This window comes from Carassius carassius, chromosome 27, assembly GCF_963082965.1.
Source record: "Carassius carassius chromosome 27, fCarCar2.1, whole genome shotgun sequence".
Lineage (NCBI taxonomy): Eukaryota > Metazoa > Chordata > Actinopteri > Cypriniformes > Cyprinidae > Carassius > Carassius carassius.
The window spans coordinates 7,225,091-7,369,269 of record NC_081781.1 but is presented as its reverse complement, the minus strand read 5'-3'; the positions used below and the strand labels follow the sequence as shown (position 1 = coordinate 7,369,269).

At 36.4% G+C, this 144,179-nt stretch overlaps 3 protein-coding genes and 1 long non-coding RNA gene across 5 annotated transcripts in view; 2 read left to right on the top strand and 2 right to left on the bottom strand.

Annotated features, from left to right (window-relative positions):
* Positions 1–914, bottom strand: part of angel2 (angel homolog 2 (Drosophila)) — a 6,551-nt gene extending 5,637 nt beyond the window's left edge. The window contains exon 1 of the mRNA XM_059512388.1: positions 766–914. The gene's annotated coding sequence lies outside the window, so the exon portion shown is untranslated. The remainder of the gene's footprint in view (positions 1–765) is intronic.
* A 32,680-nt stretch (positions 915–33,594) lies between these two features.
* On the top strand, positions 33,595–83,622 carry galnt14 (UDP-N-acetyl-alpha-D-galactosamine:polypeptide N-acetylgalactosaminyltransferase 14 (GalNAc-T14)). Its single transcript, XM_059512386.1, has 16 exons — positions 33,595–33,983; positions 39,702–39,871; positions 62,124–62,222; positions 65,690–65,757; positions 65,847–65,912; positions 68,281–68,402; positions 69,125–69,212; positions 69,480–69,564; positions 74,662–74,765; positions 75,550–75,676; positions 76,595–76,687; positions 76,792–76,875; positions 77,599–77,743; positions 80,853–80,972; positions 81,349–81,664; positions 83,400–83,622. Exons 1-15 carry the CDS (start codon positions 33,849–33,851, stop codon positions 81,505–81,507), a joined length of 1,665 nt encoding a protein of 554 aa, XP_059368369.1. The 5' UTR covers positions 33,595–33,848; the 3' UTR covers positions 81,508–81,664; positions 83,400–83,622.
* LOC132107249 (uncharacterized) lies at positions 45,620–51,535 on the bottom strand. 2 transcript variants are annotated; one of them, XR_009424257.1, is made up of 7 exons: positions 51,440–51,535; positions 51,027–51,177; positions 49,285–49,354; positions 49,154–49,197; positions 46,111–46,216; positions 45,865–45,975; positions 45,620–45,749 (listed from the first exon to the last, which is right to left on the bottom strand). It is a non-coding gene; the product is annotated as an uncharacterized LOC132107249 (long non-coding RNA). The 2 variants fall into 2 exon arrangements; XR_009424256.1 differs by lacking the exons at positions 45,620–45,749; positions 45,865–45,975; positions 46,111–46,216 and having other exon boundaries at positions 49,114–49,197.
* Positions 83,623–108,759: 25,137 nt separating the features above from the next.
* Positions 108,760–127,401, top strand: ehd3 (EH-domain containing 3). Its single transcript, XM_059512385.1, has 6 exons — positions 108,760–109,507; positions 112,786–112,962; positions 114,490–114,587; positions 123,288–123,700; positions 126,054–126,218; positions 126,655–127,401. The coding sequence occupies exons 1-6, from the start codon at positions 109,281–109,283 to the stop codon at positions 127,180–127,182; spliced, it is 1,608 nt and encodes a 535-aa protein (XP_059368368.1). The 5' UTR covers positions 108,760–109,280; the 3' UTR covers positions 127,183–127,401.
* Positions 127,402–144,179: the final 16,778 nt, after the last annotated feature.

Here is a 144,179-nt window from a genome sequence, read left to right as displayed (position 1 = left end):
CTTTTCTGATAAGTCGACGCTTGTTTGTTGTGCAAAATTGAGTTACTTCAAAAACGAACAGCGGAAATTACGCGTACTGGAATGTTTGTTTTTTGATTGTAATACATTTTAAAAATACATATTCGAAAAAGAGTAAGTATTTAAACTTATGTATTTGGCAGACTACTTATAGTGGGTTTAAGTACATTTTTAATCATTTCAAAATACATTTTTGTAGTATTTATATTATAGCATTAAAATCTTTTTATACAGTCTATGAGTAAAATACAGTTTTAGATAGATTTTTAATATGAATGTTTTGGTTTAAGGAATCGTTTAATTAAGAACTGAATCATGGCTGCAACAAACTGAACTAAAATGCGTAATAAACAGAAGCATATGAATGGATTGGAACGTTTTAAAGTATGGAATATGTTATCGCTATGTTAAAGACATCTACATGAAGTAAAAGAACTACTAAACTTTTTTTGGTCCGTTTCATTGAAATGAACTGATCGAAAGAATCGATTCGCGCAAAAGAGTCAGACTCGTATGACGGAAAGCATGATGTAACAAAACACTACAACATTCCTGCACAAGCAAATTTGTTAGTCGCTGCAAATGTTTTGAGCATTGATGATAACGCTGAGCAAGTAATTGTCGTTTTTTAAAGTCTTGATAGATCATGTATTCATAAGGTTTTGAAACGCATAGGCTATTTGGCCGCGTTCACTTACCGGTGTATTTTTGCCGATAAAACTATCATGCATTTTGAACATTTCTTACCCGAGAATCCACGATTAATACAAAGCGGAACTTTCGATCTAGATATTAAATGATTGTTGCCGATGTCCCATTAAAATGCTCAGATTGTTGGCGCATGTCTGGTCTTCTCTGTCTGTGGATGGTTCGTGCTTTGTTACTGTGACATAATTATGCACGATACAGTGGTTTTACTCACTGGTCTTTCCTGTGAAAAAAAAAATCAAATTATTCATGCAACTAATTTGCAATTTATACAGTATATCTGAAAATAAATATTTTATCATATCAATAGAAAAAAAACGTAGCTACTAGGAGGGACAAAATTAATTATGTATTGTGTGAGCATATGTGGTAACCACAAGAGGTCCCTCTTGTATTGTGGATTTACTTTACTCAATATTCACAGGGCCTTTTTGCAAGTAAAATTGTTAATATTAAATTTATTCTTAACTAGGATCCTGGGTTATCTTGTCTGGTTTGTGTCTTGTCACACTTTTCATATTTTCTTGAGTCAGATATTAACAATGAGCAGTGAAGTTTAAAGATGTAAATTTGTAAACCCTACTTATTTGCATCTTTATACACGGTAAACAGTCGTGCTTGGCCAAAACGTCACGTGACCTGTTTAATCATTTTAAATAATCTGTGAAAAATCTCCACGTAGATTCACTCTAGTTACTCGAGTTTCCTGAAACATACAGCAAAAATACTCATGTTTTTTTATTACTCCAGTTATCAATTAATTAAGAGTGCTAGAAAGTTGTTGCAGTTGTACAAAGTGCATTAATGAAGTAAGTATTGAGGCTGTTTGATTCTAAACCTCTATATTATTTTAGGAATATAGAGCATCTCTGGAGCAGGTTTTCAAAACCCACTGTCTGAAATCAGTGTTTAGTGTGCTTTCTTACATCATGATGTGAACCAGAATGCTAAGTAGCTACAGGGGCTGGACAAAATAATGCGAACCTGAGAAATGGCATTATTTATTAAAGTCTATAAAAACAACTGCCAGTCGAAGGAAGGAACCTGCATCTCAATCTTCTCTCCGAAACTGTACAAATATTCAAGCATGTTCAAGTTAATTTTGGTGTTCCAACTTTCCAGGTTTTATGATCATGACACTACATGTTTCTGTGATAAAAGCTTTAGCAGCGGCAGATCTTTCCTTCATGGTGGCATTGTGAAGATCTCTATGGTTGGTTTTCATGGAAACAGGGTCTTTAAGGATCAATATTGAGGTTTGCTGTCACATTGCTGTAGTAATATTGTGTTGTTTGCACACAGTCCTTCTTAGTGTTTGATCATACACTTTAAGTTTTCACCCACTAAATACGTCTTAACCGATGTCTTGCCATATTTGTGGATGCAATCATAATCATCAAGACTGTTATACACCACTCCTGCTAAATAGTCTCCCAACAATTGGCCTTTTTGGAAGTCTGACAAGTCAAGGATTACACAGATCACTTGTGCTACACACTGCTTAAAACAACTTATACTACTACCTAGAGAAAATAGACAACAGTAGCCTACACAAATTATATTAAGGCTTAATATAATGGTTATTAACATTATTTTTTCCAACTGTATATGACTGCATAGATGAATCCAACTCACAGATTATGTGAGTCATGGTCCCACAAATCCGTTTTGTTATTTTTGATAAGGCGGCTGATCAATGCTCTCCAGCCATCTGTCCGGCAGCATGACCCTATATACCACCGACACGGCTCATTAGCTCATATTGCTGTGCCTTTGCTGCATAAATACCAGTTTAAGAGGACATTTCTGTAAAAAATTTATTTGGGGAGGCTGTCAAATCGATAAGTAAATAAACAAAAAATATGCTGAAATGTTTTCATTTACTAAATATAAATTGGTTGGATGGTGGGTGTAATTTGGCGTAGAAAGCGTGTTGATCAGGTTGACACAGCAAGGGACATTAGAAGAGGAGGTTTCGTGCTGTAATTGGAGGTAATACTAAGAGAAGGACTATAATAAGGAGACAGTGAACTGCAACATTTTGTTGAAATGAGCTGGGGTTTGTATCAAAAAAGGAGGCGTCTCATTATTTTTAGTTCTGCTTTCAAATTTCCATGCAGACCCCTCATGCAGAAACGCAGGGATGAAACATTAACCGCTTTTTATATAACACTTGTCAGCCTCAGCAGTTCTGAGGTTCACCTTGGTCCTTCTGACCACACAGACATCAAATATTAACATCTGCAGATAACCGCGAGGCAGGCCAGGTTAAAGAAGGGTCACGGTAAATGGGTCAAAGTAGACGAAGGTCTCGCATTCATTTAGTCTGATGTGTGAAATGCATTTTCAAATATTTCCTTCCCCAAAGACAGTATGACGAAAGGGTTATTGAGAAATGAGACACTTTGAAAAGAAACAGAGAGACAGCAGAGCTGTATAGGATGTCACAGCAATGAAACATTAAAAATTGATTGCAATATTTTAAAAAAACCATGAACCCAATCAGTTCATTTTCCACCAATGTAATTACATTACATTTACATTTAGCTGACGCTTTTATCCAAAGCGACTTACAATTGCTATATATGTCAGAGGTCGCACGCCTCTGGAGCAACTAGGGGTTAAGTGTCTTGCTCAGGGACACATTGGTGTCTCACAGTGGATTCGAACCCGGGTCTCTCACGCCAATGGCATGTGTCTTATCCACTGCGCCAACACCCCCCAATGAATGCTAAAGACACAAATTACATAATTAGAAGCCAGTGTATTTAAAAGCGATTACTCATCATTTTCTTTTTTAATGTACAGTACTGAAATAATGAAATTATTATTATTATTATGAAGCTTAAGTAATAGAAATACTGTTTGGTATTACTCTCTGTCGTTGTGTGGTGTTGAAGGCCTAGAGGTTTATTACAAGTCAGTCTTTACGCGAAACATCAGGTGGCAGGCGTAGAAGTAGATTAGTAGTTTAGCGAGCAAAGGCCATTCCCGTCTCACTCTTTAATAGGATCAAGCTGGAGTGTAAAATGTGACTTGAATTAAAATATAATTACCTTACAGCAAAGACAGGCCACCAGCGGCTCAGATCTATTGATTTAATAGTAATCGAGCGTGACTCCCATGTTTGGCTGGTTGGAAATCTAACCGCTTTTTAATCAGTTTTGTTTTATTTCGTCTCTCCAAAAGGACTGATCTTCAATCATGTTCACAGTTTTATACATGTAAATAATATTATTGGAATAGAAAATGGATTTTTGGCTCATGTTATGCCATGGGGTTCTGTATAGAACATTTATTTGATTATGAAAAACACACTAAATATAAATATGCTCAGCTATTCAAAAAGTTTTTGGTAAGAATTTTAATTGAATTTATTTATTTGAGAAAGAGATTAATACTTCATTCAGCAGGGATACATTTAAATCAAAAGTGACATTTTATATTGTGAAAAAATATTTGCTTTTCAGATTAAGCAGAACAGTTTGCACCATTGATAATAATAAGAGATGTTTCTTGAGAATATTAGAATGATTTCTGAAGGATCATGTGACACTGAAGACTGGAGTGATCTGATGTCTGCTGAAAACTCACAGAAAATAATTTTCATAAAAAATAGAAGAGTTCTTTTAAATGGTGATCTAATTTTACAGTCTTTTACTGTATTTTTGATTAAATAAATTCAGCCTTGGTGAGCATAAGACATCTTTTGAAAAACATTACTAGAATTTGACCTCAAACTTTTGAATTAAAGTGTAAAGAGTAACAGGAAATATACATTTACTAATATACTGTAAATGTTCCACAAATTCTATATTGTATTATATTTACAGTGACAGATATTTACACTGTAGAGTGTATTATTGTGTGAACTGTCATACCATCGGAGGCATATATTGGTTAATAGCTGCTCTGGTGATAGTTTAAGATGGAATAGTTCTGTCTTCTGAAGATGCCTCACTCTATCCCCTGCTTAAATCTGACATCTGAGTGACAAAGACAGTGCTACATGGCAAAGGTTGATCTGGATAGATTAAGAGGGGATACTCCTTAGATCTTCTGAATATTATGAACTCTCTCTTTAAGCCGGTGAGTAGCTGCCCCACATCTATGCCACATCTCAGATCAGTGGGCAGATCTAATATATATGTATTCTTTTCATTATCTAAAACATTCACTGTTTAAAAAGATGCATATAAATTGAGCTGATTATCATTCTGTCTCAGGCTAGATTTAAGAAGGTACTGCCCCAGTGACAGCTTTTGTACCTTTTATATATATTTATATATTGATATCGCTTTTACTGACTATTAAAATACTTTTTCAGCAGTAAAATAAAGCACTACTCATTTTGATAGACAGTGCCAGCCCAGCACGATATAAAGGGATTCAGACATCAGCCAGTGACCTTGTTCATGTAGCTAATCAATCTGTTTTTGTGGCTCTCTATGGCATATCTTAAGCACAATTCAAAGAGAACTCTAAACTGACATAATCTGAGACATTACGAGACTCATTACTGTTGCCTTTTGTTGAGTTAAATGCGGTGAAATGCATTCCATATAAAAGTGTAGTAGTATTTCATTTAGAAAATACTGTGAAACATAAATATAAATGCGAATTAGAGGCTTGTGTATTTAACAGGAGTAATTCCCAGGCAAACAGGCCACTTAAATTTGTAATTTTTACTTCAAACTATGCATTTTTCAAGTCTATTTAGCTTCTAAGTAATTCTGTAACTTAGTTCTCCTCCTTGATATAAAAATGTCTGAATATTGCAGGATGAATCAAACAAGAATATACTAAACATCCCCAGGGACCGGATTTTCCAGCGCATGTCAATGCGTTATGCTGAAGAGCTGCTGATTTAAATGGTAGATTATGTAACCATTATCTCATTTCCAGAATCTGCACAGGTTAGACTTTACTTTGTTTCTGTGGGGGAAAAAAGGAAGTTGTTTTAAAGAATGTTGGTGACCATTGACTGTCGAAATCTAATTTCATGTTACCCAGAAGAAAGAAATGTATACAGTTTTGGAACAACATGAGGGTAAGAAGCCTAAATAATGGTTTTGGGTGAACTATCCCCACATTGAGTAAATGTGTTATATAATTAACAGCTCTTTTTTCATATTTTTTTCGAAGAGATATTTCTTTGAAAGACGCTGGCAGTCCTGTTACAGGAATTTATAGGTTGGAAAACAACCTAGATTTGAGGTTGTTTTGCGTTGGCTCACACGTTGGAAACACGCTAGGAAGCAGAACGTCTGTTACAGGTTCAAAAGTGTGTGGTTACCCTTCCTTTCTACTTGCAGCCGGTGTAAAAAAGACAGTCTCACTCCAGAGGGCTGTTCTGTTGTATTCTCTGTATGAAATGTTAATGAACTGAGTGATACCAGAGACCCTCTGGTTTGTTTGAGGCAGTGGAAGTTCTACATTATATTTGGCTCTGTGACAGTGTGTTCACCCGTTGTCTCAATTTCCAGTTGATTAATGTACCAAGACGTGGGAATGCATCCTTCCCTGTAGGGAGGGAAAACGCATGCCAATTTGAAGTGTAATTTCATGCACTTGTACTGAGGCATTCAAATGTGTAAAAAAAGACACTTTTAGCCCTGTATTCCTTGCGGGATCAAGCAGCGGGGTAAATGGGTTTGCATGATCTGATGCGAGGCTTTTATGAAGGTGTTTTACTGGCATCTGGAAGACTCGAGCAATCCATAACCAAACTTTAGGCACAATGCATATTCTCAGAATGTATATTTCTGCTTAGGTTTCATGTTTTGTATCAGACAGGCATTTGGTTCTCTGAAATTTTCATTTTGAGCAATAAACTCCTGATAAAATGCACTTCAAGACAGATGCTTTGCAGATGGAATAAGCTATGTGAGATGCATTTAAAAGGTTTTAATTTCCTTTTTCCTTTTTTATCACATCCCAAATCTGCCACCACAATACCTAGAAGTGTTTTCATAGTCTTTCCCCTGAGCTACAGCATAAGCAAATCAATATACATGGAAAAATCCCTTTTCTGTCAAGGATTAAAAAAATAATAATCTAACTTTTTTTTCATAATTGAGACTCTATATATCTAAATTCAGACTTTTTCCTAAGAATCGCTAGAAATAAATGCTGAATTGCAAGACATAAACTTTGAATATGAAAAGTTTAAAACTGCAAGCTATCATGTTGCAAAATATTCTGTAAATACAATTTTGAGGGAGAATGTAAGGATTATGCAAACTCAGAATTGTGAGACAAACACAATTTTTGTGTTTTCCTTTTATCCCATGGCAGAAACAAGCTTTCATAAATGTTGTATGGCTGCAAAAAGGTCAGAGCAACAAATCTTGTGCCACAAACTCAAAATTTCAAAATCTGTTAATACAAGTGAGATGTGAGCAGAAAAATAAAACCTGATTAAAGTACAATGAAGTTGCCAAACTTGAGTAAGGCCAGAGTGGGAAGTTCATTTTGTGACTAAGCTTCTCACATTTAGCATCCCGCTGTTATGCTAGCCACGACTACACTGTGTGTCAGAGATGTGAGAGGAGGATATCAACACATCCGCTACAATTCAGTCTCTGCATAATTTACAGCTCTGAGAACTTAAAATAGAGCCGAGTGCAATTGCAAGATGTGCTCCTGCATAACATTTGTCATACATCCTAAAGAGACTAGATATAATGCATAAATGAAATAGAACATTTAATTAAGCAGAGGCTAGATTATATCTCTTAGATTTGTAACCATTACTTTTCCTAAGATTTTTAACTGATTGCTTTGTCATTTCTCATTTGAATGTCACTTTGGATAAAACTGTCTGCTAAATGTACTGATCAATAGACAAAAAGCTCCAAATAAGCCTTACTAGATAGATAGATAGATAGATAGATAGATAGATAGATAGATAGATAGATAGATAGATCGATCAAAGGTTAAAAGGTGACAGAAAAGGCTTTTATAATGTTACAAAAGACTTCTATTTAAAAAAAGAATGTTTTTATTTTTTTTTTATTTTTTATTGATTCTTATGTTATGACAGACCAGGCACTTTTTAAATCAGCTGGACATAGGGACTTTATTCATATTCTGAGCAAGTCAGGTAACCCAAATTCAAATGACCAACAACATCGTGCGTCATCGTAATGCATCTTGATAATTGCGCATTTGCTTTGTATCTTGGTTTACTTGGGGTCGATAAGCAATATGCTTACAGATGGATGTATTCATTTTGGAGACATTGATGGATGAGAGCAGGGAAGAAATCAATCTCTCTTTCCTTTCAGCTATTGATCACTTGTTCAGGAGAGTTCCGTGTATCGGGACATGTATTAGAGGCCAGGATGTGATGAAGTGTAAAGATGTTTAAATCAGTGTTGTTAAATGTGTGTGACAATGGGGTTTTATTATAGCCTTGTGTGGCTTCAGCGGAGAATACATTTAAGGGCAGATAATAGAGTTGATAATGTCTACAAAAGCACATAATGTGTGTGAACTTATATTTAAAACTTTTAATTCCACTATAAAGTGTGCTATATATTTTTTTATTACGAATCATTATTTAAAAAAAAAGTGAAATATGGAACTATAGAATGTCAAAAAAGAAATATTATTCCATCTTATCAAATCATATACAGTCAAACAATAATTTATTAAGACCCTGTTAACATTTCTCACATTATCACAGTTTATTCGCTATAGTTTAGAAAATGGTAATAAAATATCTCAAGAACTCTGGTCTCTCAAGAACTTCTGGTCTCTATAGATATGACCTGGTTCCTCCTATAATGCAAGTTTTGGGCTTTTTTGTCTGCTTTTAACAGCTGCCAAGTTAGAAATGTAATAGCACACCTCATCATACCGCATAATTTAAACTAACATTTATGGATCTAGTACAAATATTACAGGATAAGTTACATGTCAACTTGAGTGATTTGTTTAAATTCCTACCCGTAAGAATGAGCAAAAGTTACCTTGATGCTTGCCACAGCCACATTTCAGGCCTGCTTTACTAAGCTCTGCTTTAATTAAATAAGATGTTCCAGAAACATGGTTGAGCGCAGAAGTGAAATCTGCTTCCCTTGTATTCTGCCATTAGTAGTCTTGGAGCATTTCTGAGCACTCTATTCTGCTCTAAAAGTTTGCACCTGAAGTAGAAGTCCACAGGACTGCCAGCGTGTAGCGGTGGTTTCAGTCGGTGCACCGTGATCATCTTCACAGCCTGTTGTTATCTCCACAAAACAAAATCCAACCTGCTGTCAAATTACTCACCATTGAACAGCTGCTCCTGAGAGCCACAATGGCATTGCAGCCAGGCATGTTGCCAGCCTCTGACCCAAATCGCAGATTTTAGAGAGAGCGCACATGCTTGGTTTTCTTTTAAACACACTCCAAAAGAACTAGCTTTAATTTCAATGATGTAGATGGAGTCGTAATGAATGCTTAATGATCTAAAAATGATAATGATCTAAATTAAGAAAAGAAAAAAAAATCAATATATGAATGAAACTATGCATTTTTGTATGTATTTATGTATATGTGTATATGTATACTATCGAAGTACCAAGTTGTTTTCCATTTAGAATGCTTGCTATCATGCATTTCATTAGCTTGTATTCTGCATAGATTCGATCAGCGCTTTTAGCACACCCACATCCACCGCATGGAGAAACAGTTATATTCTGACATCCTAACCTGCTTCTCCTTGCACAATCCGATCAGCCCTTTGTGTAGGAGGAATTCATTAACAAAAGTTTACCTGAAATTCTCAACACGGTTAGCCTTGTAGCCTTCTTCAATGTCTGAATAAAGCTTTCCATAACCACACAGCTCCTTGGCTGCATTTACACTGCAAGACCTAATGTCCGGATCCAATATTCTGACACGTATTTTATTTTTTTCATATCGTCTGTTTATGGTTCATGGTCTGTTTATTTGCCAAAATGAGCATTTGACTATTCAGCCGTATTATTGTGTGCGTGGACATATTGATGTGGGATTACAGTCTCAGGGATTGAATGATCCATCATGGCCCTTAGAAATGTGTTGTTTTGGACCCCACTTTCATTGTTTGGGAAAAACAGTCTTCAGAGTATCTTATTTTGTGTCCCTCAGAAGAAAGAAAACCATACAGGGACAACATGAGGGTGGGTAAATCGTTTTTTGGGTGAACCATCCCTTTAAGGAATGTGTGTTAGAAAAGGTTATCCAAGGACAACTGCAGTTGTGATCTTTTTTAAAGCGCCGCTACATTGTCGTTGGGATTTACATTCAAATGTTACATTGACTAACTCCCCTTGCTTTGTTTATGTGCTGTCAGCTTATTCTCTGAGTCAGTTCACTACTACTTTTCCACATCACACAATAGTCTACAGACAAGAGATAAGGCAGGATCACAAATGCGCTGCTGCTGCTGGCTGCAGCTTCAAACACCTTGAATCTCTGATACCTTTCCACAGATGCACCTCCGGAGTGTTCTGTCTGAGGTCAGCTTTACTCAGCCAGCTGGAACAGCTGTCCCGGCATTTGTTTCACTAGAGAAACACTGATCGCCTCAGATGTACCTTGCAGGTCCTGTCAGCTCGGTGAGAAACATGCTGAGCGAGTGCATGCACAGGAGGTTGTTTGGCAGGGTGTTTTACATTCCCAAAACTGCAGCACTTAATATTTATACTAACCAGATCTCTGTAGTATATTATTATTTTTGAGTGGTAGATCTGTTTTGTATCTCTTAGTCATTCTGTGCTTATCAGGAAATTTGTTGTCAGATGAGAGTTTCAGCATCTAGTATATATATATATACTGTAAGAAAGTATATGCAAGGAAAGTCACATAGGATGAAAGTGTCTGCCAAAATTAGAAATGTAAATGTGTTGCTTATTTAAAAGTGCAGCAAATTATTCCAATAAACCTAATAACCTAATCTTAAAATCTAATAAACATTTCAAAAGTCCTCTGGTCCAGCCTCAAGACCACACATTTTTATTTTTATTGTTATTTTTTTTTGTGACACTGTCACTTTACAGTGAGCTACTATACGTTGTTTTGTATAAAACTGCTAAAAAATCTTAATTGACACAGGGGCAAAATAAATATACAGTGCAGGTTATTGTGTCATACAGTTTATTTGCCGTTATAGGAGACATTTATGCTTTTTCTCAATTCAGAAATTGGCAGGTGTTGCACAAAGTTAATTAATGGCCCTGATTACTTTAGATTGAACAAACAGCCAAGAATCAAGCTGGTCAAACTGATTGGCAACTATCCTGCTGTCCATGATTGACAGTGTGATGCTGTGTGTTGAAAAATGGATGCTGACAGCTATTAGAAATCACTTCTGCACCTTCGCAAGCTCTAATCAACGTTATATTTGGCTTCCAGCCAGCTCGTATCCTCTGACAGATGTCTGTAGGGCAGTATGTTAGACTGAGTTTCTCCCTTGTGAACTCTGGACAAGAGGAAGTCAAAGCAATTCACACGTTTGCACCAAAAACCCACCTGAGTGCTGTAATCAATTAGCACTGTTACACTAAAGTTAAGGGTCACATTTAAGAAGGACATGTTCATTAGAATCTAATAAGCTGTCTCTAAGGGATCATTAGTAGCCTCTTATTTAATCATGTAAATCTTTTTACATTTGCTTCCATATACTTAGCATTTAGCATCATATTGATCATTCTTTATTTTATATATATATATATATATATATATATATAAAATGTTTTGTATAGCCATGTAAAAAGTGGGATAATTTACAGACTCTGTTTCACATTGCTTTCATATACATACAAATTATCATCATTGTGATCATAATTTATTAATTATTAAATGGCTTTCTGGAACACTGGATTCTAATTAAATGACATCATCCAGCATTTTTATATTTCATTATCTTTACAGTGACTGTAATCATAGTATGATGGTAATATTATTGCCATGTTGATCTTGTTGCTAGGCAGATTGTGTTATGTATTTTTTATTTTTTTTTTGAGAATATACAAGTAACATTATCAAAACAATCGCTACTCATATCAATCTTTCATATGTTTTGCTATATTTTTAAAGTTTTTGGGTGAGATTCATGTTGCTTTCATATACATACATTTAGCATCATTGTGATCATTCTTTATTATTCCTATATCAATTGTTATTAAATGGCTATCAGGAATACTGGATTCTAATTAGTCAATCACATCATCCAGCATTTTTATATTTCACAATTTTAACCGTGACTGTAATCAGTCTTTCATATTTGTTGTTATACATTTCATGTTTTTTAGTGAGTAGCCATGTAGAAATCAGGATCATTTACAGTTATTTCTGCAAAATAAACTCTTAACAGGATGATCTTGCATCACACCGAAAGGATTTTTTGTTAAACTATAGTTATAACAAGGAATTAAATGAGATTCTGAATACATTTCACAAAAACTTCATTCGCTGTGTCTGAGACATTTCTGTTACTTCAGTGTAAGTTGGTTCCCCACAATTGCTTGCATTTAACAACTGACAAATGGCAGTGTGCTTATGCAGTTTAAGATGGCTTTAGTGTTTAGCATAAAGATTTCCTATCGTTAAATATATGTATTGCTTCTCAGCACATTGGACATTGTATTGATTTGGGAATTTAAAGCTTCATTCTGCCTATGTGAGATGCAGTTAAGTACATTGGTCATGTCTTTCTGTCTTTTCTTTCTGTTTCAAACGGGAGTTGGAGAACGACAAAAGCAAAGAGCAAAAATGAACTGTTTCTTGTTTGAACTTGCCATGAGTGAATAGTTCTTCATTTGACCTGAATGTTAGAAAATCATTTGAATGACAGCATTCATTTCAGGGACTCAAGAGAAACTGAGGCAATGCATTAAACATAACAGACTTTTAAACAAAATTTTAAGTCAAAAACTGAGCATGCTCTGTATTTGTCCCATATTTTTTCGGAGCCTAGAGAGGCATGCCAAAAAGATCTGCATTCCCCTGTAAGTGTGTATGAACACATTCAAAGTTAATTTACATCTTTATCTCTCCTTCTCTTTAAAATAATCAATCAGTGCTGCTCTATTTTCACTTCTAAAGCGCAGATATGCTGGCAGAGGCTGCAATCTTTCTCCCTATGATTTCATCTGTGGGATGTTTCCTATCAAAGCCAGCTAGTCCTCAAACAAGTCTCATATCCTCAATTTGAAGCTGTTCCACATTTTGGCAGGGCTGTGTGTGTGTGTGTGTGTGTGTATGTGTGTCGCAGCTCATGAAAGAAGTGACATGAACAGTGATCTCTGATGCTTCATCTGTTTCATCATGTTAATGTCAGGTTCAGATATTTCTTTTATATAAGTGGTTTCCACCCAATAGAGCGGACATATCTTCGAAAACAGGATTTTTCTGGATCTTTTGAAATAAAAAAAAGTTTGACGTACCATTTAGACACGCTCTGACATTCATAAAGCAAAGCTTTTTCCCAGTCCACAAGAGTGTTTATGGAGATTTATGCAGCAAAAATGGATATTGGTGTCACACCCATGAGCAGATTTACATACAACCACCTACGTTTCCATTTCAGCTCCTATTTGGTATTCAGAAGATTAGTGGGAGTGTTGGTACTAATTTTAATCTGAAAAGGTTAGCCAATCATGGTAAAGGTCATTATCAAGTTGGGGTCTGTAAGATGTTTTAATTTTTATGAAAGAAGTGTTTTATGCTTATCCTGGCTGCATTAATTTGATCAAAAATACATTATGTTATATTGTGAAAAATTATTACATTATGATGTCATTTATTTCTAAATTTTCACCACCATTGCTCCAGTCTTCAGTGTCACATGATCCTTCAGAACTCATTCTGATATGCTGATACTACAACTTACAAAACTGATATATATGTTTGTTTGGAATATTTCAGCATTGTTTTGTGAGCCAGTCAGCAGAAAGTGCTATTAAAAGATGCGACTGTGCCAACTATAATGGATCCGCCAGCAATCTCACGACCCATAAGTAACCGGTTTCCTTTTAAATGTTTCATCAGAAGAGGGTATTAAAAATATAAAAGTCATTTTAGGCTGACAGACACCCGAGTAACTGAAATGACACAGTGACCCAAACCGTGTTACAGTAACTCATCAGCACAGTGAACCCAGTAAAGAATGCTAAATGCCAGTCACAGACACTTAGACTTATCTGGAGAAACTTAATAATAACAAGACTTTACAGGAATAAGCTCTTAGGGCTGTCGGCGCAGGATCACAATAGGCTGATGAAATGGCTTAATCAGCCCCCTTCTAACCATTCATCTGAATCCTTCAGTATTATCCCACCTCGGCAGGAATTACACTACGATTCCATGCGAAAGACAGATACAGAAAGAGAGAGATGATTAGATGACTAGTTTTTACCCAGACTGCCTTGCTCTTCCTGTTGACACTTGTGCTGTAGTCATCCATCCTCCTGTTGGGCACATTCAAGTGATTCAACAAGCTGCCAAAACCAATATGACTGATCTCTTGTTTTAAAACATATTTGTACGCAGTTTATTTTGCTACAATGCCTTGTTTTTATGAGCATACTTATTAAGTATCCTAAGTGAGGCCCTTCTAGAATGGAAATATTTGATGAATTGAGCTCTGATGAATGTGATTCTTCAATTCTGCCCACCAAGGCTGCATTTATTTGAATAAAAACAACTTCAAAACAACAATATTGTCATTTAAAATAAATGTCTTATTTTTTTTAACTATATTTTAAAAAATAATTTATTATTGTGAGAGCAAAGATGAATTTTCAACATCATATTCCGGTCTTCCGTGTCACATGATCCTTCAGAAATCTCTCATATGCTGATTTGGTGCTTAAGAAGCATTTATTATATATTATCAGTGTGCAGTTGTGCTGCTTAATATTTTTGTGAAAAGCTTAAACTTTTTTCCAGGGAATAGAACATTCAAAATAACAGCATTTATTTAATTTTACCATTCTAAATGTCTTTTATTAAATTAAATGCATCCTTGCATTTGTTTTATTTGAATAATTAAATGCATCCATATATATATTTCATTTCAGCACTTTTAAAAATTGCAATTAAAAACAGCAACAACAACAAAAAACAATTTATGCTTCAAAGCTATGATTGTTTCTTTAAAGCATTTATTAAAATCATACTGCTTAACAGAAAAGCCGGATATTTGAAGAATCTAATTGAAGAATCACCCACATACATTCATTGGAGTATAAATGGATTATGATTGGACCGACTTCAGAAAACTGCAGACATACGCAGCCTCAGCGCTGTGCTTTATCAGCTTGTCGAAAGTGTGAAGCACAGGTAATGTTCCCAGCAATATCTTATTATCCTACTCTAAATTGAAGTTTCATTAAAAAAGGCCCAATGGGTACTCGCTCCAATGGTCGCAGATTTCGAAGTCTGCCCACCTACCACCAGGCATTTTAATCAAAGTTAAATCAAGGAAAAATGAAATCTCATCAGCGCATGCTGCCTCATTTCTCTGTCTCCCCTTCCTTAAATCAGTCAGAGATCCCAGGGAATCATGACTTTGTTCTATACTGGCGGTTCGTGCAAGTTTTAATTTCTGCTACAGCAGACTTTCTTAGCTTTTGTAAGAAAGAAAAGGTTGATTACTGCCTGGGGTATTTAGATGTAAGCTGGATTTCTGGGTGAAAACAACAGGCACAAAGACAAAAAAGCACAAGGGGTACATAAAAAATAATTACTTATTTTGTAATTTTTTTCCTGTGCTTTTCTAATTAATGCTTCCAGCAGATAGAAATTGTCAGAATGGTGTTGGATGCAAATAATGATTGAGTTTGAAAATCTTAAAGAAATAGTCTAGACAAATTTAATTCTGTGATTTCTATCATTTTAAACATGCCTTTTTCTGTGATTATACATTAAATGTATATCATCATATATAGCATCAGTACATGTTTTCACCTTTTGTAATAGTTATGCATGAGTCCCTCAATTGTCCTCAAGTGTAAAAAGATGGATTTCAAGGGGTTCAAATATGCAGAAGATGCTGGAAAACCAAAAAATGTAACATTTCTGAATGTTTTTCAGTGGTTTTCTGAAGAACAGCAGACAGTTGAACTGCTCAGGACAAACAGGGGACTCATGAACAACTATCACAAAATATAAAAACAGTTGTGGATCATCCAGGAAATAACACATTCAGTATTATTAAGATTCAAGGGTATGTAAACTTTTGAAAGGGGACATTTTTTATAAATTCAGTTATTATTTTGTCTTGTGGAATCCTTTTGTGTTTCAGTGAATAAATATATCATACAGTTTTACAACATAAGGATGGATAAAGGATGTCAGAGTTTTCATTTTTGGGTGAACTGTTCTTTTATGGTGCCAATTTAAAGTAAAAGGTCATCAGGGAGAAGACTAAAATGTTCTGCAAAAATGTGTTCCTTAAACAGCTATTACGGCACAAATGAGTTCCCAGGTGGAAACACTGTCTACCACACTCTCCAGAATATTGAAGAAATGTGTTCCTTGAGTTCATCCCCCTCTCCTGACGTCTGTAAAGCTATAAATACCAGCATTATGGCCTCAGGCCCACATTAGACCTATCAGATCAAAACCAGAGCAGTATCTCATTGGTTTGAATGACCTTGAGACCACTGCACATATCTGTAAAGGTTTTATTTATCAGTAGTTATATTTAGAATTTATATTTTTAAGCTGTTAAAATAAAGTTAGAATATTTAATATTTTATAAAAAAATATATTTATTATTAGGTTTATTTAAAAAAAAATTTTTTTTTAAATACTGTGTTACTGATTACCTTCAAAGTATACTGTATGTCATTAAGAACTGGTAGTTTTATATTATGTTTATATATTTTAATATGCTCTATCATTTGTTATTGTTTGCAGTCATGTGACAGCCAAGTCAGTTGATATCACTGAAAAATTATTGACCAAAAAGAGATGATCAATGTTTTAAGGCACAGATATTGCAATACTAAATTTAGTATTGTAGCCCACCTTCATTCTCAGATTTCCCGTTGAATAATGTCATGAAAGGGCTTAAGACACCACACAGGTAATCATTGATTCCCGCTTCCAATTCACTCATGCAAACAGAGTCGATATGAACGTCTGATTTCTTGACTCGTCTCCCCAGCCTCATCAGAATATCTTTCAAAGCCCTGTTGTCCCCCGAGGCTTTCACTTATTTTGTGTCTCCTGCTTGCTATCTCAAATTTATAACCTCTTATTTCTCTCTACTCAGGTCTGCCTAGGCGGTGGAAGGAAAGGCAAGAAGTCTCCTTTTTATTTTCTCTTCCCATATTGTTTTTCAGGCTCTAAATGCATTTGATGCTCTTCAATATGGTCACCCAAGTATCTGCAATAAAAGCAGTACAGTGGCTGAGAAATAACAGCTTTAGTTTGCATTAAGACCTGTGCACCAGAATGATGAAACCTGTTATTGCATGTCACGACCTCTGCAGTGCATAAGGTAATGGAAGACAGAATGTTATTTTTAAGCCACGCAGGCCAAGCATTTATGTAGCGTAATGTATTCAGTGCAAGAATTCAGGGAATTGTGGTTGAAGGAAAGGTTGAATAGCTATGATTTGAGTAAACACCATTTGATGTGCGGCGTTTGTCAGATGCCAAGTCAGCATAAGAATAGATGAATGCTTATTTCTGCTCCAGAATTAAGTTTCCAGGTGTCTGAGCAACCTGAATAAATGTTCAAAGAACAGTTCACTTGAAAATTAAAATTTTGTTATTATTTACTCACCCTCATATTGCTGTAAACCTGATGTCTTTCTTCTGTGGAGCATGAACAGAGAAATTTGGTCATTCTTTTGAATGCATTTGGGAGTTTTTAGATTAAAAAATTCTAACGCACCATAAAAGAATCATATTATATGACTCTATGCCCTATATTCCAAGTCTTCTGAGGTCAAACAATAACTTTGTGTCAGGAACAGACATATTTTAAACCATTATTCACAGTGATTTGTTATCAGTTTGAACAAGATCATTGAGTCAGTTGGTTTTGTGCTTGAGAACAGCATCAGTCCAATTCATAAATGACACAACAGCCAAGAAGATTCAGTTCAAAAGAATGAGGCCATTCAGATTTTTCTTACTATTGTTTTCTGCTTTGTAGCTTAATCAAATTTGTTAATGAATGACGCATTTTGCAACATTGACACTGTCGTTGAACTGAATTGAATCAAAACTGTAGCTGTACATGGCCATTGAACTGAACTGAGTTAATGCTGACTGGAGCTGAATAATGACACCACTGTGTTTTTAGAGCTCCTTTACAGAAGAATTAGTATTTGTCTTATATTTGAAGTTTGCTACTTTTCTGTTTAGTATTGTGAAGCTGCTTTCCAAACAATTTCTATTGTATAAAGTGCTATAAAAATAATGGTTACTTGACTTGACATTGGTTTTTCATTAAAGAACGGAACTTATACAGGTTTGGATCGACATGATGGTGAGTAAATAATGAACTGCCTCTAAGATGAATAAACACAATACTACTGTCAAATTTGTTCGCTAGGCTGACTAATGTCCATGCTTTATTTCCTTAGTGGTGATGCATTTTCAAAACACATTTCCCACTGAACTTGCAGGAAAAACAAAAAGTAGACTGCTTTACATGTAAGAAATACAAAGTATTAAAACCTTAAAAGAAAAATTTCCAACCAAGTTGATTTGATTTGATTTGATATCCATTTAAATGTCCAAAAAATGATTGTCTGTGAGTAGAATTGGACAGAAGGACTGATCTTGACTTTTTGGACAGAACCATCATATCTCTCAACCACTCAAAGGCATCTGGCTCTGCCCAGGGTCTGCTGTGAAGCCCAATTCAGCTTTTGAGCACCGCAGCTGTGTAGCACAGATAGCTTGCTGTCAAAAGCCGTTTTTCAAGCGAGAGACAATTATGCTCAATCAGAGATGATGCTTTACTGAGTGTTTTCCTCCCTCTCATGTGCCTCTGATTTGGTTTACGAGAGAATGTGACTGATGGCGATCTTCCAGAGGTGTTGAGCGAGTGGGGTTTCAAAATTGCAACAGCAGCCAATTATGGAACAGACAGAGCACATGCTCATTAAATTTGCACAAGAATCTCTGGATTTCGAAACCATTAGCTCTGAAACTCATTCTCAGTTTCAGATGAGCATCCTGATAATAGAAGTAGTGGTGTAAAACATTATGGAAATTTTGTGTCCCAGCAGCTGTGAACAGTTGAGAGTGCAATGATCATGTTGATACACCAGCAATTGGGGCTGAAATTCAGTTTGTTTGTTTTCTGTGCTGCATGGTCGGTTCTCTGAAGTGCAGTTTGTGTTCAAATAAAAATATTTTCCTTTAAAGGGATAGTCATCCAAGTCTTCATTTACTCACTTTAGAGTTGGGATTGTGAATAACTGAACAAATCCAGTACTGATTGCTTTTAAACAGTTTCTGTTACTTAACGATTCCATATTTTAATCTTTTAATGTGTTTGCAGTTGTAAGTTGCAATCTGTATGTGTTTTGTTCAATAATCAGACCACACAGGTCCCACATTATGTGTTGCCTGAAAATAACTGATTCATTACAGTCATTCCTTTGGAAATTGGTTTACACTGGTTAAGCTGGAGTGTGTTTTTGATTCAATAAAAATAACCAAATTATTCTTAAATGAACCAGACTGCTGGTCTCCATGTATTTGATTGATTCAATAAAAAGAATCATTAGAATCATTCTTTTGGGAATCAGAGTACACTGGTTGTGCTGTTTGCTTTTGATTCCTTAAAAAGAACTAACTCATAAGACTTAATTGTTCAGGAGTTGGAGTGCATTGCTTTTGCTGTAGCTGTCTTTGGCTTACATTGTGCACTATTTGAATGATGCATGCTATGCAGAGCGTTTCAAATGAGCTTCCATTTCAGTTAAGATTCTGTCAGGTAGAGTGTCAGCTCATTAGGTTTTTGAACAGAGCTGATGTCTCTGCAGTATTAAAGAACCCCAGCAAGAACGCCCTGTTTTGTAGCTCAAGTTTCAAGGAAAAGTGACATTTTCCCTTGCTCAGCAGAGAAAAAAGGTTAAATTCGCGCTCCCTGTGACAGCGACTGTAGATAAGCACAATCACACTCACCTCGCAGAGAGCCGCATGTTTCCATTTTAGATTTTGATATAATCCTAAAATCCTTGTTCCAAAATCTGTATTTTTCAAATCCAACAGTGAGGCTGTGAATTTTAATTAAGATCTTCAAGCAGAGCCAGATATGAAGATTGATGATACCATCAGCGATAGCATGTCTGTGAAGAATGAGATGTATTTCTAGTTACTAATATGCACACTACGGTGAATTATTAAGATCGTGTTTCTGCTCCTCGCACATTCATAATAATGTTCCGTCACACATTATAGTTATCCAGCCTCATTCGAAGCAAATTATTATTGCTGCAATATATTAGCAAAAACATCAACACGTTTTTTGGCTTATTATTTGTGATCCAGCAGAGTCACATTTCCTGCTGTGAGTGGGTTGAGCATCATATTAGATCAATAACACACAGCCATGTGTGTGCACTCACAAAACTCATCCCCACACCATGTGAAAGTGGGAGGCGAGACCCCTCAAAAGACTCATCTGTCTCTGGCTCCACTACACTGTCGTCCGTATTCCTCTCTCTAAGGAATACCGTCATATGCCAGGATCAAATGGCATTCTTTCAGCAACCTGCCATGCATTTCTAGCTTTCCAAGACCCTTATTCTCCAAAGCAGGATCTGTGCAAAAGAATAGAAAAACAGGCTATTGCCAGGCTAGTAATAAACTGGAAAAATATCAGTTGTAAAGGTGATAATTGCATTTTACACTTTCTATGCCCAGAACAATCCATCTATTGTATTATTTTCTATTTATATTGTGAGAATAGCCTCTCGAGGAACTGTTGTTTTGATTTAGTAGAATGTGTTTCTGTGTTTTGTGTGCCAAACTCTGTAAGATCTCATGATTTTGAACTCCCACTTAAGTGTGTGAACTCAATGCACTGCCGCTTTGCATTGTTTGTCTTATAAAGCGCCGCGTCACTGAATCTTTTGTTGGAGCCGTAACTGCATCAATTCTGCCAATCAATTCTGTACTTCTGCTTTTCCCTCACATCATTTCATGTTTTTGGCACAGATTGGATTAGAACAATGGTACAAAAAAAAAAAAAAAGATATATATAACCAAGCCGTCTCACAATAGATGAGCGCTCGAAGCAAGATTCATCCACCCACTTGGATTATGTCGTGTTGAAACAGAAGGCTGGAGAGGGAAGCTTTGTTTCCCTGTAGGGGTTTTCCTGACTCAGGTATTAACGGATCTCAAGCCACGGATTTATTTCTCTTCGTGGTGATAGTGGAAAGAGTAGAAAATACAGAAAGAGATTCTGCTACATTTAAGAAATCGAAGCAAAAAATCTAGGATTTTATCCTTGCTTTTCACTTGAATAGCTTTGTGATTAATGAGTAGCATCTGAAACACAGTGTAATGAATTATGTTGTTACCAATCTGCGTAGTGATTACGACTGCCAGAACTGGGAAAAATCCATTAGTTAGGTAAGAACACTTCAGCAGACATTCAGTTGAAAATCTAGAGGAGGCATTTCTGAGGAGAGTATTGATTGAGATGCTTTTTGTGCTCAGCAGGTTTGTGCCTTCAGCGTTGACGGTCCAGAGGTCTCTTAATATACGAGCGTGTGCCGTTTAATGAAAGCCGTGTGCGAGGCCTCACATGCTGTGATTGCTCAGCAGGTTTGCTCTTTTCATGACTCAAAGCCCTCCTAAGAGATAATTTCCCTGGATTGTGTTCTTTGGTCCACCTAAGCTTTAAATTCTATTCTGAGATACGGATAATTACTAGATGGCTAAATCAAGTTTCCTACTGTATTTAGAAAGAGTAGCAATTTTTGGTGCAATTTATAAAAATATGCTTTTAAAAATAAATGCTTTTAAAATAAGTATCTTGTGCTCACTCAGCGGCATTTATTTATTTGAACTACAAATAAAAACAGAAATATAGTTACAATTTTAATTTTAATATATTTTAAAATGGAATTTATTCCTTTGATAGAAAAGCTGAACTTTTAGCAGTCATTACTCTGGTTTTCAGTGTGACGTGATTCTTCAGAAATCTTTTAATATGCTAATTTGGGGCTCAAAACGTATTTCATATTACTATCAATTTCAAAAGAACAGCATTTATTTGTTTATTTTATTCTTGTAACAATTAGTCTTTTCTGTCATTTTTATCAATTTAATGCATCTTTCCTGACTATCAATTACAACATGCTGAAATAAATTTCTTAAAAAAGAAAAAAATCTTACTGAACTTTTGAATGGTCATTCATAAATACACACATGGACACACTATTATGGATAGATAATAATACATCTTAAGTCAATGGCACAACATAAAGGCATAAAGCAGTTTTAAGGACTTTTTAGGGATTTTTGTATGAAAGGCAACCATATTTTAACATAAAAACTACTTTAGGTTCGACACTGATGCATGTTTTTGTGTAACTAACTGAATGAGACATGACTCGGCTCACAAAACTGTTAAAGGTTAACCATGTTTAACTCAACTGTCAATCCGAAATTCCCACACAGAGTATTCCCTGTTCTGCTATGTTGGTTCCATTAACTTTTGCTGAAGATAATCACTTCTGCTTTCTCTTTACCCAGCTGGCCAGCTCAGATAGAAGAACTCAAGCCTCATTTGAACAGTCAGTATGCACCTACTCCATAGACAGTGTAAACCAGAGGAGGCTGAGTTCACCCATCCAGAATAAAGCGTTATTGAGGATGAAATGGGATTTTTAATTGGCTAGGGTTACAGTGCCATGCAAGGCCTCTGACAGGTCCGGTGTTGTCACAATGACACTGTCCTACAATACGAGGCCGTGGCATTCAGCACAAATGCGTGTCTCTTCACGTACCATGGAATGATGGCATTATCGTGCATTTCGTGGAGCAGAATGCAGGCCTTTCTGAAATTAAACCCCCTCATGACACTGTATTTGCATTTTAGACAGGTTTAGATTACTAGCAGCAATATCTCATTTGTTTTTATTAAACACTGAAGACGAGATGTTCTGGAGTGCATTATGTTCTGTCAGACTAGAATTTTTATTTTATTTTTCGAAGTTCTGCATTGCATTAACTCTGAATTTATGATTAATGCAGGACTCCAGGGCTCACCTATCATGCTCCAAAGCCTGTTGTTCTTGGGAAATCAATATCTGAAAGGTGCAAGGATTTCACCCAGAGCTTCATGCATCCCTGGCTCAACGTGTGTATGTATTTCTAAATGTATTGCTTATCGACCAGTGTAAAAGCAGACTCGAATGGAATGCATAGTATTCATAAAGCATCACAGAATTTTAACAGGCTGTTCTTTTACCAAAAGGATTGAATATCTTGTAAACAGAAGGTAGTTTGAAATTAATGACCTTGAACTTTTTCGAACAATCATAAATTTGAGGAGTTAGGCATTTGGTGTGATTCAAGGACGTGCTTTGCACAAAACAGCTATGTTTAAAGGTTTATGTGAAGGTTATTGCCAGCATAAGCAGTGGGCAGATGGGATCTAGCCATTAATGAACCATTATACTGATTAAAGCCCTCGCCAGCAGAAATTATCACTTTAATCATTGACAGCCTTTACACTAAAAATTAATTAAAGCATAGAGAGGGATTCCTGTCAGAGGGTCCTTAACAAACTAAATGCTCACCAGATGTGATTCTGATCTATGTGTATTAATTTAGATTCCAACTCATATAAAGCGTATGTGTTCAGTACAGAGGGGACTGCAGATATGGAAGTGAACTGATATTTTGGTTAAAACTGAGATATTTGCCATATTTGGTCAAATTTGTTGAAAAGAACAGTTTGAAAAAAGTCATAAATAACTGTCGAGTCTCGTAGAGGTGAATTTTGTGTATGATAATATCGCATACCTAAAAAATGTATATAAATGTACAATATAAACATTACAGTATGTTTTGATATAGGACATTAAACAGTATATTAAATCATTCCATATAAAATACATTAGTGGAGTGGAAATTTACCCACTATTGCCGTATATCAAATTTTGCTAACATAAATGTGATGAGATTTCATTAGTGTAGCCATTGGTGAGAGTTAAATTAGCCAAAACTTCTCTTTAAGATTTTGTAATTTTACAGTACTGCAAAACTTCTGATCTGTGTGACTCAGCTGTTAATAAATAAAATGTGTTCATTTGGAATGGTCTGCACTGTCATGAAATAACAATTGAGTCATGCAGATCTGAATGTTGGGTTAATAAATAAACATACTATATTAATTTTATATATACAGTAATAATACATTCATAATAATACATTCATCGGTACTTAATAAAAATTGAAAAAAATAATACCCATTATCAGTGGAGAGAACTTTACCCACCAGAACTATACACAAAATTTAATTTCCATATCCTGTCATCATATCCAAAACTCATTATGAGCATGACTCAGCTGTTATTTCATTATGTTACAGGTGAACATCTTCAGATATCTAAACACCACATAGGGACTCTGTGAATTGGAATGCAGCTCCTATCTCTATCTCTCTTTTTCGCAGGTTTGATCAGATTCAATTGGAAGCACATGGTTGCTGAGAAATGAGCTGGGTGAAGTGACCCCTTTAACCTCTAAAGTTTCTGAAAGGAAGAAAAAGCAGGAAAGTGGGATCTGGTTGGCATGAGGAGACAGTGTGTGTGTGGGATTGGTGTGGTAGGGGAAATTGGGGAGGTGTTGGTCAGTCAAGTGGGAAAAGGCCTCAGTTTTTCATTTCATCAAGCAATAAAACCCCCAAGCCCTTGTGGCCTTTATCTGTGCTGTGATCTAAGTACATTATAAGGCTGAAACTCAGTGTTGAGAAAGCAGCTGGAGGAAGTGATGATTACCACAGAAAGTCCAGGCAAAGTAATGAGAAAGTAGTGCCGGATAACATCTAAACCAATTAAGTCCATCCAGGTTCAATTCAACCTTGAAATTTTTCATCCATTTACTTTGAATCCTGTCTAAATGTACTGATTAATTTGCTTTAAAATACAGGGAAGAATTAGCTGAGAATAAAGTGTGCCCGTTGATAGTTTATTTGCATGCTGTGCATTGTTTTACTGGCCAATCCACTAAAGGAATCATGCAAATCTAGGCAACAAAGCAAACGTGCTTCCAAAAATGTCTATTTCTTTAATTACTATTGCACAGTTATGGAGAATGCAACAGACTGTCACAATCTGGCATATTTTACTGGAACTGTAGCATCCACTGCGACCCATTTTAAAAGGCCAAAAATGTGTGTTTTCAAGTCATTTCTGGGTGTATGCCTGATTATTGCACTCTTCTCCATCATCTTTATTTTGATGAATTACTGCTGCCATAAAATGCAAAACAAACATCTCTTTTTAATGAAATTCTGTTTACCTCCTGCGGTCTGTGGGCGGTATAGTGCTACATTTTGTATTTTGTAAATAAGCCACAATCTATAAATAATAAGCCTAATTTACATAAAAAGAGGTGTATTTGTACTGTGTAGAATCGCAACGACTTCCACAGATTTTACCGTTGATGTTGCCTGGTTAGTAAAAAAGATGTCGGAATGAAATCAGTTAATTTACCCCACACTGTGTAATCTAATCTAATTCAGAATGCTATCTTACAAACCCAGGACTTGCGATGTTATGGCGATAACTAATGTGGATTTCTGTCAGCTAGATGAGCTGTAGGATGACTCAAAGTGAGCATGTGATAAAGAGATGCTCTGACAAAAGCGTGACACACATGCAGTGGATTCATACCAAGTTATGCTCTATTTTCAGTGAATAACACCTTTAATTGATGCAGCGACTGGGGACTCATGTACCGCAAAGTCAGATGGGTGTGAAAATACAGAGAGATTGAGAAAGAGGGAGAAGCATTGCTGCTGTTTTCCCTAAGCATGAAAAATGAGACAGAGTCCGTCTCAACCATATTATCCCTCTCCCAAAGTGCTTTGTAGACAGCCATTCATCTTTCTGCATCACGCCCCCTTTATCTGTCACTCCTGTCTCATCTCTACACCTCTCATACTGATCCACTATCCTCCTCCACCTGAATATAATTTGCTGAAACTTTACCAAAGCAGCTCAGGGCCTGTGACTCATCTTCATTGGCTCAGACCATTTGACAGCGACCGTCATGTCACGCATCTCCATTGTCTAATCATCACTGTTACCTTCAGCTTCGTAATAGCTCTGGCGGACCTGTTACAGATGTAGTGTTTAATGACAAACAGTAATTAGAAGGGATTTGGTGACGCATTTAATCTGTGGTTTTACAGCTTTGTCCATGGATGATTTTATCCCCTGAAGCAGATTCTTACGAGCTCACTTACTCAGCCTGACAGAAAGCGATGTCGGAGCAGCATGATAAAAAAAAAGCACCGCACTGGGGAAGACTGGGTGGTGTTTAAAGTCAATGAATGAATGAAAATGGACATTAGAATGTAGATAAATGAACTTTTCTGTATTAAAATCATGTTGTAAAGTTGTTTTACCTCATTATGTAATAATTGATGGACATATGTAACATAAATACTTTTATTTTGCAATATTAAATTATTCAAAACTGACTGAGAAGATGTTTAAAATAATAAATAAAATGAAATAAAAAAACAGAGAAATAAATAAAACATACCCCTTCCCAACACACACAAAATCAGTGATTTTTTTATGTTTTTGGTGCCCATTTGTGGATGCTTGTGTGTGATGGTGTACAATATTGATAATATTGAGGCTATATTCGAAAATATTCCTTTTATTTTGTTCCTCACCACTCTTATCTGAATTTGTGGCAGGCAAGAGCTCTGCAAGTGTCTCCTGTTAACATCCGTCAAGTGGTATTTGGACAGCACCAGTCCAGGAGAGCAAGATTGTGTGCATGAGTATGCAGGACAAACACATCTCACAATATTACATTCAGAGAGATGTTGTTTTATCTACCATGGTTATACAGGGTTATTTGGAGTGTGAGATGGTGGTCTCAAAGAAGATATTTGCTGATAAGTGTGCCAGTGAGAACAGCCATTTTATTTAGGATGATATTAGTCCTGTTGACCCAAAGACTGATTATTTTACTCCTGACACACCCCATGATCTTAAGAAGTTAAAATAGAATATTTTTTTCTTTCTTTCTTTATTTTTCATTTTAGTGTTATTTTATTGCAAGTTTTTTTTATTTATATTTAATTAATTTATATTATTTTATTTTTTTAAATCTGACCAAATATCCTCCATCAAACTGCATCTGCCATATTTTCAGAGCTGACGGCTCAAGTTTTAGCTTATCATATTTAGCTGATGAAATCTAAAATAATATGTACATATTTTTTACATTTTAATTGAATTTTATAAAAAATTGTAATTATGTTTAGCAGTTGAAATTTGAAATGTATTTTATGCTTTTGCTCAAATTATTATTTTTTTAAATTCAATTGAACATCAGTTAATTTTTTGTGAAAGTATAATTGTGAATGAATGCTTTTCTCTGCAAATTCAGAGAAAATTGCTTCGGTTACAGTCTCACTTTGCCTGCTTTGCTGTTGATCTTTGCCATGTGGGGAAGGCTGGCTTAAAAGCCTCCCATCCTCCCCAATGGCAGCTCCTCCATTACTTACAAAGTGCTTCATCTCTCTCCGCTGAGGCTGGTCTACTGTGCTACTTCTGATTAATGATGGTGCCATTCCAGCTCAATTTATTACCATACATTTCACCATGCAATACAATCCAGTACGTTCACCCTGTGCGGAGGTATTAACATTGTGCCATGATACTTGACACTATAATAGTGAAAATTATAAGAACTTATTTGTCTGGCATTTGGGACAAATCCATTAGGCTGACTTGAATAATAGCTGAGCTGAATTTAAGACACAACCTAGTGCCCCTCAGGTGCTTATATGAACACATTTAATAGTCAAAATAGCATTATATAATAATAAAGTCCATTGAGGATCAAAAAATTGCTGACGGAAATTGAACAAAAACGATCAAACTATTATATATCATACATTACCTGCCAGACACACAAAACCTTGGGTTTAGATTATACAGATAAGAATAAATGTTCTCTTTTATATGAAAGAAAAAGTCAAAAATAGAGAAAGTTTGTCAGCACTTTTGTGCCTCATGGGATCAGCACTAATAGTTAGATCTCTGGGTAGCTTAACAGGCAGATTGGGATGGTGTGAAAGTATGTCCTTATTAAGCTCTCCACATTCACTGTGTCTGAACAAACATGCTTGGACTTCTCACCCTCAACCATTTATTCAGTTAAAGTCAGCTTTTTTTCCAAAATTCACAGTTCGCTAGACAAGATTCCTCTTGCACTTGTGGAAGTCTCTGCTCCCACAGCCCTGCCTACACTTTGGCTTTCCAACATCCAAACACGCAGGACTGCCTCATCACCTGTCGTTCTGCTTTTACTTTCTGGCTGTGCTGGCACTTTTGCACATTCACTGCCAAGAACAGCAGTACTTTTCCCCGTTATTTCCTTTATTTTTATTTTATTGCGCCCACTCAGATAAAGCATTGCAATGTAAAAGAATCTCCCCACACTGTCAATAAACTTTGCAGTACAGTATTCTCATCTATAACTCATAGTTGTCTACCAAAAAGTATGTTATATTAGTATTATAAGAGTATTATATTATATTATGATTTATTAATAATTTAGTTTTAATTTTCTATTTTTCAGAGAATTGGTGTAAAAAATGTAATAATGATACACATACACATAACACGTGTTACTAATTCGTAATTGACTTTGATAGCAATTTCTGAGAGAAAATAGTTTCTACACCAATTGTTTTCTGTACATTAAGAGCGAAAATATCTGTTCTCTGCTTCCATATATATATATATATATATAGAGAGAGAGAGAGAGAGAGAGAGAGAGAGTGATACACACACACACACACACACACACACACATATATATATATACTGTATATGCACAAACAGCAGACAACGGATCTTTTCTCTCTTCATTTCTGTCTTCAAATGGAATACATAATAGTGTGCTTGTATTCTAGTTATTTTTTACTTTACAGTGCTTGTTCAGATACTTGAAGGATTGGCCATCCTAAATGATTCTCTCAGATGTTGTTTCTTTCTTCACGCTCCTGTTGGCTGCTTTTTGGCCATCCGCTGTTATTGACCCATTAGACAAAGCAAAATGGAATTTCTAGCTATCTGCACCCTCTTAGTCTATTGTTTCCCTTTCAGTCATGCTAAAGTAATTCGTTTTTCAGGGTCCGTGTTTTGCTCCCCTTTCACTCCTGGCTGATTGCCTTGTAGAACAAACCTATCCATGTAACATTATCCTTGGACTATGCTCTTTACCTCTAATTTATCTGTCTAGTGAATGCCAGGATAACCAGGGCCTTTGACATATGCACGTTCCTATGAAATGCCACGTTCTGTTTGGATATTTTGTTGGTCAGTGGAAGATTCATAATAATAAAAGTTTCATTTTTAAATCTGGAAATTAAAACAATGTAAGCCTGTATCTGTGAATGTTAGTTTATTACCAATTGATATTGTCTAAAAAGCTGTGAAAACCAAAAACTCGGACAGCAATGCAGCTTTCTAGGGGTAAGAGTACCCAGTTTTTTTTCTTACAAAAAAAACTTTTTTGAAAGTTTCACCTGAGGCACTTGGTAGTGAGTTAACTAAAGATTCACAAACAAAACTATTCAGCTTTGTTTTCTTAGTTGTGTGAATTAACCACTGCTAGTTCACTTTTCTTCTGTTTTCTATATATTCGTCTATAAGATGGTGAAAAGTGGGAGTTGCATACATGATAGGAGCCAGAAGGTTTTGCAAATTGCTAAAACAATGGCCATCATGTTTAATTCTTGATGAAATTGGATTTGATATATAGATTTTTTGATTTATGATTCTCACTATGCCATCCTCAACATCTCTGGAAAAGACGGCAAAGAAACAAGTTTGTACTTGTCTTTTATTCCTGATAAAACAGACAAAGGAGCAGTTGTGCATGAGTGTGTTGTTTGGTCTTTTTTCCAGAGCAATGCACTTCAGTTATGGCAATAGTAATAAGAATTCAATGCAAATACAACTTTTTTTTTTTTTGTTCTTTTAACATTGCTGACTTGCCTTTGATGTTACTTCCCTTCCAGATGTTTCCATTCAATCAGCATTAGCGAAGCCAAATCTTTGTTCAGCAGCAAGCACTTTGGTCCAGACTGAAGCTTATTCTGGTCAAGATATTCTGACCAACACACAAAACACTATTACCATTTAAGTTTATCTGAAAAAGATGATACCAGAGTTATGGACAGATGCAGAAGAAATGCATATACAGTTACAGCAAGACAGTGAGTGCGTTCACAACACTGCAGTGACACTGCTGACGTGTTATCTTTGTTATTGGGCACACCAGAAAACACGTCAGCAGTGTCTTGAACCCACTCACAACAGACCCGGAAGAGAAGACAATGCTGAATAAAGTCGTAATTTTTTTTATTTTTGGACCAAAATGTATTTTCGATGCTTCAACAAATTCTAACTGACCCTCTGATGTCACATGGACTACATTGAAGATGTGTTTATTATCTTTCTGGGCATGGACAGTGTACCGTACACACATTTTCAATGGAGGGTCAGAAAGCTCTCGGACTAAATCTAAAATATCTTAAACTGTGTTCCGAAGATGAACAGAGGTCTTACGGGTTTGGAACAACATGAGGGTGTCATTAATGACATAATTTTCATTTTTGGGTGAACTAACCCTTTAACATCCATGCATGGAACCTTTCCAATAAACAAAATGTTCTTCTTTGTTGAAATGTTCTTCACACTTGACAACAAAACATGGTTCTTTTAAAAACTGTTCACTGAAAGGTTCTTTGGGGAAAAAATGAATAAGCACATGCTTTTCAACAGCCATATAACATTAGCAACACTGAACGCATACAAGTGTCTCACAAACACTATTCACAATACTAGTGAATATGCTCAAATTTGAGAGTGGGTAGCATAACTAAGGAAGCTTTTCAGGTTTGTGTGAAAATATTCCCTGAGCTGCATATTCAACCTTTGGCATATGGCATAAGAGCTAATTAGAACTATGCTAATGTGCTCCCTCAGGCCTAGCGACTGAAGAGGAAACCAACTATGTGCTTTGATATATCTGTCATGCTTCAGCAGGCGCTAACAAGGATGACTCTGAGACACTACAGACCCAGCATAATATAGGTCTGTATTCTTCAAACTTTTTTTTTTTTTATAGGTGGTCTTATCAGTTTTACTTGGCTTTTAGTGAATTATTTACACTTAACTTTAATACTCTCTTAAAAATAATGGTTCCAAACTAAGATTTTTACAGTCATTCCATTGCAAATTCTTTGGAACTTTTCAGTGAACAGTTCTTTAAAGGGGTCCTATTATGCTCTTTTACAAAGTCGTGATTTTGTTTTGGGGGTGTACTAGAACATGCTCTCATGTTTGGTGGTTCAAAAAACGCATTATTTTTCACATGATTTACATTATTAAAATACATTTCTCCCCAGTCTGAACAAACAGTTCGATTAGTTCCGGGTTTGATGAAGGCCTGCCATCCGAAAAAAAAAATGTTTTGTGATTGGTTAGCTGCCCCAGTGCATTGTGATTGGCGAACAGCTCAGACAGTATTTCAGTACTGCCACACCCCTTGCCAAAGCAGCAAGTTCCGCCTTAACCCGGTATAGTTAAGGATGGTTATAACATGAATTGCAGTTTTATACAGTTTAATTTATGTAGACCATAGTCACATAACTGAAGTGTAAATCCTGCAGATTACATCATTGTCCAGTATTGTACTGTCAACAATTTATAAAAACGTTATCATAACTGTAACATACCTATTTACATACGTAATTATATCAGGTCGTCATCTTGTCTGAGGCAATCAATCAACCATTCGAATTTCCACAGGCCGGAATTATTTTAATGATATTCTAATGGGCCACTTTGTGTGACATCGTAAAATCCTCGAAAACAATGCTGTAGTCCAAACGAGCCGTTCGTTGTAGATCCAGAACAGGGATTAAAAAAAAAAAAGAAATATCTTCCTTTGGAGTGGCTTTGAAATTTGTAACTTTGTAGATTGTTTTTATGCCCAAACATACAAGCCACACACTGACTAAAATTCAAAAAGTGAAAAAGCATAATAGGGCCCCTTTAAATATTTTAGTAATGAAGAACATTTTAATAATCTGAAGAACCTTCTTCATTAGAACTTTTGTGGAATGGAAAGGTTCCATAAATGTTAAAGGTTCTTCATGGAACCATCGATGCCAGTAAAAAACATCGGTGACATTTTATTTTAAGGTGTCCTTGTTACACATGTTACTAACTTACTTAATAACAATAATTTATGGATAATTACATGCAAGTAACCCTAAGCCAAACCCTAATCCTATCCCTAGCCATATAAGTACACATTTAATTAATATTACTCTGTATATATAATTACACTGTAACAAGGACACCTTAAAATAAAGTTTAACTGAAACATTTATTTATAAAAGCCTCTGCAGATAATATGGGATATTATTTGGTTTCTAAATATAGCAGTTATAAATTAATTCATTAACAGTCCTTGACGATCCTGGTGTCCTTGAGCAAAACTTAATTAATAATTTGTCATTTAGCTGTCAATTTTGTCCTTACTGTCTTACAGTGTGCTTATTTAAGATAGTCCTCCTAAGGTTAAGTGCCCTGTTTCAAGGATGAAATGGTGATGGATCAACTGTAGTCTCAGCCTCAGATGGCACATCCGTCCTCAGTCTGTATACTAGCTCTCTGATGCATATTGCCTTACAAGAAATGTCAAGAGTTGATTTCTGAAAAGTTTAAAATTTCCACCTGGAATTACGTTTTTAATAGGTTAGTGGCTTCAAATGTTTTGTTGCAGTTGAATTCAATTCAAGTTTATTTGTATAGCGTTTTTATGATACAAATCATTGCAAAGCAACTTTACAGAAAATTAAGTTTCTACAATATTTAGTAGTAGGTTATCAGTGGTGACTGTCAGTTTATGTGCATATGGCAGAAATGTACAGAAAAATCAATTAAAGACGTAATCCAACAGATGATGAACACTATTAACAGCAATTATTAGCTATATGATGCAATCACACATATAGCTAACTTTGGTAGTTCTGTATGTTAGACAAGCAAAATGGCCTGCTCTTCTTTGTTAGTTATGTGAATTAGTTTTTCAACACAATTGTGGTTATCTTATTTTCTTAAATAGCTACAGTAATATTACATATTTGATTTTATATTCTTGTATTTTAGATAAAGCGACCCATAAATGACAAATAAAATGTAAATCTCTTAGCTCCTTTTGTGTAGCTAATCGGACCTTTCCTGTCTAAGTGGGGGGAAAATCCGTTTGTTAGTCAGTGGTGATTACAAGATAAAATTACTTTCATAGAGACTCACAATGACCATTTCTAGCCTTTAATAAATGTAGATGTGCGAATTACCTTAATTATAGTAATCATAAAAATGTTCATGACTTTCCTTAAGTAGCCTAGCTACTTATGTTTTTCCATGGCTTTACAAGACTACAAGTCCTTACTTACAAAATCTGATATTTCCAGACTTCCCATCGCAGCAGGAGCCCTGCTTATTTGTAAGCCCATTTCACAAATAACGGAGAGAAATTCAGAGCGAGTCTACTGCGTTAGAAGCGCATCAACAACAGGCAGGTCCGTAAAAGCGCTGTTCCGCGGTAGGTGGTGCTAAACTCATTCAAATTTTGTCGGTACCTCGGTGGGTACACAGGATGATTTTAATCGCGCTGGACAGCGTCCAGCGTCACTCACAGTCTCAGCAAGTCAACGCGCTGAGCAGTGAGCACGAGAGCAACAACCTCATTCCTGGATATTAGGCACTAGTGGCAAGTGCGCGAGCGCAGCGCGCGGACACATTTCGCCTTTCGTTCGCTGAGAGAGGAGCGCGCGAATGGTTTTCAAACTGAAATGAAACGTTAACGGCCGTTTGAAGATGAAGAGGCTTTCTCGAAAGCTGACTTTAGCTCTTGCAGCGCTGTTTTGGATAGCCGCTTTACTCTATTTCATATTGCTGAATAGCCGCAAAATACTACCTGACCAAAGAAACGAGCAACCGCAAGTCAAAGAGGTGAGTGATACATCATATGTTAGAAATAACAAACCTCGTAGACGAAATTAATTGATTTGGGTGGTTTATTTGTGTTTAAAACCTGTCAGTAACTCTTTAATTCTTTGTTTTTCGTGTTCTGACAGAAAATATTTGTAAAGGTGCGTCACTTTTAAGATACCTGAGCCACCAATAAAGGGCAAAACAGTCCGATATGTAACGTTATTTTTTATTTTTTTTTATCGTTTTGGGTGTGGAAAAGAGAAAGATTTAGTCAGATGAATTCCTTTTCTGAACTTATTTTTTAACCACAAGGAGAAATTTAGCTTATTTTTCCCTCTGGAGACGAAATAAAATGCTTTGCGATAACCTTTTCACATTTGTTTGTTGACAAACATAATTCTATAATAGCTAATTTTGTCTCTTTTCCTATTCAAGCATGAATTTATCAGACAGTGATGGACGCACGAAAATGGCTTTAATGCACGTTAGGTGCGTACATGAGGGGGCAGATAGGCCTATTCAAATCTAGATTATTGAGTAAAAAGTTAATATTTAAGAAATTGTTGTAATTAACGCTATAAACGAACCAGTAACATTTGTACCTCTGACATTTGCTTTCATCAGCCACTTTTCGACCCCCGACAGGAAAGACAAATCACAAATGAGGTCTCTCTTAGACTGCAATGACTTTTATTAAGGCTTATTTCTTAGGAGAAAGTGTTCTGTTTTCCCTTGACAAGTAATAATCTCTCATTTGGTTCATCTGGTCTGGAGTTTCAGAAAAGTCTCTGTTTACCAGGATACCGTCTGAAATTTCAGCATGAACTTAAAAAATCGAATTGCTCCAAAAATCAAATAAGCCTATGTGCACTGTTATCCACATTGGTTTTATATCTGTAAGCAGCTATCTCATTTGTTTCATCTCATTTTATTCACATTTGAGACATTTAAGGAGAAACACTTGGGAAAAAAACAGATTATTAAAGAACTCCATTAAGTCTATCTATAAGCAGACTCAAGAAGTTTGAACTGTACACTTTTTTCTATATGTTTCTCTCCCCCTAATTCAAGATTATGTTTCCTATTAAGATGTAAAATATACATATAAAGGCTATAAAAATTGTTTGTTTCATGTGTGAGATTAAATAAGGAATGAAACAATGAATAGTTCTGTTGTTCTGAAGACATACTGGATTTTACAAGGAGGCACCAATCAATAAATAATTCCACAATTTTGTTCAATATCTATCAAGACTAAGATAGAAAGTAATGGAAACAGAAGGTGAAGGATATTCACAAACAGCATAAAGCAAGATGATGCACATATGTGTTGCATTAATGAATAGATCTAGCTGCTGCATTGTTGCTGTAGGTAGCATAAATCTGCAGCAAAGTCTTGTAGATCTTGTAAGTCAGTTTTTCATTCAAACAGCGGCTGGTATATGACAATAAAGTATCACTGAGGGTAATGGGGTATGAAACATGATGTATGGTGTAATATATCTCAACACTGAGCAACACTATAGGAACGGAAATATAAAAACAGTTTCCACATGCTCCTTACATCTGTACAGAGACAGTGATGGACTTTTTATGGTATGATGACTGGATTTATCTCAGAAGAAATGCAGAAAGAATTCTTAGCCGGTTGTTGCTTCAGTAGTGATGGATTTTACTTTTTTTCCTGATTTTCTATGTACATCCTTGTGTGAGTAGGCTATGTAAAACAAAAAATAAGTAAAACAGGTAATGTTGCCTTGAAAACCGCCGGGAGATTGATTTTGCAGACACTCCCCCTTTAAATACAACTAACGCTGTGAGAGAAATGTCTACTTTAGTATTCTGTGTTGAACATCATGTTTCCATTTGCTGTTTGCTTCAATATCTATTTTCTGTAATAACCCTGACAGGGAAGGCCGAACCTGCAATAGCTGTTATTGGCGAGGAGGAATGTGAAATACAGGGTTGGCGCAGCGGCTGTTGAGGTGAATGCGGTGTGTGTCACGGTGGCCAGTGTGTTCAAACCATTCATCAAATGGTGGTGACATCTCACTCAGATTCAATGGGGAGATACTCCCCCATCAGCAGAGTGATGCATTATCGTTATAATAGTAAGGGAGGACTGAGATATCACTCATGACATCTGCTATTACCATGATTCATGGCAGATATGTCCAACAATACAGATTACACAAGCAGACAGTGTTGTTGTGGGGTATATTCACAGAGGCTTCGTGTCACTGGCGTTGAGGTGTTAGACCGGACAGATGGAGTTTGATGGACTCATCATTTGCCTGCACATGAATTCTGACAGAACATTGGAATTAATCATTTTAATGCAATTCCGCACACCAATTTTACAGTCATGCACAGCTTCTGTACCTTCTGAGTGTTGAGGCCTTTATAAAAAGGAGCAGGATTTCAAAAGAAGTTCAGATGTGTGGTTTTGTGCATTGCAAGAGGGCAGAGGCTTTGGTGGAGTAAAACGCTCTATAAAAAGGACCCACACAACCACACATACAGAGTACAGACGACAGGACAGGGAGGATCCAATTACCACTTCCTCAGTCTGTCCTCCTCCTCTCATTAAAGCTGAGCTCTGTGGGAGCCGGGGAACACTGAGCCCCAAACGTGGCACAGCTCAAATGCCCTGATCAGTGACTGTGGAGCATCAAGGAGCTAATGATTTCAGCGGGGAGCGTGGGGGTGGGTGCACTAACGCTGCCTTTTGAAGGCAAATAAAATTGTTAAACAGATAGGAAATTTGACACATTGATTCAGAACCTGTCATCTTTTTTTTCATGTGCTAATTAAATTCTGTTTCTATTACTGAGTATGCTTAATCATTAAAAAAGTTCATTTTTGCAGTGAGTCATTGTGCCCCAATCCAAAGTGTCCAGATTAACAACGATGTAAAATTTTTACAAGCGCTCTCACCTTTTGTCATTTAAACATTAGCTTAGCCTGTAGGCTTGGCGTGTTGCTTTAAAGTTGCTAGGCCATTTTAGACAAACTCAGAATGAATGAAGTGCCTGTGGTGTGGTGAGTAATAAGAACTAAAGACAGGACCATACTAGGCATAACATACTTCACAAATAAATTTTTTATTTCTTTATTTTTTTGCAGTATGTCTGAGTCATTGCTGATTGCAGAAAGTCAGTTTACAGTTTGTTTAATACATTTCACAGAAATGTTTGCAGTGTATATTTGTTTGGCTTTAGATTATGAATCCATGTAGTCAGAGGAAATCAAACATATTTAATATTTTAGCCGATTTTAGAACACACTAGTTGCATCTTAAATTGCATAATGTTTATGTGAATGTAATGTGAATCTTACTTTGTGACAATTAAAAAAGTACTCACATCATATCTATATGATTTGAATATAGGCATTATCAATGGAATGTGAAGATACTACATCCGCCATGTTGTTACTGTCACATGACCTACCAGTGTCAGTTGTGTTGCTTCACTGCCATTCACAACTCATCCCATGACCTGATGAGATGCTAAAGTGTCCATCAGATGTGCACTTCAAAATCTTTGCAGAAGTAATAGGTCATCTGGGTACTTTCCAACATTTTTCTGTATGGATTTTGACACGTACTATATTTTTGCCTATTTTTAAACATAATTCAAATAAATATCTCAGTTTTTGTGAGACTATGGGAGTTTTGTGCAACAAAATTTATAGATATTTGCTGAATATCTGCCAGCAAACAAATTGAAGAACTGTGCGTCCTTGGATTGCATCTGCACTGTTTAGCCTACCTGTTGGGCTATGTACATGGACAGACATCTTTAGCTGTTGAGTTTTTTAGTGCCTCACAGTGGGCATTGCATTTGCAAGCCAACTAAAAAACTAGTAAATCTTTTAAAAACCATGTCTGTTTTCTGTTCATTCTGTTGCACTGTGTCCACTTGTGTCCAAAATCGACTCTGTGAGAGACTCGTTTGATTTGGGTCCCTAATTATTCAAATGTGATTTAGATAATGTGTAGTTTTGCATATTCCTAATGAGAACATTTACATATTGTTTGTATTATGAAAATGTGTGTATCTGCATTTCAATATCAGCCTGACATTTAGACAGACGGAAACCACCAATATTATCTGATACCGATATGACTTGGAGACTGAATAGGAAAGTGGAATAGAAAGCCCAGGCATTATCATGCTAAGCAGTCTAAAGATACAGACATGTGCAATTACCCACCTCCATTACTGGCTGTAAAGATGCTGTTGTGGCTGTTGTAAAGCAGAAGGCCATGACATCCCAAGCACACATGCAGTACTATGAAAAGGTGTGTGAGCTAACTGGGGAATTCATCTCAACTCATTGTGTTTACAATGCCCTGAAGTCCACTCACTCTTGAAGTACAATTTAATAGATCTATATTAATGCTGTTGTTTTAATTGCAAAAATAAGAGTATATAGTTTATTGAAATGATTCCAAGTGTGAACTTTTAAGGCCAATTCACACTGCACTGACAGATGCAGACAAACGACAACAAGACACGCTCATTGGGTTTTGTCAGATCAGTGTGTTACCTCTGTTGGCTTTAGTTGGCACTTGTTTTTGCCGATTGAACATGTTGAATCAGCATTTGTCTGGTTTTGGAATGTCTGAGATGTGACACTGTAATTGGTTGGCTGTCGCTATTGGTCTGTGTCTGTTGGCGCAGTGCGAATTGGCCTTTAAGGGGTGATTTGTGCTTGGCGACTTTTGCATATTTTAGTTTTTCGGGTACCTTTTTAAATTTAAGATCACTATTTCTGATTATACTTGTTTTATTTTTTATGACTGCACATGACCTTCATTAAAGCGACACATTTGGAAAAATTCTGTGCATTTTTAAAATGAAACAAAACAAAAAAGGTCCCCTTAGTCCTAGCAATACCTCTGAAAATGCACCTGTCATAAACATGGCTTATTGATTTATGATGCGTGTTTTCATGTAACAACCCTTGCTATTGTTATTAGCAGAATCTCTACACAAATTCGAATGCTGGTGGCAGTTATTTCCATGGTGGGCAGTAGCTGCATTTGGAAACGCAGGAGAGAAGGAGGTATCATCATCAGTCAGCATTCATACAGGCGTCTGGGGAGAAACTAGCAACCTGCTGGCATGGGTAATCACCAGCCCCGACCATAACCAACAGCCTCTAGCCCCCTTAATGGTCTAACATCAGCAAAAAAGCTCAAGGAAATAATAAGTGGGAAAAACATGAAAACTCTCAAGCTGCTGTCGGTGCAGAATGTGGAGGTTTATTAAATTATGATTGATATGGCCTTATGGATTTCAAGACGTAGTGTGTTCAACCCTCAATATTCGTGACTACAGCTTGCTGTGTGCCTCATATTTTGAGGGGATTGGTGTGATGGTGCTGCAGAACGCTGAAATATAAATGACTTTCTTATGATAATTGAGAATATTGCCAACAGCAACTTTGTTTGCCTTTCCCCACTCTTTTAAATAGTTTACTGAACGTGTTTTTCCACCAAGTGAACATGCTCATATCAGAGTCTTGGGTTTCACAGTGGTTTAGTAGCCTATTATTATTTTTAGATTTGAAACTCAAAGATGCTAGGACTTCAGACCTATAGGGATGACTAATTTAACCGGAAGTGTCACTGACTTCAGGCATTTCTGTGGAACAAGACAACAGACAGCATAAACATAAATAGGCTAAATAATTACAGTATTCTGCTGTATTTCCATTATTCTGTAGATCTCAGATGCTGAGTGGGATGACCTGCTGGAAGAGTTTGAAGAAAAAAGCTACCTCAATGCTCACAGATGGAAGCCAGGCCAGGACCCCTACAGTCTGTATGCCTTCAATCAAAGAGAGAGCGAGAGAATCCCCAGCAACAGAGCGCTTAGAGACACCCGACATTACAGGTAAGTCTTGTGTGTGTGTATGTGTGTGTGATCTATATATAATATCCACACAGTTCATATTAAATTAATGAAGGTGCATCTATGAGTTCTTGAAAACTTTTCGAAACTGATGAAAGGTGTACTGAGATAAAAAAGTAAGGTTTAAATTTCATGAACAACAGTTTTATGAGTGGTTCATGGCTGGGTATTGAGTGCTTCTCAGGTTCTCTAAGGTCGATATGCTATACTAGATCATGAAGCATTTACACTATTATTCAAAAGTTTGGGTTCGGTAAGATTTTTAAAATAAGAGGTTGCATTTATTTGATCAAAGATATAATAAAACAGTTACATTGTAAAATATTATTACAGTTGAATATTCTTCCAATTAACATTTCATAACTTACTGACCCCAAACTTTGAAATGGTAGAATACGTTTTTGGTAGAATTATTCAATCATTTTGAGATTGCTCTGCTGTATTATCAGGTTTTAGTTCTAATTCAGTGATTGCACAGACAAAACTATATTTATTTTTCTGCACTTTTGCCACAACCAAATTTTTCTCACTCTCTGCCATATGCAATAGCCAGCAAATCAAAACTAACTAAAAAAGAGGTTGATTGGTGCTGTTTCAGAAATTCAGCAGATAGAATTGATTGTTAACAAGCTTTCATTTGCATTGGAAATTGAGCTTCTTTATGAATGCTGTATGTGATATTTGGCAGCTCTCTGTGGCAACATGACCTTGTGGTATTTGTAGCTCATGAAATTAGACCGCTCCTGGCCACAGTACATTTTCAGTCTCTGCAGCACTCTAGGAGGTCACTCACTCATTAGTGCATGTCACTTTCGTCAGTCAGAGTGCCACATTTCAATTTGCATCTATTTCTGGATTCTTTTCGTGTTTATCATGTTTACAGCTGATATTAACATCCATCTCGGTTAATCAGATCGCATGTGGTCAGCTGTGACAGATTTTCTCATGTTTGCACCTCATGTGACCACTTGTGAACAGATTTTTTTGAAGGGAATGTGTCATGTTGATAAAGTGCAAAAAAAACACATTGTACCTTACAAAAAAAACGTAACATTTAAGCTCACTTCTAATGTTATGCTTACAGGGATTCTCAGATACTGTATTTTCATGAATTGAATGGGCTTTTCTAAGTTATTCTTTTCTTTTAAGCTACACTTAACTAAATAGTTTAAATCTCTTTGTTTTATTGCAATGGATGGTTGATAGAGGAGTAGGCAAATCCAAGTATAAACAGTGTTAAAGTGTCCTGTATTGACATCTGATGAATCTTTTATTTGCATTCCCTAAATAAACAGAACTTTGATCAAACCTTTTTCAGCATCATAGTCTGAGTTCATTTAGTCTGAGTCATTTACCTTTATATTAAGTTTATAGTATTTATTAGGTTAGGCCCAGATGAAGCAGAGAATTGCAGATGTATTTCACAATGTGGGTCCACAAACCCACTCTTTTGTCAACAGAGAAAATTTATTGATGAATGTGCCTTGTCAACTAACACCTAAACATGGGTTATTCTCAGTTGCACAGTCTCAGGTATGTGTCAGGTTTATGAGAAATCATCTAGAGAGCTTTTGGGGCCTCTATAGTGGCGCAGTACTATTCTCTGTAAAATAATTCATGCAGGGGCTTGGAGACAGTAGAGAGAATCTCCGATAAAAGGTGAGGAGGCGGCTCATTATGCAGACCCAGTGCTCTAATGCTATACTCTATCGCTCTCTCTCTCTCTTTCCCTGTGTTGTCTATTTTTTATGTAGCTCTCATTTTTCCTTCCTCTTACGTGACTCAAATGCCTTTGTAATTACAGTAGGAACACCACACTCATTGTTCATGCTGTTGTTGACCAGTAGCAATATTGAAATTTTCAGGGAAATGCAATCAAAGTGCCAGCGTTACCTCTTAATTAACTTAAGCTGAAATTGAACAAAGGATAATTCTACAGTTCCAGCAGGAACCATTGTTTCACTGTGGCTTTGAACGTCAGTATAGATGCAAGGTATTTGTTAGTGTTGACTATATTTGGTCAATAAATACAACCTTTCCAGATTTATGTTCTCGTTTAACAAGCTTCTCGGATCTTGCTGCATTTTCTCATACAGCATGATCAGATTAGAGTATATTAAGCAACCTAACACGAGTTATGCTTCTGCACTGAACATTTGCACTCAGTTTACAAATTCCTTTAGTTGTCTTCAGGCAAGCTTAGTTCTATCAATGTGGAGAAGGCAAAAATTGCTACATCTCAGACTAAGCTGGCAGAGCATTCTATCAAATGCAGAATGAGACTTTGACAGCCATCTGTGGCAAGACCCTGGTCCTTTCACTTACCCTGTTGCCTGAACCTCAATTTGCTACAGAGAAAATAGCCACCACCAGAGGAAATTAGCGTGAACCTCAATTCAGAAGGACTTCCATTCCTCAAGGACTAATAACAGATAAGCTCAGGTGCCAGGAGCTTTGCAAATGTTGTTCATTAAAGCTGCTATTTATTCAATTCAAAAAGAGGCTTCCGAGTCACCATGATGAAACACCAATGAGGTGGTGGAATATAACCATAGCAAAGATGGTTTTTAGTTTTTAAGATTAGTAAAACACTATACACTATACACTGAAAGTGAAGATTCTGTAAAGTGCACTTACGTTTTTACAGTCTAATTGGCACCTTCTTCCAGAAAACAGGATATTTTCAGGATGTCCAGTGAACAGTTAGTGCTGGCCTTTGAATCCTCAAATGATTGGTCATATAGCTGCTATAACATTCCACAGCACTGAAACTTTGTGGTTTTTCAGGTACTCTTTCTGCTTTTTATGAAATTATTAAATGATTCATTCTGTTGATTTGTTCAAAACACTGGTTTGTTCAGGAATAAATAAAAAAATTTTGAGGGGGAATGAATGAAGTTGGGGCCGTTGCTCGTCATCTTGTCATATGACACGCATCATACCATATATTAGTATAGCTGATACAGGCTTATGTATATTTATTAATTTACTTTTTTGGGGTGAAATATTCCCAGACGTGCTAACTACATCATGAGATATCTCTATTCTCAAATATGTGTAATTAAATGCATTTTACACCTTTGTAGATTGTGTTGGTTGATCTATAATGCACGTTGGGCAAAGTAACCTAATAGTATAATCCAGGGGTCGTCAACCTATGGCACACGAGCCAACAATGGCACGCAGAGGAATTATTTGCTAGCACATGAGCAATAGGGAAAACTGCATACTGACATACATTTTGAGGTAGGGCTGGACGATTATGGCCTAAAATCAAAACCTCGATTAATTGAACATCTTACCTCGATTACGATTCATGAATGATTATTTTGTTTCTGTTTTGTTTTTTTGCCCTCATAGTTCACTGACAAGGTTTGTACTGTAAATATGATTGACTATCAGCAGTTATTTTATCTATGTTCGTAACATTTCTTACTAGGGTTGGGTATCGTTTGAATTTTATCGATTCCGATTCTTCTTATCGATTCCTAGTTTCGATTCCAATAAGATAAAAAATCCAATATAAAAAAAATTAAGTCAAACATTTAGATGTCAAACATTTTTACAAAGCATTTTGTTGCAGCTGAATAACATGAGCAAAAATCTGCAAGCCTACAAAACACTGCAAGAGGAATTTTGCCTGTGATAAAAAAATACCATAGCAAAAACAACTAGATTTATATAAATTTCAAATATTAAAGTGTTAAAGAGTCATTAATAAGATAGGAACAAACAAATCAATTAGCAATATCATAAATAAATACTACAAAAAAATTTAAGGTACAGACACTGTAATTAAAAGTTTAAAAACACTGCATGGTTTTCTTTTTATAAATAAAATAAAGATTAATCACGTAAAGTTATTAAATATATTCAGTCAAGATCAGTGAATGATTTTCTTTTGTTCTTTGATTAACATTAATGACAGACAGCGCGTTTACTAGGCTGTTGTCTCTTTAAGCAAAAATACTGCACATGTGTGTTTACTTTCTCATCTGTTTATGTTCACGTAAGACAAAAACGGCTGCGTTTATGATGATATACTGATGTAGTTTTCTGTATCGTAGTTTCGACTTGGAACAACCGTTTCTACAGTTAAAATACACAGAACAGTCCGAGAAGGGACACAAACCGGGATCCCGCTGCACGACCGCCAACCGCTGCTCTCTGTGCACGCGCTTGTGCTTCATTTGCGCTGCACACAAACATGCTATAATAAGTTTTGATATTCTAAGCTACTTTAGTGATAAATCACAGGACAGCGCTGACAACTAGTTTCTGCGTTCCTCTGTGCGCGCGATCTTCACAGCTACTGATTATATGAGTGTTCGTGCCACAATGCAGCTGCGCGAACATGGTCGCTCGATATAATAATACACATCTGATCATCTAATCGCTTGAATGTCCAAACCATAAAACAAATACATCTGACAAAGTTTAGAGAAGACGCAAGGCTCACCACTCACGCGCCATCACTATGTGTTGTTGAACCGGCGTTCAGCTCCGTGTTTTGCTTTTATGCCACTGACTGGATGAAGCAGAGTCATGTGGCTACACACGCGGTAGTATGCTTTTAAGGGGGAAGTGTTAACAGGATTAAAAAACCGAAATAACCGACATTGGAAAATTACGTCGGTTAGAGGTTATGAATTTCGGTTTTGATTACTTTTCGATTAATCGTCCAGCCATATTTTGAGGTAATAACTTCTCATAGTCACACAGGCTGTTAGGAGCTATAAATACTATTAAAGAGTGAGAATTAACTTGTGCTAGTTTATGGATGCATGCAGTAGCCCCTCACTGCAGAACACAAGATCCAGGGGGCAGAGTTGGATCTACGTCCAGGGGGCGGAGTTGGATCCAGGTCCAGGGGGCGGAGTTGGATCTCGTCCCACTGCATTTAGATTGGACATATGGCAGATTAACGTCATACATATTCACGTCATACTTTTCGCATTGAGTCGTAAGTAAAGTTATTCTTTTGACGGAAAAATAAACTTGCTAAGAATTTTTTTTTAATAACGCTTTAAATGCTTAGTTGCAAACACTGTAGTCGGGTGCACATAATTATGGGCAAGTACCAAATATTTCAATATTTTCATTTGGATGAATGTTTGTATTAAATTTCAAATCATTATAAGTACCTAAATAAAAAATAGAATCATACCTTTCACAATGCCTGAAATGCCCGTGGTTTCTTGTTACAAGTAAGAATAAAAACGTGTTTTTTGATTGGCTAAATCTTTACCCCTCTCAGTAGTCCACTTTCACTTCAAAAAAATAAGTAGGCACATCTGCTTTTATTGGAATGGTATTAAATCAAGTGTCTACTACATATTTTCTAATCAAGTAGAAAATAGGTGTGCTTTCGTCTACTGATCATGAACATTAATAGAAAACTGCATGTGACTAAAATATAGTCAAAATCCTATGTTGTAAAAGATGACGTGCTATGCCGGCTATTTTCAGTAAGAAAATATTTGCCCAACCTCTCACTCTCTTCACTGTTCCCACATCTCAGAACTCAAATAAATAAAGTATTACATTTTTAGACAGTTTTAAAGTAAAGAAGTAGAGTAAAGAAAATACTATGCACAACTTATTGAAACAACCAATTCTTTATTTACCCTCGTAAGATCACAAGTATCCTTGTAAGATCCACTCTCATTGGATCCATGCAAATCTCATAGGAGACCCATTTTAACCTCAAAAAGTGAGTTGTCACTGAAAGGTGAGGAGTTTGCATCTATTGCACTACATGCACACAACACTCAAAGAAGGACAGCACAGATTTGGCAGAACTCGCTGCAGAAGCCTGGGTGGGTGTCGAGTTCCCTTCTTCTTCCTCGACCTACATATCCTACAGGTTTAGCAAAGAAAGAAAAAAATAAATATTCCAATGTTCATTATTTTTGTAATGTTTTAATTCATCATTGAAGGCAAAACACCACATAGCAACAACTAACACTGCATACCTGGAATAAAATTTTTGAATATGTCTCCACACTGCATATAAGTTTCCAGTCTGTACATTTTGTAGAACTCTGCCTTGTAGTATGAAAAGAAAGCACTCCAATTTGTGACACCTGTAGACATGTAAAAGCACACACGTTCAAAAATCCACAAGGCTGGAATTCATTAACCAGCTGTTCAAGCAAATAACATAAGAATTTTTTTAAAATACGTAAAAAGTTATCCAGAAACTACTAGGGAACACTTACTGTAAAGCCAAAGAAAATGGGCTCGTCTTCTTAAGGCTTCCCCCGTCACAAGGTCTCTGAAGCGAGTGCACACAAGGGCCAGTGTCAGAATAGCCTCGTCACCCTCCTGGAAAACAACATTGATAAAAATGTTTTTACAGATGCTGGCAACTGTAAGCAAACAAAAAGGAGAAATATGAAGATTTTGTCTTTGTTCTGGGCATACATGTTTGTAGTGGGTTATATATAAAAATATATATATATAATAAAAATTAATAATGGGATAATGGCCCGTCTGTTTTCATTGTGAAGTAAATAACAGGGTGATCGGGACACAGGTGAAGTCAAGATTGTATAAAAACCACATACTCCCTGTAAAAGGAATACAAAGACCAGTATGCTGAGAGCAGTGTTGGGTGTAACTAGTTACTAAGTAAATAGTTACTGTAATTTAATAACAGTTACTTCATATGTAATTGAACTAACACTGTGTATAGACTGTAGAACATTTATACACAATTAAATTTAACATCAGCATTTAAAGTCTAACGTTAAAATGCATAATTTTTATGTACCCTTCTCACTGTAAATACTTTGTCTAATTCTCACAATAAACTAGTTGTGTATTAGCATGAATAATGCTAGGATATTGCCTGTTTATTATTACTTAAAAAGCACATATTAATGTCTTATTCTTCAAAACCTTATTCTAGTACTTAATCCTAACCTATTCTTAAACTTAACTACTTTACTACGTATTACTAAGCAATAATTAGGAGTACATTGTGGAAAAATAGTAAATAGTGAGAATTGGACCCTAATCTAAAGTGTGAACAGAATAATTTATATAGTTACTTGAAACAATTAAAAGAAACATTTCATGTCTATCTTTGTATAATTAACTTGTCAAGGTTGATATAGGATTTAGAAAGTAATTAGTAATAAGAAATTGAGTACTTTTTGGAAAGAGTCATTTGTACAGTAACCTACACTAATGTAATTAGTAACTAGTAATTAATTACTTTTTTTAGAATAACTTACCAATACATAATAACTAACCCAACACTGACTGAGAGCTAAAATTTCTAAAATGTACAATTGCTAGTGACTCAGACATTATACCACAAGAACAGTGTTGGGGAGTAACTAGTTACATGTAACGGCGTTACGTAATTTAATTACAAAATTAATGTAACTGTAATTCGTTACAGTTACTAAGAAAAAATGAGTAATTAAATTACAGTTACTTATGAAATTTTTAACGATTACAAAGGGGATTACATTTGAATATTTACACACATCCACATACAGATTTAACTGATATCTTTCCCAAATTGCACTGACTATTCTGAGACATACTGCCCTAATAATTTCCGGGATGCGGAAACACAGTCTGGTTCGTAGAATCCAGTCATAAAAACGAAATGCCTAACGCGGACGGAATATGCCACATTTTGGATGACTAAATCAAAAGTAGGTCAGTAATTGAATCAAAACATGACATGGACTAGTGTCTGTGAATATTAAGCCCCAAAAATGCAATAGGCCTATATGACTTGCACATTCTGCGTGTCTGTGGAAATCAGGCGCGGACTGGACACCGGGAGAACCGGGACAATTCTGGTGGCCTGGCAGCCGATTTTGCCCGCTATTTTAATACCATTATTGTATAATTGCCTGCCGAATGTACTAAAGCGATCATTTGTGAATCTCAGACTCAGAGTAATCAATGCGAGAGAGAGAGAGAGAGAGAGAGAGAGAGAGAGAGAGAGAGAGAGAGAGAGTGGACTGCTGAAGCAGAGAAGCAGAACTCCTGTTCAGGGTTTCAGGTCAGTTTCATCTGTAAAGATGCTTTTTTGTCTTTGTTTTTTTATTTATTTAATCAAGCAGCAGCACGTTGCTCACCAGTGATCACTCAAAATACTATATAAAGGACATCATTATTATCTGTAGTAATGTTACAGTAGTAATTTAGCTGAAAAACAATCAGATTTTTTTTATAGGTTTAGGGGGAGCTACGACAGACAACAACACAACCCTTAAGAAAATTAACGTTTTAATATATTACTATAAATCCAGAGAAAATAGTTACTATTGTTTAACTGTGGTAACCAAAAATTTAAAATGATTTTACAAATTGAGTTATTTAAAAATAAATACAAATCCATTTGCAAAAAAAACAAAACAAAACAAGGTTATTGTATATAGGCTAAGAAAAGCATGGTCAATTTTTGTAAGGGAAAAACATGACTCGTGTACAGTATTAGGATTTTTCTATAAAGATATTGTAGTATTGTAGAGTATTGTATTGTAAAGTATAGTTTTGTTCAATCTTGAGTATTAAAGTCATGAGAGAGATGGATTACAGGGCAAAATAAAGAGACTGAAGAGAAAAATGGAAGTGAAGGTGCAGTTCAGGAGAGAACTTTTAGTTATTTTGCATGTCCCCAAATTAAAGATTTAAACTTTTTTTTTATCTCAGGTCCATACCAAAAATAGTTTTGTCCATGAATTTGTTTGTATGAGTTTGAATTTTCCAGTCTGAATTTTTTTCCCAGTCCGCCCCTCCTGTAAATTAATGGCAAAGACATGGTTTCATTTACTACACATAGGCCTACTGAAGCTCGCAGTGTTTTCAACCTCTGCCGCCTCAATATAGGAGTACACGAGCACATAAACATAATTTCTAGAACTGTTCTGTGTCACTTCATGTGCATTTTACTTATTTTGAGAAAACTATCATCATATCATATACAAAGAGACAGCAGTTTAAAAAAACACCAATGTTTCAGGAGTTTAGTACACAGAATACGACACATGCTTATTAGATAACTGTATTTAAATTGATGTATATGCTTTTATTTATTATTCTTTAATTTTCACAAATTTAGAAAAGTAATCAAAAAGTACTCAAAAGTAATTAGTTACATTACTTTAATAAAGTAATTGAAAAAGTTACACTACTATTACATTTTAAACAGGGTAACTTGTAATCTGTAACCTATTACATTTCCAAAATAACCTTCCCAACACTGCACAAGAATCCCATGCTCCTTGAGACAACCATTCATGTAGTTCACTTGGTCCTTCTTGAGTCTTGAGGCTTCCCTTTAACACAGTAAATGGTGTCAGAAATAAAACGAAGAAAGTTAAAACTTTGGAAAGACAGCATGGTTTTGCAAGTCTGGTTCTCACCTTTTATGGCTAATGCACTTTAAAATTAAGTTCAGCCAGCACTCACGAATGGACTTTCCTTATACAGTAACTGTGTTTGGCAATAACAGTGAAAATGTGTCTGTTCTCTACTCTGCAAGTTTCACTTGACAATTAGGAATTCTGAAAATGAAGAAAACAAAAAAACATTATATATATATATAAAATAAATAATATAATAAAGGGATAACATTTTAGTAACATTGGCATAAGTTGTGGTACTGCAGGCATGAGAGAACTGGTTAAATAAATTAACAAATTAATGCATTATTTGGATTATGACAATTATTTATAAGAAAATTCAGTGTAGTGTTAATTTCGTCACCTATTTTTAATTTAGTCTTAGCCTTAGTCTTGTGCCAAATGTCCTTGTTAGTTTTAGTCATATTTAGTCATTCACATATCTTTTTTTGTCAGTCAAGTTTTAGTCGACTAAAAGTCTCGTCATTTTAGTCTAGTTTTAGTCAAAAGAAAACTCAAGGTATCTTAGTCGACTAAAAGTCTTTTAATTTTAGTCTAGTTTTAGTCAAAAGAAAACTCAAGGTATCTTAGTCGACTAAAAGTCTTTTAATTTTAGTCTAGTTTTAGTCAAAAGAAAACTCAAGGTATCTTAGTCGACTAAAAGTCTTTTAATTTTAGTCTAGTTTTAGTCAAAAATTTTTAGTGTTTTTTTAAAATAACACATTATTACTGATAAACATTTCAGTAAAAAAAGTGTTTCACATATCTCAAACATTGGTTAAATGTCATAATTACCTGACAAAATACACTTGTTGAATGATTTTTGTTGGATGCAAATGTTAAATGTGTCTGGTTTTCAAATTCTGATTTAGGAGACACATTCACAAATTTTTACTTTATTGATACTGCTTTTAATCGTAATGCAAAGACCGGTCATCGGGACATAAGCTGTCATATACAATAAAAGAGCCTGCGCAGCAACAGGAAATATAATTTAACACAAAAAGCCTGCCTAGACGGTGGACTTGCGCTTATGAATTCTTTTTTATTTTGTATTTTTTGAGCGGCGTGTGGATAAATTCTTTTTACGCACACACTATTTTATTTCTTGATAACAGACTGCTGCTAACTATAACACACAAATATCGAGCCTCTTCCTTCGACATAGCATGTCGTCGGCGCTCGTCACTCTTGTTCGCTTCAGGTGTTGTGTGTTCAGCAGTTTCGTGTTGCAGCCACAGGCTGGCAGCAACAGGAGTATGAGACCTGTAACTTGAGGAACAGCACGAAGCCGCAAACTCGTTCTGAATTTTTAAAGGTGTAACAGTTGATGAAAAAGCAGAGACGATTGTAGACGAAAACGAAGAGAGATTTTATCTTAGTTTTTATTTTATGCAAAACATTTTCGTCTCGTCTTTTTTCGTCAACAATAATGCATGTTAATTTAGTCTTAGTCAGCGTTTTTGGACAGTGGTGCAGTCTTGTCATCGTCTCGTCTTAGTCATGAAAAAAAAGGTTGTTGACGAACATATTTCATCTCGTCTCGTCTGACGAAATTAACACTAATTCTGTGTAGGACTTATGACAAAGGCTAATGAAAGATGCATGTTAAAAGAGGTCAACAATACGTTATTGTATTGTTCAAGTCTTACAATACTATGAGGCTTACATTAAACAAATTAGGCTAATGAGCAACTGTTAACGTCAGTAAAATAATATTAAGAATGCCAAAAAAAAGAAAAAAGAAAAAAATGCCAACCTACCTTCATGCTGCACTGCCAAAGATAAGTGGTTGCAGACATGGCCACCACATGAAGCTCCATGGTGGGTTTGAACACAGGCAATGAATATTAGAGTAACAGAATGTCATCTCTGAAGGGCAATCTTCTCACGTCGCAACACTGTTCTGTGCATCTTTGGTCAACGTTAAATGTATTTCAAATGGTATTTCTTGCCAAGTTAGCATAGCCTGGAAACTACCTTGCCTACATGTGCGCGCTAGCTGTTATCTAGTTAACTGTTAGTACTTTTAAAGTTAACATTACTTAAACATGTCGTGGCGCTATCAAATAGTATGTACACCGTCAAAACTTTGACATATATTTAACTGTGATCATTACTTACAGACACACACTACATAATGAATCTGTCTCAACTAATATTAATCTAGACTTACATTAATAAGAGCAAATGTTGGTGATTACGGGTTGCAACTTCACGAACATGTAACGTTATGCAGCTTCTTCCGGTAGAACACGGTTTATAAAGTGGGAGGAGTTGGATCTAGGCCCAACCTAGGCTTTTTTTTCTCAAAGATGGCCATTTTGAGAGGGAGAGAGGTGTAGATTGTCTGTAACAGTTTAGTTACTTAGAAAACAGCGATTTTACCCCCTCATTGCTAAGAAATATAATGTAGCATTTCAGTATCGATTAATAAAAGTCGTGTGGCTGACATTTTTCTCACTCTCTGCCATATGCAATAGCCAGAAAATCAAACCAACTAAAAAGTGAGGTGCTGATTGGTGCTGTTTCAGAAATTCAGCGGATAGGATTGATTGTTAATATGCTTTCATTTGCATTGGAAACTGAGCTTCTTTATAAACGCTGTATGTGATATTTTGCAGCTCTGTATTAACTGTATATTACAGATATCTGTATGCGAGTGGTCTGTTTGTGTGAGCGCATCAATTAAAACAGCGCTTTAATACAGAAAGATGATTAAACTGAACAGTTTTAATTAATTGACCTTGTCACACACATACAGTGGTGTTCAGTATGGTCACTGTTCATCAGTATCTGTTATTCAATAAACTTAAAATAAAATGTAAAAAACGATTTATGAAAAAATCCTCAGAAACTATTTGCAAGAAAATCAAATAGGTCTACTGTTTTTTTTTTCATTTTATCATTTAAAAATGTGTATGTACTGTATAAATACAGAATGCATCAAAAGGGATGGGGAGGGGTTGTTGGCACAGTGGTTAACCAGAAAATTTTTAAATGGCACATAATGCCAAAAATGTTGCCAACCCCTGGTGTAATCCGTTAACTACGCATAAAAACCCCAAAACCCTTGGACCAGATATGGGTGTCATGCCATAAAATATTTTTAATACAACTGGCTTTATGTTTAATGTGAATTTAATAAAAACATTGTAATTTACTAATTATAACACTTTCATTGTACAGAAAGAACATTTACAGTATCAAAGAACATTTGAAGTAATCTTAAAAACTCTCATTATAATCACTGAAGCGGTTTACTACTTACATCGTTCACACATCTGGACTTTGTTGTTTCTAATGAGAGAATATGTCAGAGAGCAAAATTCCTTCAGTGAGCAAATGAACAAAACATTGGCGTTTCAGCGATGACTCATCTGAATGCCTCTTATTGGTCATTGCATTCATAAACTCAGCAGAATCCTGTGTGATTGGTTATAATGTGAAAGGGACGTGACATTCAGCCAAGTATGGTGACCCATATTCAGAATTTTTGCTCTGCATTTAACCCATCCATAGTGCACACACACAGCAGTGAACAGCCATTTATGCTGCAGTGCCCAGGGAGCAGTTGGGGGTTTGGTGCCTTGCTCAAGGGCACCTAAGTTGTGGTATTGCCGGTCCGACACTCAAACCCACAACCCTAGGGTTAGGAGTCAAACTCTAACCACTAGGCCATGACTTCCCTATGTGCAGTGCTGTCAAAACGTGTCTGTCTCTGGCTTGGCGCAAGCAGGTTTGAATTTAGCAGCTGATGCTGTGCCGCACTGCACATTCTAATCACGCAGGTGTGATTGCATTAAATAAAAAAAACATTATTCAGCTATGTTTTGCTTTTTGGAAACTGCATTCAAAATCCACTTTGATAAAAAATTTGAGGGGGCATATGCATTAAGCACAAATAATTTATTTTTTAGTTTATTATAATTAGCGATATGTTCTTCCTTCTCAACACCTTTATGATTTGGATTTTGGCTTCATATTTAAAGAAGCATCACTCTTTCTCCACCCTGTATCTACTCCCACTGCTGAGGGATGATGGTCATGTGCATGTGGCATTCCTGAGAGGAAGTGCCTCAGATCATCAGCAGTAGCCAATTAGACAGTGCACTCACACCAGCATCCTTCCAAATCAAGCACAAGCCCTTTAAAAAAACCGAAGATCTCATGCTCATTATCAACTCGAGAATCCATGATCTCTCCAGTTTTCCCTCTTTTTTCCTGTTAGGTCTCCAGTGCCTTATCAATAAAATGGACAAAACTGCTTATTTTTTTGAGGTGTTTGGATATTTTGGGCCATCTACTGCATGTGAGCGTGTTTAATTTTCATTGTAGCTCAAGCTTAACGAAAGACATGCTGCCTCCTGGGCCTTTCAGGCTTGCCAAGGTTGAAACAGTGTCACTCGGTTCCCTAGAGCTCTTAGACATCCTATTGTGTGTATAACAAAAGCAGCACAGGAATGAAGTTTGCATCTCCGCAGAGAATCTGAGACATGAATACATTTTTTTGAGATAAACTTCCTTGTCGGGTCCTATCATTGTTCTGTGTATTATTAACAATAAAACATATGCATAGCAATTACTCAGTAGAGCAGATATTTAAATAGCTTTTACTGCCTTTATTTGTCATATGCAGTATTTCTATTGGTGAGGCCATATGTTGTGATTTTTGTCCAGCAGTACCAATCTCAAGGAAAGTGAGTTGGATACATCATAATGAGAAACACTAAGACCACATTCCCAATTCCCAATTTTCTCAGGGACGCATCCATCATTTTGGCGAAATATCAAGTACACAATAATATGCTTCCCCTCTCCCAGATTTTGTTTTCTGACAGAAACTCTAATGATGTTCTGTGTTTTGCTGTTTAAAGCATCCCCCTATCTCAAAATACCTTGGGCTATAGCTGCATTGAGCGATGGATCACGCTCCCAGGCTGCCTTCAGTAGAGGCTTCAAACAGCATATAAAGCTGTGAACACAGCCCTTAGCTCATAAAGTGTGTTTAAGGCTGATCTATCTGTATTCATGAATAAGCAAAGTAGGAATATATATGTACTTGATTCCAAAGCAAATTTATCATGAATGTTTAACCCCCAAAAGTTTTGTCATATAACATAAATAAATCTGCACTTTACAGTATATGTGTTCCTCCAACCGAGCGCTGATTCTCATTAAACCATTTTAAAGGCTCTGCTGTCTAATGATTGGTGAAATCTATATCACGTTATTTCACAGTTTAACTCAATATTTAAATTATCCATTAGAGTTCTAAAAAAAAAGATGTAAAAGGCCTAAATTGCACTCTGCTAATGCAGTAAACAGTCAATTTCAGTCAGTTTACACTTTTTCAATAGCAGGCTTTCCAGACAAATTGGCTCTGTTTCAAAACCATGTGAACTGCCTACGTAGGCAGCATTACAAAACATCATTCACAAGGTCCGTGATGCGAAGCTAGGCAGCATAACTTGGATAAATAATTTACAATTTTTCCCCAATATTTGTATATGTTTTGTATGTTATGCTTATTAGAGTTTGATTGTGAGCTTAGTTACATATTAACCGTGAACCTTTTTGAAAGAAACTTTGCATCCAGTATCCTCTATGTGGTTTGTGTGAGAAACACTATTTGTAAGACTGCCTGTGTAGGCAGCAGACAGCAAGGCAGCTTACCAGGTTGGAATAAAGCCATTAATTAAGCAAGCCATATTGAGCCCAAAATTAAATATACATTCACTTAGGTGATTATGATGTAAGTATGCTGCTTCTAATATAACTAATTTAAGAAGGTTTGAATATTGGGTTTACATGAGATTATCATAAATGTTTGGTTTAGTAATGAAAAATGTAGTTTAGAGATGTTCACAGATGTATGTGCTTGTGTAAATGTCATGCTCTATTATGTTTAATGTTTACAAAAGCCATAAAAATAGAACAATGACTGTCCATTTGTTTTTAAGTACCATTGATTCTGGAAATGTTTTTCCCATTCCCATAAGAAGTCTTCTATAAGGAGCCCTCAGTGACGAACCAAAACAGTATTTCCGAGATTAAAGGGTTACTCCACACCAAAATGAAAAATGATTAATCACTTACCCCATGTTGTTTCAAAACCGTAAAAGCTTTGTTTATCTTCAGAACACAATTTGAGATATTTTGGATGAAAACCGGGAGGCTTGTGACTGTCCCATTGACTGCAAAGTAAATTACACTGTCAAGGCCCATGTATGAAAGACGTCATCAGAATAGTCCATCTGCCATCAGTGGTTCGATATGAATTTATTTATAATGAAGCAATTTGATTGATGACAAAATTTGGGGTGGTGTAACCCTTTTATCAAAACCTTTTTTTAAATTAACAAACTGATGGAAACTACTTGTCACGTGAAGCAATTTTGACGGATGTGAATCATTCATTCATTCATTCACTTTAATTAAAACATAAATGTTAAATTAAGAAAGTACAGTATAAAAACTATTCATTTTAAATGTTGTTTTACAAATAGGACATTTTTAAATGTTTAGTTAACATAACTTCGCTCTCTCTTACAATGAGAGTGGCATGACAATGGGTGGCCAAAGCGTAACAATGTCTTTCATAAAAAAATAAAAAATAATAAAAAAGTATATTAACTGAAATGACAATTTTAACAACAATTTCTAAAATAGGCCTGTTTCTATAGATCATCTTGCACCCCATCTTGAAGGTCAGATGTATTTCTCTCCATCTGTGTGAAAATGAAAAAGATCGTTGAAGAACAAATGTGTGTATAGATTGGGAGCATCCCATTCTGTCTGAATCTATCCTCTGTCTGAAAGGCTATCCTCTGTCTGTTTTTACTTTCTGTAAGCTGTTCTCATACACCAAGGCCAAATGGCTCAGGGGTAACCTGTTTTTTTCCATTTCCAGTAGTCGTTACTAGGGTTGGGTACCGGGTACCTATGTAACCAGTATGTACTAGAACTGAATCAGAACGCAGTGCCTCATTTCAGTGCCACTTAAATACCTAAGCGATCGATTAAAATATTTTTCCTGGCTCTCCAAAATGGACGTAAGAAGCATGGGCATTGCTAGGCCATTTTTAGTGGGGCTATAGCAATTAGCTCCATAACTGTACACATATTCGTGATTACCTCTAAGTCAGTCCCCTTTAAATTTCATATGAAAACGGAGGCAGACTTTGTCTCCTCCCCATCTTTCAATGCACTCTTCAATCCGTAGACCGTGGTGGAGTAATGTGAGCAGATTCAAACAGGAACAGAAGATACAAGGTGTGTGTTTATCGATAGATTGTTAAATATCTGTATCTGGGCAGAGCTTTGTCATAAATACAGTTTAAAAAAGGTCATGAGGAATCATTTGGTTTCCCATCTACTGTAAAGTTTTCTCTGTGTTCACCCCTCATCACACTACGGCTGTTTCCTCCAGCAAAAAAAGCCCTTAACACATAGGAATGCATACTTTATAAAACGATCATGTTGCTGTTTTCATTAGAAAATGTAATATTTAATATAAAGCATATTACAGCCGGTGCTTAGAGAATCGGGCAGTAGTCGAAGGCGGGGGCCTCGACAGCCCGATCCCTGGACACGGAAACTAGCTCTAGGGACGTGGAATGTCACCTCACTGGCGGGAAAGGAGCCCGAGATTGTGCGTGAGGTTGAGAGGTTCCGACTAGCGATAGTCGGGATCACCTCTACGCACAGCTTGGGCTCTGGAACCACACTCCTCGAGAGAGGATGGACTCTTCACCACTCTGGAGTTGCCCATGGTGAGAGGCGGCGGGCTGGTGTGGGTCTGCTTATAGCCCCCCAGCTCAGCTGCCATGTGTTGGAGTTTACCCCGGTGAACGAGAGGGTCGCTTCCCTGCGCCTTCGGGTCGGGGATAGGTCTCTCACTGTCGTTTGTGCCTACGGGCCGAACGGCAGTGCAGAGTACCCGGCCTTCTTGGAGTCTCTGGGAGGGGTGCTGGAAAGTGCTCCGACTGGGGACTCCATCGTTTTACTGTGGGATTTCAACGCCCACGTGGGCAACGACAGTGACACCTGGAGGGGCGTGATTGGGAGGAACGGCCCCCCTGATCTGAACCCGAGTGGTGTTCAGTTATTGGACTTCTGTGCTAGTTACAGCTTGTCCATAACCATCACCATGTTCAAGCATAAGGGTGTCCATCAGTACACGTGGCACCATGACACCCTAGGCCGTAGGTCGATGATCGACTTTGTGGTCGTTTCATCCGACCTCCGGCCGTATGTCTTGGACACTCGGGTGAAGAGAGGGGCGGAGCTGTCAACTGATCACCACCTGGTGGTGAGTTGGATCCGATGGCGGGGGAGGAAGCTGGACAGACTCGGCAGACCCAAACGTACTGTGAGGGTCTGCTGGGAACGTTTGGCAGAGCCTCCTGTCAGAGAGATCTTCAACTCCCACCTCCGGCAGAGCTTCGACCGGATCCCGAGGGAGGCTGGAGATATTGAGTCCGAGTGGACCATGTTCTCCACCTCCATTGTCGAAGCGGCCGCTCGGAGCTGTGGCCGTAAGGTCTCCGGTGCCTGTCGAGGCGGCAATCCCCGAACCCGGTGGTGGACACCGGAAGTAAGGGATGCCGTCAAGCTGAAGAAGGAGTCCTATTGGGCCTGGTTGGCTTGTGGGACTCCTGAGGCAGCTGATAGGTACCGGCAGGCCAAGCGGACTGCAGCCCGGGTGGTTGTGGAGGCAAAAACTCGGGCCTGGGAGGAGTTCGGTGAGGCCATGGAGAAGGACTATCGGTCGGCCTCGAAGAGATTCTGGCAAACCGTCCGGCACCTCAGGAGAGGGAAGCAGTGCCCTACCAATGCTGTTTACAGTAGAGGTGGGGAGCTGTTGACCTCAACTGGGGATGTCGTTGGACGGTGGAAGGAATACATCGAAGATCTCCTCAATCCCGCTGTCACGTCTTCCATTGAGGAAGCAGAGGCTGAGGGCTCAGATGTGGACTCGTCCATCACCCAAGCTGAAGTCACCGAGGTAGTCAAGAAACTCCTCGGTGGCAAGGCACCGGGGGTGGATGAGATCCGCCCTGAGTACCTCAAGTCTCTGGATGTTGTGGGGCTGTCTTGGCTGACACGCCTCTGCAGCATCGCGTGGCAGTCGGGGACGGTGCCTCTGGGATGGCAGACCGGGGTGGTGGTCCCTCTTTTTAAGAAGGGGGACCGGAGGGTGTGTTCCAACTACAGGGGGATCACACTTCTCAGCCTCCCTGGGAAAGTCTATGCCAGGGTACTGGAGAGGAGAATCCGGCCGATAGTAGAACCTCGGATTCAGGAGGAACAGTGTGGTTTTCGTCCAGGCCGTGGAACACTGGACCAGCTCTATACCCTCTACGGGGTGCTGGAGGGTTCATGGGAGTTTGCCCAACCAGTCCACATGTGCTTTGCGGATTTGGAGAAGGCATTCGACTGTGTCCCTCGCGGCGGCCTGTGGAGGGTGCTCCGGGAGTATGGGGTCCGGGGCCCTTTGCTAAGGGCTATCCGGTCCCTGTACGACCGGAGCAGGAGCTTGGTTCGTATTGCCAGCAGTAAGTCAGACTTGTTCCCGGTGCGTGTTGGACTCCGGCAGGGCTGCCCTTTGTCGCCGGTTCTGTTCATGATTTTTATGGACAGAATCTCTAGGCGCAGCCAGGGGCCGGAGGGGGTCAGGTTTGGTGACAACACGATTTCGTCTCTGCTCTTTGCGGATGATGTTGTCGTGTTGGCTTCATCAAGCCAGGACCTTCAGCATGCACTGGGACGGTTTGCAGCCGAGTGTGAAGCGGCTGGGATGAGAATCAGCACCTCCAAATCCGAGGCCATGGTCCTCAGTCGGAAAAGGGTGGCTTGCCCTCTTCAGGTTGGTGGAGAGTTCCTGCCTCAAGTGGAGGAGTTTAAGTATCTTGGGGTCTTGTTCACGAGTGAGGGAAGGATGGAACGGGAGATTGACAGACGGATCGGTGCAGCTTCTGCAGTAATGCGGTCGATGTACCGGTCTGTCGTGGTGAAGAAAGAGCTGAGCCGCAAGGCGAAGCTCTCGATTTACCGGTCAATCTACGTTCCTACTCTCACCTATGGTCATGAGCTTTGGGTCATGACCGAAAGGACAAGATCCCGGATACAGGCGGCCGAAGTGTCTAGGGAGAGGGAAGTCTGGGGTTCTCTGCTTAGACTGCTGCCCCCGCGACCCGGCCCCGGATAAGCGGAAGAAGATGGATGGATGGATGGCATATTACAGTTTATGTGGCATACCACACAGTCATTCACAGAACTAATTAAAGGTGGGGTAAGCGATTTTTCAAAAACGATTGTAGCCAATCAACAGTAAGGGGCGTGTCTACTCATGATGTGGAAGATAGAGTGTTCAGTGCACAGGACAGACATTAGCCGAACCAAGAAGGAAGAGATAGAGATGGCGGATAAAAAAACGTAGAGGAAAACGTCTGCGGAACAAAAGAAGACTTAAAGCAATAAGGCAAGATGTAGGACCCGTGTAAATATCGGAACAGATTTCCAGTGCTGGAGAGAACTAAAGGAGTGGAAGGCCTGCGACCGGACGCCGAGGTTGCTTTGTTTCTTCTCGATAGGTGAGTAACACGATGTCTGCGCCGCAACAGCTAAAGCCTGTCTAAGTACACTGGACCCGACAAAGTGACCGTTGAAAATAATTTGAATTTTTTTGTCAATACGTCATAAATAGAATGCAACAGCAGTTTTCTTTCTGGGATTTGTCGTGTAGTGCCATGCCGCATCCAGTGTAGACCATATGTATTATGGGTGTAACGGTACGCAAAAATCACGGTTCGGTACGTACCTCGGTTTTAAAGTCACGGTTCGGTTCATTTTCAGTACAGTAAGGGAAAGAAATGCAAACATTAAACTGCAGGTTGTTTATTACTATAAACTTTTTTTTAACAATTTGTTTACACTTTTTTTTAATACTTTTTAATAAAATATATATAAAATAAAAAAGAATAAGAAATAAAATACTGCTGCAAAGTTCTCCACTAAATAAAATACTCTCAGTCTCAAACCAATATCATATAATAAAATATAATGAAAAATATAAATAAATAACTATGATTACAGTGCAGCATTACCAATCCCAGCTTGTAGGCCTGCTCATATTAAAAAAAATATATATAACTTTTCCAAAGTGTGAAGTGCAGCATGAACAGTTTCAGTTGTTAGACCTTCGTTATTGCGTTGGACCGATCGGAATTAAGAGCAAAGGTCTGTTTAAATGCCGACGGGAGCTGCGTTTGAATTACAATTGTTTTTTTCCTAGTTGTAGTGATGTTCACACTTGCGTGATGCCTTTTGAAAACCTCAGGCCGGTGACACACTGGCATATTGCACCTGTCAAACACCGTCAATACTGTTGACGGTGTCCTTTATCAGTAGGCTTTATATTTATGCTCAACATGAAGTATAGATATTGTTGTAGTGAAGACAAGATCCTGGTCTGTCGGCGCCTCGGCGGTCTCCCTCTATGTCACCTACAGTAGCAGCAGCGCGTCAGCGCCACGTCAGGCACGATTCTGGTGTGTAAAGACACAGAAAACGTGAAGCAGCCGTCACGCAACTGACAAACAGCAGAAACGCCATGTTCACGCCACGCAGCCAGTGTGTCAACGGCCTTAGAATCAGCTGCAGGGCGGGATTTGCGCTGAACGCGGAGACTTCCGCCACTTAATATGTTCGTTTGGAAACACGAAAATGTATATGTTCCGCAAACAAAATATTGCATTCGGTCATTCGGTACACACGTGCACCGTACCGAAAGCCCTATACCGAAACGGTCCGGTACGAATACACGTACCGTTACACCCCTAATATGTATATATGTACACAGCATCACTGATTATAATGAGTTCTATAGTATTTTGTCACGCCGCCCCACTCGTGTCCGGTTTAGACATGGTGTAACATTGGTTGTATTAAATATTGTTTTTTATAAATAATGACTCGGATCGTGAAATATATTTATCAGCCTTAGAGTAAGGGAAGCACAACTCTGGAAATGAGAGCATACGAGGAGCATGTGAATGCTATGTATATTTATTTTTTAAAATTATCCATCGTTAACTTTTTTTTTTTAACTATCGGTTCAGGCACCGTTTAGGCACTGGTACCATTTTAAAAATAAGGATTTGGTACCGATATCGTAAAAAAAAAACAATCGATACCCAACCCTAGTCGTTACAGTAGTTTTATGTTTTAGGCCGGAAGGTTATGTATTCTTTATCACATAATGGTGAATTGGTCATTTTGATCTTTAGTTTTTTCTTGTCCACTGACACTCTTTACAACCAATATCTAGAGTCTCTAGTATTTCTGAGGTGGAGCACTGCAGGGCAATGGTTGGTGTTTACCGCAAGTCAGAATGTTCATCCTCAAAACAAAGTGCTTTTTACTGGCCCACTCCTTCTGCTGTTGGGGTGAAGCAAAAATGCTATTTATTTTTAATCAGATTCTCCATTATTGATGCTTTCACTCCTCTGGGTTCTGCCTGCTGTCCTTTCCATTCTAACCACATGTTCCCTCTTCCTCCACACAATGGGGTGCTGTTGGCCTGTTAACACAGGCAACATCTCTCTTAACCATGGCCCATATTTTATGTTGCTTATACTTATGTACTCACTGTATACTAAAGTACCTCAAAAACACTCGCTTTACACATTTCAGCAGTTGCTGTTGTTCACCATATGCTAAGAGATGACTTGAACTCCAACAGATTTGATTATTAAGTAGGTGTAAATTCAGCAAAGGTTTTGCCACACATTAAAGTTGATGCTTAATTAGTACCACAGAGTCTCATTATTTTGACTCCCTTCTGTCTCTCCCAGGTGTACAACACTGCACTATGACCCCGACCTGCCATCCACTACCATAGTGATCACGTTTCACAATGAGGCACGATCTACCCTGCTGCGCACAGTTCGGAGGTAAGACTTAAATCCATCAGTTTCATTCTCATATGCTGCCACTATGCATATTTTTTCCTTTGCCTTTTGTGTCACAAAGAAAACATGTAGCTTTTAGCCCCCATTGAGCTACATTAAACCTTGGGTACTATTATTTCCTTATTCCTTATTATTGCCTTATTCACTTTCAGACAAAATGTGAAAAATTGCACCTTTAGGGATATGACTGGTTGTCACTGAGGTAGTATTCTCTAAGGAATTACTTTGTACGTTATTTATCCATGAAAGGTTCATAGTAGTACCTTGAAGGTACATATTATTATTCTAATTTGCGCCTTTTAATGTAGATAAGGTACAAAGTAGTGACCCAGAGGTACAATTATTTGCATATTTTATTTCTGACAGTGTTGCTGCAGATGTTTTTCCCCTTTCAATGTTAAAAAACCCACTTCACTTTCAGTCTTGACCTTTGACTTACTGTAGGTTGATAGAGCACCAAGTAAGTCTTGCTGTAGCTTTAGGGCAAGGCACATGTCGATATAGCTTAGAAAAGGTCACAAGAGACTAAGTGTACATTTTAATCATCAGTTCCTAAACCGTTACTTCATATATACATAAAAGTGAAGCCTGTTTTTAGGACTACACACATGTGTACCATATAGTATATTCTGTATAAGAAAATGAAGCCAATTTTTTTGAATCACTTGATTTTTTTATTGGATTAAGACATTATTATCCCCATCTTCTAATCAGCATAATGCATAATAATAATAATACTAATAGTAATAATCATAAATCTACATTACAAAATTAAATTTTACTTTTAATTTATATTTTTAGTTTTGTCTTAAATTTGTGCTGAAAGATTGAAAATTATTTTTTTAATAACGAGAAACTGAGTTTATGAATTTGCATGAAAATAATGACACAATGTGAAATCATTGTGTCAAAAATTAACATATGAAAAAAAATATAGTATATTTATTTAAGCACCTGAAGTGTAATATAACTTCTTTTTAAATTATATGTTTTTGTTAGACGAAGTCAAAAACTGTTTATGGAGCATTAACAGTATCCAGGTGCAGTTTGGCTCCTGAGGCTGCAGTTAAGGGATGTGATGTGAGGTGTTTCGCCCTGGAGTGTGTGGAATCTAAACTACTCTCATCACACATTAGTCAAGGCAGCTCCCGTACACAGCATAAATGACTTCTGCCCTGCTTTAACCCTGAACCTTTGTTAAAGTTACCAACCATTTAACATCAGCTCTGATAATAACGTCAAAATATCCTGTTGACGAACTAGATATGCTCAGACACTTTGATGGCAAAGCAGTATTAAACCTTTTCTTTCTATGACCTTTTTCCTATGTGGGGCTTCTCTATCTCTCATACACATGAACGCACACAAACATCTCTTCACATGAATGCTCTCATAGACTAAGCATTTACACAGAGTGGGTTTGAAGTGTAGGCCCCAGGCAGTTTTTGATGGGTGTTGCTGCTGACAGAGGTTATTACTACAGGGGAGTCCTAAGAGGTGGAAGGGAACTTTCTGGAGCATTTCCTGGTTTCCTCAGTCTCTCCTTGAGGCTACTTATCAAGCAAAGGAAAGCGAGTGAGAAAGATGTGAGAGGAGGTATGCGGAGAGGCTGTTTGCTTTTCTTAACCCCTCAGGTATAGAGAGGTCTGAACAGACCTTGGCGACGTCCATGCAACAAAGGCTCTATTTCCTCCTGTCTGAAGATGAGCAATTCCTAATGTAAACTAAAAAAAAGCAGTTCAGGAAATGGATGAGAAAGGATGTGAATTGATTTGCCAGAATGGCCTTGAAGAAACTTTTAACATTCTTGTGTCAGTGAGATGAATGGCAAGCTGCTATGTTGCATTATTTGCATCTGAAGGCAGCAGAAAGTTTATGCGAACTTACTATATAAATTGTTGTTGAAGAATTATTTATTCAGAATGTTTAATTTATCGATGTTTTTATTATATAGCTGCTGTAACCATTTTATAAAATCAATTAAGGAGGAGACACTTTATATCTTTCAAGATTTCAAGATCTTTCAAGCAATAAATTACTTGGGTTATATATATTTTTTTTCTTCCACATGTCCATTTAAATTGCCATTTTTACAACTTTTGAATTAAATGGCATTTTTGGGAATCAGAGGGATGTTTTGAGTTTTGAAAGTTACATTATATTTTTAATTTTAGCTTAAAAGAATCTCATGTTATTGTTGTATTTAATCTCATGGTTTGATACACTTTGCATTGTATAAATTGCTTTTGTCCCTCTTGTGTAGATTTGGATAAAAATGTCTGAAAAATGCATACATGTAAACTGCTTTAACATAGTAACTTTTTTCATTAACTTTTACCCACACAATATAGGGCCACATTTTCTGTTTTCTTACCTGGTTTTATGTTTCAGATAGACTTCAATGTTTTAGATGGGCATCAAAGCCAATGCGCTACCCTGCTCCTGCAAAGCTACCAACAAAACCAAAAATCAATAGACTGACATTCACTTACACAGTCAGTACAGCATTGACGGGGAACAGCAGCAGAAATTGGTGTTAAAAGTGCTTTGATTTGTAATTAGTCTTTGAGCAGGTGTAAAATGATAAGAGGGACAGTATTCCAAATGAATACTTCAATCAAAATAAATCAGCGTGCAAAGTAACTGTCACTTGAAAGCAAAAAACGTCTCAATGAAAAGTCTGAAAAGCCTTTATTTCCAAGTAGTATATCTTTCCTATTTGAGAGAAGCAAGGTAAGCCTGAAGAAGGTTGATTGATTAAAACGTTGAAAATACAATTTTGTGATGATGCAGGAGCTTATGTTGGATATACTTTCTATAGGCACTATATTTTCTATTTCTGCTTGTGGGAAGAATTTTTTTTTGTGAGGTGATTGAGGGAAAATGAGGATCCTACAGCTCTGTAGAGATGCAAAGTGAATTTGAATTGTGCTTGTGTTTACTTGTGTATATGTGAGTGTTTGTATCTGTGCGAATTTGCTGTACAGGGGAGAACTGTGATGAATGTGTCGTACTGACTCAGACATGTGGAAGCATACCTGTGAGCGTGAGTGCAATGCAATCAGTCACCTAGTGTGAGGACAAAGAAAAGAGGTTTAGAGGAGGTCTGTGCTCTTCAGCTCCACAGCAATGCAGCCCCAGTGTCTCTTTCCATACCTGGCTAACAACATAACTGCTTAATTATCTCTGGGCTTTTTGTAAGCACATTTTTTGTGGTACTGTTTTAAAGTATTATGCATTATATTCTTTAATAGATTGAAGATAGTCAAAGTATAACAAATTAATTATTAGTAATTCAACTTTATTACATTTTGGTAGCTAGTAAGACTACCTCTCCAGAAACAGATCTTACATAATGAGGTTAAATTGAATGTGAATAGTGACCCATAAAGAACTCAGCACCAAATTATGGGTCATGTTCTAACAGTTTTTATTATGTTTCTCTTCAGTGTGTTGAATCGGACTCCTGTGCATCTGATTCATGAAATCATACTGGTAGACGATTTCAGCGAAGATCGTGAGTACTGAGCATTATAGCATTTTTGTAAAATATTTTTTTAATATTTAAAAAAAATAAACACATTTGAATATTTTTTTTACTTTCAGCAAATGACTGCCTTCTTCTCACCAAGTTGCCCAAAGTAAAGTGTCTTCGCAATAAACGCAGAGAAGGTAGGCCAGTGATGATGTCTCTGTCACTCTCTCCCTATCCCTATAAATTAAATATTTTGTTTTGGGCTGGCAACATGCCTGTTTGTAATACCATCCAGACTCTAAAAGCAGCTGTTTGCTTTTCGCCGGTGTGCTGGTGAGTGTTTTAACAGCAGGTGGTGCGTTACTGGGAGGGTGACGGTGAACAGACTGTGAGGAAGATTACTGCACATTGACTGAAACTCTGGCCAGTGTTTCACACTTCCTTACATGTACCGGTTTTACAGGTGGAAAATAGAGCAGATACACCACACACTCATACTGTCATCCGTATCTTTCCGTTCGGATGAACAGATATATTGAATCTAGAGGGTGACGGAGCATGGATTAGTTTGCAAACAGCTCGCATACACAGATTTACACTCGTGATAAAAAATAAACGTTTAAAAATCCATTTGTAAGCAGAGCATTTTGGTGTGCATCTAACCGAAAAAATTGGTCTTAAACCGTTATAGCAAATATTGATTTTGCCACTGCTGTACAGCCTATGGCAGATTTTATGGCCATTGTTTGGAATGGCTGTCCAAGCCCTTAGAGAATGACGTTGGCTAAAATGGCCACTTAATATTCAATGAAATCCCATTAGTATGGTTTAACAACATTATGGATGTTAAAAGGTTAAGTCATCTTTATGGCTGGTTACCTTCTAGGTCATTAAGCAGGTCAAGCTTTACATAAATTTCCATGTCCAATTTGGATTTAAATTTCTCATTTAGTTTATTAGCACTGTGCTTTGAATGTCACTGGGCCGTAATGCATTCAAACGTTAATAACTAGATTTTCATACATACATGAAGGTAATATAAGTAAGGCTTTCTCATTCAAAACCCACGGTCGGAATGGAAGAATACAAATCTCCACTGTGTTATGGATGGATGCAGGATGTTACTATTTGTACTGTATATTATTATGGTATTTATTACAATTTTTAGTATTTTGAGCTTTTTCATTATTTTTATGTTTTCAGGTTTTATTTTAGTTCAAGCTTTAGTAATTTGTTAGATTTTTTATATTTCTATGCAGCTTTAATTTTATTGTTAGTTTTAGTTTTAATCATTGCTGTACTTATTTATAAACTTTTTTTTTTAAAGTTTTGTCTTCTGGTATTTTTAAGTTCACGTTTTTTCTTCTAATATTAGTATTTTATTTGATTCCAGCTTTATTTTAATTACCATAAACACTTTTTATTAGTTTTAGATAAAAACACTGGTTCTGAGGGTTTTGCTAGGTGGTCAAAAGTCCCCTATAAAAGTCTGTATCATATACTGCTCCTTAGATAGGGCTTGAATCCTTCCCTCATTTTAAGTCTGTTGGATTTATTTGCTAATTTCATCATCTGCCAGATGAAGTCCAATCACTTAGAAAAGTAATAGCACAGCTCTTCTAAATAAGCTGCAAATAAGCTAATCAGTCACGTCCCTAGCTAGCTATGCACAAAAGTTTAATATCAGGGCTTAAACCAAAGTACGAGCAAGCAGCCTTAACAATGATAACATTAATAAGAATAATAATGTAATATTCAGTCACCACAAGTTCTTATTAGTAATGATCATCCAGTCGCTGCCCCCTCCCTGTTTATTCCAGTGCTCCGAGGTTCCATTACACACTGTCACACATTGTCGCTTAGACAGCATTGATTAATGCATAAAACCCCTGTGCAGCCAACTCTGTACAAGAGAAAATTGTTAAAAGGTTTAAGGCATTTAAACCCTATTGTCGTCCCGGAGCTACAAACAGGGTGTGCGGTTCTGCTATGTTAACTCTATTAGCTGTAGGTGAATGTAATCTCTGCCATTCACTCACTCTCTCACTCTCTCTTTCATTGTCTGTCTTTCTCGCTCTCTCTTTCCTTCTCCATCTGCCCAGCGCATACACAGAGGGGCCACACTAGCCCAATATGCATGCACACACAAACACAGCCTGCTCTCAACAACACTGTAGAGTGTGTGCTCACCCATCTGGAAAATACAGCCTTATTGAGGATGAAATGGGATTTTTAATTGGCTGAAGTTGGCGTGCAGCGTGAAACTTTGCACGAGTCTTGCACGTTTACAATTATTATGCATCCTCAGTAAGGCTCTACCGATTTAACAGCCTTGCCTTCATGGAAAAGCTTCTTGCTCTGATTCGATAATAACCATAAGGCTTTAATTGTCCCTTCAACTAATCAGATTTAAATGGCTCTTCTCGTATCTTTTTCTGTGAATGAGATTGTTGAGATGAGACTATTTGTCAGTTTAACAGGCTTCTCAACAGATGTAATGTGCAGCTCTGATGGACAGTGAGTTCTCCAGTGTCCCTGATCTATGTGTGTGTGTGTGTGTCACAGGACTGATCCGGTCCAGGGTTCGAGGGGCGGAAACTGCAGGAGCCGGGATCCTGACCTTTCTGGACAGTCACTGTGAGGTCAACAAAGATTGGCTGCCTCCATTGCTGCAGAGGGTCAAAGAGGTACAATTTTATACTTGTTCATATTGTGTCAATAGCCTATTGAGCATTTCTACCTGGATTCTGTGCAAGTGTCTTCTTTTTCAGTTCATTTTCAATAGAAGAGAATCAGCAGGCAGAACGGAGGCGGCACTGAATGCAGAACCAGTTACCTAGCACATGCATGAATATCCTGATGCTTTGTACTGTTTGCTAGTAGAACTGTTATTTGATGTATTTTAGCAGCATATTTCAACAACAACAAAAATCTATTTAAAAACTTTAAATATTGTGTGCATATAAAACTGCTATCAGCACATATCACAAAAAATAAAAATATTTTTTTCACCACAAAAAATGGTAACTTTATTCACAATCATTGCAGACATTTACTCAAAAGTGATTTTTGTTTTTACCCAGAACAAATTTCACAAAATTGCATTTTTTCAAAATGCATTTCATAAGCAATTTGAAGTAGTTTGAAGGATTCATTTCTTTTAGCAGGACGGTATTGTGAGGCATGAGAGAGTTTAGTGAAGAGGTCAGAGCGTCTGGTGTATTAATGTTGGATGAGAGTGTGTGCACATTCGCTCGCTCTTAGTAACACAGATAATCCCAACGCTCGCTGATTTTCCACCTCCTTTGTTGTGAAATCAAGCTGAACAGACAGAGAGTCAAGCCGTTCACATTCCATTTTAAATCTCTTGTGTTCTTTTGTCTCATTTTGTAATATTTTCATTTTTCAGGACCCGACCTGTGTCGCCAGCCCTGTGATTGACATCATTAATATGGACACATTTGCCTATGTCGCTGCTTCCTCTGACTTGCGAGGAGGTAAAAGCTGCAATTATAATCCTTCATTCACTGTCCCACCAACGACATCAAGGGGCGCCGGTCACAGTCCCCAATCAGCGGTGTCAGACAGAAACAAATCTAACAATTAGCTGAGATGAAAGCCTTGGCCTATCATCGGCAGTACAGTACACTGCAGTGTATAGTTATGACTTATAAAAATTAAAGTTACACGAATTTAGAGCAAAAAAAAAATCTTCATTGATCTTCTTCTCTCCTTCTTTTTCTCTTTCTTTATCTCTGCTGCAGGCTTTGACTGGAGTTTACATTTTAAATGGGAGCAACTATCAGCTGAAAAGCGATCCCAGAGAGCTGACCCCACAGAGCCTATTAAGTAGGTGAAGAGAAGCAGAAGGGCTTTTATTAGAACTATTCTGCTAAATGAGGACAGAGGTTTGGTCCAGCACCTACTGGGCTTTGAGCACCATGTTTAAAATCTACAGATAATTTTGAAATTATTTGTTTACAATCCAGTTTACTTTCTGGGGGAAAAAAGGTTTAAAAGGAGGTTTAGTTACAACATGAAATGGCATTCACATTTAACTTCTGTCAAATTAAGTGAAACTGGATTTTTATGTTTGAAATTATGATTTATTTTATTGAAAGTGTTTGTTAACATCACTATAACTATTGTTTGTATTTAGACTTGGGAACCTGAACAAATTTCTAACTGTAGTATTAAACTAGCACAATGGTTCTCAATTACACTGAAAAAAAAAACGTTTGGTGTAGGAAACAGTTTCACTCAGAAATTCCTAGAAAACCTCACAATAAACTACCAAGAAATGGTGATCAACTAACCATAAGATTTTACAGTAGAAAGACTGAAATAGTATTTTCTTGTAAAACATAATCCAATAAGCTTCAGAAGAATTCCAAGGGGGCTGCAGGATGACTTAAATGTATTTAAACTTAATTATGTTATTTAGAATTAATATATTAAAATTCTATATTACAACCCGAATTCCGGAAAAGTTGGGACGTTTTTTAAATTTTAATAAAATGAAAACTAAAAGACTTTCAAATCACATGAGCCAATATTTTATTCACAATAGAACATAGATAACATAGCAAATGTTTAAACTGAGAAAGTTTACAATTTTATGCACAAAATGAGCTCATTTCAATTTTGATTTCTGCTACAGGTCTCAAAATAGTTGGGACGGGGCATGTTTACCATGGTGTAGCATCTCCTTTTCTTTTCAAAACAGTTTGAAGACGTCTGGGCATTGAGGCTATGAGTTGCTGGAGTTTTGCTGTTGGAATTTGGTCCCATTCTTGCCTTATATAGATTTCCAGCTGCTGAAGAGTTCGTGGTCGTCTTTGAAGTATTTTTCGTTTAATGATGCGCCAAATGTTCTCTATAGGTGAAAGATCTGGACTGCAGGCAGGCCAGGTTAGCACCCGGACTCTTCTACGACGAAGCCATGCTGTTGTTATAGCTGCTTTATGTGGTTTTGCATTGTCCTGCTGAAATAAACAAGGCCTTCCCTGAAATAGACGTTGTTTGGAGGGAAGCATATGTTGCTCTAAAACCTTTATATACCTTTCAGCATTCACAGAGCCTTCCAAAACATGCAAGCTGCCCATACCGTATGCACTTATGCACCCCCATACCATCAGAGATGCTGGCTTTTGAACTGAACGCTGATAACATGCTGGAAGGTCTCCCTCCTCTTTAGCCCGGAGGACACGGCGTCCGTGATTTCCAACAAGAATGTCAAATTTGGACTCGTCTGACCATAAAACACTATTCCACTTTGAAATAGTCCATTTTAAATGAGCCTTGGCCCACAGGACACAACGGCGCTTCTGGACCATGTTCACATATGGCTTCCTTTTTGCATGATAGAGCTTTAGTTGGCATCTGCTGATGGCACGGCGGATTGTGTTTACCGACAGTGGTTTCTGAAAGTATTCCTGGGCCCATTTAGTAATGTCATTGACACAATCATGCCGATGAGTGATGCAGTGTCGTCTGAGAGCCCGAAGACCACGGGCATCCAATAAAGGTCTCCGGCCTTGTCCCTTACGCACAGAGATTTCTCCAGTTTCTCTGAATCTTTTGATGATGTTATGCACTGTAGATGATGAGATTTGCAAAGCCTTTGCAATTTGACGTTGAGGAACATTGTTTTTAAAGTTTTCCACAATTTTTTTACGCAGTCTTTCACAGATTGGAGAGCCTCTGCCCATCTTTACTTCTGAGAGACTCTGCTTCTCTAAGACAAAGCTTTTATAGCTAATCATGTTACAGACCTGATATCAATTAACTTAATTAATCACTAGATGTTCTCCCAGCTGAATCTTTTCAAAACTGCTTGCTTGTTTAGCCATTTGTTGCCCCCGTGCCAACTTTTTTGAGACCTGTAGCAGGCATTAAATTTTAAATGAGCTAATTAAGTGGATAAAAGTGTAAAATTTCTCAGTTTAAACATTTGCTACGTTATCTATGTTCTATTGTGAATAAAATATTGGCTCATGTGATTTGAAATTCCTTTAGTTTTCATTTTATTAAAATTTAAAAAACGTCCCAACTTTTCCGGAATTCGGGTTGTATTATTAATTTATTAAAACTCGTTTCTAAATTAAAATGCTACAAAGATACACAAAAAACACTGCAGTGCCCATATTTAGGTTTCAGAATATCATAGAAACTTGGAGGCGATTTTCTAACTTAAGCCGGTAGTAAGAAGTTACCTGGAGACACCCTAGCAACCACAAAGCAACATGCTGAAACTATAGTAACAACCTGGCGAAAACCCACAGCTTGGTTTATTAATAATATAATTATATTATTATAATTATGTAGTATTGAATCTAAATTTTATGAAGTGAATAATTTCAGTTTCAGTCTCAAATTGATGTACTGATTAATTTCAGATTAATTTCAAATTGATGATTATTGTGCTGTGGTTGGTGAGAATTGGCTTGGCCTTAAATACACAGGGAGTGAGAAGACTGGAGCCTCTTTTACACAGTGTGGGGGAGTTTTACAAAGGCAAGAATCAATCATTTTCTCCAGGAAATATAAAAATCTGCTTGGTTAATATTGTTTTCCTCCCTCGTGCAGCCTTGGTAACACAAAAAAAGAAAAGCTTTAGATGTGGAGAAATTTACTACATTTTGATTAAAAAAATTTTTTTATTATTAAAATATTGAGTTGCTATAAATATCTTTAATCAGTTTTAATTATTTATTATAAACAAAATAACATCAACATTTAAATCCTGGTTGTTTTTTCTCCTCCTCCTCCATTGTCTTTGTCTCTCTCTCTTCTTGTTATGGTGTAATTCACACTGTGCCTTGCGCTCTCAGAGGCTGTTGTAATGAAGGCTGTTAATAGCTCAGATAAGCAGGCAGTCAGACTGAGAGAGGCTCAGATCCCGTCTGCTCCTGTGGGTGCTGTGCACCGGCCTGGGTCTCTCGCAGCCCATCCACCAACAGATGCAGAATAGATCAGTGGCAACTGAGTCACTGAAAGCTGTGTGTATGTGTGGACGCAGATGGAAAGCAGTGGTATGAATTTCAGGATGATATGTGAGAAGGACAGCACAACCATGACCGCTGACTGACAGCCAGTTGTTTCCCTGACTGGCAAGAGTTTGTGTTTATTTGTGACGTAATATAAAAAAAATGAAACTTTTGTGAATTCTGAAATATATAGAAGAGTCTAGGATTGGATCATTATTGCAAATAATTAATGTTTCTGCCATTTTATATGATTTCCAACAATTCTTTTTACCTGAACTACTGTCTACAGTGTGTTGCTTTACATTTTTTAAACTGCCCCTATTATGGGTAATGAAAGGTTCATATTTTGGTTTTGGGAGCCCCAACAACAGTTTGACATGCATTCAAGGTCAAAAAACACTTTCATTATCTTAAATTATGCATTTATTTTTTCCTTTTTAATGACTCCCAAACGATTAGTTTAAAGATAAATTTTTCCAAACCCCTCCTTTGCATGACGCTAAACTGCGGTGATTGGTCTGATGACCCAGTCTGTCGTGATTGGTCTACTGTGTGCAGCGCATCCCAATAACAGAATGCCCATCACCATTACTTAGCCTACAGCTCGATGATAAACACCCAAACAACCGTGGTACTGTATGTGTTAGCCCAATGCAGAAACGTATTGATAAAGCTCTGCAGTTTGTACACTAACGTATTGCTCTATTCTTTAGAGTGTTTGACAAGTGGAAATTATGCTCACTGTGTCACATGATCTTTCAGAATCATTCCAATATGTTGATTTGCTGCTCAGAAACATTTATTTTTATCAGTTGAAAACATTGTCCTGCTTAATATTTTTGTGAAAAACTAATATTTTTTTCCAGATTCTCTGAGGTTTTCATTAATGTAGAAATCAGCATTTATTAAAGTAAAAATCTTTTGTAACATTATAACTGTTTTTACTCTTACTTCTTATCAATTTAATGCCTCCATGCTATATAAAAGTAGTAATTTATATTTTTAAAATCTTATTGACTTTTTAATAGAGTATAATTATTTAAATAGAGTAAATTATTCCAAATACAGCAGGGGTGTGCAGTTAAAATCCAGAGTGGGTTTGATGATGCTAAAAGTAGTTTCTATATATGAGCGTCCCATAAGATAGTTATTATGTGGTGTTTGAAAAAGCAAATATTGATATTGCTCATACTTGCTATTCATATCTGTTTAAACTCGTAACCATTCCCAAATGTTTGTGCTATGGACAACTCAAATCATGCCACTTGTGCACTATTGTATAGGAGATGTGAACAGTTTTTTTAAGAGATCTGATGACAATTGCTACATACTATGAAATCTCAGTAGAAATGTAAATTGGGAGGAGTTGGATCTGGATCTTGTGTTTTGCAGTGAGGACCATCTCTCAAATCTGGCAATAACATACATTTGATTTATTTCCATACTTTTGTCCTAGAAATTATTTGAAGCAATTGTTGAAGCTTTTGGGCTTTGTTTCTGCCTTCTAAAACGAGATGAGAACAGATTTGTGAAGAGTAAATGAATCTGAAATGAAAGTTTGTGAGCAGCCCTGAGAAGCAGCAGATGAAACATGTGTCCTACCACTTCACAATGAGAGATTACGGCTGATGAAATTCAAATGCTTCCGATAATACCACAGCCGTTTCCTCCAGTGTCCTTAATGTTTGAAGCAGCTCTCTGAGTACAGTGATTTTGAAGGGCAAGCTGAGCTTCATCCAGAGAATGAGAACTGGGCTGTACTGTTTCCACACACACTCACTTCAGTGGCCTTTTATTCTCTTTCCTCATTCCAAGACTCTTCACCGAACCACATTCAAAAGGAAATGTTTTCAAACATCTATCCTGAGTGACAGCAGTATTTTAAGCAGTCACCTGGATTGAAGTGTTTAGTGTCAAGACTTAATGTTCACTCTTTTTTCATTCTTTCAACCATCAGAACGCCCATCATAGCAGGAGGACTTTTTGTGATTGACAGATCCTGGTTCAATCGCTTGGGAAAATATGACACAGCCATGGACATCTGGGGAGGGGAGAACTTTGGTGAGTTATTACTATGCATGAGAGCACCTGTCTGACAGCACATAAGCCTCAATCACTTTCCTTCCTTGATCAAGCTCTGACAGAGGATACTTAGAGTTGTTGTTTCATCGCGGAGAGGAAATGGCACACAATGACATTTGAACTTAGAAATAGCTCTGGAAGCAATTTTCTCAAACCATATTTTGGTGCCTTTATTTAACTGGTATATTTTTTTCTTGGCTCTATAAAATTCTTAAGAGCAATGCACTGAGGGGGAATTGGATGGTTCTCTCTGCGCTGGGTTAAACCATCATTAACCATGCATATGTGACAGAATTAGACTGGAGCAGGGCTGGTTTATTCAGACTTAAGTAGGCTACTGTGCTCATAATTGCAAATGAGCATTGGGCAGTAGCATATTTAGACAGAAGATTTCAACTGTATGATCTAATTCTTGGCGTAAGAGTGAAGTTGTATCCTGGAGGGCTCCTTTAAATTACATATACACATGTCAGCAAGTTATATTACTTTACATGACATACTATTCACATGCATTTTATAAATTTCTGCAATATTAGCTACTGTTTGGGGTCAGTAAGATTTTTTTTTATAAATTAATACTTTTCCTATAATAATAGTAGCAATAATAAGTATGATCAAATAAATGCAGTCTTGGTAGGTAAATAGATAAATAAATAAATTGTAATGACTTAAAACGTTTGCTAGTGTATGCTCTCTAAGGCCATAATGCTATTAAAATACTGTATAGCACACTGTGATTGGTGTTTATTGTTTTGTGTTTTAGAGATTTCTTTTAGAGTATGGATGTGTGGAGGAAGCCTGGAAATCATTCCCTGTAGCAGGGTCGGCCACGTCTTCCGCAAGAAACATCCTTACATCTTCCCGGAGGGCAATGCCAACACCTACATAAAGTAAGAGTCCTGAGAAGTGCACATACTTATTATAATAGTTCATATCCAGCATATCCAGCTGAGTTTTTGATAATATATTCCTGCTGATAAAGGATGTAACACTTTTTATCAACATCAGAAGACCTTGTTTTGTCCTTGGGGGTTGTTAACCTGTAAATTTGAATATGTTAATCTTTTTTATTTTAATCTCTGTCGGATGTTTTTCTGTGTTATTTGTTGGATTTTTCTTGCCAAAGATAGAGATAATACTCCAACTTCTGCCTGGAAGAAAATCTGCAGTGTAAAATTTGTTTGCTTTTATCACGTTTCGCCTCCAGGGAAAAACCTCAGCATGAAACCGAATGAAATATTAAGGGCATAGCACAACATTCTTTCTGAATCTGAATTGCTATGCAGTGTGCTCAGTCAACAAAATCTGTTTCCTCGTATAGTTCAGAGGCGCTAATGAATAATTGCTGAAAGCTTTAGCTGGCTTTACTGGATAATCTTAAAAACTGTGTCTTTTTACATCTGTTAGCAGTTATGTTAGATATATACAGTATAGAAATCAGATATGGTTCGTATATGTATAGTTTTTAGTGTATAACCTACAATAAAATGTCTTGACGAACCTAGATGTGCAGTGCATGACACCAGTTTTCATACAAGAAAAAGTGACTGTATATATAGTGTATATATCACCTTCACTCCCTCTGAAAATCCATAAAAGCCATAGAATGTGGCGGTGAGTTTTCTGCTCCGATTTTCTCAGAATTACAGTTGCAAGTGTGTATAAAAGTTGTGTCTTTACACAACTTTTTACTGATGAAATGGCAGGTCATCCAAATGATCTTCTTTAGGCTGAAGTGTGTATCTCTGAGTGAAGTGTTTAGTATAAGACACTTTCAGTGCTCACATTCAGTGCTCTTTCTGTTTCAGGAACACCAGAAGGACTGCTGAGGTTTGGATGGATGAGTTCAAACTGTTCTACTACTCAGCTCGACCGGCTGCTAGGGGAAAATCCTACGGAGAGTGAGTGACTGATAGCATGTGTGTGTTTATGTGCATCTATAATGGGGAGGCATTAGGGAAAAGATTCATCTCTTATTCCACTCATTCTCTTCCTCTCTTATCAGCATTCACGGCAGGCAAGAGCTCCGCAAGAGTCTCAAGTGCAAATCCTTCAAGTGGTATCTGGACAATGTCTATCCAGAGCTCAAGTGAGTTGAGGAGTCAGTGTGGTGTGTGTATTTGAGTGTCTGCGGGTGGTGATTGATAATTTTAAAGTGCCATGTTATTTAGCATGGCAGTATAAGGCCCCTCTATGTCTAAAGCTGTTTTGTTGTGCACTAGTTGCTTTCATCTGTCTCGAGGGAAAGATTTTTCACCCACTATGGCAGATTTCATATACTTTCAGTATTTTTGTCTGTAAAAGACAACTGTTTTTTTATGCCATTGTCATTAATACGGGATCTAAATTAGTTAATGTTGATACTCTTTTGCAGACATTTAACTAAACTTTAATTATTAAAAAAAAACATTTAAATATTTAGATTTTGCTCTTGTAATGTAAGATTAAAGTGGTTTTCAATGATGTTTCATTTGAGTCTTAATTTGAACAATTACATTTTTTATGCTTCCTTTTATCCTTCATTTAATAAAAATAGACACCAGTGAGAGTTGAAATCGAGTATATAGAAATAAAACGAACATGGATCACATATACCATATATATTGGTTTTTATATATTGTCCCAAACTTTGCTCAGATTTGCCAAAGTCTACAATTAAAAGTCAGTAGACTTAAAAAAATTTTATCATTTGCATTGCTTCCTAGTAGAAACTGTTGAGATATTTAAGGACCTAATTTGTATTATTTCCCCTCTCTTTTTTTGTGGGGTATTTATTATCATTACATTGTGCTGTTTCATTCACTAAATCTAGAGTTCCTGATGATTCCGATGGTAAGTCTGGTGTGATCCGGCAGAGACAGAACTGTCTAGAATCTCGTATAGTCGAGGGTCAGGATCTCCCAGTGCTCACACTCGCACCCTGCAGCATCACCAAAGAAGTACCAGCAGCCAACCAGGTACAAAACTATCTGACATAATATTAGAAAAACCATGCTTGAAGTATTAATTGATCAGATCATTTAATATTGGTACCACCATTGCTGGAAGAAATAGCACTGTCTGCATTATCCACGTCTATTTGGAATTCACAAAACTTACATTCACAAAACTGTCTGTCTGTCATGTCACTTTCACTTTTCACTTTTTTACACTGTAGAAGTCAAATTATAACCATTTACAACATATCTTGCCTTTAAGCACTGCACTCACATATTGGTGAAAATCAAAGGAGGAGCAAAGGTTGTGTGTATTTTTATTCTCACGCCAGGAATCAGTGACATCTTGCAGGGTTAGGCTGCGACTCTGAGATGCTAGATTACATTAAATACTATTCAACCAGGGGCATGTTGAAAGGGCAGCTTTTACAGCAGGGTGATAAAATATAATTCAGGTCACATTTGTGCACTCCTGTGTAATTATATTAAACAAAGAGGTGCCCTCTGGTCTCCGAGCAGCTAATATGCCCTACTGTCACCCTTCATGGCTCCCTCACCTGCACATGAGCCTGGAAGAAAAAACACAATTGTGCGTCATTCAGAATTGAATCATGAATGGCTATTAAAGTCCATTCAGTTGCTGGATTTTAATTTGAGCTAGCAAACAAGATACAGAATTGTTTGAAATTGACATTTTTATGGTACTATTTGCTATTATTAATAGTATTTAAAGAAATAGTATGAAAGTGCAGCGAAATTAAAATAGATTTGCATAACTTCAGCTCTGCCACTAGGAATTATCAGTTTAAAATGTATGGGGTGTTTTACAAAGAACTATAAATTCTGTAAAATTATCAATGTATGATATTTAAATCTAGATGGATGGATAGATACAAAAGGCCTATTTCTCTCAAATATTGTTCACAAATCTGTCTAAATCTGTGTTAGTGAGCACTTCTCCTTTGCTGAGATAATCCATCTACCTCACAGGAGTGGCATATCAAGATGCTGATTAGACAGCATGATTATTGCACATGTGTGCCTTAGACTGGTCACAATAAAAGGCCACTCTAAAATGTGCAGTTTTTCGATCCACGAAATTGACATCAGCAAACTGCTCACCCACACAACGCCATACACGCTGTCTGCCATCTGCCCTGTACAGTGAAAACCAGGATTCATCCGTGAAGAGAGCACCTCTCCAAAGTGCCAGACGCCATCGAATGTGAGCATTTGCCCACTCAGTTGGTTATGAAGACGAACTGCAGTCAGGTCGAGACCCTGATGAGGATGACGACGACTCTGAAACGCCTTTGGAGATGGCTTGTGGTAAAGAAATTAAAATTGAATTCACGGGCAACAGCTTTTGCAACATCTGTGGCATTGTGCTGTGTGATAAAACTTGCACATTTTAGGGTGGCCTTTTATTGTGGCCAGCCTAAGGCACACCTATGCAATAATAATGCTAATCAGCGTCTTGATATACCACACCTGTGAGGTGGATGGGTTATCTCGGCAGAGGAGAAGTGCTCACTGACACAGATTTAGACAGATTTGTGAACAATATTTAAGGGAAATAGGCCTTTTATGTACATAGAAAAAGTCTTAGACCTTTGAGTTCAGCTCATGAAAAATTGTGTTCAGTGTAGATAGACAGATAGTATTATATTTATTATATTTTTTATTATTATTTCCATTTCATATGCTGTGATGGAAAAACTAAAAAAAATCTTAAATTCTTAAACTGAAAATATGGTTCAGCTAAAGCCACCAACTACTAGTCATAAAAATCTCCCTCATTCTACTCTAAATATTTATTTAACTGAGTCTCTCTCTTGTTCATCGTAAATGTTTTTTTTTGCCTTTTTCAGATGTTTATTCTCTAAATTATGAAGCCCAGAGATGAATGTAGAAAGTAGATTTGGGGCCAGAACACCACAAAAGTGATTTCAGAGCTCTTAAGTGTGTTCATAACACCACAAGAGCATGTTTCCCTGCTGCCTGCTGCGCATGACCTTGTTAAGCGTCTGTAAGACTCACCAGATGGGAAGCGGTTCATCAGCATGGCTCACAAAAGTACATTTTCACACTGCCCTCATGCGTCATTCTCTCCCTACGTGTCTCAGAACTGCAAATGAGACCACCTTCTCAAAGGAATGAAAAAAGTGTCTTTTTTCCTCCAACATATCTCTCTCTCTCTCTCTCTCTCTCTCTCTCTCTCTCTCTCTCTCTCTCTCTCTCTCTCTCTCTCTCTCTCTCTCTCTCTCTCTCTCTCTCCCTCTCTCTCTCTCTCTCTCTCTCTCTCTCTCTGTGTTTACCATTTAAGTAGAGATGACATACTAGAACAGACATCTTTAAATGAACAAGTCTGTAAATGCTCTACAGTAGCTTGTTTCCTAATCTAGTTTTCTAATAAATATGCCATTGTATAATATAAATATTGTTGGCTCCGTGATGAATTGCTTATGTTCCACTATTAAAAAATCGCTTTGAATAAGTGTCTGGTAAATGCAGAAGTGTAATGTAAATGCTAAATCTACGAAAGATTAATTTTTTTAAGATAAATACAAATTAATGAACAAATGTGACTCACTAGAAGACTTTATTAAAGACATTTAGTTTGCCATTTTAAATGTTAATTTGGTATCAGTCCAATCGGTCACATAACATTTAAAGGAATCGTTCATCCCAAATGGCAGTTTGCTGAAAATTTTGTCACCCTCAGGCTATCCAAGATGTAAATGTAAGTTTGTTTCTTCATCAGAACAGATTTGGAGAATTTTTTTTTTTTATTACTTGCTCACCAATGGATCCTAAGCAGGGAATAGGTGCCATCAGAATGAGAGTTCAATCAACTGATAGAAAACATCACTATAATCAACATCATTCCAGTCCATCAGTTAACATCTTATGAAGCGTAAAGCTGTTATCTTAAATTGCCTGAGAGTAAGCAAATTTTCATTTTTGGGTGAACTATTACAATAAAATATTTGTAAGATATTTGTATTTACAGCAAAGAAATGTAGTTTGTTGAAATCTGTGTAATTCTCTTGAAAGGGAATTGCTTTTGCTTTGTCATTTTGTTATACATTAGTTCAGCATCTGAAAAGCCTGTTTTTTTTCCACACAGGAGTGGATCTACACCCATGGACAGCAAATTCGCCAGCAGCAGCACTGTCTGTCCGTCTCCACCACTTTTCCTGCCTCCCAGATCCTGCTTGTGCCGTGCAACATCAGCGACGGCAAGCAGGTAACTCCACTGACGAGAATGCAGGAGACATACGTGACAGACCATAAATCAGGCCACACTTAGAAAGCTTCTGGAGAAACCCACTGACATCAGCTCTATGAGTATCAGTCCCAGCGTTAGACAGCCTCTCAGGAGAGGCTTTACTCTCAGGCCGATGTCAGCGTTTCCATACTTCACATTTGTCATGTCAGTGTCGGATGTGCGGCATACTGTAGCATCAGAAAACATTCACGTTGTTTGTTGTGCAGGGAGACGTACGTATAAGTAGATATATGTAAAGTATAAATGTGTACTATACATTACATGCAAGATATTTTATGCTGTCCACAGCTAATGTGCACTTACACATGTGCTCATATGCCCTGTGTTACTGCAGCGTTGGCAGAAATCTGGCACTCACCTGGAGCACCTGGCGTCTCGTTTCTGCGTGGACAGCGAGATGGCTCTGGACGGCATCGAGAGCAGTAAAATGCTGGTGATCAGCCCATGTGAACTGTCAGCACACACTCAGCGATGGGAGATGCCTTTCTCGTGATCCTTCCTCCTTGGCCTCTCCTCACCTTTCAGAGCTCAGCTGGAGTCAAAGATGGATAGAGAGGCAGAGAGAGTGAGTGTGTACCTCCAGGAGGGGCTACATCTGTGTCCTGCTGTTCTGCTATGTCCACTCCCTTTGTCTCTTCGGCACACCCCAGGTATGCTGGGATTGCAGGACGTTCTGATTCAATGACGTGACCTCATTACTGCAGCTATATTAATGCTACATTCTACATTATGGGTTTGTCTGATAAAAAACAAGTGCTGTCAAGTACTGGAGGTAACTCTTAAGCAAAACAAACTCGAGTGAGCTTTAGAGATAATCATGCAAATACTTAAAGGTGAATGAAGTATATCATTTTCTAATGGTAATATTGCTTCCTATCCCAGTTTAATATGAGTCAACTAAAAGTGAACTGCTTGTTGGCTGATTCCCCTAAAGACAATGTGACTGTCAAAACATTGCTCTGTTTGTTTGAGCATCTCAAACAGGGCAGCATTTCCAAAAAGCATTGTAAACCTAAGTAGTAGACTGTAGAAATGCACCAATGGTCTGTATGATCAACTGAGACTCACAAGGCTTCTGGGCAGTGTCATTATAGTGAACAAAAACTATTAAACATGGTTTTTATTCATTGAAATAAAACAGAATATGCAAACAAATAAGTAAAAATATAAATTACTAATATTTAAGTGAAATAATTAAAACATAAAAAAACCATACTAAAATAACACTGCTTCTTTGAAACGCAGCCCAGCCTGATATAGCAACAGTGGCTCAACCATTGGACAGGGTATAATTTTTTCATAATAATAATAATATTTTTTCTAAAGAATGAGTAAATTGTTAAAAAATAAATGCCATTATTGTTTTAATGTCATAATTATATTTAGCTGCAAAGAAATTATAAATTTCACCTATATTTACTGTAATCTGTGTTGGATACATTTTTTAAAGTATATTTAAGCATGTACTTCTAATAAAAAGCAATTCATTGTAAAAAATAAATAAATAAATAAATAAAATACTTTCTTTAATTACAGTAGTTACTTTTGTATGGAAGCCCATTTCTGCCACTGAATAAAAAAATAAAAAGGTAATTGCGAAATGTGAACTTGCAATTTTGAGAAAAAAAGTCTGAATTGTGAGATAAAAAGCAACAATAACCTTTATTTATTTTTTTATTTAAATTTTTTTTCAGTGGCAGAAACAAGCTTCCATACATTCGTGCTTTATCTTTGAGCTGTAACTTTTTCTCTTATTAATTGGCTGAGACTCCTCTTCCAAAACATCAGTGTTGAGTTTGGCATTTTGGTGTTTTTTTGCTGTGTTTGTCCTTCTGACAGTCTTGCAGTGTAGATAACTTCATTGATTATAATGGGGGTGGCCTAGTTTTGTTGCTTTTTTGCATCATGCCACCCGCTTGCAGTATAGACACTTAGTTGCACACAATGAACAAGACTTGACTGCAATGTGGAGAAGGAAGAGGGTTACTTAAAAAGCAGCTCAGGTATTATGTTATATTATACGTGTAAGAAATATCACATAATCTTGCTTATTATGCTCAAAATGTGCAACATGCGTAATTTGTAATGTGTTATTCCCAATTATTTTTTCGTTCAAATGTAGTCTAAGGTTGGATAAAAATACATCCATAAATGTATAGCTTATACTGTATATAAAAATGCAATGCTTAAAAAAGGCATCTCAGTAGACAGTAGTAAAAAACTAAATCAGAAAGTATTTTTAATGTTTTGAAAACACCCTCTATCTTATATTTCAAAAACAGGTATTCCTCATACTAAAGTTTGACATACCTGTACATGCATAATAACCTACTCTGTCTGCCTGTATGTGCTTTGGCTGATCTTCTCTTCTGTCTTCCTCCCTAGGTTCCCCAGAGTGTCAATCATACTGATGCTCTCCAGAACAGAGTTTGGCAGCTGGACACATACAATCTTGTGGAACACTCACCAAATGTGACACAGAAACTCACACTGGAGAACAGCGCACAACCTTTTCATTTGTTTCGCTTGAATTTACCCCAATACAAAGCACTTGTGAGATAGATCTGCTAGCACATCAACATACAATAAATACCCTATTTTTTCTTAATGGCCTGCTGCTTGCGTTTATTCCTTGTCGTCTGGTTGCATAAGTAAACAATGATCAAAGTATATTTAAGGTAGTTGTTTACATGGTCGTCAAAATTAGATGAATCCCAAACGAATCGCACAGCCAGGCTGCTTTAATTAGCATGTCAGCACAGCCTCATTAGTCCATAATATAATGGCATAGCTGCTGCATGCAGTTGCAGAGAGCAATCTTCTGTTCTGCAAGCGAATGAGCTCAAGATGGGCAGGGGTGGTTTGTTCTCATGAGCTCTGCGGTTGCTGCTGGCAAGTGGAGAACTGAGACTGTTTGCCTAGAGGATCTAAATAAAGCACAGCCACATCGCCACATATGCCCAGGCGACAGGACAGGGAGGATCCAATTACCACTTCCTCAGTCTGTCCTCCTCTTCTCATTAGAAGGCTGAGCTCTGCAGGAGCTGGGAGAATACTGAGACTCAGACGTGGCGCAGCTCAGATGCCCTTATCACTTGCTGTAGTCTGGCTGCCTGCACCCGGCAATTACATCCAATTAGGTTCTGGTGTTTTCTTACATAGCCCTTCCTGATGCTGCAAAGATTTTGCCACCAGTTTTTTGTGCTGAACTCCTCGGCACTGCAGAGTTTAAACCTAATAGCTTTGAAGAATAAACCACTGGGTCGTTATTTGATTCCTGACATTGTAAAAGTGTGTAAGTGTGTAAAAGTGTGTAAAAGTCTCCACATGCCTACTTTATTTTAGTGAGGATGAGTCATTATGAGGGAAGATCAAGATAAGAAGGGTGAGAGCAGTAAGATTTGTCTCAGACGTGTTATCTAATGATATGTGTAGGAGACCTGCACCAGTCAACACAATGCAGAGGAGTCTATTTTTAGGGAATCTCGGAATCCTGGTGGTTAAGGATGCTATGTCAGAACAGAAGAGCTTCTTTATGTTTTAAAAAACATTATATCAGATTTCTTTCAGCGGCACTGTAACCGTGATGCTTTAAAGCTGAAGTGTGTCATTTTTTTGATGTTTAAGTACTTCTTATTCTAGTGTGATAATTATAGGCCATTGAAATGTTGATTTCTTTTAAATGTGTAATCGCTGTGGCTCTGTGGAGGCACTATCAAAATGTTTGTCGTTGGCTCACAATCATCTCAGTAAAGCAATATTGGCTCAACCAACAGAGTGCAACAGCTGGGTTCCAATAATTGTTTAACAGCAGAAGTCCTGGTGGAAAAACTACACTACACATGGTTCTGCAAAGAAATCACTTTTCAGACACTTGAAAATTTTAGCACCCACTTTCCATGAATCACTGCAAATGATATAATCAAGACAAAAGTATCTTTGCTCAAAAAATACTTAAATATTTGAGTGTGTGTGTGTGTGTGTGTGTGTGTGTATATATATATATATATATATACACACACACACATTTTGGAATAAATGTGAAAACATTTTGATATTTATCCATCATTTTTATTTTGATTATGTCATAGCTGTAAAGTACATGGTCTTGTACCTTTGCCTTTTGCCTAATTTTCAAATTGTTTTGCTCGAAATCAGAGTTTGTAATGTTGTGATCCACCTTGTAGCTGGTTAATTTGGTTCTTGGTTTGTAGCTGTTTAACTAAGACTTAAAAATCCCTCTGGGAAAAATACTTCACATAAAAAGTGAGTAGGCACTCTTGGTGCAGGTTAGGGGTCTTTTTTTTCATCCAATAACAGAAGGATGCAGTGTGTTCAGAAAATCGTTTATTATCTGGCATGCTTGATTCCACATGACCAACTCGAACTCATTCGCTTTGAGCTTTAATTAAGGTTGAGTGGATTCCTATTGAAATGACTGCATTTCACCTGCTAAAATCTCTCACCAGCACAAGTCTTAAGCATAGATATGATTGTAATTTGTTGCTGGACCAATTGTTCTGTACATTGTAGTGGTCTATTTTTCTTAGCATGAGCTTTAAGATAATTACACACGTCATGTCTCAAAATGTCCAGTGTGTTAAGCTTTAAACTTTTCATGGCAGAAAGAGGAAACACTGCATCACTGGAGGGCTGGAAACTGCAGCCCTGCATTAGCCTGATAAAGACAAATTCAGTGTCTCTCTGATGCGAAATAGAGAGAGCAGCCCCTGCCACGACCTTGAGCATCACTCACCCAAGGTGGATTAACTTCCACTGTATTGAAGGAAAGGGGCTGGAGTCCAGATAGAGAAACATATTAACCAGCTTTATTGTGTCTCAGTGGACAACAATTACTCCAGCCTTGGCATCGCATGAAAATGAAATGTAATCACTGAAAAGCAGCAGCAGGTGTTTCATTCCTCTTGTAAGTTCACAGTAATCGACAGAAGGGCTTTTGTCTCCGTGTGCATCCCTCAGTCTTAGAGAGATTTTCTTGTCTTGAAGACTCATCCCTATCCAGCTCTCAGAATGGCTATCAAGGGGCCATTAGCAAGCTGCCGCTGTTGGTTATCGCAGCCAGTGACCAAATATCTCAAAACTACAGCCCCTAACATTTATACTACACTGATGAGTGCTTCACATCACACAATATAAAGAACATAATGCAGTGCTCTTCTGGTTTTGTGAATAGAGATTAACTTTAGTTTGTTTCGTTTTGGTATTTTGGTTTTTAATGCAGGCTGCAAAAATGGCTTGTCTCGTAGCTACATAATATAGTTAGTGCTTCTAAATAAAATGTAGAGTTCCGTAAATGAACGGGAAACTCTTCCTCTAAAGCAGCCTTTATTTTTGGCTGACATCACTAAATCTTAAACTGTATTGTGACTAGCACCCTTTTCATGAGTCAGTCAGTTTCTGATGGATAAAATTAAGCCCTTTACTATTTACTGATTGATTTTGCATTTAATATCCAGATTCACTTATTAAGAAACACAAGCAGGTTGGGAATCCTGTCATGTTCACTATTTTTAACACAACTCATTTCATTCATTTATCGGAGTCTGAAAACTTATTTTTAGGTCACTTACATATCATGCTCACTTTTCAAGATGGCTATATTCAAAATCAAAACAGACACCTAGAAATGAAGCTATGCCAGCTGTTCTGGGACTAATATAGTTCAATGCTGATAGAAGGGGGAAAAACATTTCCAAAGTCATCTGTATTTTTAAGAGAAAACACTAGGATGATCCCTTGGCAGATTGTGAAAAGAAAACTGCTCTCAAATGGATGCCGGGCCAAGACCCCTACAGTCAGTCTGCCCTTCCTCAGTCATGGAGAAAGAGAGAGTGAAAGGATCCACAGCAACAGAGCACTTAAATACTCCACTAAAGAGCGCACAGCCTCTGGACACATTGCCATTTTAAATCCCACTAAAGTAATTGTTGGCTATTTAAGACTGTTGTCCTTAAGTAAATACCATTTGAAACCCATTTACATGATTTGAAATGCATATGTAAGGGGCATAAATGTGTAGTCATATATGACTATTTACCTGTATAATGTTCCTCCAATAAGAAAAAAAATGTATTACAGCAAATGCTTGAGACGATTGGATCGAACAGTTGACCAATCAGAATCAAGTATTTCAAAGCGCCCTTAAATTGCAACGCTGCAAAGCCTGACCTGAAATAACTAAACTGGAAAATCAAATAATAGTAAATTAAATAGAATAATATATATATAATATAATATAATAATAATATATTTCTATCCACCTTTTTCTTGCCGTAAAAATGGGCATGGCCATTTGTAAATTCTATGGGACTAGCTTCCGGTCGCATCTGCGTCCATCTATTTTTAGTTGTAGGCTACTAAACAGTTGGTTTTGCTGCTTGATATTGAAAATTGGTGTGTCTTACTATATTATTTTATTATCTTAATTATGAACACACTGCTTTGTAGTGCAAACAGTTTTTCCGTTTACTGCACGTTGTGACTAATGAACTGGAAGACTCGCCCATTACTTTCGTGTTGAAGAAAAGGGTGGATATATCTTTATAGACTACCTACATAAAATGCTTACAAATATTAGTTGTCACTTTTATGATCAAAGATCTGTAGTTTTCATTGTGAGGGCAAAACAAATAATGCAATGCAATACAATGAATAAAATATGATGCAGTGGGCTTTATAGGGTTAAATGCTCGATTTGTCTTTCTAAAAGCCTCTGCAGGATCATAGAGTTCTCTGTTTTACCCAGCAAACAGTTTGTATTATAAAGCCTCCCCTGCCACTACTGTCAGCGCAGGGTTCTGTGCACTTGAGGGGGAGGACACAAAAGATTCTCTTCTGGGTTTGTGTGTAAGCGTAACCCCACTGACTCCACAATGCTAGTCGCTCAAGAGGTCAACAATAGAAGATCCACGGTTCAACTTTTGCTTCTGCTTTGTTCAGCTCTGCCAGCACCCACATCTCCCATCAGTCCACATCATTCAAAAGATCAGGAACAGTGGGGCCATTATCGATTTTCTCTGTTATTGCTAAGTTCATGTCTAGGAGTTTGGCAGTGCTTGTTATGTGCTGGCCCCTTTGTCAACTGCATAACCCCCCTGATATTTCTCTCTGATATTGGAGGGAGGACGGTGAAATTGCACTGCCAGAGAAAGGTCAAGAAAATTACCGCCGCAAGAAAATGTAAGATCCTGCCAAAAAGACCAAGATGAGCGGGGATGAATTGCTGTCAGGAGATGAAGAATTGAGGATTTGGCAGTAATTTCTCAGCCTTTGTTCTTCGCCCCTTCTTGCTGATCAATTCGCTCATGTTCAAGAACGCATGGTTTCCCATCATTGATTTTGCCCCAAACTGTCAGTCACTCTGGAGAGGTTAAAAATTATCTTCTGTAAAAGGATAATTGAACTAAAAAAAGAATTTAGCATAAGCATCATAAAAACATGGATCAATCGTGAATCGATGATTCAGGCTGGTGGTGTAATAGTGTGGAGTATATTTTGGGGAACTGTTTTCTATGTTAATATATTTTCAAATGTAGTTCATACCTGTGATGGAAAACTGAATTTTCAGCCATTACTCCAGTCTTTAGTGTCACATGATCCTTGAGAAATCATGCTGATTTGGTGTTCAGTTTTGGAAACAGTTTCTTTAAGTTCTCTGTAATGGAAGGTGGTCTTGAAACACAATGACCTCTGCAGAGAATGCTGCTTAATGCAAAAAGATGGCAGTATTATTTCTATTTTGTGTTTTAATTGATATTGTGTTTAGGGTGTTGTGCAATGCCTAATTTACTCCTGAACATGTTAACATAATGAGAATGAAAAAGGTGCATTTTAATGATTCGCACCAGCTTCTTTTCCTGTAGCTTGCTAAATGAAATTAGTTATCCGCACAACACCAAACTCTAGAGAAAAAAATCCCTCCCCATTCCCCATCAGTGCTCCTTCTAGAGTGAAATTAATACTGTCTTGATTCACCCTTGCATTACCTCTCTCTCTCCTTTTCTCTCCTTTTCAGCTCTCACCACCAAATTTGACGTTGCTTGATGCCTGAGCCGCAGTGAATCTACCATGCTTGAAGCTTTTCCCCTTGCATGACTGGCTGTATATGTATCTTGCGCTTTTGACATCAGGTAATCTTGTTTTGCGGCAGACACGGCATGTTGTGACATTTTATTGCGCAGACATGGTATTTCAGATGTGCAGCTAAGCGTAAGCCTTTTCTCTCTCGCTCTGTGTTTTCATCGCTCTGCCTCTCGGTCAGCCATCGATCTCCATTTGGCTGCTGTGGTTTAGTAATTACACAGCAAGCACAGGGGCACTAAATGAGTTGATTGCGCTCTGATGCCTCCTGGGTCCCTCCGACTAATGCGGTTTTCATGCTGCCTGATGTTTAACTGCTTAGGAACCAAGTCAAACAAAGAAATCATTTCATAATTGCATTATATGATAATTTCATTTATCAACACCTACACATGGAAATTTTGCTTGCTCAGTAGAGGCCTTCTAATAGAACGCAAATACACAAAGGGTAAGATTACATAAGATTACAAAGACATGTCCAGTTGGTATAAAGCTTTTGGGGCAACAGTCATATTTTATCAGCTTTTCTCTTTTAAAAAATTGCCCTTATGACATTCTTCTGTAGAACATAAAAGTACAGTAGATAATTTGGGAAATTTCTCTGTGTTTTTTCCACCCATGCAATAGAATTCAGTGGTCAATAAAGCTGTTTGATCAGTACTAGTGTTCTTTAAAATATCTTCTTTATTTTGTCGGCACTTATAGCCTCATGGCATATTGCGCCGTTGTGCTTTGGGCGACCCATGTTCGAGTCCCAGTTTGCAGTCCTTTCTAAATTCTGTACCCCCCTCTCTATCCCACTTCATTTTCTTCCCACTTCTTATATACTGTCGTCTCTTAATAAAAAGCAAAAATGTCATAGAAGAAAAAAAAACATACAGTTTGGAATGAGGCTGCGTAATTTATGATCATTTTTATTTTTTGAACTCTCCAATAAGGATCTAGTAGAAGCCTCCACCAATAGAAATTAATTTATTAAATATATACACACACACTATGAATATACACTCTTATATTTGAAATTTAATTACAATTATATACCTTTTCTCTTTTAACAATTGTTTATGTATGACTTTCTACTGTGGACCATAAAAGTAGGTATTTTGGTAATTTCTTCTATATTTTCAGAAATTTAATTTATTTATTTTTGGGGGGTGAACTAATAAGGATCTAGCTGAAGCTTCTGCCAACTGGTTGCATGGACCTTTTTTCAATATTGGAAAAGTAGCCAAACCAGACAAAGAGACTCCAGATTAATCCGCACAAGAATGTTCTGTAACAAGAACTGTTCTTTCCTAATACCACCAGTAGACAGTATGAACATATACAGTACATTGTACACAGTACACATAAGACACTGACCTGTCAGATATGAAAGCTTTTTTCTGCTTTGGTGCTTTGTGTTCACTGCAAACATGCAATGTCTACAAGCACCTCAGATCACAGCTGCTGTTCAACACTGTGTGTCAAACTACACATCTACCTTCTCTTATTTTTATGTGCAGTTGTCCAGCACATCTCATAGGACCTGAGGAGCTGGAGCTGATGTGGATGAAAAAATAAAGACAAAATTTAATAATTCAATAATGTGGTGGAACAGTGTAACATGGAATATATATATATATATATATATATATATTTTTTTTTTTTTTTTTTTGTATAAGTAAGCAATTTAATAGTGTAAGCATCATTAACTGCAGGTCTTCACCTTCTTCGTGAATGCTGATTTTGTCTTCTACTGTTGCATTGTTGGTGAAAATGTTCTTCGATTTTAATTAGACCATAAATTATAACTCATCCATTTAATGACATCCAAATGTCCTTCACGGCCGCTGTAAAATCTTATATTTGAAATCTATACACTGCCGAGAGGCTCTTTTAAGATCCTGCTAATGATAAGACCTGAGTTGGGTTCAAATTAAACTAGACAATCTTAATAACATTTGTCACCTCTCACAGCACACAATGGGCAGACAGAGACACAATGGGTGAATAAATACTGTCCGCCTAACTACTGTCTGCTTGACATTGAGGACTGTACTTTCATTTACCCCAGTCTGTCAGGTCCATCACATCAGCCGCTGCTTCACTCCTGCATTATTTAGACCCGCTCCATGAGTGCTGACTGGCCATTTGGGCTCTCGCAGTTCTTCGCTCTTCTCTCATACTGCAAAATAATGCAAATACAAATATTTTCATTTACAAACTAATAAATTATTAATACTAATAATAATTAAAAAAAAAAAAATTTTTATGAACCAATACCAGATGATTATATGCACACACACATTCAAAATGTTGGGATAATTTTTACTGTTTTTTGAATAAGTATTTTATGTTCATTTAGGATGCCTTTATTTAATTAAAAATACAGAAAAATAGTAATATTGTGAAATATTTTAGCTATTTAAAATATTGGTTTTCTATTTTAATATATTTAAAATATTATTTATTATTGTGATGCAGTGCTAAATTTTAGTCAGCTATTACCCCAGTCTCCAGTGTCACATGATCCTTCAGAAATAATTCTAATATGTTGATGTATTATCAATGTTGTGTGATTTACAATCAACCTGTGATACATTTTTCAAGTTTCAAATGAACAGCATTTTTTAAAATAGAAATATTCTGTAACAATCTAAGTCTTTACTATCACTTTTTAGCACAAAATAGTTATATTTTTAATAGATGTTGCTCTAAATTTCTATTTAAAAAAACATCTTTAAACGTACAGTATAAGCTCTGTTTTTCCTTGCTTGCTGCTTGTTTATTTCACCACAATATGATATTCACGGCTTCAGATTTTAATGAGATGTCATGATTCCATTATAAAGACTTTTAGCTTTAAGTGTCTCCTCTGAGATATTGTGACCTGAATTTCTGAGCCAGTGCTCACCTGTGATCTTTTAATAGCTTAATGCATGAAAGAATGTGAGCCACGTAAAGGAATCTGAAAAGATTTGTGAGCCATTCTCGGTGTGGTGCACCTCATCTGATGTTGCTCCCAAGGGTTTGGGGGGAATCTCAAGCGACCCCCAGCTGTGCGTGTGGAAAGAGTGTGCTATCACATCAGTAGAACAGAGGATGTGTTCCTTCACTCCACCCGTTTAGAAACTAGGACGCATGTATTTCAAAAGAGCCCACCAGTGGCACCCCAGCACTGTTGTCTGTAGTGTCTCCAGGGTTTTCTCTTATATGCCAGGATCTGACATCATCTTGGTGCACTTTGCTGCTTGGCATCAGTCAGTCTGCTGGTTTGATCTGCCAGACAGCTGTTTCTGTCTCTTGTTGCTTCTTCAATATTAAATGTTAAGCTTACTGCTCACTTGGGTGCAAACACAGTTATTTAGTATATGAAATATAACTAATATATATACTAATATATAAATAAAATACATTAATAAAACGGAATATCTAATAATTTACATTTTTACAAATGAATGAATATAAATAAAAAAAATTAATTACCATAATGCATCCATTTATTGTATTCTGATGTTCTCAAAAAATGCAAAAATCTGTTATCTTCATCAGGAGACCTAAACTAAATATAGAAGGAGATTCATTTAAATGCATCTCTGATTGGAAAATTGCGATAATTGTGAAGTTGTCAAAAAGGAAAGAAATATCATTATGTGGAGATACATTCAGAATGCAACAAAAAAGAAATATAGCTCTTCATTATTCATGAGATTATGATCATTTATGCAACATATATATTGGGGAAGTGAGAGCAGTATGACACTAATTGTATCTCAGTTGATAAAATGGAAACTTGATCCCTTTCTTGTCTAGATATAATATATGTTAAGATTATGATAATGTTATAGGATAATGTTAATCTTATGTTTAAAAAATATATATATTTTAAACATCTTATGGCATCGAAACTTTTGCATTTATTTATAATAAATTGAAAATGTACATTGCACATGTGTACTGTATATGTGTTTCCTGGAAATCAAATTCATAACTTTTGTGCTGCTATAGTACATTTTTGCCTGAGTATACCGTCGTTTTAGTAGAAAGGAAATTCTGGTCTGAATAATTTACTAAATTACACCATCTAAAGTATATATATATGAAAGTCGTGACATTTGCCAAGTATGGTAACCCATACTCAGAATTGGTGCTCTGCATTTAGCCCATCCAAGTGCACACACACAGAGAAGTGAGAAGTGAACACACACCCGGAGCAGTGGGCAGCTATAGATCCAGCTGACCGGGGAGTAACTGGGGGTTCAGTGCCTTGTTCAAGAGCACTTCAGCCATGGGTATTGAGGGTGGAAGAGAGCACTTTTCATTCACTTCCTCCCACCTACAACTCTTGCCAGCACCAAGACTCAAACCAGCGACCTCCGGGTAACTAGTCCAAGTCTCTAACCATTAGGCCACAGCTGCCCCAAATATATGCCTATATATATACGTATTAAAGTCTTTTTCTTGGATAGTGAACATCTGCACTTCTCATCTGTGCTGTGTCTATTCAAAATGACTGACAGTTTGTAGTTCTATAGCTGTAAATTTTAATGAAACTCCCTGCCAAAAATAAAAATAAATAATCTCTTTTCAACATATGTCTGTGTGACAAATTTCCCTCTATTTTGCACCTTTTGGCAGGTGATTCATGACTGCCCGCATGCAAGTGGATTTTAATTAAAAACTGCCTCGACCCGAACGCCAGTGGAGCTGTTGTTTTTGAGAATATGAGTGTACACAACATCTAAAACATGTTGACAGCTGCTTGCTGAGGACTAGAACATTAATAAGGTTGTCTAGCTGTCTTGGCCACCATCTCAACATTGAGGGTCTAAAGTTTTCCCACCATGACAGCATATCTCAACTTGAATTCTGCAGTAACTGTGAACACATTCAAACTCAGTTCACCTTAAATTGGACGGAGAGTGGATTTGAAGAGAAGGCCTTGGGCATTGTTTGATGGGTGTTAGTCTTGACAGTAACTGTTACTACACAGCTAAGAGGTGCGAGAGAACATTCTCGTAGAGTCGGTACACACTTTCTGTCGGCTTCAAGCTGCTGCTGGCTAAGGATCATGGCAGAGGACAAAGAGAGGGGTGGGAAGGTGAAGTTAATTGAAGGTTAAGATTTGAAAGGTCATTTTATTTCTGGTTATTTCAAAGCTAGTGAATTCATTAAACAGTTGCTTCTCGGGCTTTGAACAGAATCATAAAAAAAAAAATCTATTCAGGCTGAAAACATAGTGGGATCAGCATTAAAAAATGGCTTTTGCATGCTAATAAATAAAACTAATATTAACTTTGACAGGTGAGCCTACAACAGTTTGATTTCATAAAGGAATATTTCACCCAACAATAAACAATTGCTGACAGTTCATTCACCCTCAGGGCATCCTAGATGCAGATGATTTTCTGATCAATTGACCAGATCTGGGAAATTTAGCATTACATCACTTGCTAACCAGTGGATCCTCTGCAATGAATGGGTGTGAGTTCAAAAACATCACAATGATCCACAAGTAATCCGCACATTAAACCGTCACTTCTGGCCAAAAGAGAAGTCCATCATCCAGTAATCCTTACTGTAAAATCATATCAAAATCCACTGGACATATTAGTTTTTGAACCATTTTGGACTGTTATCGCTTGTACATCATGCTTGAGCTGCATATTTCTTTCCGGATTCAGACCAGAGTGAGACTTTTTTACTGGAGAAAGCAACATTATCAATAGTTGACTCATATTTAAGATGGAAACAATGGTTTGAAGTTAAAAAAAACAAGAAAAAAGGTCGTGTGGATTATAATAATGTTTTTATAAACTGTTTGGACCCTCATTCCGACGGCACCCATTCACCGCAGGGGATCCGTTGGTGAGCAAGTGATGTAATGCTGAATTTCTCTAAATCTGTTGCAATGAAGAAACAAATTCATCTTGGATAGCCTGAGGGTGAGTAAATTGAGTGAACTGTTCCATTAATAATCAAATCCTGTTTTATCCTTCCTTGTTTAATGAATGTGTGAAAAGTGCTACGAGTCAAACTGTGTACTTCCACATTTTAAAGAAGACATGAAGAAAACAAAAAGACTAATTGTTTCCTCTGTTGCTATCTTTATCATCTTTAAGGCTATGATCATTTTTCTTGTTTTCTGTGAAAACAAAAGCATGGGCTAAAATGACATCCAGTTGGCAAACTGAGCTGCAAAAAAAATGACATTCTTCAGTTGAGTGCTTCAGAGGGGTTCAGAGACATTATGCTTCCACCCACTCTAATTGTGTTGCATTCACAAGCTGTCTGACTATTAGACTTAACTAGCTGAGGCTTATTATGCGGCTCCCAGGAATACGGAATTCTGATTGGTCAGTCGGGCTAAATATATATATATATACATATATATATGTTTTATCTCACTTTGTCTCCCATTTAAAACACTGAGTCAGTTTCAAACATGGTTATTCTGCTGCACTGGTGGACCACTGAGATTTGTCCATTAATTTAATTAAATTTACAACAGAGGGGAAAGAAAATGCAATCTGCATGGTCTGTGGTCACAGCTTGAAAAGATTAATGGCTTCCAGGACATAAAATAATCTAATAATAACCTTACTTTCTTGGGAAAGAATGTACTTATCCTTGTAGCTCAAATGAAATAATGCAATCTGTGGCTTCTAGCATTTCCAAACAGGGCCCTGGCAGTGCGTCTGTTGTAATGTTGTTATGGTTCTCCTAAGCAGCTGCTAGCTTGTGAAGTGATCTAACAGCAGGTTGGATTTTGTTTTGGAGAGATAACAACAGTCTGTGGTGATGACTGCGGTGTGTTGGCAACAGATGCCATCAGTCCAGTGTATTCACAACATGCATTAAGTCTTCTGGACAGAAGAAAGTCACAGGGTTTCGGAGGATGGACATTGTTTAATTAGCTGTGCAGAAGTGGAGGTTTTGTTGCGACGGCTTTTGACTGTCTGTATCAAATATTTATCCAGTATCGCTCAGAAGCTCTTCATAAAAACCAGTTTAAAGTAAACGGTCAGTAAAAGATTGAGAAGATCTCATTAAACGTGGAGCCAGCTGTCTCTGATGATAGTGTATGCCTCCTGTGCAGCCCAGCAGAATTAGGTCTTAATGAGTATGTAGATTGCTGTATGTAGAGGTGTCCATAAAAATTCTTTGAAGTTTCCTGCAGAGAGCTCACCAGCAGAATTAATCAGATGAACTTCACGCAACCTTCTGCATTGCTGAGAAAAGGAGGAGGAAAAATAACATTGCATTGTGCCCTAACAGTTTAACCAGTACATACTTTCATCAGAAACGAGAACAGTCTGGGGAAAATTGATGCCATTATTATGACAAATTTTCTTAGTTTGTTATGAATGTTTTCATGATGTTCTCAGTCTTCCATCTATTGGCATTCAAAATATGTTAGCATATGAATCATTCGACATAGATACAATGTTATTGTAAGCATTACATTGATTCTACCACAAATAAAGTATCAAATAAGGTCTACCTTCTTTCCAACAAAAAACATCAACAGGGCTTATACAGTAAATATATATATATATATATATATATATATATATATATATATATATATATATATATATATATATATACTGTATAAGCCCTGTTGATGTTTTTTTGTATATACACACACATACAGTATATATATAGTAGCAAAATTTATTGGATAAAAAGTAACAAAAAAGTTTTGTAGTTTTTATATATTTTTATATATATTATATATTATATATTTAAAATATTATATATATTTTTTTTATATATCTTTCCCTGAAAATAAAGACAAAATACCTGTAAAATGTGATTTTATTTATTTTTTTGCAATTTAAATGTTAACAATTTAAAATATTTTTTAAGGATAAGATACCAATTCAACAGATATGAGAAAATTATGATGCTGTATATTTGATTTGATAGAGTCAGTCAAGAAGGCCAAGATCTATAAAATCTAGATAGTTTATTAAACATTATGGGATTTAATCTCGGGAAATACACTGAAAACTGAAAAACAAAACAAAAAGAAAACTGAATTTTTATTCAGAGACTGCCAAGTTTCACAAATAATTCCAAAGAAGTGTTAAGTAACACATTGGTTTAAATTTGAAATTTTTAATTCGAAACACTTAAACAGTAGGCTATATTCTTGTAAAACATATTCCAATAGATTTTTACCATGCAAAAAACTTGTTTTAGGACAAACACTATGGTACTCTCTTATACTCAACTTAGCTTCAACATCTTCACTCTGAAAGGAAAATGCAGGATGCTTCAATGTGTGCCTGGCACTGCTAAGCAAATTAGCGGTTGTGATGAGTGGCAGTTAGTGGGCACATAACACAGTAATTCATGCTATTTTGTTGTGTTACCTCATAGTAGGAGGATCAGTCTGTTACTGTCTCTCTCTGGCCAGATTAGACCTCTTAAACCTCATCTGATAGAGCAGAGCATGTACTGCTACACAAAGTCAGAGCGTGCAGGGGAAGGGGAAGTCACTCAACCAAATAATAAAGTGTTATTGAGGGTGAAATGGGAATTTTAATTAGCTGGAGTCAAAAGTGCCATGTGGAACTTTAACAATGGTTGGGCACTTTCACAATGACACCATGTCCTCTGTCAAGCCCTGTTGATGTGACTGCTCAGCCCAAACGTACGTCCTTCAGCCATTAAATGCTTTAAAGGGGAAAATCCCTTAATATTGCAGATGCTACTCCCCTAAAGGTCTAGTTTTACTAATGACTAATTTGTCATTTAGCTGACACTTTCAATTAAATTGACATACAGTATAAGGATTGTCATGGATAGTGGATATGGCAGGTTAGTGACAAGGACAGGGACAAAACTGCATGCAGAGTACAGATGTGCTTCATCTATGACAAATGATAGAAGACATTTCCAAGGTACGTTTTGTTATATACTTTGTGTTATAAAGTATCCTGCTACTTTCCCGATTTGAGAAACTGCTGGATACATTTAAGTACGTAAGTGAACTGTTGGAATGGATCAAACTGAATCGTGAACAATTTTAGACCTTTTGCAAACCCCTTTGACTGACTGAAGTAATTCTTTGCTAATCACTGATTCCCAACAGCACATAGAAAACAGACAACACAAGCTCTAAAAATATTGTCAGGAAAGTGATTTACAGGTCATCATAGTTATTGACAGACAAGGATTTATTGATGATAGTTTAGTGATTAAACCCCTAACCACTGCTGAAGAAATATGCACATGCAAAAATTATATTAGACCAACAACTCTAATGGGTATGTGATTTAAATGTGTGTTTATTCAACAGTTAAATAAAGAAGATGATACTACTGGATAACCTTCATTTTGGATATAGTTACTTTAGTTACTTAATTTATTCTGCGAAAGAAAAAAGTTCCAAAAAATCAAAAACTGAAGAATCTCTGCGAATAAGTCAGTGTTTGAACGAATCGACTGAGTAAATGATTCAATGACTCACTTATAATGACAGTTATCTGTATTGTTCCTGAATTAGTTAGGCTGCATCCGAAAACTAAAAATGCTGCCTTCGGAGGATGTATTACAAGGCATCTAAAGTGAACTTAACTTCCTGTCTCAGGAGATACCTTCATCTGATCAGATTTTGAAGGCAGCATCAAGGGCACCATAAGTGAGAGGCGGTGTGTTAGGATGATTCCAAGGTCCCGATGATGGAAGGGGTCCCCGCGATCTCTACCTCCACCACCAAGCTGCCTTCAAAGGCATTGCCTCATAATACAGTGAAGCAGCAAGTCTGTGTTTTTGAACAAATCGACTAAATTGATGAATTAAAGAAACATTCATGAAGTTGTTCGTTTGTCTCCCCATACTGGTGTAACTATGTAACCTGCAAAAAATCTCCACCACTAATAAACACTTACAGTCTATCGACTGGCTATAAAAATATGTAATATAAAAAGAGAATGTAAGTAAATACTAAAGTTTATAATTCTACACTGGAGCTTTATCGATTCCATGTATGTGTTTTTTATACTTGAACTGATGTATTAATGTGTGCGTCATTGTGCCATGTAAGGCATATAAAGAGAGAGACATCAGAAATGAGATGAATGAGATCTATAAAGTACACAAGCTCATGTTCGTCTTGTTGACCCATGTGGTTCATCCTAGTGCTCATTGATTTTCTACTCTTTAGTTGTGAAATCAAGCTGAACAGACCTGAGGCAATCTGACCAGCCCTGTAATAACCAAGGTTACATTCTGAGTCACTTCAGAGTCACTGTGAGGTCATGTGAGACAGATTTGATGCAATGACCCATATCACATCATCTAAATTAGGTGCAATTAAATACAGCAGCAATCTGAAGTGCTTGTATTGAACTACACAATTTAAGGTTACAGCATCAACTACAATACAATACTGCTTGCACAATCAATGTGAAGTAAAGGAACTGTTTTTGTTCAATCTGTAGCTTGAACCAGTTACTACAACACTAGTCAAAATAGCTCAAACCTTTGAATTTTTAATAACAGCTATGTCATGTCCCCATAAGTTCCCGTGCATAATTAAATTATTAAAATGCAAGGACTTATGAGTTTCCCCTACAGCCTCAGTTTTGTTCTTGAACATTTATTAAATTATTAAAACTTAAAATTTTCATTATTTTGAAGCCAAAAATATTTATGGAAGGGACATACATGAATTCTTATTTTTTTTATAAATGGCTGCAACACTACTAATAATAATTCCCAGTAATAATAAATAATAATTTCCAGTGCTACTTATGACAGATCAAATTCATATTGTCTTAATGTATTAAAGAGTTAAGTTCTCCAGTATCTTGTTGTTTAGCGATCTTCCTCTGGCCCCGTCAACATAAACCCATGTCTCAAAAATAAATCCTGCTCTTCATACTGTCTGAAAGAGACAATCTCACCATCTATTCAGAAGCTCAACAGTGCTCATAAAGAAATGTCAGAGTCAATAGGGATAATAGCTCTTGCCCAGCTTAGATTGATCAGTTTAATTATTCATGCAGCTATAGCTCATGACATGAAAAAGATGTGGTGTCAATAGAGCTTCATTGATCCACTGAGCTTCTTAGCTGCTGACTGCAGCAGAAACATTATTGTGCAAGACTGGTGCATTGTACCTACTGTGCTTTAATGCATCGGTATGAATCCATACACCTCATCTGACTTTTTAATGTGTTTTGGGACTGGTGCAATACAGATTGAAAGTGTGCAAATGGATTTCTCCTTTTTTGATATGGATGTTCATTATTCTCTGAATGCAGGCAAAATTATTGGCTTTGATGGCTTTATTATGCTGTTAGAAATAGCCTCAAATACATGCATGCATTCTCCTGAGCTCATAATGGGCCACTTTAAGGCAATATTCATTCTTTAGCTGTACTTGATAAATCTATGCAGGAATTCTAAACCATTATCCTACACAGCCCACTCTGAACTTTTAAAGAGAGATACTGTATAGCAACTTTGTCAAAGTGAGTTATTAGGACCTGTGTATATTACATCCTATACTAGCACTACTGCAGTTTTAAATTCAGATTTGCAAGCCTATCATGGCGGCAAAGCAGTTACTGCAGACAATAATAGCGCGTAGTGACACATTCATGCTTTCAATACTGAATCGGCCAGGAAGAAACTCTCTCTCTCTTATTGTAGGTGCATATACAGAGAAAAGCATGAAAGAAAGAGACCTGAGCCCATCTGTGCTGTGCAGCTTTATTATTTTGAGCTTCTCTCCGTAACATATGGTAGGCAAAATGATAGATTAGGGACTATTTATAAAGCAACAATAATTCTTAAACATAGCAGCTAAAACAGTGTACAGTGTTTTTTCATTTTGTGTGGGGGTGGGGGGGGGGGGGGTAGTTAACCCAAAAATTAAAAATCTGGCATCATTTACTCACCTTCATGTCATTCCAAGCCCAAGGCTTTCTTCTATGAAACTAGAATTAAAAGTAGTTTTGAATATGCAGGTATCTTTTTTTGCATGCAATAATAATGAATGGGGACTGCCATTTTTAAACAAACATATTGTAACCACCATATCTTTGTAGACATCATATATTATCTACAGATGAAATCAAACCTGCGGGGTGTTTTATCTTAAAGATTTCACAAAACAAAAATAGCCCATTACAATGTACAAACCAACTGACCTATAAGCAAGATGAAGACAGTAATACTGAAGTTTCTCAGATCATTTTCAGTACAATCGGTCTTTGAGATGCAAGTTGGCACCAGGTTTTTTTTATTTTTCAAATCAAGTATCAAGAATCAAGTATTCCAGACAGAATATCAACAATCATTTATGTCATAAAAATATTTTCATTTCTAGGCTGTTAACCGAGACGACCGAATCACTGAGTCGTTCAGGTGAACAGGGAATCAGTGCGATTCGTAAATGAATCATTCACACACGTAAATGAATCAATAATTTTAAGAACTGGATAAACTGATTCATTCATTAAAATGAATGTTTTGTTTATAAACGATGAACGGTGGGCTAGAACACGCTATTCAGTAAAACTAGTTAAAAATGTGAGCTAGTTTCAAAAACTAGGCTACTTATATATTAGTAATGTTATTGTATTGCTTCAGAAAATTTATTCTTCTGGTTAAGTCTATTCTTCAACAGTTCACCTTTTAAACACAAACAGTGTTAAGTGGTACTCTATGCATACTATATTCTTTAACAATTCACCTTTTAAACAGAATCGAATTCAGGTCTCCAGCATCATTTCTACCGCTGCACACAATTTCTGGCCTTTTTTTTATCATGATTATCTGGTCACCTCATGCAGCCAACTAATTATTTTGAACATCACCTTCTCTATTCTCAATTAGAATGTCATCCATCACAGCTGTAGCACCAAAGTCCCACTCCAGTCAAAGCGGTGACAAAGAGCTGAACTGTGGGAAGAGTGCCTGTGAGTGTCTGACAGAAGGAATCACTCCGCATGAGTGCACCTGACTGGCAGGACGTCACCCTTAATCTCTTTACTGACACAACTCCTTGAGTTCTTGAACAACAGCTCGTTTGAATCATGCTTCATGTCCTACTGAAGGCATAAAAACAGTTGTGTTGATATTTAAGAGCTAAAATTGTTTATGTAAAACTTTGTATTCCTCAGTGTGATTGCTAGCATTTATGTAGCTCCTCTATTATTTACAGGTGTTTCATCTCTCTCAGTTAAAACTGTCTTGTTCTGTGTCAGATAAATTAATGTGCCATTCAAGCCTCATTCATTCCCACATTTCATATGTTCTTGAAAGCGGCGCTTTCTAACCCATCTAACAGGGAACATTCTCAGAACTTTGGAGGAAACTTTTAGAACTTTGGTTTTTGAAATATGTTTTACATTGGACTTTGTTTACATTAAAGTATACAAAATAGGAATGGAATGCTTTGTTCTCATGACCAAGAAAAAAACATTGATGCTTTGAACATTCAGAGAATATTCTGATTTCATAACTTGAGTAAAATGTTCTTAGAAGATATTTTTGTTAGCTGAAAAAGACCAAACACATCTTAATGTAAATAGCCATGAAGGGTGACCTTTACAGTCCAAGGCTTGAATGGATTTCAGAATGACTCATGTATTCATGCATAGGATGTGAATCTCCACTAGAACCAGAATAAGTCATTTCTGCAGTTATTAGACTGCAAAATGCCTTCATATAAAAACTGGAATCTCATTAACCACAAAGAAGCACAATGAGATTATAATGTAACCATCTAAAACGGAATTGAGAATTCTGCATAATAAAATCAGCATTATTTCTAACATTGTGAAAGTCACAGAAAATCAGAGGCACAAATCATGCAGCAGCAGGCGGCTATAAGAAGTGATTCTGGACATTGTGGGAACACTGAATTGCCTTAATGGCCATAATAATGTTCAGCTTTTAGCGTAGGGCAGTAATATTTGATACAGGCCACACATTTACAGTGCTGTTTAATCCTGCTGTGCAGTGGACGGGAGTGCTCTATGACTGACCCACTAATCTGCCTGTGGTTCTGACCCACCTGCAGTTTAGTCCATCAGGCCATTAGCTTCCTCATCATTAGTGATTTTCACATCTCACTCTGTCCTCCTTTCAAATCCTCCATGACTCCCACCACCATACACTTATACATCTGCATGCATATTATGCTTTTTATATCTTATTTTATCCCTTTGAACACATTCATTTTGATTTTGGTCCAAGGTCTGCTAAAGAGTGTGACTGAAAAACCATCAGTCCTCTCAAAGAAAATTGCTTAAATGTTGTGTATTGCATTGCTCAAAAGTTGTGTTATTCAAAGTCCACATGAAACAGCATTAATAATCATCTTAATTCCATAATATATTTCTAGGGAACAGGATATCAAATAAGAACAAATAAAGGGTGGGACAGAATTTCATTAACTAGGAACTAATTTGATCATGAAAAATAAAAAGTAAAACTTCTGAAATTCTGTCAGAGGCAGAGCAAGAAATTTTTTTACATTCTGACAAAAAATTAAGAACATAAAAACAATTTTTTTTTTTTTGAATATCATGAACTGTCACAACAAGCTCAGCAACATCATATTTTTAGTTCATGTTGGGACAGTTGTTGACATACAGTCCATTAAGTAGCTATAAAATGAATGGATAACAAGACTCAGACATTAATGTTATTATTTCTAAACAAAATGATCTGAGTTCATATGGAGCTTGCTGACTGTTGATTGCATAATTTCATATCTTGGCAAATAACAGTTGATGAGATCACATCTGAAACGATTGAGGTGTTCCTCTGTGTCTTTTTACTCCCCAGTTAAAGGAATAGTTCACCAAAATATGAATAATTGCAGAACTGGGAGTCGTAGCGATTACATTTGAATTATTGTGATTTTTTTTTTTATCAGCTGTATGGACTCTCATTCTGACGGCACCCATTCACTGCAGAAACTCCATTGGTGATGTAATGCTAAATTTCTCCAAATTTGTTCTTGAATGAGCGGGAGTAAATTTGCCACAGATTTTCAGTTTTGGGTAAACTATTCCTTTAATCTCATTGATGTCTAGAAGCAACTGTGATACTACTGTAAAGCGATCTCATTTGTGATATTTTTTGATACTGGATTGTCCAGAGCTAGCCGCAAAATGCCCAACACCTGACATGGATATAATTTTAACAGGATTGAAAAATACGCCTTAGCATTTATGCTATTAAACACTCCACTGTATGGCTTAATATGTGTGTATAATTGGATCCTTGTGGACCCACTCAAACTGTTAAATGCTCAGAATGAGTCGCCAGCCCACATCACAGCTCAAGAGGAGCGAGTAAGAGAGAAAATCATGTTTTTTCCTATCAATACATTAAGTCTGTATGTAATGCTACACATAAACTGTAAGAAATCTCAAGAAGATAAATGAAGGGAGACAGATTCCTTTAAGTAACCTCTATTTGTGGTATCACTATGTACAGATCTGGCCAGATAATTCAAAAGTAAAAATGGCACAAACAAGCAGCAGGTTTGCATGGCCTCATGGGCTCCACCAAAGTGACAGAATCACACAAACACGCTGCTGCTCATAGATGCTATGCCTGGCGAACTTGTCAGGATGCATGACACATTATAAATTGAATCTGTGTGAGCTGCCCCAGAGATTTAGTCCTTAAATATGGTAAGACAGATGGAGCTCCCTCTCTGCTTTACGAGACTGTCTCCTTTCATTGTTCCCTCAAAATGTACTCAAATACCTGCTGCAGTTTCAGTTAAAAAAAAGTTTACTGCTGCTTTAAAAAAGAAAAAGTATACCTTGCAAAATTAAAATTAATAAGCAACTCTCTACAATACATGATTCTGACTGGTCAGTAGCAGCATTGCATTGTCACAAATATTGTCATACTGTTTCAATACTTCATATTTTTATTTATTATTAATTTTTTATGCTAAGTTGATTGTTTTGTATAATTAAATTGATTATTTAATTCATAGCAGAGGTTTAAAGACAGTAGGCCTATTGGTAAATTAAAGGACAATAAAAAAAAGTTCAACTTGAATTAATATTTTATGTCCACTATTGTGTCATGTAGTAAAGTGAATAATGCACAGTGGTCATTATTACAAAATAAATATGTGACCATGGACCACAAAACCAGTCATAAATTTTAAAGTTGAATAAATAAGCTTTCCATTGATGTATGATTTGTTAGGATAGGACCATATTTAACCAAGATACAACTATATGAAATTCTGGAATCTGAGGGAGCAAAAAAAAAAAAAAACCGTCTAAATATTGATAAAATCACCTTTAAAGTTGTCCAAATTAAGTTCTTAGCAATGCATATTACTAATCAAAAATGATGTATTTACGGTAGTGCATTTACAAAATATCTTCATGGAACATGATCTTTACTTAATATCCTAATGATTTTTGGCATAAAAGAAAAATCTATAATTTCGACCCATACAGTATTTTTGGCTACTGCTACAACTATACCTGTACTGTACTGACTGGTTTAATGGTCCAGGGTCACACATATGATGTTGCATGTACCGTATTTTTCGGACTATAAGTCGCACCTGAGTATAAGTCGCATCAGTCCAAAAATACGTCATGATGAGGAAAAAAACATATATAAGTCGCACTGGACTATAAGTCGCATTTATTTAGAACCAAGAACCAAGAACCAAGAGAAAACATTACCGTCTACAGCCGCGAGAGGGCGCTCTATGTCTTCAGTGTAGACTACAGGAGCACTGAGCAGCATAGAACGCCCTCTGGTGGCTGTGGACGGTAATGTTTTCTATTGGTTAATTTTTCTTGGTTCATGTCTCTCGGTTCATGACAAATTAATTTTGATAAATAAGTCGCACCTAACTATAAGTCGCAGGACCAGCCAAACTATGATTGTGATTTATAAGTGTGATTTATAGTCCGGAAAATACGGGTACATTATTGAAAATATTGCCTTTTGTGTTTCACAGAAAAAGAAGTCTAAAAGGTTTGCAACAACATGAGAATGAATCATTCTTGGACGAACTATCCATCTAATAATGCTTAAACAATTCTTATAGGAAAACTACCTTAAACAATTCTACCCAAGACATGTTTTTATTAAAGGCATAGTTCACCTGAATTTTTTTTTTAATCAACTCAAACTCATTTCATTTTAAAACTAGGGTTTACTGAAAAAAACGTGGGAGTTTTTTGGGCCATACAGTGCAAATTAATGGAAACCAAAACTGTTCTACAGTTTTGTTTTTTTGGTAAACTGTCTATTCAATAGCTGTTGGTAGTTGTTTAACTTTGTTTAGCAACATTGCACTTTTCTATTTGCACAGTGCTATGGGGGCAAAAGTCATCTTATCATGTGTAACAAGTTGCTTATTTTTTTTGATCGTCCATTATACAAAGTGCTGTTGTGTCACGGTATTACTGTACTGTACAACAGTTGGCTCTTGTAACGGGGATTCAGAGAGCAATACAAACAGCCTCAGGCCTTCATGCACATGAAACAGAAGTGCGTCTTCATATCTGCTGTGCTTCATCAGTCAATAACAAGGACAACAGTGGGATACAATACAGGTCCTGAATATTAAATAGCCCAATTTCAATTATCTTTCTCTTTCAGTTATATAAAATGCAGCGCCTTGTCTTGAAAAACGTGTCATGGTTGTTCGCTTCCATGTTCTTTTCATCAAAAACACAAAGGAGAGGAATTTGTTTCTGCTCTACATTACATTATGAAACTGCTTCACAGAATATTGTTTACAAAATAACCATTATCTGGCTCTGTCTTTTAACTCACAAGGATGGAATAATAATGTGATTTAATTACAGCTCGAGTTTGTTTTCATTTGTTTCTCCAGTAATCCTATGTTTGTCCTCGACTTGAATTAAACTTTGAAATGAAAGATCAAAAACTATTGTGTGAGTGAGAGAGACATCTAGTGGTGAAAGATTATTATTTACAGTTTCCACTCTGTCCACTTGCTCTATGTGAGTTTGAACTTCATGTCGAAAGGACAATGAGTGTACACAAATTAAATTGTAAATGATTATACATTGTTTATTTTAATATAGATATTTAGGAATAAACACTCAAAAGGATGAATTTTTTTTAAAACCGTTTATTTACAGAAATAAAATTGAATGTGGCTTATTGGGTTATTGCTTCGTTGTCTTATTGCACCATCTAGTGTTGTGTTCTGTTACACTCGTATTCGGATCATTTGCACAATGGCAATGAAACGTTTGATAGAATGTCTTGCTTTTTATTTTCTGTTGATTTAATACATTCATCTTTTGAAGTGCTTTGAAGTAGAGTAGACTACATGCTGAATATTACTGGCTTATCTTTCAGCATATTTAATCATGCTTTGACTACACAGTCTTGGCCCATCTCAGTCATTCTTTATGAAATAAGTTATTACAATCACATTAAACTGAACACACCATTATATAAGTATCTAGCCTATATTTAAACTAGATATAATTTAAAATAGACTATATTATATGTGTATAATAACCTTTTTCTCTTCTTTTTCACAATTTTATTGTTCTATAAATGCTTGCCACTAGGTGAATATTTCCAACTGCACTTGGTTTGGGTTTATTTTTATACATTAAATATGCAATTATGTTCTATATTATTGCTTTTTGTATGACTATATTATATTATAATTGCTTAGCGACCCATTCGCTCCATGGACTCCATATCCTCTGTACTCCATCTGAGTCTGCATTTGGAGGAGAAGAACACTGCGAATGCTGTTTGTGGATTTTAATTCCGCGTTTAACACAATCATCCCCCAGCATTTAGTAAGCAAACTCGGACGTTTGGGCCTTGGTACCCCCTTGTGTAACTGGATATTGGACTTTCTTAAACTGTCATGACACCTCAAGTGTCATGTCTCATTGCACTGGTTCCCCTCAGGGCTGCGCTCTAAACGAGTAATTAATTAACCTTTGGAAATAATGATACGCTTCAAATATACATTGTATAGCCTATGTTAGGCTACATTATGCCAGTAGGTGGCAAACATTGACTGTTAAATGTATTAGATATCTGAATCATTCAATAGATTCGTTAAAAAATTCTGGACGAAACAAGTCTTAATTTTTTTTTTTTTTTTTTTTAGCTAGGCTACATAATGAATTTATTTAAATAAATGTTTTTTTAATTTTTTTATTATTATTAAATAGACTCATTTATAACATTTTTGACATTTATAAATAGACTCATTTATAACATTAAATAAAACATTTTGTCAAAAACTTAAATTAAATTTTTTGTCTTGTTGTCTAATGTTTGTTTTCAGAATCGTGGGAGGATAGCATAAAAATACATAGGCTAACATATCTCACATCGAACTAATACCTATTAGTACTGTTTATAGCTTACTGTGTTACTATGTTTATGAACTATGTATGTACTTATACATTATATTATATTATATTATATTATATTATATTATATTATATTATATTATATTATAAAAAATAAACATTCTTAAAGTATGTTTTTATTCACCATTCACTTTGCTGTTGTAAATGGAAGTCTCTGGAGGAAAGCAGCACCGCAGCAGTACCAACCATCACCCTCCGCTACAGTGGCGCTGCATCCCTGACCGGAGGATTATTGGACTGGAGCTCTTGTGTTCTGGGTGGGGCTTTACCAGGGGAGCATTTCCTCCAGTGTCGGGTTTCTCCAGCGCACTGGCATTTAAATCTGCTGCAGTGGGAAGCCTGTGGACGCCTGTCACTGTGAGTGAATCTGCTCTATTGGAGGATTTGGCGCTCGTTTTCTCCTCTCTTTCATAATAGCAATTGTATTTCTTGCATTTGCTGAGTGATACATTGTAGCCTCTAGCGACGCGCGCTTTTATTACAACAAAGCCTGAATGAAAGGCTGTCCGTTGGGTCATGTTTTCGACCTTAACATATAAACAGAATATTATATAATTCATCATATTTTGTAATTATGGTCTAATCTTTTGCGCGTTTTGTGTCGTGAGTGGCCTATAGAGACAAGGGGACAGTTTCAGCTCTTAAAATACATCGACGTCATTACAAATCCATTCATTTGAACACACAGTAAGACCGAGGCGCATTTGTGCGTATTGTGAAATAATTATCCAAAAACAACAGATATATCGTCTAAGGTTGCCTATACTCGAGTTGCATCATGTTCAGCTGGTTGGGTACCGATGAAAGGAGAAAGAAAGATCCAGAAGTCTTCCAGACTGTCAGTGAAGGACTCAAGAAGCTTTACAAAACCAAACTGCTTCCACTGGAGGAACATTACAAATTCCACGAGTTTCACTCACCCGCTTTGGAGGATGCAGATTTTGACAATAAGCCCATGGTTCTCCTGGTGGGACAGTATTCCACTGGCAAAACCAGCTTCATAAGGTAAGATGTTAGTTTTAGTGTCCTGAGCTCTATAGAGACACCAGTCAGGAAACATTATAATCCAGCACTTCATAATATTTTTATGAATAAGCCATACATGCACAATGTATAATATAATGCATTATGTGAATTGTATGTAGTGAATATATAATATACTTTTATAATATATTCTGATTATTTTTTGTGTGCATTAAATTGTTATATGTAGTATTTGATGTAATGATATAATGTCACTCATGATAATATATTAAAATTATGTACATATTATTTATATTATTTTAACACAGATCTAGTTTTGGTAAAGCATTTTTTTTAAAACTGTGAGAAGCTCTCAAGAACACAGTGTTTCAGTAAAATCTGACAACATTGCTCCATTTATGATTTTTGAAAATTTCAAACACAGCCTCTTTAGTATTTTAAATTTTTTTTTGTATATATTTGAATAACTGTAGTAATCACATTTGTAACACCCAAAACCCGTTTTCATATGAGAGTTCATATGAGATAAGTTCATTATCTCATCAGTTTCATATATAATTTTAGTTTAGACAAACACGGTTACCTTGTAAACAGACCAGGCCTGGCTCCAGCTCTAAGATGTATCTGTATGACACAATGTCGCTGCTGTGGTGTGAAGGTTGTCTACTGGGTGATTTAAGGCTTACGGGTCTACTTTGGACCAAAATGAAAGGCAACAGATCACCAGGCAACAAGAGACCCTTCCAATGACTCCAGCACTGCCATAGTAACTTGTCACTAATAGGTTCCAGAATGTAAAAAAAATTAAGAGATAGAAATGTGAATGGAGACATATCAGATATGCTTTTTAGAAGGACATTTGTGGTGATTACAACAACAAAAAAATGGAAGATTATTCTGAAAGAAAAGTTGAATAATTGCTCAAAGATATTACTTATTAAGCAAGTGTGATAGTAAAATTTTTATGTGATCTTGAGTTTACTGTCAAGTTGTAGATATTTTAGCAATTTCATTAAGGAAGCAGTCAATAACAGTCAATGAAAGTTTTTAAACTAAATTCATGCTTTTATTCAGCAAGAATCCATTGTGTAATAAAAGTAATGTAAATATTTCTGCATTGCAAAAAAATATGCAGTAAGGACTTTTGAAAATTAAGCTTTGTCATTACAGGAATAAATTATAATTTAAAATATTGACATACAAAACAGTTATTTCAATTTGTTATAATCTTTCACAGTATTGCCATTTTTACTGTATTTTTATAAAATAAATTCAGCATAAAAATCCCTATACCCACAATCCTCTTAACAGTAGTGTATGTATTTTTTTTAGTTCTTTACCATCATTAAATGCCAAGTCATTTGTCTGTAGTTAATTTAATCACATTATTTTGTATTTTTGGAGTGAGTGAGTGTCTGTGCTGAGTTTTTGCTCGAGTTGTGTGTTAAATGTGAGAGTGAGGTATTGTCCTGCAATGGCAATAACAAATGTGCCTGCTCATTTTCGCACTGGCTCTCTTTCCTCCTGAGCATTATTCATCGGGGTCGTGAGAGCCTCAGTGGACACAGCGGCCATTCTGCTGACTGAACACATAGCTATGAAAGTAAATGAGCTCAACTTTCTGCGTATGCTTCATGAATGTGAGAGAGCCCATGAAACACCTCATTATAATATCAGGGGAAGTTTCATGCTTAACGTTCAATCTTTTCAACATGGACGAATAATACAAAACCTTGGCTCATAGCCATTTTGCACGTTATTTTAAAAAGAGCTGAAGACACTCATGTCCAGTAATTTTGTCAGTGTATAATGAATTGCACTCATAATAGTGTGAGATGTTGGAGCAGTCATTCTAGCTGACCATGTCACATAATATTTTATTCTTCCATCCACCGCTGTTGGTCCCGGCCGGGGTTTTGTAACTGTTTTGTAAGCAGCCATTACTCCAGTCTTCAGTGTCAAATGAGCCTTCAAAAATCATTCTAATATGCTGATTTGGTGCTCAATATTATCTATGCTAAAAAAAATTTGCTCAACATTTTTTTCGGAATCCGTGACACATTTAGTGTTCTTTTATGAGTAAAAGGTTCAAAAGGACAGCATTTGAATTGGAAATCTTTTTCTACTTTATAAGTGTGTTTAATGTCACTCTTGGTAAATTTGATGCACCCTTGCTAAATAAAAGAATTAAAATGTTTGAATGGTAAATAATATTGTGATCTGAGGACAGATTTGTTTTAATGTTGTTTTAGGATTTTACTGGAATGATTTTAAGAAAGTCTTAACAAAGATCAATAGATAACTTCCTCTGTGTTAAATATATTGGTCTTGGCAAAACATCCTATCATAAATGACACCAGTGTCCTGTTTACACTCTGTGTCACTTGTGTTACTGTCATTAACTGCAGCTAATAAGTTCTCAGTTGAAGCCAAGTGTCCTGTAGTTACTCAGATTGTCATTTTGACCTGCACTGTATTCCAACCAGTCTCAGTGCAGTCACATGTCCACAGCAGGGTCTGTTTGAATGGCTCTGTGCTGAGAAGAGTAAACATTATCTAAGTAAACTCACATTCTCTGTAAGAGTATAATCTTAACAGCAGAACTCATCTGAACCATGTGAATGTAGTCTTGAATTCAGAAATTATTCTAATATGTTTATTGATTTGTGCACTGCTCAAGAAACATTTATTTTTATTATCAATGTTTAAGAATTGCTTTATTTTTGTGGAAACTGTACATTTTTTTCAGGATTATTTGAAAAACATAAAATGCAAAACAATATTTAGTTGAAATGTCTTTTTTTGTTGTTGCTTTACTGTCCGATTTTATCAATTAAAAAAACAAATATATTGTAATATAAATATAACATCAAATATATGAGGCATCCATTACAGGGATGGACACCAAAGAGTTGATATACATGTTCCAAAAGTCTGCGACCACGTTGGATTATTCTTATTTTTCATGTAAACATGGGAATACAGTAAAATTAAAATAAATAATAAAGAATTTTGACAGATCTAAATATTATGACATAAAATGGTTAAGACATATTTATGAGTCTGCATTATTATAATAACAAGTTTTTTTTTTATTTACAATTTTAATTATGTTGAAAATTAAAATTTGAAAAAATGCAGATTGCAAGCTTTTATGATGTGTGTTCTTGGACTCTATATGTAAAAATGCAACATCTATATTGAATTCACAGTATTTTTCAACTGAAGTGATTTTATACATGGTAATGGCTATCAGAAGTGTTTACAGGCATTTGAATTCATCTTTTTTTTAAAAATAGATATCTTCTGGAGCAGGACTTCCCTGGTATGCGGATCGGTCCAGAACCCACGACTGACTCCTTCATAGCAGTGATGCATGGCACCGTGGAGGGACTAATACCAGGAAACGCTCTGGTAGTGGATCCCAAAAAACCCTTTCGGAAACTCAATGCCTTTGGGAATGCCTTCCTTAATAGGTGGGTTTAAAACAATAATAAAACTGTGTTTTATTTTAATTCTCATGTTTATTGAAATTTACATATTTCAGCTAAACGTTGGAGCAAAACATTAAGAGCTTTAGTCTGGGTAGAGCTTTGTATATGTAACCTGGTCTTCCTGTCTTATGATGATGTCACAGAGGGGGGCTGGTTCTAGGCTACATTCCTTCTCTTGATCGAGTTTCCTCATGCAGTCTGATCGACTGACCTCCCATCACGTGATTGAGCAACAGACAGATAAGAGGACATGATACCATCAAGCTCTCCCGCATATTATGAAACGGGCTGTCATTCACAGTCTGAAAATTATAGAATGATAAAACTGTGTATGGTAGAGTGACAGTCCTTTATAAAAACCTCCAAGTGATGCAATCATGTGCATGTGATTATTTTTGCAGGTGGTCTTAGCTGTACTTCGTAGACTGATGGCTTGGCAGGCTGCGCTGGTTGTTGTGCAAATCAGCAGAAACTCTTGAAAAAATTGTCTCTTCGCCTTTTGCAATCGCAAAGCCTGCATATTTTTGAATATTTTTCATGTAATTTTGTCAGAAAGAGCAGCAACACACACTTTAAAGGAAAAGTTCTTCAGAGTATCCTTGTGTTTACCAGAAAAAAGATTGTCCATCTGAATGTAAATGGGGACCAAATAGTGAATTAAAAAAAAAAATTCTCCAGATTTCGGTGCATGAAAATAGTAAACATGCTCATGAGATATTACTTGTCATGCACCCTGTTTGGCTGTGGGTTTATTTCATTTGAAATGCTTGAGACAACTGCCCTGGTTTTCAGATTTATTTTTAGAGATGTATATCATTTATGAATTCACAAATAGCAGCAGCTCAGTGTGCATGGTGTAAACTAGTACATAGAATTACACATATGGCTATTTTGTAAGTAGATTAATGTTTGGTTGTGGGTAGTTTACAATAGTAATTAAATCTGTTCTGCTTAACTTTCATATTTGGCCTAAACCGCTACATTTATTGTACTAGTGTGTGGTCTGGTGCCATATGTGATGTAAATGTACATGCTAGAATGTGTTCTGAGACTAAAGTTGTTTGTGTCCAACTCAAGCACTGTTATAGTAGGGACTTTCAAAATGAAAATAAGTAATGTTCAGAAAATGTTAGGATAATGTTTCCCTAGCCTGAGGTCCTTAGCGATTCACTCCAAAACATGACACACTTTTTCTGTGCCTAGTTCACACACTCAAAAGTCCCGTCTTGGTTTTTATGTTTTACTATGTCCAACTTGGTCAAACTGCAGCTGTAGATGGAAACAAAATATTGATTTACGGCATTTTTCTCCATGCCTTCGTGCCAAGTTACTACAACTTCACAGTTTGGTACATGTACATTTTTAGTTCAAACAAAGAGCAAAGAGAACAATTTCAAATCAAGAGTGAAGCCTAAAACTCTGGAAGTTGTTAGTGTGCCAAGTCTTGTGCTTGTAAGACGTCTGCAGTGTCCTTGAGTGTGACTCTGGTTTGTTTGGGTTGGCCCTCAGGTTTGTGTGTGCCCAGCTGCCCAACCCTGTTCTGGAGAGCATCAGTGTGATTGACACTCCAGGAATCCTGAGCGGAGAGAAACAAAGGATCAGCAGAGGTAACTGACTGCCAAAATGCATCAACATGCACGAGCACAGAAGAAAAATATCATCTGAATCAGGAGATATTGATATATAAAAACTACCTTTGAAAAATTTAGAGCCGGTAAGATCTTGTACTGTTTATAAAAGAAGCCTCTTATTTTTGTCAAGGCTGCTTTGGTCAGAAATACATTAAAAACAATCATAGATTATTACAATGTTTTTGAATATATTTTAAAATGTAATTTATTTATGTGATGTCAAAGCTGAATCCTTCCTTCTGATATAATTCTGATATGCTGCTCAATATACATTTACTGTTATTCTTAATGTTAAATTAATGCTTAAGACTTGCCAAACCTTTATTTTAATATACATGTTTGTTTTTTTTGGCTTTGGTTTTGCATTTAATTTGTAATATTTTGCAGGAAGTAATCAAAAGATTTATAGTTTGGAGGTTCAAAGTTATTCATTACACACTTCAGTATAACTTGGTTTAGTATCGTTGTGTTTGGTTATACCAATCCTAGAATGTTTTCAAAGTACAACTGCATAACAAGATCATGTGATCTCAGATTGCAAATTTGAATACTAGTTCTTGTTCACTGTGGCATCAACTGAAAAAGATTTTCTTTAGGAAACTCGAACCACCAATGAGTTCACTTGATCGCTATATTGGGGGAAAACTATTATACTATTATAATTTTTTCATGATGCCTTCATGAATTTCCCATGAAAAGCAACACTGCGTTGGTGCATTGTGTAACTGCAGTTTCAATCTGTTTTTAATTGTGATGTGTTGAAAGTCTGTGGTGAATATGATCAACAACAAAGACGGGGCTTTATCAAGACGAAGGATGTTGTTTTGGCTTGTAAACTGTAAGGACCTCATTCAGGCCTTATAATGTGAAAATGGTGCATAAAATTTAAGAGTTTGAGTTTGCGCTACATTTTATCTACAGTAAAACATTTTTTAACTGTATTGTATCAAACAATGGTGGATGTGTGCTTCTTTTTTCTTTGGTTTCCACTTTGTAATGGATATCAGTTTGGGCAGATATTTTTAAACTTATTTGGTTCAAGTAAATTTTTTGTTAACAATTTTAGCGTATGTATAATTTTTCCACCCGCCCTTACATTTCATGCATGATCGAGCGTAAATGACATAATTTCAGTGATATAAAAATTACTATACGATGTCACTTCTTGATTAATTACTGAACCCAGTGCCCTCTTAACAGTAAGTTTGTTCAGCAAATGGTTACTTCATTGCTCATTCAGAGAAGTCCATTGCAGCTGAGTGGCCCATAGTATTACCGCTGAACTGATACAGCTCGAGTCGTGCTCTCTTAAGGTCATTTCAGAGGGTGTATATTTTGTAGCTCTAGTTTGCAAAAAAAAAAAAAAAAAAAAAAGTAAATGTATGTTTAAAAGTAAGTGCTAATTTGAAATAGAGAACTGGTTCATTTTATTTAAAAAATAAATACTTGAACAAAATGATTTTCTTGTGATTTGGTTTTGCATCAAAACGAGAGTTCCTGAATTTATGAAAGAAATTGTTTTAGCTGAGTTGTGAATTGAATGTGAAAGATTCTATTGCCAAATCTGTTTCTAGTTTTCATTGCATTTTCATTTTAACTTTAAAAAATGTAAGTCAGAACTAGGTTGGTTAAATGCTTAGGCTGGGCAAAAAAATTTGATTTTCGATTAAACGTTTTTTAAAACACGTCGATTCGATATCGATTCTCAAAAGCCATGAATCGATCTTTTCCGATATTTATTTTAGCAAACATTTAAAAGAAGATTTGATTAATGTGAATCTTTTCATTAGTATTCTCCACTGGATGTCACCTTGCGCAATGTCACAAAAGAAAGTCTGTGACTCATTCAGTGGTTAACATGGTGGAGATACTGTTGATAAGAACAAAGCGTGATTTGCAATGCTCGGGTAAAATTCTATGGTAATACTACAAATCTGTGGAAGCTTTTGACATCACGCATAAGGCGCCATAATTTCAACAAACATACTGGTAGAAAAAAAATTTATAGACTGAATGCACTGTAAGTCGCTTTGGATAAAAGCGTCTGCTAACTGCATAAATGTACTTGTACATTTCCGCAGTGAATGAATGAATGAATAGTTTTGCTTACACAAGCGCGGACAACGCTCGTAGTATTTTCAGCCTCTGTCTTCTCACTATGATGATATGAATGCACGAATTTCATCCCCAGCTGCTTATTTCATTAGCATTTTATTGTTTAATTTGACAAAACTACAGTCATATCACATACACAGTGGCTGCAAGTTCCTCATGGCAACCCTTCAAAATAAAAGTTTATTTAAACATGAAGAAACTGTCAAAAATATATTACTATTTAGTAGTCTTAAGACTTAAGACTTAATTCTTTATTTTTTTAAAGTAATAATAACATTTGTTTTCTTTTTAATTTTAACAGTAAACCTCAGTTGTGCAGCACTTTGTTTGCCAAAAAATAAAAGGATTTTTCATTTGATTAGGATAAAGGTGTAATATTTACAGAAATGCAATATAATATATCTAAACTATGTTTTCACAGGTGTATAAAGACCTTTCTTAATGAACCGTTATGTTATTATTACCTTAGATTGAGCTATTTCTATCTACATACACCACGGGTCCCCTTACATGGAAGTTGCCACCATGTTTCTGCAGTAGCCCTAAACAGACAAATTGCTCTACAGAGCGCGGTTTGTCACTTTTTGTTGTTTTTGCTGGTTGCAGTTTGCAACCTCCCTACTAGATGCCACTAAAAATTACACAGTGCACCTTTAAATTGTTTTATGCCTTCATCTGATTACCTGAAAAATTAAGAACATTTTATATGGCCCTATTATTGTTTAAAATAGGACCCTATACAAAAAAAAGGTTTAAAATACAGCCCTGTGGCTCTTAATTTCTTTTTAATAAATTCACCATTTGTAAACTGATGTTTACTGTTATTTTTTAGAAATTTGATTAGCATTTGTATAAAAACTAGATTCACTGAATGTAATAAAAAAAATCATATTAAAAAAAATCAAGAATCGAATCGAGAGCTTGTGAATCCTAATCGAATCGGGATATCTGAATCGATACCCAGCCCTATAAAATTCCCATCCCTGCTGTCTTCTTTGTTTCTCCTCCCATTTTCCTCTCCAAAAGTCTCATGTTGGTGTGTTGAATTTAGCAGGACGTAAATATCTGTCATGCGTCCCCCGTTCTTTGATTGTCAAGCAGGTCTGTGGAATTTCTCCAGCAGTCACATGAGATTATAGGGAGGAACCTTCTCGTTCATATTCATAGCTACAGGCAGTTCATCTTTTATCCAGTTTCATCTTTTTCCTACATGCTGGTGCATGAACTGAATCAAATCATTAAGATGAGATTTCGCCTGTTCCTATAGCAATAATTGCATTGCTTTGTGAATTCTGTTTCTAAGGATCATTTGGTCAGATGTTTTCAGCCAGGTGCATGTGTTTATATATACTTAATGTGTGTGTCTGTAATTAGATGATGTTGTTGTCTTTCTATTCAGCCTTGGTCTCAGACGGCACACCCACAGAGCATTCATAATCACTGTTTGGTACATATTGCACACAGAAACACCAAGAACTGGCTGAAACTGTCCTGTCTGATTGGCTTCCTGATGCACAATTCTGTAGCTAGTCAGTTTGTTCATTTCATCTTTGAGTTTTTATGAAGTGCATCGCAGAAGACATACAAGAGTCTGAGACCAGATTTAAATTCTGGGATTCAAAATCAAATTTAAAACCTGAAAATAAAGTTTTAGATTTTTTTAAATGTTTCAAATATATTCTTATTATATTATTATATACAATAATATTGTAATAAGATTTAACTCTAATTAGGCATATAATACTGAGCATTTTCAGTTTGACATACTAAATATTGTTAGCAGAATAATTTGTAATATAATAATGTATTTACATTAACTGTGCAACTGTGCAAAATGAGCAATTTCATTCTACTTTTTACTTTCTTAATTTAGTATTTACTTTTTTCTAGAGTCAACCATTGTACATGTACAAAAACCTTTACATAGTACACATACAAAATATTTTTAGGGAAAACGTGAACATAAAAAAAGTCATATTTTAAAATCTTAATGAACCCAATCCTTTCAACAGTAGTGTAAGGACTTCACATATCAGTCCTATAGATTCTTCCTGTCAGGCAGATGGAGTGGACTGTTCTTAAACTGCAGTATTGAACTGAAAGTGAATTTTATGTAGAATCATAATTTGGCTTGGATGCCTACAGTATCACAGAGTAGCCTGATGGATCTAAAGCTGTAGTGTATAGATCATCATCAACACTGAGAAAAAGCTCCATTAAAAATATATATATATACGGTTCTGTCACCCATCAGCACTTTTTCATGCAAACATAACACAAACAGCATCTCACAGAAAGCAAATGCTACTGCTTTGTCTGACAAACATCAACACTGCATATCTCTCTCTGTCTCTCTCTCTCTCTCTCTCTCTCTCTCTCTATAGTATGGGCTCATATGATCCTAGTTACACCTCTGCAAAGAGAGTCATCAGTAGAGAATGGCCATTAGCTTCATCATTTAATTTTTCTTCGCTGTAATACTGCAGGACCCATTATACCATTCTCTCTGTTCTAATCTGTTGTCAAGTGTTTGGGAGTGCAGTGTATTTCTGAGCATGCAGCTGTAAAGCTCCATTGATCATGTGCCACCCTTACAAAAAAGAAGTTTATTCAGGTGCGCTATTAGTATAATTATTTTAAACTAAAAATAGGAAAGTATGCTTTTAGTTTACTTTTTATGTAATTCTTAGAAATGGGCTTTATGTACTTTAGAAATATACTTAAAATGACATTTAAGTATGCTTATACTTACAAAAAATTGATATATATTTGAGCTGTTTCTAGAATCCGTGTTTTCATCATTATATGGTAGAGCGCACTAGTATATATCTTCTGCACAGAATTTCCAAAAAAACAAAAGTGATGAAGAAAAAAGAAACACCAGATACTAGCACATAGAACATGATCTTCTGACATGAAACATCATCAAAACTGTAACGTTATGGAATAAAATGTTGACTGATGAAGAGGTAATAATTACAGTCAAACTTTGGGGTGTTGATTGACTCCATCTACCTTTGATAATCGTTCTGAATCCAATTCATAATCTTTTTTCAGCTTTTTGTTCAAAATGTTATTTCTTTATTTTTTATTAAACACATTAAAGTGTTTATAAAAGAATGCATGGAGCTAGAATAATTTTTTTTTTGTTTACAAGCAGATTTATTTGTTCTTTCTTTGGATGTTTTGTATGTTCAGATATTCATATAACAAAATATGTACACATTAAAACCTAAATAGGGACATAGTAGTATACTTCAAGTATGATGTAAAGTTCACTTAAGAAAACTTATGAGTATACTTGCAGTATAAAACTACTAAACTAGTAGTTTACTGAGACTATACTTCAAAGTGTACTTTTAAAAGTGTGCAAATACCTTTATATACTAGAAAGTGGGCCAATTTAGTCCCAAGGAGTATTGAAACAGTACACTTACAAGTATACTACTAGAACACTGATATGTGTATACTTGCTACATAAAGTATACTTAAAATATACTTGGACTTTACTTAAGCAACTTAGTAAAATAAACTTGAAGTTTACTAATTTTTCATAAGGGCAGTGCTTCTCCCAAGAGTGGCTTTATCATTCCCAGCTCTCCTCTACCTCCACCACAGGCAGGTGCTGTGAAATAAACCTCATTTCCTCCAGGAAATACTGTCTGCCAAATCCAATCACTGGAGTGGTTCTGTTGTATTATATGTTCAGTTGACTGTGTAACAGATGGTCTAGTTTTGTAGATAAACAGTGGTCACTTAAATCTCTCTGTTTGTGGTTAAGGTTCATTTAATGGCGTTACTGTTTTGTTGTAGTTGCATGCTATTAAATAATGGCTCAGCTCTGAACCACATAGAGCTCAAAACCACACACCTGCTACTGTTTGTGTTTAATTGGAAAAAGGTTAGGCTCAGATTGCAACAATATGTTGTAACACCTTGTATCTATATTACATTAGAATTTACTGATAGTACTTTTGACAAGCATTTTCAAAGCCTGTTGACTTTTGCATTATTCAGCATTAAACTGTCATTTAGTCACATCACAGTTGGTGTAAACACTAAACAGACATTTTTAAGATCTGAAAATTAGCATTCATTTACTGTGTGCAAAGCACAACATACCAAGTGTAGTCTGATTCGCGAACAAATGACTCTTATAAGCTGGTTGTTTTCAGTGAACCAATAACATTCTAAACAATCTGTGTAAAATTATTCATAAACAAATTATTCTCATGAGCTGGTTATTTTCAATGAATCATCCTACACAACTAGTAGTCTAATACTTATACAGTAAGTCCGTTTTTTGTGAATCAGAAAATGCACAACCAGTGTAGTCTGATTCCTAGACAAATGAATTGTATCTTTTAATGAAAAATTCAAGAAGTTGAGTTAATAGTTGTCAGTTTATGGTATGCTTCAATAACATCCTTTTTAGCATCTTCATCAGTTCAGGATGTTGCAGAGTGCAAACGCAGCACAGCGTCAACCAAAACCATTTCCTTTTTTCATGTTCTTTTATACATATCTTTCATGTTGTTTTTCATCAGCCCATACCAGACTTTTCTTTATAATGCCATGAACTGCCTAAACTTTCACTTCTGTCATTCAAACAAGAATCTGAAACATTTCTAATTAAAAGTCTATACTTTTTTTCCATTTGGTACTGTAATTTGACATCTTTGTATCTTTCTCTTTCCATGAACAGTTGCTACAGAAGATGGCTTTGGTTATAGCTGCCTGCGTAAATGTCCATACGGAGGTATTGTAGATACTGCCAAACTACTGTTAACACCTGCAGCTTATTACGCCAATGAAGTTCCAGCACCGCTCGACTCCAGACGTGCTGTGAAATCACAGGGCCTCCTGATATTAACCCTCAGATCTGTCCCTCTGCAACGATATAATCACAGCTGTAATACCAAGCCGAGTTTCACTGCTGTTATTGTCCTGCTCTCAATGACATTGTCTCATGTGTCTGTTACTGTAGATGTTGCCTTTCTTAGACCTTTGAGTTGACTAGTCCCAGTCTAAAGTTACGACAGTTCTGGATAGAGATCTAGAAGTTGTTAAAAAGACAAATCACACTGTTGCAGGTGACAATAAAGCCTCCACAATGTGAAACTGCCAAATCGGAAGGGATGGTCCACCCCATTCCTGTAGGCATTGGATCTTCCTGTGGAAGAAATGTCTATATCTGCCATATTCCATGTCACTGATTTGAAATATTAACACACTAATTTCTCCTAACAGAACTGCCAGTTTGGAAATATACTGCTTTTCAGTCAAGGTCATCACAAAAATGATAAGCTGGAAGTTGTTACAGAAAATATATGTCAGGAGGAAAAAAAAATTACAGCTTGACTCAACAGCAGAGCCTGGTTCGAATCATCATCACCTTTCCTCATTTCAGATGTCTTTCAGCTTAATGTTCCAGGGTGGAAAATTACAACATATTAGACATTACATAAACATAAATTATTCATAAACCATTTTTTTCCAACAGTTGTGTCTAAACATTTTTAACAATTTTACTTTTAGGAAATGCTAACACTAAGCACAGCAAATGTAGGCATATAGCCAAGGCGGACTGAGGGGACAAAAACTGATTTTTAAGTACTGAAAGTTTAACTTTTTCAAGGATTTTCTTCTGTCAGTGCAAACTTTGTTTTCTCTAGAAGGGTATGATTTTTTTGTCATGAGCACACAGTGTCCTAACCGGTTGCTATGAGATAGTGATTTGTCTGTCCCCACTAAAAGCAAAAATAACAATCTCCTGTCGAGGCCGGTTCGAACACAGTGGCGAGGCTTTTGATTCATTTTAGCAGTATTGCATTGTCATAACCTTTCTCCTTCCTTGGTTGCATAGCAGCAATGCAAATGGATGTGAAGATCTCATATCATACATTACAAAACGAATTAGCCCACAGCTTAGGTTTCATTTGGAGGATTCTGGCTTTCTTGGAGTTAGCGCTCTACCCCTTTCCAAATCTCAGCAGCTAGGAAGTTGAATGTGCAGTCACCCAGATAATGTAAAAGCTAGTTTTACGCTCCTTCACAAAAGTCTACGCTCCTTAAAATAAGAGCCAGACTCAAAAACGGCCATTCTGAATCATACAGACATTACATGCATACACATACTTTAACCAAAATTCACCATTTGCATCTACATGCATTATTTAGTTAAAATATTTCCATAATATTCTACGTAATGCAGCCTTGGTTTCAAATGAATCATCATATTGCGTTCCTCTTGAATGGTGGACTTGCTGTTTGACTCATTATCCCTGGAGAGGGAGTGAAGTTGAGCTGCAGAAGCCATTAACTGGCAGACGTTAGATCATAAAAACCGCAACAGGCCTGAGCATTTTAACGATACTTGGAAGAGTGTCAGCATCTCCAGTTCAACAGTACTGTTGAGCGCCAGATCTAACAAGGTCATTTTGCCCGTTCTGATTGGCTGGCAGCCTCTCCGCTCTCATGTGAGCATCCATCCAGTGTGAAAGCTTTGTGAACCGTAATTATTGGACAGGATATCAATCTCTTTTCCAATATCTCCTTCAGGCTATGACTTTGCTGCAGTGTTGGAGTGGTTCGCCGAACGCGTAGACCGCATCATTCTGCTGTTCGACGCCCACAAGCTGGACATCTCAGACGAGTTCTCAGAGGTCATCAAGGCCCTCAAGAACCATGAGGATAAGATCCGCGTGGTGCTCAACAAGGCCGACCAGATCGAGACGCAACAGTTAATGCGCGTCTACGGAGCCCTCATGTGGTCGCTAGGGAAGATCGTCAACACACCTGAGGTGATTCGTGTCTACATCGGCTCTTTTTGGTCGCATCCGTTGCTAATTCCAGACAATCGCAAGCTGTTTGAGGCAGAAGAGCAAGACCTGTTCAAGGATATCCAGTCGCTGCCACGTAACGCCGCACTTCGCAAGCTCAATGATCTGATCAAGAGAGCTCGTCTTGCCAAGGTAAACTTCTATTACATTAGCCTATGAGATTTGACATGTAGCCTAACAAACAAATGACCCACCTAGACTATTACTAAGGTTATATACAGTATAAGTTAAGATTCTGGATCTGGAAGTATGAGATTATGACATAAGTAAAAGCATTATAATATGGGATCATGAGTGTTTTTATGCAGCTCTTTTTCAAACAAGAGTTCATAGTATTCATGGCTATGAAAATAAAAACGACATATTCCACTTGTATATGGAAAAGAATGTGTTCCACAGAAAACTAAATAACAGCATTTGGGATGTCAGACAATAATGAGAGAATGTTCATTTTTGGTTGAACTAATCCTTTAAGTTCTAAAGTCTTGGAAAGTTCTGAACCAAAACCACTACTGGAACCAAAAGCAGGAAACGGCTAACAAACTGCTCAAAATTTGGCTAGCAAATTTTGTTCAAAGCAAAACAAACACTTATGGACTTATTTGTTGATGTTCAAGGGGAAATATTTAGTGTGTGTGATTAAGAATAAAAGGTCTCTGTTTCTGCATTTATTTAGTTGACATGCTGTGAATGTTGTTGTCATTCCAACATGTTTTTGATGTGGTCCAGCATATAGCTCTAGTGTAAAAGTAATAGCAGCGACATGCACTTTGTGTGTTTACTGGCCCTTTTGTCTGTCTGTTCTTGCAGATTTGCCCAAGTAATGAGGCCATTTACCACTGTATAGTCTGCTGATGTGGCTCTTTACATGTCTGTGATGTTCAGCTACATTAAAATTGACTCAGAGTCATTGATTTTTTTTTCTCTCCTCCACATTAAGCACATTATATTTGCTTCTACAGTAATTTTGGAATCCAAGCTTGATTCATTTATATTTAATGGCTGTTTTAGTAATGAACATAAGATCATGAAGTAGTCATTTATCTTGTCTGTCTCTGTTTCTATATATGTATATATAAATGAATACATATATTTAACATGCAATTCAAAGATGATACTTGTTGTGCAGGTAATCAGCTACAGTACATCTAAAAAACTAGACTAGAAAATGCAAAGAAAGTCATTGACTTTGACTCAGAGGTCAGGTGATTAGTGGGGATTGTTAAATGTGCTGAAAGATACTGAAGGATCATGACTCATAATGTCATTCCCCATAAAGACATGGGTATAAATGCCCTTGAGTGATCTTGCAGTCTTCCTTGCTTTAATTACTTCTAAAGGAAGTTCACTCAAAAATTTTGTTCTCATGTTCCAAACCAAAACTTTTTCTCTTCAAAGGAACACAAAAGAATTATTTAAGGCCTTTATTTGCAAAACACATTCTTGTCTTTAATTCTTTAGCACGTTAAATTCGGAAATACTAAAGTGTTTAAGTATTAGCCCTAATACTCTCATGTGTTAAGTATACTGCTGTCCTATGACTAGATTCCACATGTTTTTAAACAGCAGTCCATCTCTTAGATATATAAAAGTACAGTAACTTAGGTAGTCAGACATAAAGCTGTCATTTAAAAGGAAACTGAAACACTCTGATGTCGGTTCATTTACGTCTGAAATCTTTTATTATTCCCTTCAGTATAAACGTTGGTCAAAACACATGGGCTGGGCCATAGAGACCCTCTCTGGAAGAGGAAATGTTGGGGACTGTCAGTACTGGTCTCTTGTCAAACTCAATTTAAATCTCTAGATCCAGCTGGATGCATTAAAAAAAGATCATATAAGTTCTCTCCCTGTCCCTCACCCTGATCATACAGATGTGCTTCCCCTCCTGTCATCATTTATACAGTCAGCTTCCTTCCACGCAGGGGCCAGGCCTCTTTCTGCCGCACACAATGTTTATTTAGTAGCTTGTGTATTCTTGCTACTATCCAGCTTCATAATTAATTCTTTGGGTTGATTGCATAAGTAAAAAGCTGCATGTTTTTTATATTCAATGTCTCAGTTTGTTTGTTGGCTATAAAATCTATATAGAGTTTAATGTACAAATATGTAAATAATTAAGCCTGTTTTAGAATCTTTTTCACTATAATTAACCACATTCACATGCAAAATGACAAATGAGTTAAAAAGTATGGAAAAATTACAATAAACCAATCATAATCATGTATTCCAGAGAATAAGTATTTTGTAAACATTTTGCAAAAATGTTAATTATAATGAAAATGTTGCAATAAAATGCATTTATTTATGAAATAAGGAATTTTATTTGAATTTTACTATAGGTTTTGGTTTTGAGCAAAAGGTTTGTCATTATTTTATTTTTTTTTTTTGTGTTAAAAACAACCCAGCCATGCTCTTTGTAATTGTAATAAACTGATGTCTGTTCTATAAACTTACAAGGAGCTTTGCTTTTGTGCTCTCATAGGTCCATGCATACATCATTAGCTCCTTGAAAAAAGAAATGCCCACAGTCTTTGGGAAGGATAACAAAAAGAAGGAGCTGATTAACAGCTTGGGTGAGATCTACAGCCGCATTGAGAAGGAGCACCAGATTTCCCCGGGAGATTTCCCTAATCTTAAGAAAATGCAGGTAAGGTCAGTTTAACCAACAAACATAGAGGCCTAAAGGGTCTTTCAGTGCACATTCAAAATCAGCAGAATTTGACCCACATTTTTTCGAGTCAACAAACAGCTTTGGGTGGACCTTTGTTAAAAAGTTCTGTTTAGATTACTGTTACTTTTATACAACAGCTCTATAAACAAATGAATATTGAGCAATTTGCATTTCAGACAAAATTTGGCAAGTTAGTTTATATGTATCTTTCCCGCCTATGAAACTAATTCCGAAAGAAGCCAAATCATCAACCTATTCACGTTGCCAAGCATCAACAGCCTGACACAGCCTGTCTTCAATAGAGTATCTAAAGGGAGCAGAGCTGGTTTACCCTGGAAATATCAACAGATGTTGACAGGATCTTTTGTTACATCCTGTAAGTGTTTTTCTTGCTTTCTTTCCCGCTGAATAGGAGCAACTTCAAGCACACGATCTGAATAAGTTCCAGCCTCTGAAAATGAAGCTGTTGGATGCCGTGGATGACATGCTGGCCCACGACATCGCCCAGCTTATGGTTCTGGTGCGTCAGGAGGAGACGCAGCGCCCCAACCAGGTGGTGAAGGGTGGCGCCTTCGAGGGCACCATGAATGGGCCGTTTGGACACGGATATGGCGAGGGAGCCGGCGAGGGCATTGATGAAGTCGAATGGGTGGTGGCACGTGACAAACCTATGTATGATGAAATCTTCTACACTCTCTCTCCCGTAAATGGCAAAGTGACTGGAGCCAATGCCAAGAAGGAGATGGTGAAGTCCAAGCTACCAAACACTGTGCTGGGTAAGATCTGGAAGCTGGCTGACATTGATAAAGATGGGATGCTCGATGATGAGGAGTTTGCCTTGGCCAATCATCTGATCAAGGTCAAACTAGAAGGTCACGAGCTTCCAAGCGAACTGCCCGCTCATCTTGTACCGCCCTCTAAAAGAAAGGTTCCAGAGTAAGATTGGTTTGGAACTGGGATGGATTTTGGGAAAAGATATAGTTTCAATTTAGGTTGCAGTTGAATTACCAATGGCCGGACAACATTTACTATAGAAAAAAAACTGTGATTTCCTTGAAATGTGTGGTTTGTGCTTCACTAGCAAGAATGGATTTGAAAAATGACCCACCTTTTCAACTCTTTTGACTTGTGTATGTATTTTTTTGTTTTGTTTAGTTTTTGTTTTTATGAACAACTTGTGCTGTCTGCAGTCTGTTTTATGTGTGCTTTCAGATTTTACAGTCATATTTTTATGCCACAATTTCAATGTCATCTGTTCAGCTATCATGACTGTAATGCTGTGTCCTAACCAGTCATGTTGCAATGAATGAGATAAAATGTAAAACAGCACATTTTGTCGATCACTTGATTTCAGTTTCTGTGAAATTTAGAAATTTCATTGGTCTAAAAATCTTCTTCAGGTAATTGCATTAAACATTATTATCTTCTGATTAGTTGACAATTACATTGTATCTTTTCCTAGCTGTTTTATGTTCAGACGATTATATGTTGCAGTGCGCCTGGTTAGGACACGCTGAAATTTCACTTTCACGCTCAATTTACACTACTGTTCAAATGTTTAGAATCAGTTGTTTTTGAAAATCTATTTTGCTTGCCAACACTGCATTTATTTTGATCAAAAGTACAGTGAATACAGTAATATTGTGAAATAATATTGCAATTTTTAAAAACTTTTAATGTTTTGAAATCTGATTTATTCCTGAGATGGGAAATCTGAATACTTCTGTTACCTGCCTTCTTCCGTGTCACATGGTACTTCAGAAACCTTAAAATATATTAATAATCTCACTGACTCTAAATTTTCGAACGGAAGTGTATATCAGATTGATCTGTGTCTCTGAGGGTGAGACATCAATTAATGCAGAAAAACATGAATCTTATTCTGAATCTTTGTATCAGATGTTATTCTAAGTACAAAACTGTTGAAAGCTTGCTAGAAAAGCTAAAGTCCTTTTATAAGTAGGTGTAACTGTTTTTCTCTTCTTGTTAAGGCGGCATCTTTAATGAATGCGAGTCCTTTCTAGCCTGACCAAGAGACTGTTAAAACTGTATAGCCGTCACGTCAGAAGACTCAATGTTTAGTGTTCTTGATGGACCCATAGAGCTAGTATTCTTGTCAGTAGTCTACTGTATATGTTAATGCCAAACACACTAATTAGTGTTTATATAATTCCCTTCTGAATTTCCAAAGAAGAAAAAAGAATGATGCTGCAAAACCGCTTTATTCAAGTGATGTGGAGTTCTCTTTCTGAGCGTTTCTGCATTCACATGCTCATTAAAAGAGCAGCGGCTTTGGATCTAAAGATGTATTCAGTTTAATTACTTTACTATATCTGCATTTAATGATTTAATGAACTCTTTAACTCTATATCCACCCCTTGACAAGTGGTTATTTAGAGCTGTCGCATTTTCTCAAGCAGATGTGAACTGATAAAATTTTATGCACTGAACTAAATGGTCTTTAAAGGGGTAGTTTATTCAAAAAATTACAATTATGTCACTATTTACTCTTCCTTGTGTCAATTCAAACCATGTTTTAATTCCATGGTTGATGAAAAAGGAGACATTAAGCAAAATAGTCGCACTGCTCTTTTATATACAAGATCAAAAAGTAACATAAAAGTAGTTAGATATGACTTCTATACAATATTCCAATTGTTCTGTAGCCATGTGTTAGCATTATGTAAATAAAAGGCTCAAATATAAGTGATTATTTGCTGAAAATTGTCATATATGTACATTGTAATTTGGCTTCTCGTGATCATTTACTGTACACAGTGACGTTTGGCATCATTGACATTAAAGGGATAGTTCACCCAAAAATGAAAATTCCTTAACCTCATGTTGTTCCAAACATGTATGACTGACTTTCTTCTGCAAATGTTGAATGTTGGTAACTAAACTATTTCGGTCATAATGTAAATCAATGGGAAGTGAAATGGTTTGGTTACCAGCGTTATTCAAAATATATTCTTTTGTGTTCAGCAGAAAAAAAGAAATGGAACAACATTAGAGTGAGGTGACGTTTGTGGGTGGACTATCCCTTTAGGGAAAAAAATTTAATCATACTCATTGGATGGACACAACTAAAGTACGACAGGATGTTTACTTTTTGATGTACTATTTTTTTTTTTCAGTCTGATCTGCTTTGGTCTGAATGCCCTCTTTCTAATGTGAAATATCTCCTCTGATTTTAACTAAACCTTTTAAGCCTGTTTAGTCAATCAATTAAACCTATAAGCTGCCTCTGTGCCTTGAGACACACCCACTTCAATCAGACTTGTGACACTAGAGATGTACAAACACACTGTCGTATTCTACAATATCATGACATGCTCATGAAATAAACTGACATTCTTCGAAGGACTTTCATTAATGCTCCATTCGAGTCTAATGAAAAAAAATTCCAGATTTGCTCATAGTTTTTGCACATTTTTTTTGCCCATAATGTAGGGTTGTGCATTTGTGCGTTTGACCAAGTATGTACATGTATATGGGTGCAATATGGTTTGCAAATGTATTGTGTGTGTCAGACTGCACTTTGTGTGTGTGTGTGTGTGTGTGTGTGTGTGTGTGTGTGTGTGTGTGTGTGTGTGTGTGTGTGTGTGTGTGTGTGTGTGGTTGTGATTTTTAAACAAAATCTGGTGAAATTTTCAGATGTTTTTTTTATATCAGAAGTATCAAAGGTTTTTAAGTATCAAAACGTTTTTTATTATTATTTTGACTGATTTTAAACAGTGCATTTTTATGCAGTTATTCATTATGACAGTTCACAATGATAATTTACAAAAAATTATACAATATCCGCAGTAATAATTTTCCCTTATTCCATTCCAATTTTTCCATTGTCTAGAAATAGGAAAGACATGCCAGATTGATGTACAGAATGAAAAAAAAACCATTACCTGTTATGCATATCTGCAGTCCAAATGGAGACAGAACATAATGTTTTCAGCAGATCTTTGTCCTGCATTAACAGGGCGGTCTGCATGAGTGATGACTTCCTGTTTGTTGCATCATGTACTGTATGTCCTAGGAAACGCAAGCACAGGGTGGATTCTCATCTGGTCCTTTTCTTGACAGCAGGATATGATAAGCAGGGAACACCTGACTTTTCCTTACTACCGGTCACGGAATAGTCTGTCCACTGGAACATGCTTACTTCAGGATAAGATACAGGGGTGTATAAAATTTTTTATATGATATTAAAAGTTTGTAATTTTTCTTCATTTTGTAAACTTTTTAATAAAAACAGTAACATTATGTAATATTATTATTTAAAATAACGGTTTTCAATTTATATATATTTTAAAGTGTAATTTATTCTTGTGATGGCAAAGTTGGTTTTTTACTCAAAGGACATTTTGAAATGCTTTTTAAGTTATCTTCCTGATGTATCCAAATTCCTTAGCATATCCAAAACCTCAGAACTTGATGATGTAACAGAAACTATGGACTCTCTCTTTTCTAGCACTTTAAATACAGTTGCTCCTTTACGCTTAAGGAAGGTTAAGGAAAACAGTTTGACACCATGGTATAATGAGCATACTCGCACCCTAAAGAGAGCAGCCCGAAAAATGGAGCGCAGCTGGAGGAAAACAAAACTAGAGGTATTTCGTATTGCTTGGCGGGAAAGTAACATATCCTACAGAAAAGCATTAAAAACTGCTAGATCCGATTACTTTTCTTCTCTTTTAGAAGAAAACAAACATAACCCCAGGTATTTATTCAATACAGTGGCTAAATTAACGAAAAATAAAGCCTCAACAAGTGTTGACATTTCCCAACATCACAGCAGTAATGACTTTATGAACTACTTTACTTCTAAAATCGATACTATTAGAGATAAAATTGCAACCATTCAGCTGTCAGATACAGTATCATATCACACAGTGCACTATAGACCCCCTGAGGAACAGTTCCACTCATTCTCTACTATAGGAGAGGAAGAATTGTATAAACTTGTTAAATCATCTAAACCAACAACATGTATGTTAGACCCTATACCATCTAAGCTCCTAATAGAGGTGCTTCCAGAAGTCATAGATCCTCCTCTGACTATTATTAATTCCTCATTGTCATTAGGATATGTCCCCAAAACCTTCAAACTGGCTGTTATTAAGCCTCTCATCAAAAAACCACAACTTGACCCCAAAGAACTAGTTAATTATAGACCAATCTCGAATCTCCCTTTTCTGTCCAAGATACTAGAAAAGGTGGTATCCTCACAATTATATTCCTTCTTAGAGAAAAATGGTATATGTGAGGATTTCCAGTCAGGATTTAGACCGTATCATAGTACTGAGACTGCTCTCCTTAGAGTTACAAATGATCTGCTCTTATCATCTGATCGTGGGTGTATCTCTCTATTAGTTTTATTGGATCTTAGTGCTGCGTTTGACACAATTGACCACAAAATTCTTTTGCATAGACTTGAACACTTTGTTGGCATCAGTGGAAGTGCATTAGCATGGTTTAAATCATACTTATATGACCGCCATCAGTTCGTAGCAGTGAATGAAGATGTATCCTATCGATCACAAGTGCAGTATGGAGTACCTCAAGGCTCAGTACTAGGGCCGCTACTCTTCACGCTCTATATGTTACCCTTGGGAGATATCATCAGGAAACATGGTGTTAGCTTTCACTGTTATGCTGATGATACTCAACTCTATATTTCTTCGCAGCCCGGTGAAACACACCAATTTGAAAAACTAATGGATTGCTTAGTCGATATAAAAAACTGGATGACAAGTAATTTCTTACTGCTAAATTCTGAAAAAACAGAGGTGTTAATTATAGGACCTAAAAACTCTGCTTGTAATAACCTAGAACACTGTCTAAGACTTGATGGTTGCTCTGTCAATTCTTCGTCATCAGTTAGGAACCTAGGTGTGCTATTTGATCGCAATCTTTCCTTAGAAAGCCACGTTTCTAGCATTTGTAAAACTGCATTTTTCCATCTCAAAAATATATCTAAATTACGGCCTATGCTCTCAATGTCAAATGCAGAAATGTTAATCCATGCTTTTATGACCTCAAGGTTAGATTATTGTAATGCTTTATTGGGTGGTTGTTCTGCACGCTTAGTAAACAAACTACAGCTAGTCCAAAATGCAGCAGCAAGAGTTCTTACTAGAACCAGGAAGTATGACCATATTAGCCCGGTCCTGTCAACACTGCACTGGCTCCCTAATCAAGCATCGTATAGATTTTAAAATATTGCTTATTACCTATAAAGCCCTGAATGGTTTAGCACCTCAGTATTTGAATGAGCTCCTTTTACATTATAATCCTCTACGTCCGCTACGTTCTCAAAACTCAGGCAATTTGATAATACCTAGAATATCAAAATCAACTGCGGGTGGCAGATCCTTTTCCTATTTGGCGCCTAAACTCTGGAATAACCTACCTAACATTGTTCGGGAGGCAGACACACTCTTGCAGTTTAAATCTAGATTAAAGACCCATCTCTTTAACCTGGCATACACATAACATACTAATATGCTTTTATTATCCAAATCCGTTAAAGGATTTTTAGGCTGCATTAATTAGGTAAACCGGAACCGGAAACACTTCCCATAACACCCTATGTACTTGCTACATCACTAGAAGAATGGCATCTACGCTAATATTTGTCTGTTTCTCTTTTGTTCCGAGGTCACCGTGGCCACCAGATCCAGTCTGTTTCCAGATCAGAGGGTCACTGCAGTCACCCGGATCCAGTATGTATCCAGACCAGATGCTGGATCAGCACCTAGAAAGGACCTCTACATCCCTGAAAGACAGCGGAGACCAGGACAACTAGAGCCCCAGATACAGATCCCCTGTAAAGACCTTGTCTCAAAGGAGCACCAGGACAAGACCACAGGAAACAGATGATTCTTCTGCACAATCTGACTTTGCTGCAGCCTGGAATTGAACTACTGACGAACTTTCGTCTGGTAAGAGGAGAACTGGCCCCCCAACTGAGCCTGGTTTCTCCCAAGGTTTTTTTCTCCATTCTGTCACCGATGGAGTTTCGGTTCCTTGCCGCTGTCGCCTCTGGCTTGCTTAGTTGGGGACACTTCATCTACAGCGATATCGTTGACTTGATTGCAAATAAATGCACAGACACTATTTAATTGAACAGAGATGACATAACTGAATTCAATAATGAACTGCCTTTAACTATCATTTTTTCATTATTGACACTGTTTTCCTAATGAATGTTGTTCAGTTGCTTTGACGCAATGTATTTTGTTTAAAGCGCTATATAAATAAAGGTGACTTTGACTTTGACTTTGAAACTGAAATCTCTTTGTAACATTTTCAGTCATACATTTGATCAATTTATTTGGTCCTTGAATAAAAAAATTGCTATATAATTTCTATATAATTTTATATACAGAGCTGGGTAGTAATGGATTACATGTAATCTGGATCACGTAATCAGATTCCAAAACTCAAGTACTTGTAGTAAACTACTTTTAAAAATACTCGTAATCAGACTACAGTTACTTTTTTATGGATTACATGATTACATATTATTTACACAATTGTAATAAGTCGTTCACAATTCATTGATTCTCCTAGGTTTCCTTTTTTTAACGTTTATATTTTTTCCTAATAAACTTTCCGCTTATATACGTTCAGGATTCTTCAAGTTTTTCCGGCAGAGAGGGGGAGGGGTGTCAGAATCGCACTCAGAAATCAGCAACATAATCATAGACAATGGAGGGAAATGCAGCCTTTAATCACTGGATGTACAGACATCATTTAATTTTTAAAGAAAGACACAGGGGGAAAAAATTACATTAAAACTGTAAATTCTGACTACTAAGGATTAATTTGCTCCCCACTGAAATCTTTGACCTAGTAAAGTTATTGCTGAGAATTTCATGTTCTTTAATTTATTGTTGATTTTTCTTCATTGTCACTACCTTATGCACTTCAAGTGTTTTGAGATAAAATATTTGACCTGAAAATGGTCTTTAATATATATATAAGCAATGTTATTGTTGTGAGTTTCATCGTCTTTAATATTAATTTTAGTTTTTTTTTTCAGAATTCTTGTTTGCAGTGTAGCTATTGTTTGGTGTTTTTTATTGATACAGTCATATACACATAAAGTTATATACTTCTTGTTTTTTTTTTTTTTGTTTTTTTGTTTTTTTTTAGATTAAATATTTGACCTAGCAGTGATATTGCTGTGAATTTCATGTTTTTCAATATTGGTTTTTGTAATGTAGCTGTTTTCTAAATTTACTTAATTGTAAGTAAATATGCTTTAAAATCATAAGATGTGATTTTGTTTTATTCAGTGTTACTAGCAAACACAAAGAGCAAGGAACATTAGTATTAGTATTTAGTAAGTATTAACTTTCCATACATTGCACTTGAAAAATAAGCTATTGTGGCTCTTGTTGGTGAATTAAATATATTTTTTTGAATATATTTTTTCTTTCTATCTGTCAAAAAATTACAAGATTAGGCTAATTCAATATATGTGATATCAAATAAGGGTTAGCACAAATGTAATCTAAATGTAATCCAAAAGTAATCAGATTACATTACCAAAAATGTGTAATAAAAGATTATATTACTGACTACAAATTTTGTCATGTAATCTGTAATCAGTAACTGATTACAATTCATAGGTAATCTACCCATCTCTGTATATATATATATATATATATATATATATATATACACACACACACATGCACACACACACTTAAATGTTTGCAATACAGAAAATTTGAGAGCATTTTATACCACTGGTTATCCATCAGGAGCTGATCAGTAACATTTATCTGGAAGTGATCAGGAAACCTATGAGGCTACAGGATTTATACTGCAGATTCATCAGGCATGTTTGCCAGACAACATCTAAGGAGTGTTGCAACAGTGTGTTGTACACAGATGAGACAGAGTTAGAGCTCGCTGGCAACAAAGCCTGACATGTTTGGCAGAGAACAAGGATTGCCTTTGGCCAGCAGCACCTCGGACCATCTGTAATGCTTGGTGGTGGAAGCATTATGGTTTTGGGCTGCTGTTGTGCCTCAGGGTCTGGCCAGCCTGCCATCAGTGAGTCAACCCTGAATCCCACACGGAATCAGAAAGTAGTTGAGGGGAATGTTAAACCATCTGTCTAAAAGCTGAGACTGAACCACAAGTGGACATAGAAATAACAAGACAATGACCTGAAACACTCAAGAAAAGCCACAAATGAATAGGTCAAGATGAAGAAATGAAGGGTTATGGAATTACAAAGTCAAGGCCTGCATATTTTGACAGCAGAAAATCTTACAAGAAGTCTTTTGTTGAAAAAATACATGAAAGAATGTTTTCCTTGCTTTTGCTAAACAACTTAAAACGGTAATGTATGTAAAATCAAATCAGCAGTCTATTGCACCACTGATATGCATGTTGTGTGGTAAAAAAAATACAAAATAAACTCTGCCTGAAACATTTTTTATGAGTCATTCAATTTATAATACAAAAAAATTGTTTCATAAATAAATAACTAAATACATTTTAGGGTTGTTCATCAGTATGTACCCTGACCTTGAGTCCTTCCCATGTTGAACCTTGAGAGGAAGAGGAAGATTTTTATGATTGGAAAGCTCCCAAACATCCGGCGCTCTAGATAAATCCCTCAGGAAGAGCAGCGCTCCATCACAGCTGGATGGGGGCTCACACGTGTCCTGTACAGTATGTCTGCTGTATGTGAAAGAATGATTGGCATGTGTGAGGTTGTCACATATAGATAAGATTTTACAAAGTGAATCCCTAACATTCACTAAAAAAATGAAATAATCAAAAGAAAAGGGTTCAGTAGAATAGCCTTTAGAGTTAATACAGATTGACATTTCCAGATATAAATGGGAAAAATATGAAATACACAATTTTCAGAGACAGGCAGCAAAAAATGGATAATTTTCATTTTGACAGAATTGTATATGGTTTTCAAGATAAGGATATAAGAGAGAAGGCTATACTGTACAGAAATGTCAGAACTTGTTATTAAAAGCATGCTTCATTAATAATGCTGATAAAATCAACCGTGGCTAAGGAATGCAGCTGTAAAGCGATTCTGAACACAGATAGTGAAAGATATAACAAAGATGAGACAATACAGCTCTAACTTCTGTTCCCAATTATTCTACATTATGCAACTGGTTCCACGTATCTTGTCGGCAACCAAACAAATTTTGATCTGTCAAGTCAAATTATCAAATTCTAAACTGTTTTACAGGAGAGAAAAATAAGTAGAGGAATGGAAAACATGTGCATGTTTTTGCAGGGTCATCGGGTGTGAAACCAGAATCCTCTTATGGGTATGTAAAAGTATGAACAAATTCCAAGCTGCAGTTAAGGCCTGATTTTCTATTGGTAAATAGATTGTTTGTATTGAATAAATAAAATCTAGACAGCAACTGATATGAATAAAAGTAAGTACAAAATTGTTGAAATTTACTGAAATTCTGGCTATTGCACAATGGGTAACAGGGTTGCAAATAAAAAATTTGCAGATTGACAGGTTCTAGCTAGTTTGGGACCAAATGCTGGTTTATAGATGCTGATAAACCTATATGTCAATTAAATAAAATCAAGGTTGAATAGTTGAGCTGCATGCATGAATACAGTCAACAATACGCTTTTACAAAAAAACTGTGAAAACCGTTTTTTGTTTGTTTTCTAAATCGCCATGTTACTTTATTTGCTTATCAGGTTCAGAAATAGTTTTGTAATAGATTAACTTATCTAATCATTTTCATTAATGTAATGACACATCAAATAATACTCTTTTCTTGTGTTGTGCTGTACACATTTCCCTTTTGCCGAACTGAAAGACTGTGTCACGGGTGTCAAGGTTAGGCTGTTGTACTCATGAAAGCTCACATCACATTGCTAATTGTTTCAGACGTGGAGAGCCCTTGCTTGACAGAGCTGAAGATGAGCTGGCTGATAGAAATGCAAAGAAGCTCTGAACCCAGGCCACGAGGCCTCACGAGGGTGTTACTCAGCTCTCAGACCTGAAGACACTCTCAAGTATGTGAGGAGAATACCTATTAGTATGCTGCAAACATGATTAACATATCCACGCTGAGTTGAACACTTAAATTTTGTATAGTATTCGGTGTAGATTAGAAGCACAAATACATTTAGGCCTATTTGCAGCTGTGTGCACTGACAGTTAGACTGAATGTTTATGGAGATTATCTGTTTGTTGAGGATGGTCTGTTTTGGTTTGATTTTGAAAAAAAAATGGTTTTCATCATTCTTAACAAAAATGGTGAAACAATAAAATGGTGAAACAAAAACACAGTGTGTGTTTGTGAGTACTTATTTCCCCCTAATGCACGACTAATAAGAGTAGCACATGTAATGCTTTGAGTAAAGTTTAAAGATTAAATGTGAAGTTTGTAAGACTTTGTATGTCAAAATACATTCTCTTAAATTAACCCAGTTTAATGTTCATCAGAGGTGGGTAGTAACGAGTTACATTTACTTCGTTACATTTACTTGAGTAATTATTTGGGGTAACTAATACTTTTCGGAGTATATTTAAAGATGGGTACTTTATACTCTTACTTGAGTAAATTTTTGGGGAAAAATCTGTACTTTTACTTCGTTACTGTGGGCGACGCTCCTCTCGTTACTTTATCTTAATGCAATACATGTTATAAATGCTTCAGTTTATTCCAAACGCGCCGTCTACTTTTCTCTGGGCAATGAGCGATGCCCAGTCGCGAATGATTCATTCTTTTGAGTCAATTCTGTTCAAAGGCTTGATCAAACCAATTGGCAAACGAGTGAATTGGTTCATGAATCAGTTTGAATGAGTTGTTCAGTTCCCTGCCGCACGCGCTGAGCATCAGCGGTTCACTCAGAGTTGTAACGTGTCTGGAACTGCACTGAATTGAAAGCAAATCTGCAAAGGCTATTATTTGCTAGCGATGGAGATCCTTATAAGATGAACACCGCGTGTGCTGTCTACTGTTTAACAGGTAATAACTTGGGCTACATTCGATTACAGTACACGCGATAGCACTGTGACATTAGTTTGTTGTACATGTGTGGCTTATAACAGAGGGGAGTCAAGTTGAATGCAGCTTCTAAAAGAGAAAAAAATAGCCGATGAAGATTTTATTAATTTTAATACAATCACACCGGTGCAAGTACGTTCAGCAAGTCATATCATCAGCTCTAAATTCAGATCTGTGATCGCTGGCTGGCGGTGAGCCAGAGATAGATGCGTTTTTACAGCGCTGCGCATTATAACCAATCACACATGATTCTTTTGAGCTTATTAAAGCATTGGCCAATCAGAGGTGTTCAGATGAGTCATCGCTAAAATGCCAGTGCTTCCTTCACTCGCTCACTGACTGAATACCTCTTTCTGGCAAATTCTCTCTTCAGAAACAACAAAGTGCAAATGTGTGTACGAATCTTTAATTAAGATATTGATTTCACAGTGTTTCAGTGTTTTCAGTTTCAGTGATTTTAATGGGAGTTTCTGAGAGTGATTGAAATCTAGACTGTCAGTGAAAATGATCTTTGATAATGTAAATGTTATTTGCTCTCTTTCTGAACAATGAAAGATTAGTAGAAATATTTATATCACATAAACTTTCAATGTTAAATTCACATTTAATATAAAGTCAGTCGTATTAAAAATATGTTATGGCATGACACCTATATCTGTTACTTAAGTAAACAGACAGGGTTTTATAATAAATTACATAAATTGGAGTAAAGGCTGATGAAATATATACATTTATACACGCACACATACATGACATACATTTTATCTATATATCTAAATAAAAATAGGCTCAGTATATATGACCCAAAGTAACTAGTAACTAACTACTTGAGTAGATTTTTTATCCGATACTCTTTTACTCTTACTCAAGTAACTATTCAAGACTAGTACTTTTACTTTTACTTGAGTAAATATTTCTAGAAGTACTTTTACTTTTACTTGAGTACAGTTTTTAGGTACTCTACCCACCTCTGATGTTCATTCACTACTATAAGTGTGCATGGGTTTATCTACCTCAAAAGTGTACACAACAGTGAGCCTCCCTGACTGTGGAGCAGTCAGATCAGATAGTCTATCATTCATGCTTGACCAATAGCGAGAATTGGGGCGTGGCTTCTGTATTAGACTGAGCCAGAGGGTGTTTATCCAGTGTGGGAACCAGGCAAACATGGGGCGGAAATACGATTTGGTTACAAGCTAAAATACTGTAGGTAGACTTACAAAAATACACATAGGTAGAGAACGGAGTAAAACAATGGTAAATGCTGGAGGTGCTTTTACAAGATGGAGGAATTTGATCAATCGAAACATGGAAATTGCAGAGTTTCTTTTGGACAGGTAATCTGAGTTTAAGTTTTTGCCACACGTTAGCTCTTTACTGTCTTTTTCCAAACATGTTAGCTCTTTATTATCAAGCCTGAGATAAAAATATTAAGATATTGTAAAGATAATATTCGCATATTAAGTGTAAATATAAGGGACATTTGTAAAGGTTGTTTGAAAATGTGCTTTATTTTTGTAGTTCTACTAGGTGACACTAGTAGCGCAGAAACTGCATACTTCACCTTTAAAGATGCTGAAAGGATTTTTCCTTTCTTTCTTCCTTTTTTTTTTTTTTTTGGTCTTTACCACAAACAAAATATTAAGCCTTTATTACTGTAGCGAGTCTGTTTAATATGTTTCCCGTTACCATCATAATACCAAATATCAATTCTTTTAGAGTTGAGTGATGTCAACTCAATAAAGTAAAATTAATGAATCAATCAGTCAATTAATTTGGCATACATTTGTAAAATAAATATTAATTTATATTAAACCATGAAGTATAATAAAAGGCAGTTGATTCTTTTTCATATAGTTTATTCACACTGAGATTTATCATGAAAAAAATCACTTCTTATCAGGGCTGAGTGTTAAAAATAATTGTTATAGCTTATTCTATTAGTTTATTTGGATCTGCTGGTCATTCCAGAGCACACAGTTATAAGTAACCCAAAATACCTTCTTTCCATGTAAAGTTACTTGTGTATGTGCATCTGACATTGTGATATCTGTAGTTGCATATGTAGTTGTTTTCAGTGTTTTCCAAGTGTTTAGCAGTAAAAACAGGATGCAGTAGAAATCTATCTCTGCGAGTGGGCCGGGAGCAATATCCTTGTGGGCAGAGTGGGGGAACTTTGTTCAGCCACGGCCAAGTCTTGAACTTTTCTTCCTAGCATTGGTGAAGGACACACAAGGGCACTGTCCTGTATGTCTTGGCCAAATGTAGAACCCAACCCACTCTTGATGAGATGTCACAATGGTCCATTCATATTTATCACAGAGGTCTAGTTTGTTTTGATGCATTTCTGCACACTTCCTGTAGTGGGGATTATCACAGATGATAGTTTGTGGCCTCATGTCAATTGTTTGACTCTGTTGTTGTTAAGCCTACACAGCAGTGTTTTTATAACTTTTACATAGTGTCTTCTAGCCTGGACATTTTATAATTTTTTTTATATTGTCATATTTACAATATATATATATATATATATATATTAGGGATGGGACGGTATGAAAATTTAATATCACGATTATAGTGACTAAAATTATCACGATTATCAATATTATCACGGTTTTGTTGAAACGAGATGAAAGTGTTCAAAAATAGTTGATGCTCACACTGAAAACATTTCAGCAAGTTTTATATTTAATAATCAACAAACAACTAATAAAACAAGCAACTCTATGCACTTAATTTAAAGAAAGATTAAATTCTGTGGCATTTCCTTCCTTACAATGAAAAGTGTAGAAGCATAGAAAAGCATAGAAAAGTCACTGACTTTCGCCATTCCTTCTCGAAAAAAACCAAAAAAAACATTGTGCGCTGCGCTTGCGTCAGACTGTTGCTGGCTGGACATGATTTAATAGTGAGTTATTAAAACCGCGATAATCAAACACGGTTTTAATGATAATTCATTTTTAAACGATATTACTAACCTTCAGCACATTTTATCACGGTTATCAATAAAACCGGTTATCGTCCCATCCCTAATATATATATATATATATATATATATAGAGAGAGAGAGAGAGAGAGAGAGAGAGAGAGAGTAAAAAAATAAAAGTATCTCAAAATATTTGAATACTTACATTTGATTATCCCTAGTATAAATTATGAGGTATCTCTTGTTCTTTGAAACCACAATTAATGGGGAAGACTGCTGACTTGGCAATGGTCCAGAAAACAATCATTGACACCCTCCACAAAAAGGGTAAGATAAAGAAGGTCATTACTGAAAGGGGTGGCTGTTCACAGAGTGCTGTATCTAAGCATATTAAATGCAAAGTTGACTGGAAGGAAGAAATTGGGTAGGAAAAGGTTCACAAGCAACAGGAATGATCACAAGCTTAAGAATACTGTCAAGCAAAGCCCATTCAAACACTTGGGAGAGCTTCACAAGGAGTGGACTGAAGCTGGAGTCAGTGCATCAAGAGTCACCACACTCAGACATCTTCAGGAAAAGGGCTACCAAGCCATTTCTGAAACAGAAACAATGTCAGAAGCATCTTACCTGGGCTAAGGGAAAAAAAGAACTGGACTCTGGACTTCTGTGCTTGATTGGCCAGTCAACATGCCTGACCGGATGCCCAAATGGAATCTAAGGGATATTTTCAAGAGAAAGACAAGAAATAGATGATCCAACAATACAGATGAGCTGAAGGCTCAATATTGCTTCAGCAGTGCCACAGACTGTTCACTTCCATGCCACACCTCACTGATGCTGGAGTTTGTGCTAAAGGAGCCCCAACCAAGTATTGAGGGCATAAATGAAAATACTTTAAAGAACTTGAACTTTCTGTTTTGCAAATCCTTTATTTATTTATTTATTTTTATTGATCTTAGGAAATATTCTAATATTTTTGACTTTCATGAGCTGTAAGCTCAAAAAAAAAAAAAAAAAAAACCTTTTTATATATTTTACTTTACATGTAATATATCTAGAATATATGAAAGTTTCGCGCACATACACACATAGATTATTTATTTTGTTTCGTCCGTCCCTGGAAACTGTATGGTTCAGGTTCCCCCCGTCAATGCAAGCCTTTGGGAATTTTTCGTTCACAAGCCAAAAATGGTCTGATTGCTTAGAAAAGTAAAGCCACTTCTGTTTACATGTCATATTTGATATTTTTAAAACTATATAACTGTACCAGACACAGCCTTACCCATCACTTCTTTGCATGTCAGTTTGAGTGAAAATCTGTTTAAGAAAATATCTTCTTCCTTCTACAGCTAACCAAAACACTGATGATGCACCAAAGCCCTTCTTCCACGAAATGTCAAAGAGGAATTTCTACTAGAAGTGCCATTTTATTGCTGCGCTCACACAGAGATGTAATGCACTGAAAGATTGACCTTTGACCTTTGAGGTGAGGGCATGTGCGGAGGATGGAACGAAGATGATCGCAAAAGTCCCATGTGTTTGGGCAAAGTTCAACATGTGATTTTTCATTTGGCAGATTTACAGCTTGAGAAAACTGATGAGGTGATAAACGTATGAGGCACAGATCAAGAAAAATATTACAAATATGTTTCGTTGAGAAGAAAAAACAATCTCATGGGTGTGGTGGAAAGAATTATGAGCCATTGCTGCTGTACTCTGAGTACTTTCATTGTAACAGCATGTAACATCTAAAAGCCAATAACTAGACACATGGCTGTTGTAGTTGTTGACACAAAAACCCATTTTGAAATTGAAATTCATTTCTTTATCTACCATACTTTATGTAAAGCAAATAATAAATTTGGGTTGCATTAGTGATCATCCTGTCCAAAAATTCATTTAAAAAAGTCTTCTGGTGCTGTTCTTAGAGTTTGTTTAGATATTTTTGAGATTCTTGTCTCATGAGGAATTTTCCCAAACTCAGCTGTGCTCTCCTGGGTCAGAGCCCCTGCCCCATATCAGGAGAGTTTCAAGACACTGATTTGTGTGTTTGGGCATGTTTTGCTTTCAAATGTGAATACTTCTCTCAAAAAATGTTGATTGTTTTATAATTTACTCACCCTCATGACATTCTAAACAAACATGGCATTATTTTATTTGCAGAACACACACAAAGAGTAAATAATGACAGAATTTTCATTTTACCAGTTGTAAAATAATGTTTGTTTTGTCCTTAAGTTTGTTTTGAAACACATTTGTTAACATTTTTTTGGCATGCATGGCCACACCGGACCTAATATGCATCACATGAAGAGACTAAGGATTATAGTGTGTGCTCCATGAAGACAGTGGTTACTGTAGTTTTTCTTCCCAATGTCATTAGTCAACCAATCCAAACAGCTATACCTCTGTGTTTTTTTCAGTGTGATAATCCAAGAAATTCAGTGCACATTTGGCCACTGATTCAGTCAACATTGGCATTTATCAACAAAACACCTCTTATGGAGTTGTTTACCAGTCTCCTCTCCTTTTGAATTCAAGCACAGTTGTCTTTGTTTGGCAATTTCCATCACTCTCGTGAAACAAAATGGGGGTTTTTATTTGTATTTTTTGTTGTGTGTTTTTTTTTACAAAACTTAAAAAAATGTAATGATAAAATTTTTTTTTACTTATTTTGTGTTTGAAAATGAGGATGTTTCATAGAGACAAAACCACAACCACATCATTTGCCTAAGGTGATCAGAAAATGTTCCATATTACTGCATATTCTCACTTGTCAGTGGTGGTGTTGTTAATTAAAACTAAAAAGTATTCAAAGGGGTTTTTCATATTTTAAGTAAAGCTAAAATTTATTAAAAAAAATATGAAAAGTGTAAAATAAATGTAAAAATCACAAATAATTACAAAATCACTAAAAATAAATATATAAAATATAAACTAAAAAATATTAAAAAATAAAATAATGTAACAGTATAG

Bases quoted from the DNA above. Each gene is read 5' to 3' on its own strand.
- galnt14 (XM_059512386.1), top strand. From the start codon at position 33,849: ATGAAGAGGCTTTCTCGAAAGCTGACTTTAGCTCTTGCAGCGCTGTTT. The intron at 76,876-77,598 runs GTGAGTTGAGGA...CACTAAATCTAG, and splicing joins AATGTCTATCCAGAGCTCAA to AGTTCCTGATGATTCCGATG. The intron at 77,744-80,852 runs GTACAAAACTAT...TTTTCCACACAG, and splicing joins AAGTACCAGCAGCCAACCAG to GAGTGGATCTACACCCATGG.
- ehd3 (XM_059512385.1), top strand. From the start codon at position 109,281: ATGTTCAGCTGGTTGGGTACCGATGAAAGGAGAAAGAAAGATCCAGAA. The intron at 109,508-112,785 runs GTAAGATGTTAG...TTTTAAAAATAG, and splicing joins GGCAAAACCAGCTTCATAAG to ATATCTTCTGGAGCAGGACT. The intron at 126,219-126,654 runs GTAAGGTCAGTT...CCCGCTGAATAG, and splicing joins CTAATCTTAAGAAAATGCAG to GAGCAACTTCAAGCACACGA.